The 133,798-nt window shown below is 35.8% G+C and overlaps 2 protein-coding genes across 17 annotated transcripts; both read left to right on the forward strand.

Annotated features, from left to right (window-relative positions):
• Positions 1–40,342: 40,342 nt before the first annotated feature.
• On the forward strand, positions 40,343–50,150 carry LOC134847616 (ATP synthase subunit beta, mitochondrial-like). Its single transcript, XM_063864742.1, has 8 exons — positions 40,343–40,441; positions 40,505–40,707; positions 41,354–41,544; positions 41,622–41,743; positions 41,848–42,032; positions 44,928–45,422; positions 49,283–49,484; positions 49,721–50,150. The coding sequence occupies exons 1-8, from the start codon at positions 40,405–40,407 to the stop codon at positions 49,813–49,815; spliced, it is 1,530 nt and encodes a 509-aa protein (XP_063720812.1). The 5' UTR covers positions 40,343–40,404; the 3' UTR covers positions 49,816–50,150.
• Positions 50,151–53,883: 3,733 nt separating this feature from the next.
• LOC134847619 (gamma-aminobutyric acid receptor subunit beta-1-like) lies at positions 53,884–119,803 on the forward strand. 16 transcript variants are annotated; one of them, XM_063864757.1, is made up of 13 exons: positions 53,884–54,223; positions 77,186–77,265; positions 77,375–77,545; positions 94,508–94,642; positions 97,937–98,137; positions 98,918–99,052; positions 99,960–100,097; positions 104,664–104,819; positions 115,101–115,280; positions 116,191–116,238; positions 117,395–117,463; positions 117,998–118,012; positions 119,438–119,803. In XM_063864757.1, the coding sequence occupies exons 2-13, from the start codon at positions 77,248–77,250 to the stop codon at positions 119,564–119,566; spliced, it is 1,395 nt and encodes a 464-aa protein (XP_063720827.1). In that variant the 5' UTR covers positions 53,884–54,223; positions 77,186–77,247; the 3' UTR covers positions 119,567–119,803. The 16 variants fall into 16 exon arrangements, with proteins under 16 accessions (XP_063720827.1, XP_063720820.1, XP_063720821.1 ...); XM_063864750.1 differs by lacking the exon at positions 77,186–77,265 and having other exon boundaries at positions 77,327–77,545; XM_063864751.1 differs by lacking the exon at positions 77,186–77,265.
• The last annotated feature ends 13,995 nt before the right edge of the window (positions 119,804–133,798 follow it).

A 133,798-nucleotide genomic window follows, 5' to 3' on the forward strand; every position in this document is an offset into this window, starting at 1 on the left:
CATGGCAACCGGTTTTGTTTGTATTTTACGTAATGACATTCAAGAAGATTCTTGAACAATTTCGTTCCGGATGAGTTTAACTGTGGCATCATAACGATTGTTTAGCCGAACTAAATCTTCGTGAAATTTCTCGATTAATATTACGACATTACGACAATGTTTTCAGCATGTGTTCATTCTCCACGGGTTCTCTAAAAATTTATTATCTGGTCCCCATATCGGGCAAGTAAACCTTGTAACACTCGATTGAACCTTCCAATTAGTCGCGATTGGTATTTTTTGCCCTATTGCTTTTTATTGCTGACTGTTGTAAAAAGAGCACAATTTATTTCTCCTAATATTCGTTAAGCAGGTAAAATTTCAAAAATGGGATTTGGAGAGAACAGAAAACGGAGTTTTTGGATCCAACAAACGCTTGCTCTAAAAAGTCATTCATTGTTTTGAAAGTGAACAGATTTTAAAATAAAAAGTTAGTCAGCAAAATTTATATGTCTTTTGTCTTTTACAGGAAAATGATTTGACTCATCATGCGAGCATAATTTCAGAAAAAATTATTTGACTCATCATGAGAGAATATATTCAGAAGTTTGATTTGATTCATCATGCAAGCATATTTTCCAAAAGCATGCAGAACGCGGATCAAGTATCGTCAGAATCTATGACGCTACGTCAATCAAAAGTAATGTAATAAAATTAGAGAGCACAACCTATCCACTGAAGAAACGCATTAAATCATTTTTTCCTTAACTTCCAAAAGTTTCCTAATTGTGAACTTTTGGAGCTTCGAAATAATTGTAGCAGTATTTTAAGGACTCTGAAGGACTCCTTCAGATACGAGCACTTTTACCATTTAAGCATTTGTTTGCCCGACGATTAAATTGAAAGGATTTTTTTTAAAGATTTTTCTACGTTTCTTTTTCACAGAGTTTCAGAAAAAATTTTTCATTTTTTTCCAGAATTGTTCTGTGAAAAAGAAACGTAGAGAAATAAAAAGAGAAGTTAGGATATCTCGACAAGTTGAAGGATCTGGAAAGTTCTTTTCAAAACTGGAGGGGCCGTACCGTTGTACCACTGGAGACGGCGAGGTTGCGCAAACGCACTCAGCTAGTTTGTCCGAACACATAATTTTTTACGATTCATTAAAACAATTTTTGAGTGCACATTTTGTGTTCAAAAAAGAATCTTCAAGTTTGTGGTAAAAAGTCGACATTACATTAAAATTACTGTTTTCAATTTCAGCGGGCAGTAAATCTCAAGTTTTTATTCTTATAAAATTTGCATCCTCTTCATTGTTTTGAGCATCTCTCAATATTTCGTTTGCAAAAGTTTTCGCAAGTAACCTTGCACAAGATCTTTTTGTTAAATTTCGACATTTAGGCAGCTTGACGCTCACTCCAAAGTTATATGTATCAATTTCTAAAAATTTTCATCTCCTGTAGCATTTGCGTCCTCTAGAGGATCAGTAACCTTGCTTTCGTCTTACAACAAAGATTTTAACAAAGGTTCAATTACCTTTTTAAACACGGAGCATCTCCATCTTGATAAAATTTCAAAACTTGTAGGAGCTTTTTTACCCGACCCTAAGCTATGCAGTTCAGTCAGTAGGTCTGCTGACAAGAATCATCGCAGGATAGGAGTTCTGAAGACGTTAGCCAGTTCTTCTTCGGGTCAGTCTAAAAAACCTACTTTTAACTAACAAAGACTTAATTCGCCCTAATTCAGATTATGCCTCCCAGCCTGGGCGCATGTCCCAGCAAAACTTCTCTTTATCTCCTGCAGTTCACCCGAAATCAAGCTATCCGTGTGATGACTGGCTCAACTTTTATGAGCTCGATATCCCACCTGCACATTGAAGTAGGGAACCTGAAAATTCCAAAGCACAAATCCCTTTTAACTTTTCAGATTTTAATTTGCAAATCACCCGTTTGGATCTCGCAAATCATTTTTATCACTCGTATTCCTTCACGTCAAGTTAAACAATCCATTTTAAAAGCTTTTGAAGACAAAAAGCTCATTTTTAACCAATAAAAACTTGTCACTAAAGCTTAAGGATTCAAAAGAAGTATCCACTTTTGCCTAAAACCACCACAAGCCCATCCTCAGACGAAACCATACAAACATCGTAACCATAACTTAAGAAGAAACCCCGCCCAAAAAATTCTTTTTATCCCACCTCTAAACATCGAACCCTCTGAACAGTTTAGTCCCAGAACCACCCGATGTAAGCTTTTCTTCCTCCCTTTTCACTCCCTCAGACCTGTGGTTAAGGCCTTTTGAAGTAGCGAAATTCCTCAGCCTGCAGACGGATGAGCAGAACCGGCCCTGAATGGGCTAAAGAAAGAAAGAAAAGTTATCTGTTGTTGTGTCACAGCACATTCTCTGACTGAAGAATCTGCAAAAGAGTAATTCTCCTGAGATTTGACAAAATCTCGGTTCTGAAATAAACATTTTTAAAGACGTTGCAAGGAGTTAAAACTCTTATATAGGTCATGCTATTTTTTTGGTTAGTTTTATTTAATAAAATTCTGAAAATTATTTTATGTAAAAATTCCCCTTTTGTTTTTGACATTTGATTTTTTTTAAAGTTCTGTTTCATTTTCTTTGCTAAAAGGAAGGTAAACTCCACTATTGAACAGCAAAAACTCATGAAAAAAATGATCGGTTTCTTGTTTCAAAAGTGGAATTTAATTTTCAGATTTCGAAGCGAATAGAAGTTTTCGTTGATCCAGTTTTCTCAATTTAGGTTATTTTGTCGAAAAAGTGTTTAAAAAAATTGTACTAGAAACTGAGAGAGCTTCAAAGCTATCTATTTTTTTTAGTTTGTCTCTTAAATTCAAATCTTGAAATATAGAAAAAAGTAACTTCTCTGTTTTCTGTTTTACTGGCATCCATTGACTATTTTCCAACTTTAAATTGGCTATGTTTCAAAAACTTAGATTCATTGATGCAGTAATTCTACAACTACTTGGCGAGGCGTGACCGAAACTAATGATCGACTTTCCAATTAAAATAGAATTTGATTTTTGCGAGGCTGAATCAATTTAAGCTATTCTTAGAATTTTTGGCAGACCGCACGTAAAAAACTTCTGCCCCTGCATTTAGAATACTGATTTGACAAATTATCATTGAAACTGATATCAAATACCGAAAATGTCGAATGCAAAACTGAGCATTTCAACAGAAAAACGTTTGAGACTTATTTCAAAATTTCATAAAAAACAAAGGATTTTGAGTTTACTTTAACCAAAAAAATATTCGAAGCTTCGTTGGTTTAGTTGAGAAGATTCAAAAAGCTCCGAATTTTTTTTCAATATTCTCTCAAAAAATACGTTGAACTCCATCATAAGATAAGTTTGAAACTTCCTTAGAGGTATAATTTTTTTTTTGCAAAAAATAGAGTTAGAAAAACATATAACAACATAAATATGCATTTTATTGTTCCCATATAGACACTTGTCGTTCAGCTTTTGCTAAACTACCTTTAAATAACTTAAGAATGAAATTTACTATCAAACAGTTTTGTTTTGAAGTTTTTTATTGTTCAATTAGAAATCGATCGCCTGGATGAATATGAATGACTTACAGCAGGAATCATCTAGTCTATGTTGTTATCAGTTTAATAGTGAACCTTTGGAAAGAAGGTTCAAATCATGATACTCTTTGCACTTGCCAGACTTTGTAGATAAATTATTTGAATTGCATTTAAGTTGCAGATAAAGTTGCAGACTCAAATTTTTAAAAACTAGCCATGTTAAAACTGAGTCCACTATTTTTTCTTAGAGTTGAATCTACTTTCAAAACAGTTTCTACGCTGACATTTATGTTTGTACAGTTTGAGTGCTTAATTTGTAAAAAGTTTTTACTAGCTAATTGTTCCCTGTAAAGATACAAAAAACAAACACTCGAATAAAACAAGGGCTTTTACTCGTTCATTTTACATATGATGAACAAAATGAAAATACTTTTTTTCAGTGTTTGCTTTTTGTCAGTTTACAAGGAAAAATTAGCTTGTTAAAACTTTTTACAAATTACGCACTCACATAGTACAAGTTAAAATGGCAACAAACAAACTGCTTTGAAAATAGATCCAAATCTAGGAAAAATAGTAAATTCAATTTTAACCTGGCTAGTTTTTTTTTCAAATTTGGAGAGCTTTTTTCACTAATTGGTCATTTCCATCACTATTTGGTTTCCTTCACTTTTTCTTTCACTATATGGTCATTTTCTCGGGATCAGACAAGTCAAACGTTCAGTTGTTTCAGTGCATATTTATGATTGCTGAGTTTCAGATTTTGACGTAGAATCTTTTGACGTAGAAAAAAGTTAACGCTTTGAGCTCGAAAATTAAACATTGTATGATACTGTAACTATTTCAACAATTTAACCAGACTCAAAAACAATCCTCATTTTTTTGAGGCCGGCAAACTGATCTACACAAATAAAAAAAAACATCACTGTTCAGTTAAAATGCCGATGATAACATGTGTTTTGTAAAGACAAGGAATATTTAAAGTTCTAATATTTTTACTCCAGATGCTTCTTTAGAGGTTTCTGCACCCTTACAAGACACCGGTAGCAAAAAAGCCGCTGAGAATTTACCATGATCATCGCTAAAAATATAAACTATATGTTGTTAGATTGTTTCCAAAACTAGTTTCGTCTGTAATTTTTCCATCTCACGTACCTGAAGAATAACACTTTTAAGCAAATTTTTGCGAAACTGCAGACATGTGTATTTAACTCAGAAATAAAAGGACTCGGTCAGCTTGTCTCTCTTATCAATATCCGTTCAGTATGTGTCTCTTTTGTTTTTATAAAGAGAAATAGCCATTAAAGCACATGAGTCTGTATGAACGGATACATTAAAAATTGAAAACCCAAATGATTGAAAAACTGTTTTCTGAATGCTACTATTTGAGGGGACGGATTTTTCCTAGTTTTCTTATTCGATCTAATTAATAATACTTGTAATCTCAGTCAGGTTCTTGAATTTGTAATATTTTTGGATCTGTGTTTTCTGCCTACAACTTGTACTTACTCTAGGAAAGTATCTATTATTAAAAGATTGAAAAAAATTTACAAAGAAAACAAAAAAAAGCATATCATAAACTTTTAGGAAAAAACACTTTTAGGAATAAACTTAATTTTACCATTCAGATCTGAAATTTCCGAGGTCCAACGCCATAGTTATTTTGCATCTGCGTAAATATATGTTATTCCCAAGCCTTCTTGCTAAATGCTGCTCTTAGGGAAATTCTACATTTGCTTTTTTGTAAAGCTAAGAATCAAATAAACTCACAAACTTTTTTGATCGGTACAAACTCTTTGATTTGCAGATGTTATAAAACTCAGAGTCTTTCGATTTGCTTCAGAATAAAAGGATATCTGTCGGTTTGTTGTCCGCTTCTAAAGGCAGAACAAAATGACCAATCATACTTTTTTGATATCCAATAAAAAAGTACGAAAAAGTAGACAAATTTTTTCAAGGTCAATACTCAAAAATTTTTTAAAAAGTGGTTAAAAATTGAGGCACTTCTGTTTATTGTTTCCCTATTATCAAATGATCACACACGTGATCAACAGTACGATGAGCCTTCCTTGCTTCTTCTTGTGCTGTGTTTGATTTTGCTTTTAATTTGAAGCTTCATATAAGGGTTGTACTCTCCTGCCAAGAGTCATTGGACATTGATGTTTTCTGTGTTTTACACATTTTAATTCTGGGGGCATTTTGTGTCCTATGCATCCTAATGTTTAGCAACTTTTGGGTCAACAGATTCACAAAATTGTGTACTTTTTAATGAAAAACGTTTAAACAAGAAGTTAAAAAAGGAGGTTATGGACAAATGGACAATGGTTGAGTATTTGAAAAGGAAAAGATACACAATAGTGAAAAAATTATTTATTTTCTCATTTGGCCGTTAACTTTTGTACATTCTTCTTGGAAGCAATCAATCATTTGTCTAGTGATGTAAATCGTATGGACTGATTGGAACGACCTTTGAACCACTTAATCCTCCCTACCTTGATTTTTTATTATCATCATCGAATCCGGATTTCATACTTGCACGCTTCGGTTTTAATTGCACTCTTCCCTATAATCAAAATACTATGAGCCTTGCTTGCTTCTTCTTGTGTTGCGCTGATTGTGCGTAGTTTAACAAGATGCTTCATAACTGGATTGTACTCTGCTACCAAAGGTCATTGCTCAATGATGTTTTCTGTGTTTTACAGAAGCTGAGCATGGGGGAGTTTTGTGTGCTACATATCCTAAAGTTTGGCAACTTGTGTGTCAACACTTGCTCCAATCCGATGTTAAAAGAAAATTGAGAAAAAATTTATCATGTTCAAACTGATTCAACAGATTCACTAAGTTTATGTTTTTTAATAGAGAACTTTAAATTAAGTAGTTAAAAAAGGAGATAGACAAATGGATAATGGTTAAAATTTTTAAAAGGAAAATGTACACAATAGGGAAAAACATCTATTTTTTATCATTGAAAACATTTAGTTTATTTTTTTTAAATGTTTTTTCTTGGAAGCTTTCTTTTCTTCATCTGTTCATTTAATTCCTAGAATGTCCTTTGAGCCTCTTGATACTCCCAATCCTGATCTTTCTGGTGTTCACCACCGTCGATTCCGGATTGCTGCCATTAGGCTTTGGTTTTGATAATTTTTTGATAGTTTTTTTCCCGAAGGTCAGTCCAATTTCGGATGAACCTTCTTTGTTTTTTTTGCTCTGATTTTGATTTATCGTAGCTTACCATGAAGCTTTTAATATATACCCGTTTTGTGCTTCGCTACCAAATATCATTATTCATTGACATTTTCTGTTTATTACAAAATCTGGTTCTGGGGACAGTTTTTGTCCCCCACATTTTCTAAAGTTTTGAAATTTTTACGGCAAAAAATACCCCAACCCGATGATTTTTGAGAAAAAAGTATCATTGTCCTTTTGATTAAAAAACGTAATCACAAAACTGTAAGTTCCTCTCAATCTAAAATTATCAGTTAAACTTAAAGTAGATGAAAAAGGCGGAAAATTGCAGTGAAAATGGTATCAATAAACAAATGCAATAAATAATTTGAGAACTTTTCTGCCACAATCGTAATTTGACAGTGTGTTTTAAAATCACTAACGACACAAAACTAATTGTAATGGAAACATATATCTTAAAACCTTTTTTTTGAGGTCAGAGAAAGGAAATTTTCCACATTATAGCGATTATGCGCTTTTCTTGTTGCACTATGTAGTGAATATCACTCAATTGGTGAGTGGTTCAGTGTTTTGAGGAGCAAATCGTAATAGAGTCTGTCTCAAAAGCTGCGTATATAAACAGAAAAATTTTTGCATTGAAAAAAAATGTTACCACATTTAAATGGCTACAAGTAATCATTAACAAATTTTTTTTGGCAGGGTTAGGTAGAAACTGTTGCTCAACCGCTCTTTAGTATTGGCTGAAACCTATTGTCATGTTGTGTAGAATGTGAAAGATGAAGTTTTTTTAAACGACTTTTTGCTAGTATTTAATTTTTGTAAATCTAGGTGTATACGATGTTAACAACTGATCTCATCGGTCCCCAAGTTAACCCCAAGAAGATCTTGACGGTGATAACTAAAATTGCTGTATAATATTTTTTGGAAGATTACAATGGCTACTTGACGCAATAAAGTTTTCACTTTGATTCTTGTATATGTTTTCGTAATCACAAATTTACAGTATTAATGTTTTAGTGAATTTTGAGATGCCTAAATGTATATGGTTATTCTTCTCAGCTTGCTTTTTTGAAAGGTATTTTTTTTTCGAGAAGCTGTTTAAACCGGTAGGTAATTAAAAACTCAAGTCAGAAAAGAAGCAATCTTTTTCGAAATGACATCGGAGTGTTTAGTTTCTAGAGTGGCATTGAAGCTTGCATATCCGAGGAGAAAGCTTAGTTTTTGGAGAGTATTGTGAGAGTTAGTGAGATAGTGTTGTGATGATACATAAAAAAGGTTAAAGTTGAAACATTTGGGTACTTTTTCTCACAGCTTGCAAAAATGATCAGATACTTTAAGAAACAGCTAATAACACAAATGAAAAAAAATCACTACAGGAATTCAGATACTTTAAGAAACAGCTAATAACACAAATGAAAAAAAATCACTACAGGAATTAGATTTTTGTTCCTGTTATATACATTACTTTTTTGAAATTTGAGAACAGTTTGGTGTCAGCTAATACCTTTTCGTGATTCCCTCCGATTTTAATTTATTTATTTTGCGTGTCTTGCCAAATGCCATTCCTTGATAATTAAGTTGGAGATTTAACAATTTTTGAATTAAAAAAAAATCTTGTATTTACATATAGCCAAAATTTTCCGCTTCTGCTCTATAAAACTACAAAATATCTGCTTCATTATTTAAAAATTTAATCAAGAGTGATTAGTCATTTTCTAGAATTAAAAGATTTGATAGAACTTTCAGTTTGTTTAAATGATAGATGCAGTAGCGTATTTTACCTCAAAATCGAAAAAAAATCAGTAATTTTTGCCAGCTTTGCTTTTCGATGAAACTAATTTATAAAATCTCTTCATTTTACAGAGTTTGAAAATTTTGGCGCAAGACTTGTTTGACGAGGCATGAATTTCATGGGAAATTGTCACAATTGATCGATTTTTGAGTTGAACTAGAGTTTATTTGTTACTAGGCTGGATAGCCTCAAGTAGTTTTTTTTAGAGTTTTGGGGGAGACCGCCTGAACAGATTATGCCTCTGCATTAAAAGTAGTTGCCCACAACTGCCAATAGTATAAGAGTTATTTTTACTGAAAAAAAAGATAAACAAAATTCATGCCATATATGAAAAGACGTGAAATTTAAATCTGGAAATAATGACTAATAATGATATCCAAGAGGACCTGAATGAAACCTTGGTTTTGAATTCCTCAATCTATAGCTCTTGATTGTTCACGCTTAAATTAGTTTAGTTCAGTGTAACGAACAAATTTGCGAAATTCACTTACATTTGCCAAATCTGTTTACACTTACAGAGTCCACTGATATCTGTGGAATCCATTTTCAAATTTGAGGAATACGCTTACATTTGCGGAATCCGAGTTTTTCTATTCAGAAACCACGGAAGTTCCGTAAAATTAATACCTTAACAGTCTGAAGTGACCTACACACAAAAAGATTTCAGTGACCTACATATAAGAAATTGTAGCGTGTATCCAGTGCACAGTTTGTCCCCGTAATTGAGAACTTTCAGCAAAAATAGGCTGGAAATGAGAAGTGTGTTATAATTTGAAGAAGTAAAAGAAGCACAGATTTGACTTTATTCAAAATATATTTTCAAAACTTTGAACGAATGAAGTCTCAAAACCAAAACAACAACGTTATTGAAAAGAAAATTTGTGACAAAAACAAAAAAGTTCGGAACTTTTTGTTATACTTTTTAAAAATTTTGGGTGTTTTCTATCAAGCAATTTCTCGGGTCGTAGTCCTTGCCTTGACAAAAAATTGGCACGATTTTATCTTGGCAATTGTAGACATGCGCCACATTATTTTTTTTGATTGGAGACCGGCGTCACCAATACTTGGCATTTCAAAACAGGCTGAAAAAAGCCACTGCAACCGACGCGACCCAAAAACCCGTTGCAACCAGCGCGACATTATGCGTTTGGTGTGATGGAACAAAAAATCCAAAACATTTCATGAGCCATGTCAATCTTTTTACGTCGCGCCGCCAAGGTCTTTTGTTATTAGCGACGCTATGTTTTCAAGTCGTGCCGCAACAGATTTTTGATGTCACGTGACTTCAAAAATCAGTTGGCGTGACTTAAAATGAAATGTAGAATTGGTAATTCTAGCAAATTTTCGACTTAGCGTATTTTCTGCGCATTTTATCCTAACATGATAGTGAAAATATTAGTAAATTTGGTTCAAAATCGGGTTATGGTTAGTTTATTGGGGTCGTATGACTTTGTTGCTTGGGTCAGGATTTGACACCGAAGTCAGATGTTATTTAAGTAAGTAGCGAAGGGGGGATTTAATTGATAAGAATCATACGACTTCGGTACTTACCCGATTTACGATGCCAACCGCAGGAGGATGTATTTACAAAACGTGAACAAGTTGATAAAAACCCCGGACTTGGGACCCGTCAGCTTTGACAGGGGGAGTAGGTAAAAGGGAAAAACCATAGGGGGCAGTTGTGATTAAGGGGATGACAGCACCGATATGAAGTGGCGTGACATTAACAAAAACGGAGCACAAATAGAGATAAGAAGAAGTGGAGGTTAGAGAGCGGATTAAAAAGAGAACGAGTTAACGAGCGTAAGATTCAGTAGGTCCCAGTTGTGGTCGCTATCTGAACTCATCTGTTAATTGTTTCACAGCGAGTGAAGTAAGAACGTAAGTCGAAGTGCCTTGTGGAAAATTAGTTAGAGCAGAAGTTAGTACAAGTCAGAGAGCTTAGTCGACACGTGTACTGACCGAGTACGCAGAGAAGAAATTGTTAAGTGTGTACAGATCGCAAACCATTCTGTTGTATATTACTAAATTATATGCTGGCCGAATTAGTAGGCCCTTTGTATTCATTCAGACTTATACATATATTGAATTCATTTGAGAGAAAGGAATTCGTTATACGCGACTTCAAGCGAGATATAGCAAGCAAGAGCATCACTGACTAAGGGGGAGCAATAGAATACAGTAGAGGACAACTCACCACTAAAAATAAACCTTTCGGGATTGTCGTTAATACCGAGCCTTAGTGCCCCCCTGCTTTAGCACGGTAAACGGGATAGCTTCGCAAGACTGTGTGTGAAAATCCTAAAGACGACATTGGCGCTCCTGGGTGGGCTTTGTCCTAGACTGAAGTTGCAAACGAACGAACAACCATCCCGTGAGCAAACACGATGATGAACAACGACGATAGAACGATAGAGCTGCATTGGCAGAGGCTGCTGTGGCGGCAGCGAATGCTTTGGACAGGCAGCAAGGAGTCTTTGGCTTTGGCACCATTCGCCCCGATCGGTTTCCCTCCAGTAGCTATCAAAACTGGGCCGACTGGAGGAAGCATTTCGCCTGGGTTGCGGATGCTAACAGATGGGAAGATGAACAGGCTCAGATGGTGTTGCCTACGTGTCTGACAGGATGGGCTCTGGATGAATTTACCAGCATGCCAGCCCACTTCAGAGAGGAGGAAGACGGTTTCCCAGCGCCAACACTTGCACGGATGCTGGCCGAACTAGACCAGCGTATGATGCCCTTCCAAACTCAAGCAGCGGCTAGGGCGGATTTCAAAAGTCTGATGCAAGGAGACAAGGAGGGTTTGAGGGAATTCTCTCGGCGAATCCGATCACTTGCAGATGTTGCTAATGGAAATGTGGGAGCTCAAGCTCGAGACGATATGAACCGAGAACAGTTCATAGACGGGCTATTTGACGTGGACCTTCAAGACCTACTTCTGCGAGAAGATCTTGGAAGCCTAGCGCAAGCAGTTGCCCGTGCCCAAGCCTTGGATCTTGTGAATAAAACGTCCAGGGCCAGGAACCGGAGAAAGTTGCACCTTGCGAGGGTTGCCGAAAATGTCCCAGAGCCGGGTGCTGAGGCTGGTCGGAATGTAGGCGGACAGATCCCTCGAAGCCAACCAGTGGGAGCTGGTCAGGGACGTCAGCAGGCGAGCAATGAACCCGCATCGACCAACTGGTGAGTGTCCAGAATGATCTGTTAGCTCAGATGCAGAACATGACGGCCATGATGGGTAGGTTTGTTAATTCTATCATCCCCGTTCCCCACCCGGAAAACTTACCGCGGTCGGAACCTTCCCAACGACCCCGACAACTATACGAACCCCAACCCGGCGAGAATAGATCGAACTTATCTCCTGGCCTTGGAGGTCGTTACGGAATAAAAAACCAGATACCACGTGGGAACTGTTTTGGCTGCGGCCAGCCGGGTCATTTTGCGAAGGAGTGCCCCCAGAAGAATTCGGATCATTTAAACTACCAAGGGCCGGGGCATTGAATATGCATCAGGGAGGTTTTGTCCCGGCCGAGATAAAGAATCAACATCGAGTAAATTACCCATCCGCCACTTCCAACCCCTCTATGTACCGCTTGGACCCCACGACGAGCCCTCAGGTACAAATGAGAGGCGAAGGCTTTCGAGGAACAGAGCAGGTTCAGACTTTATTCCACCAAACGACCCCCAGTCGACCGGAAGAACCTAAACAAATCACGAGTATCCAGTGTCAGACAGAGAGTTCCTTGGAATTCGTGAGTGTTTGCCGAGGGCCCGAAGCGCCATTCGGGCTAATAGCGGAAGCGATTTTGGGCGGGCTACCGGTAAAAGCACTAGTGGATACGGGAGCTACGATCAACCTAATACGAAGCGAGGTGTACCATAATTTGACTACAGCCCCACCGTTACGGCCCTACAAAGGGACACTAGAAACAGCGGATGGAAGGCAAGTGGGAGTCGAGGGATGGGTGACGGCTAATTTGGAGCTAGGGTCAATCCACGATGAGGTCGAGGCCCTGGTGGTGCCTGAGCTGAAAGCGGAGATGATCATAGGACTTCGGTCTTTGAAGGAGCATGAATGCTCGTTAGATTTCCAGTGTGACAACCTCTGGACGGGACGGAAGGAGGGATCTATAGTTCCCCTGCAATATGAAAGGTGACCTCATACCCTAAACACTCGCCAGAGGACGATAATTACTGGGATGTAAACTCGTCGCATAGTACCCCCTTAACCGAACCACACACTTCTCTTGGTGGGTCAAATGTCGAGTCATCATATGCCATGGGGGATGTTGTAGAAGGTTTGCCCCCCGTCAGTCAGGACCACGAGGTTCAGGGAATGCAAGAGGAAGGGTCGATGGACTTTCAGGTACAGGCTAAACGACATCTAGATGAAGATATAGAGAAGATTCTAGAACTGGCAGCTCCCGAAGTGACAGGAACGGAGAGGGACCGGCTGAAACAGTTGATCAGTACTTATAGAGACGTGTTCGCTTTGACAGATGCCGAACTTGGCCAAACTAAATTGGTGACACATCGGATTGATACTGGAGACTCGGCCCCTATCAAGATCCCCCCCATCGAAGATCTCCCGCAAAAATGCCGATCATCAGGGACGAAGTTAAGAGCATGCTGGAGAAAGGGGTGATTCAACCCTCAAAAAGCCCTTATAGTGCACCAATTGTCTTGCAAACGAAGAAAGACGGGAGTTGGCGGTTCTGTGTGGATTATCGGAAGCTGAATGATGTAACGGTCAAGGACGCATTTCCGATTCCGAAGATACATCAAACGTTCGATGCTCTTAACGGGCAGAAGTACTTCTCTTCCCTCGACCTGGCGAGTGGGTATTGGCAAGTGCCAGTAGCCGAGGAAGACCGACACAAGACAGCCTTTGTGACACCGGATGGAGGATTCTATGAGTACGCTATGATGCCCTTTGGGCTGTCCAATGCTCCAGGAACGTTCCAGCGGCTCATGAATGAATTGTTTTGGGGACCACCTGTGGAAGTGGGCCCTAGTATTCCTCGATGATGTGCTGGTGTACAGCAAGTGCGAAGACGACCATTTTGCACACCTGAAGGCTACCTTCCAGCTACTACGGGCGGCAAATTTGAAACTGAAGCCGAAGAAATGCAGGTTGGTACAGAAGGAAGTGACTTATTTGAGCCACATAATTGGAAATGAAGGTATCCAAGTGGATCCCAAGAGAGTTGAAGTGGTTGAGAACTGGCCAGTGCCCAAAACAGTTAAGGGGGTGAGGTCTTTTCTCGGATTCTGCAATTACTACCGTCGATTTGTGAAGGACTTTGCCGGGATTGCGAGTCCCCTGTCCTCTTTGACGAAAAAGAAGGTGCCCTTTATCTGGAACGACGAATGTCAGATAGCCTTCGATAGACTACGGAAAGAACTTATTAGGGCCCCAGTTCTGGAATTTCCTGACTATACGGGAACCTTCATACTGGACACGGATGCGAGCAATACCAGCTTGGGCGCTGTACTCTCGAACGTCATCAACGGGGAGGAGAGACCACTTGTGTACGCTAGCAGGGTACTATCAAAAACAGAAACGAATTACTCAACGACAAAAAGAGAAGCCTTGGCTGTGGTGCAAGCGGTGAAATGGTTCAAACCCTACATCTGGGGGATAAAATTTGTCCTTCGCACCGACCACTCCAGCCTTCAATGGCTCTTTAGGCAGAAGGAACCCGATGGAATGACCTTTCGAATGCAACAGCAACTTCAAGAGTTTGACTTCAATGTAGTCCACAGAGCTGGGGCTAAACATGGAAATGCGGATGGCCTTTCCAGGATGCTAGAAGAAGGGCCCGACTGGATGCCAGGGGAGAAAGAGAAGGCATTCGGGTCTTGCCCAGAGCCTATGTCTCTCGAATTGGCCTTACAGAAAGCAAAGCAGCACCAAGTCGAAACTGTCACAATGATCAGCGAGACCCACGAAGAGGACGAGGAAGAAATGATTACCTGGGAACGGACGCCCTCTGAAATATCGACTCTGCAAAGAGAGGATGACGCGATGTCTCAAGTGTTCTATTGGGCGGAGTCGGGAGGCGACGCGGGTGATATGCAATCTCTGGGGACAAACCTCATTCCCAAAGAGCAGGCGATACAGTACGGACCCGAGGCCCTAGCTTACTGGTCTAGATGGAACGAACTAAGTATCCGAGGGGGGGGGTGCTTTATAAAAAATGGTTCCCAAGGGATGACTTGCGTCCGGTATTGCAGACGATTGTTCCTGCAACCGGGCGGAAGGAGATCCTCAACCAGCTGCACTCCTCGCAGATTAGCGGCGGACACTTTGCAGTTGAAAAGACCCTCGCTCGAATTCGTCAACGGTTCTGGTGGCCCACTATGAGGACAGACGTGGAGAAGAAGATACAATGGTGCCTCACTTGTGCAGCGCGGAGCACAGGAGGAAAAAAGAGGGTCGCTGGGCTTGTCCCGTTTAAAGTGGGGATCCGATTCAATACATTGGCGGCGGACATCCTAGGGCCCGTGACGTTGGCAGCAAAGTCTCGTGCGAAGCACATCTTAGTGATGACGGACTTGTTCACGAAGTATGCAATTGCCGTCCCACTTGTATCCACGGATTCGGCAGAGGTGGCCCGGGAGATAGTCGAGAACTGGGTACTCAAGTTTGGGGCACCGAACATTCTGCATACCGATCAAGGGAAGAACTCTGGGAGTAATCTCATCCTCGAAATGTGCCGACTGCTGGGGATCGATAAATCCCACATTTCCCCGTACCACCCCCAAGGCAATGGACAGGTAGAACGTCATAATAGGGTAATCGCGGATGTCATTTCAAAGTACTGCGCGGACAACCCCCGGACATGGGATACAGTATTGCCCTACTTGAATTTCGTCTATAATACTACCGTCCACCGAACAACCGGTGCGACCCTTTCAATCTAGTACATGGACAGGAATGCCAGTACCCAATCGACCTGTTCTACCCAAAACCCTACGACGAAGTTCCGACACAGGATGGGTTTGTAGAATGGCTCGACGAGCAATTCCGGGACGCCCATAGCAGCGCTCGAGAGCTACTGGGAACTAATCAGCGACGCCAGAAGGATCAATATCGGAAAAGAGTTCATGGAGAACCGTACGCGACGGGAGACAAAGTGTGGGTTTGGGCGAAAGAGAAGATAAAGTCGAAGAAGTTCTTCCTACCATGGGCTGGGCCCTATGTGGTCTTGGCCAAAGTCTCTGAAGTGAATTACAAGGTGGCCAAACCCCCCACCCCCGCAAAGACCCGGTATTTGCATTTTAACATGTTGAAGCCGTATGTAGAGGAGAACATGCAATCCAACGAGACTTCCCACCCTAAGCGTCCGACCCCTTCACGGTCGGTCAGATTCTTTGACGACCCTGAAATTAGAGACGACGAGTTGGAAATGGCTATTGGAGAGACCCACGAGTTAAGACCATTGAGGTTACCTGCCTCACGACTACCTCCGAATGCCCGGGTGAACGACAAACCCCTAGAGAGCCCTAACCCAATAGAGGATCCGAACCAAATCGAAGCCGAAGTAGTGGAGACTTACGACGCAGCCGAACTGGCGACCAGAAGGGAAGACGACCATCCGAACGCGCCAGCGGACCAGGAACTCGCTCCGCCAGAACCTAACGAGTCCTTGGAGTTGAGGGGAGAGCACGGGGCAGAGGGCGAGGGCCGACCTAGTCGTAGACGGCGACCTCCTGTTCGCTTTGGGATTGACGAGTTCGAGCGGGGCTAACTCCAACACCAATCAGACAAACACTATTAAAACTTTCTTTCCCCGTTATACTTATTAGCTAGATAAATTAGGTTGTAGAAAGCAAAAAAAAAAAAACATTAAAAATAGGGCATTCAAAAAAAAAAAAAAAAAAAAAAAAAATTTTTGCTATAACTTCATAAGGGGGGAGACCAAAACTTAAAACTTAAGGGACATCTTTAATCAAATTAATGGTTATACTTTAATGGTTATAGGCTTTCCAAATTCCAGGGGAAAATAGATACTTAGGGATGCGATGGTCTTATTCATTTAGTCTTTCTTTTTTATTATTATTATTGCTGTTTAGATCGTGAATTGTAATCTACATATGAACTCATGGCTGGTCGGGCTGGCAATCCTCTTGCTACTTGGAGTATGGCCCTCATCGGCAGTGACGATCAACCATACCGCCGGAGCAGTGTTCATGGCGGAGACTCCCCTCATCATTGCGAGCGCAATGGAAACTTCTTGGGTTTCGGTACCATTCCCCGTGGTCCCTGCGATTAATCGGACACTCCTCGATATAGCCTTCCAGGAACATCAGTATATGTTGGCGGATCGCTGGAAAGAATGGGATGGCAAGATCTGCGGTGACAACATCACTACGGAAGCATTTGTGAATCTAACCTACCTGGCATTCAAAGGCATTGAGTACGAAATTAGTGAAATAGAGGCCGTGCTCTACGAGATGAAGAACCGAGCTACGACGTTCGTCGACAAGCACGAAAGGAGCTCCACGAGAGTAAAAAGGTGGATCAAGCCAGCGCTGGGAGGAGTTGCGGCGGCCATAGTGTTAGCTCCGATACTCAAGGAAGGGTTTTGTCACTACTTCTCCTTTTTTGGTCTTTGTGACGGAGACTCGAACTTGGATGAGCTGGGCAAGGAAGCTTCGTTCTTGGATGGGGCTGTCCGGACCATCGTACTCGAGACTGGGGAGAGGTTGCATCTTTTGGGCCACTCTCTTAACAAGACGCAGACCCAGCTGAAAATGATATCGCACGACTCGAATGCAAACTTCGAACTGTTCAGGGGATTATTGAGGCATGTTCTAGGTGGGACAGACTACCAACGAAAGGAGGAAAGTGCCTGTAAGATGTATAGGTGGAACTCCCTCTATGGACAAACATTGAAGTATTCCACAGTGATTGCGAACCACTCAGCGACTTTTGACACCATCAGAGCCGAACTGATAGCGTTCAAAATGGCGGTACACAATTACGGGTATATCTTGGACGATGCGTTGAGTTCCTTGACGCGAGGATATATTCCCGCTACTCTTGTTCCCCCGGAAGTACTGACGAGTATCTTAGATGGAATTCAGTTGGATAAGATGCAAGAGGCTATACCCAGGAACGAACTGATGACGTACTATGGATCCGAGTTGGTGCAGTCGACGGTGATCACGGAAACGGGGATCAACGTTTTGATTAACATTCCTGTACACCACACGATGGGCCTGCACGACGTCTATCGGACGACTCCTCTTCCCCAGCCGGCGAATGGGGGATCGACAGCGACTCAGTATAAGTTTGTAAATACGCACTTGCTGGTGTCGGAGAGACGGGACAACTTTGCAGAAGTATCTGGAGAAGTGATCTCAGCTCACTGCAGTAGAAGCAGCCGGTTGAAGCTTTGCTTCCGACCTTTCGCGATGTCCCGAAGTAGTGAATCATCTTGTCTAGCAAGTCTCTTCTTCGACTTGCCTACAAATGCGTTGAAGTTGTGCCCTCAGGAGGTGATTGTTCTGCCAGAAATCCCCACGGCTGTGTACCTGGACGACTCAACTTATTTGGTAACCTCAAGGGACGATGATTATACGCTTTTCAACTACAGCAGAGAGCTAAGGAGAGGGGTGAACCCATATCCGGTTGCAGAAGTTGCCTTCTACGACCTAGTTGCGATGGTAGGATCGAAACGCCAGATGGTGCTTTGGTCCTAGTGCCAGATCCACGCACCTGCCAGTACGAGACTGGATTAACGGTGACAATCAGACAACACCCGTTGATCCGGACCTTGTTTGCGACTTTGGAGGAAGCTGAAAAGAACCTCCCAGGAGTCATGATACCGGAGATCTTACGAGAGCAGGCGAGGAGCGAGATGGTCGAAGCACTCCGACTCAATCTGATCAAGTTGCCAGAGGGGTCGGTGGACGAAGAAGCCCTATCGGAGATTGCCAAGCCCTTTGCTGATGAAATTTTACGCAAACACACACCTTCTCATTGGCAGATGATGCGCAGTGGACCTGTGCAACTAAGACTGGTGATCTGACTGTTGGTCGCAGTCTTTTTAATATTGGGCTGCGCGTACTGGCGTTGTTTTTCAGGGAGGGCGCGTTTACTGGGAATTAATAGGCGTCGCCAACGAGGCGCGGACTTCGAGGACTCCTACTGTTGTGCGCCACCAGGACGACATCGAGGGGTGCCGCCACCTAGATACGATACCAACTACGAGGGTGGAACACAGAGACCCAACAGTTATCCCCAGGGACCCTCCAGAGATGATTCGTTCTCTGGGCAGATATACCTACCCCCCAGAGTACCCGCTAGCTCATCATTCGATGAAGTGAACCTTACCAGGACCACAGAGGGAAGTGGGGCGTCGAGCACACCGCTGATGGGACGAGGCTTTACCTATATGCGAGGCAAGTGGAAGGGGGTTTCTGGACGTGGACCCCGGATCGGTACAAGCGCGCTGATGGACACCAGTCTGTGAGGAGTGGAGGATGAGGCGACCAGGAGGGTGAGAACCAGTCCGACCGGTTGTGAGTCTAAAACATTTTATATATTCATGAACTCAATATAATGCTCATCGTATTCGGTGCTACTATACTAGGGTGTGACCCCACCTCATGGATATCATTATTTTTTCGTTTCAAACATTCATATCTATCTAAATGGATGAGGTTGGATCACACCGTGAGGAGTAACTTGATAGCAGTCATGTCCCCGAGTCAGATCAGCTGACCCCTCATTCATGATATAATCATACGTGCTTTTATTTGACGGGGACTGACTAGAGGTTTGCGATCACACGATACAATTTAGTGAGGGTCATTAAACACTTAATCAGGTTAATTTAGCGCAAGCTCAGGCTAATTCTTAGCATACAAGACTTTCGTGACCAGGCTTGCAGGTTAACCGACGAACATGACAGATTACAATCTTAAGTAAAGGCAACCGATTGATTGACGGGCCGTCGTGTCACCTCGATACGAACATCTGAACAGGTGAAGATAAGGGAAAAAGAGAACCACGGAGGCTGAAACCGTGCATTGTTACTACCAAAATTCAGTCGTTAAGAAACCTTCGAATTTTAATAAATTCTCTAAATTACAAAAGAAAAAAAAAGTCGCTAAAATGACAATTGTGTGGAGATCCTTCATCCTCCGAGCCTTCTTCACCATCCTAGACTACCAGGAAGAAGATGAGAATATAACTCTTTCACTTAGAGTGGTGCCTCCCTGCACCTATTGGCATACACCGCCTCCTGGCATGAGTTCCGGTTGTTTCTGCGAAGGCAGGGTGCCCCACGGCCTTTCCGACACTACCCTAGAGTCGAAGAGACGGTGCCGGATGTGAGCACAGCTCTCTGGAAGTTCAATCCGGGGGAGCCCGATCTGGAGAGTTGCTCAACTGCGGGCCAATTTCATGTACATGAGCCAGCGCGGGACACGGCAACTGACACTTGCTCGACCGAGGGTCAACCGCCTTCGGAGAAGTCTGGGCGGGAGAGATTTCTCAGTTGGGAGAGTGATGAGGACTCTGCAAGCACCCACTCAATTTCCCTCTCCGACATAGCAAGGGCTAGGAGGAGGAGGCCGAGTGATAGGCCCAAAATTAGGGACCTCTTTGACGAAATCAGACATACCATTGGCGAGGAAGAATATCGGGCGCTCCAGGCTCAATGGGGAGAGGGGAATTGGTCAGACGAATATGACGAATCCTCAACCAATTCGGGGGCCGAAAGTTAGGAGAGGACAGTTTATAAACTCTCGCTAATAACCAAGGAATTTATAAAGGAAGGAACTGATTAAACTTATATCTCAAACTTAAACTTAACTATAGCTTATACCTAAATAAAGTATAGATTGTATATAGTCAGTAATTCAGTATTTAATGAAGAAAAAAAAAGGGAAGAGAAAAACCTAACATTATTCGGGAGAATAATAGACTAGAAGGGAAGACTGTAGAATTGGTAATTCTAGCAAATTTTCGACTTAGCGTATTTTCTGCGCATTTTATCCTAACATGATAGTGAAAATTTATTGGGGTTGTATGACTTTGTTGCTTGGGTCAGGATTTGACACCGAAGTCAGATGTTATTTAAGTAAGTAGCGAAGGGGGGATTTAATTGATAAGAATCATACGACTTCGGTACTTACCCGATTTACGATGCCAACCGCAGGAGGATGTATTTACAAAACGTGAACAAGTCGATAAAAACCCCGGACTTGGGACCCGTCAGCTTTGACAGGGGGAGTAGGTAAAAGGGAAAAACCATAGGGGGCAGTTGTGATTAAGGGGATGACAGCACCGATATGAAGTGGCGTGACATTAACAAAAACGGAGCACAAATAGAGATAAGAAGAAGTGGAGGTTAGAGAGCGGATTAAAAAGAGAACGAGTTAACGAGCGTAAGATTCAGTAGGTCCCAGTTGTGGTTGCTATCTGAACTCATCTGTTAATTGTTTCACAGCGAGTGAAGTAAGAACGTAAGTCGAAGTGCCTTGTGGAAAATTAGTTAGAGCAGAAGTTAGTACAAGTCAGAGAGCTTAGTCGACACGTGTACTGACCGAGTACGCAGAGAAGAAATTGTTAAGTGTGTACAGATCGCAAACCATTCTGTTGTATATTACTAAATTATATGCTGGCCGAATTAGTAGGCCCTTTGTATTCATTCAGACTTATACATATATTGAATTCATTTGAGAGAAAGGAATTCGTTATACGCGACTTCAAGCGAGATATAGCAAGCAAGAGCATCACTGACTAAGGGGGAGCAATAGAATACAGTAGAGGACAACTCACCACTAAAAATAACCCTTTCGGGATTGTCGTTAATACCGAGCCTTAGTGCCCCCCTGCTTTAGCACGGTAAACGGGATGGCTTCGCAAGACTGTGTGTGAAAATCCTAAAGACGACATGAAACAAGTGGCGCGACTCAACAAAAAAACGGACTTCGCAATTCAAGTGAAGATTTGTGGCGCGGTTTAGGAAAAGACTGGCAGCGAGAGTTTCATAAAAGCCTGGCAACGTGAACTCAGAAAAAACTGTACTTTGCGAATTTGACCCCGCGAAACTACTGAAATCACAATAAAATAGGTATGCGGCGCAACGTAAAACTTTTCTTGTGAAGCGGATCTCGACACGGGTTATCAAACTTGATTGTTTTTGTTTCATTTGTTTAAAAAACACTCAAAAGCCCAAGGAGATATAATTTATAAGCTGCACAATTACGTTTGCTTAGATTAATAAAATATTTTAGACTCTTTGAATTGAAGGTTAAAACATTGGATGTTTTCGCATAAGTGAAATATTGCAGGTAAAATCATTGAGGCTCATTTTAAAAAATATTATCGGAGATCAAATTAAAATTTGTTTTCAATTTTCAAAAAGTATAATAAAATCAATGGTATTGTAATGTTCACGAATAACGTAAAGCCCAAAAACCTGATAATATGAGCTATGCAATTTTCTGTAATTGACTGTAATTTTCTATGTGTAGAGCTCGGGTGGTCTTAAAACACGGAAAAATATATTCAAAATGTATCGAGCTGAATAACATAATTTATAATTGAAAAACAAATCTTTTGAACATGCAGCATGCAATAGTTTACGCAGCTAGTTGTTTCGCACCAAAATTTTGAGTTTTGCAAAATAACAATAGTACTGTTAATGTTTCAATCAGGCGCAGATGTGGAACTTTTCGACCTTTACTTTTAAGGTCGAACAAGTTGATTTTCTGAGTGGTCCCAGAATTGTATAAAAACAATTGACAAAATTTTCTGCGCCGCAGGCAATATTTTGAAAAAAAAAGGTCAAAATGGCGTTCTTGGATTCTTTTGGATTAAATTGATTTAAAAATTTTGCTTGTTTGGCGCGCGCACACCAAAACCTTTAGAAACAAATTAGGCGTTTTTAGAAACAAATTAGAGTTGGTCGAAAGTCCCTCCGTGACATATGATGTATTTGAATTTAGTTATATACAACAATTTGATGTAGAAATTGATATTAGACGACAGTTTTTTTCAAAAAAAAATCGCTGAAATTTTTATTTGAAAAAAGTTTGATAAACTTGGCCATCAAAAAAAAAGAAAGTACCACTTCTCATAAGTAATGCTGCAGCTCATTTCAAAAAACTAATATGACTTCAATAGAAAGTTGAACAGATGAAAAAATGGAAATCAGGATTCGAGTAAAGGAGAAAATTTAGACGAGATTGAAAGTATCAGATGCAGTAGTTAATATAAGGTAAGACTTTTTATAGACCGATATATGGAAATGAGATCAAGTTTCTGGTTTGAACTCCAGTTTGAGAAGAACCGAATATTCTCCTCTCTCCGTTGTAAAAATTTTGCTATCGTCAACTGTGCAGAGTAGTCTACAGATATTCTCGATCGGTTCAATGCTTTCAATTTTTTCGAGAGCTGTCTCTGTTTCGTTCTCACTTTTGAATATTTCTTTCTCAAAATTTAGTTTGTAGATCAAACACACTAATTGCCTACTATTTCCGTTTTCCATTTTGAAACCGATTGCCCACAAAAACCCATCTAGTGAATTTGATGAGTTTACACTTGTTGATGGCATCCAGATAATGTTTTCGCAAGTGTTCAAGCCATCGAGTGTAAAAAATTTAACATGCACTGGCTGCCTTGTTGATTGATGTTGATGTTCAAAATTAGATTCTGGTGAAGTTTGTGGTGTAATGCACTGAGAAGGCAGTGAAACCAGAGCTAATCTGATGCAATTCCAGCCACTAGTCATCAATAGAGTTGAATCATTTAACATCACGTTGTCACCTGGCAGAGGGACGTCGTTAAAACTAATGCTTATTGGAATAGTGCACTGTTTGATTTCATTGCGATAGACCGTCACACCGCACCATTTTCTATCTTTAGGGCTCCTAGAATCATGTACTGCCAGCAACATATAAAAACCAATATACTCTGCCATTTATAATCCCATTAGTGTTTATTGCTCTAATCGTCCGCAAGTTTTTTGTATTCACAATCTCTACTCGATTTTTAGAGTCGTTATTTTTGCTACGTATAGACAAAGAAAGGTTATTGTTTTTATCCAGTTCAAGATCAAGCAATTCATCACTATCTCCTCTCGTCTTTTCAAATTTACCTATTTCAGTTTGTTCAAAAACTAAAACAATAAATGGATTTCGCGTCATACAAAATATTTCTCTGGTGTATGTATTGTAGCATGCCTTGAAACCGATTGCAAATTTTTCATCGCCAATTTTGCTTTTGATTACTCCAACCAAACTTCTCTTTCTTTTTAAACGAACATCCGTATTTTCCGTTGTCATTGTACTGGGACTGCCATCAGTCTTACATACACTCCCATCTTGCCGTGAGGTAGATTGATGCAAAACATTTTTATCAAGACATGCGCTTGTCTGATGTACTAAGCTAGTTGCTCCTTCGCTAAGCTGCTCGTCATGATCTAAACCTGAAACTCTGCAAACTGACTCGATATCTTCTTGGTAGCAATCTTCAAGTTTCTCACAGAAAATCGTTACGTATTTTCGCTCCATAACTTCAAACTGGCTCAAAAATTTTTTCTTGAAATCTTGGAAGGACGCTTTGTGAGAACTAAGCAATGTTCGAACTGTCTCCGATTTTGTTTCAGCTTGCTTCACCGAATTCATTTTCAAAATAAGCTTTTGTTCCTTTTCGGCTGTTTGCACTTTTTGATGCATCATATTCCAGTCCTTTGACGAAAAAAGACTATTCAGTTTATCGCATTCTGTTTTGTATTCGGATAGGCTCCTTTCGATCTGTTTTTGAGGTTCTAGGTTAACCCTGATCATACTCACCTTGTGTGTTTTCCAATCGACGTGATCAGTGTCCCATCACTGTTGACACAGAGAAACCTCGCATACATTGCAGAAGAAGCGAACAAGATCTTCAGAATGGTTATCGCAAAAGACGAACGATTCTGGATGAGGCTCAATATTAGATGAGGCCATTGATGCCGCTGTAGAAGTTCCTAAATGCAATTTATCACTATTTAAATTTAAAAAAAAAACGAATAAATGTAAAGATTAGCTAACACATGTTTTTGGCGTTTCTGAATTGTTTTCAGACATATTTCATGAATTTAGCCAAAACTTCTTGGTCCAGACTGCAGATTTAAATAACATTTGGTTTAAGGAATATAAATGACTCAGATTTATCTACTTTTGCTTAAAAAATCAAACTATTGCTTCTTCATTTGATTAGATTATACTATAACAATTAGATTATACAATTTGATTTTTTTCTGTTTTTCTGCTCTTGGACCCATTCTGCTCTTAGACCATTCTGCTTTTTGCTACGCCACCAAAGTAGGGGAGGGGTGTTTGTCGCGAGGATATTACAATCTACTATAATATTACAATACAGGATGTTACAATCTACTATAATCCATTATAATCGATTTTTTCAAAAATTCTCCAAAAACAAGACACGCTACAAAACTTGAAATAAGCTTTCGAAAACTTGTTTAAAAAAATCGATTTTTTGTTTTTTTTTTGTTTTTCAGAATAAAAATGGTTTATTTCTAACCTAAGATAAGTGTAGAATTGGTGATTCTACTGTATTAAATGCTATAGTAACCTGAGCGTAAGATTGATTCGTCATTAAGTTAAGTTGTACAGCAAACAAAGGGTAAAGTTCGAAACAGTTGAACCCTCGAAGATATAGTCCCTCTTATGGCAGAAAACTCAGGGGGAGTAAGATCTGCAATCCCCCCCCCCCAATGAGAACTACAGCGGCTAGGTTTATGAAACTAATAGGACGGATACTAGAGATGATTTGACCCGGACATGCAAAAATTCATAACCCTCGGATCCCCCGGTCCCAAGTGATAACGGTTCCCGGAAGTACAAATGGCCCTATCAGAACACGGTAACTAGCGGTCGGAATGGAACCAAAATATAGCATGTTGTAGGCCTAGTTAAGGGGAGCTTAAGTTTGGAAACCCAGACTCCTCAGACCCCCACTTCCGGTTTCATGCTATACGTAAACAAACCCACCCCTAATTTCCGGAAATCGTTTCTCGGCCTCCAATGATCGCAAGGAGCTGAAACTTGGAGGGATGATAGGTAGTGGCAAGATACATCTTGTTTCATAATTTGAACCAAATTCAGCAGTTGAAACGGAAATTATTAGCACTTTGGAAAACCACCCCTTAAACCGGAAGTAGGCAATTTACGCAAAATAATGAGGAGGGCATATCGATTTTATGGCGGCCTCAGATACTTCAACTGATCCCCGAAAAAAGACCCCTTGTGATTGAAACCCCTCCGACGATTCCTTTCGGTGTTAATAGCCTTTTCCTGGGACCTTAGAAATGGTTTAACTCGTGAAGTATTAATGGGATATGAAGGATACTTGGTAGTTAGGACCCCCATGGTATTCAGAACCCAAATATGGAAGTTTGACCCCGATTGACCCCTGAGTGACCTTAAGTTGACCTTTGGCTTTTTTACCTCAAAATTGCATCGAAAGCCCCAAGATTAACACCGGAAAGTGGCGTATTTCCCAGCCCAACCCCTAGAAATGAGAATGGGTCACTTTGCTAAAAGTTGGGGGAAATTTTATATATTGGGAACTAGAGCAGAAAATGATAGAGATATAGCTTTTACATTGCAAGCTTGGAGTAGAGGATTTAATTTAAAGTGGAGTTGGTAAACATTGGGTTCAATTTAGCTTGGCGAATGCGCTATTAATAGAATATCAATCAGATTCAAAGAAAAGTAGTCCCAGAGTAAATTGGTAGTAATAGAGGCATAGCATGAGTTAAGTTTCCTAAATAGTATGAATGGACGGGAAATTCAATTGGCTTCCCGGAGGTGACGTTTTTGATTTAATTTGACCCCTAATAGACGAACTACGTTCCCCTGATAGCTAGAAGGTCGGGATTGGAATAGAGTACAGATAGAAGTTTTAGATGCTTGAAATGAATTAGCTACAAATGAAAAGGGTCACCCCCTACCCTGGGGAGGTTGGAACGCTAACAGGATAATTAAAATGAAGACCTTGGGAGGATTTCTGAGTAAACATGGCTTGGTTTAGAGGTTAGTTGGACTCGAGAGCTGAAGTTCACCGAGTTCAGGAATTGGTTGATTGGAATCGTATGAAATTTGTTTGCTCGGTCAAATTGTGCCAGCTTCCGCATACCGGGTATCTAATCAGCGTGAAAAGATTGATAAAAGAAACCGAAGTTGGAATAAGGCAGAGTTGACAGGAGGAGTGATATAGCCTTAAAACATATGCGAACGGGTAATTTAAGTGGATGTCAGGACTGATAGGGAATGGTGTGACTTAACTAAAACTAAGTGTAAAGAAAGATAAGGAATTGAAGGGTACCGGAGAGCCTGTAAGAGTTAGAACAGTTGTTGGCTACTATTAAGAGTAGTTGGTTCTCGTCACAGATGAATCATTGCGAGCGAATCGAATAGTTGGTTCTCATTTAGTTAGAGAACGAGTTAAAAGACTTGTTAATGTGAAGGTTAGTTAAGCTATCAGAGGATAGCGGAGTCGTTGTTGAACATTTGATATGCAAAAAAGTTCTCGAGGAGAACGTTAGTTAGTAGTAAGGTGTTAATTGAACTGCAGGAGGCAGTTGGTTTAAGTAATAGTAATCGCGAACCCCTTCCTTTAATTGAATGATTAATTTAGATTTCAGCCAATTATAGGCTACTCTGATTTTGGTTATACTCATTTCTTAATTCATTCTTATTATTAGAATTTTTGTTGCGATCGATTATTGGTTGACGTGTGAGATACAGGGCACAAATCGCGGGGCGAGCATTACAGTACAGTACAGAGCAGCCAACCACCAAATCAACCCTTTTGGGATTGTGAACATTATTATGAATCGGTTGCCCCGCTGACCTCAGTACTAAAGGTAACATATTGCGGCGGTGTGAAATGACGAGCAGGACCGGCCTAGAGATATTGTGAATTCCCCCACGTTTACAAAAGGAAATAAGAAATTTCTGTACAATAAATACGAGAAAACTCGGGGAGATGATCTATTAAACATTTCTATATAGAAAACGAACCTATGTTGGGTACGGGTACCGTTCTGAATATCTAAGCAAAGCTGTAAAAAGGCTGGAAAATTACTGCTTACTGTGCGACGTCACTCCTGTCATGTTTTCTTTTGCTTACGACCAACAGAAAACAAGGAAATTGATCGGAGTGAAAGTTTATCTATCTCTAAGTAAGTCTAGCCTAAAAGTAAAAAGTGATGTGACTGTTTTAAGCATCTTTTTCTGGCGACTGATTTTCGTAACTTTTTAAACTCTTTTCTATCTAGCATTAGAGTTAAGTTTCCTAAGTAGTATGAATGGACGAGAAATTTAATTGGCTTCCCGGAGGGGATTTTTTGGTTTAATTTGACCCCTAATAGACGAACTACGTTCCCCTGATAGCTAGAAGGTTGGGATTAGAATATAGTACAGATAGAAATTTTAGATGCTTGAAAAGAATTAGCTACCCATGAAAAGGGTCACCCCTACACTTGGGAGGTCGGAACGTTAACGGGATAATTAAACTAAAGACATTGGGAGGATTACTGAGTAAACATGGCTTGGTTTAGATGATAGTTGAACTCGAGAGCTGAAGTTTACTGAGTTCAGGAATTGGTTGATTAGAATCGTATGATAACTGTTTGCTCGGTCAAATTGTGACAGCTACTGCATACCGGGTATCCAATAAGCGTGAAAAGATTGTAAAAGAAACCGAAGTTGGCATGTGGCAGAGTTGACAGTAGGAGTGATATAGCCTTAAAACATGTTCAAACGGGTAATTTAAGCGGATGTCAGGACTGATAGGGAATAGTGTGACTTAACTAAAACTAAGTGTAAAGAAAGATAAGGAACTGGAGGGTACCGGAGACCCTGTAAGAGTCAGAACAGTTGTTGGCTACTATTAAGAGTGGTTGGTTCTCGTCACAGAAGAACTATTGCGAGCGAATCGAATAGTTGGTTCTCAGTTAGTTAGAGAACGAGTTGGAAGACTTGTTAATGTGAATGTTAGTTAAGCTATCTAGAGGATAGCAGAGTCGTTGTTGAACAATTGATATAGAAAAAAGTTCTCGAGGAGAACGTTAGTTAGTAGTAAGGTGTTAATTGAACTGCAGGAGGCAGTTGGTTTGAATAATAGTAATCGCGAACCCCTTTCTTTAATTGAATGATTAATTTAGATTTCAGCCAATTATAGGCTACTCTGTATTTGGTTTTTTTCATTTTTTAATTCATTCTCATTATTGGAATTGTTGTTGCGATCGAATATTGGTTGACGGATGAGATACAGTAGGAAGAGCACGAATCACGGGGCGAGCAGCACAGTACAGTACAGAGCAGCCAACCACCAAATCAGTATTGGGAATCGGTTGCCCCGCTGACCTCAGTACTAATGGAAACATATTGTGGCGGTGTGAAATAGCGAGCAGGACCGGCCTAGAGATTTTGTGAATTCCCCCACGTTTACAATAAGAAATAAAAAATTTCTGTACAGTAAATACGAGAAAACTTGGGGAGATGATCTATTAAACATTTCTATCTAGAAAACGAACCTATGCTGGGTACGGGTACCGTTCTGAATATCTAAGCAAAGCTGTAAAAAGGCTGGCAAATTACTGCTTACTGTGCGACGTCTCTCCTGTCATGTTTTCTTTTGCTTACGACCAACCAAAAAAACAAGGAAATTGATCGGAATGAAAGTTTATCTATCTCTAAGTAAGTCTAGCCTAAAAGTAAAAAGTGATGTGACTGTTTTAAGCATCTTTTTTTCTGGCGACTGATCTTCGTAAAATAAAATATCTCAGCGGACCCCGATGCACACAGTGCGCGTCCCGTAGCTATCCGTAGCCATGCTGAGATTTGAGCTTGGACACTCTTGTTCTCACGGGATTTGGTTTTCTTTGCGTCCTTTTCTGGTGTTCATTAGGTCATTTTTTCTGGATACTTAAAATATCAATATCTTTGATTGATTCTCCTGGTTCTCTCAAAATCTTTAGTCTCTTCTTCTTTGCCTGCGTTTTCCTCAGGATCAGATCAGATTCATCAATTTTCAGACAATTTGGGTCAAGTTTTACCTCTCTTCAGCTCCTCGATGCTGTTTCCGGGCAATGATCCAGTGGGGGCTGTCACAGATTCAGTGGGAGTCAGTAATGCACAAACAAGTGAAACTGATGCAAATGAAGTTTTGCCTACTCTTGAAGGCCGTTACCACCGACAGGGGGAGCTACTTCTACAACTTTTGATACTTCTCAAAGAGTATCATCAGCATCTAGTCCTGATAATGTGCAAATGGAGATTCAAGTTTCTCCAATCTACTTAGATACACAAGAAAATTACACAACTCACGATGAATTTGATATATCTGATGCCATTGAGTCTTCTCTTCACACTCCAACTGCAGACAATCTGCAAAATATTTCTTCCCCCACTCCTGACAATTCGATACATTTTAAACCAAAACGTTCTACATCATACAAATCAAGAGAACAATCTGTAAGTGATGAAGAACATTCTACTGCTTTGAGACTTGGCATTCCTACAACTAATAGGACTGGTCGGATGATTCGAAGACCTGCATGGCACTACGATTATGATTTTTCTACTGATGAAAACTGTTTTTTTTACAATGGCTGCTAGTGTCAATGGCAATGTTCCACTTAATTATGAGGAAGCAATTTTGTCAGCTGATGCTAAAAAATAGCAAGCTGCAATGCAAAATGAGTTCAAAATTCTTGTAGAAAACAAAACATGGGATCTTGTGGCTTTACCTTCTGGAAACGAAAGGCAAATAGGTTTTTGATATAAAGCGTAAAAGCGATGGTTCAATTGAATGATATGAGCACGTTATGTGGCTAAGGGATTTAGTCAAATTTATGAACAAGATTATACTGATATTTTTCACCTACTATTAGTATGACAGCAATTCGCTCATTATTTGCCATTGCAGCACAGCATGGTTTAAAAAACCGACAAACTGATATCAAAACAACTTTTCTGAATTCTATTTTAGATGATGAAATTTTCATTGAGCAACTTTGTGGTTTTGAGTCTGGTGAACGTAATGTATGCAAGCTCAATGTATTTACGGTTTAAAACAAGCGAGTCGAGCTTGGTATCAGTTTCTAACAAAAACTTTATTGGAACTTGGTTACTTAAGAAGCTCTGTAGACACCTGTTTACTTTATCATCCTAAGAAAATGAGTTTCATTGCTGTGTATGATGATGACATGATAATTTTTGATGTTGACAAAGTTTCAGTGCAAGAGCTGATTGCCAGTCTTGGTAAGCGGATTCGTATTGAAGATAAGGGCGTTGCCGAATAGTTCTTGGGAATAAAAACTAACGTTGGACTAATCGAAAAATGGAATATGCAAAATTGCAAACCTGTTTATGAACCTGTCGTTACATCTAAAAATGCAACTGAAGATAAAAGTCTAACAGATTGTTCCCTTTTTCAGCAGTTAGTGGGGCGTTTTTGTTTTAGCTGTAACAACTAGATATAAGCTAGCTGTAACAACGGATTTTGCTTTTGCAGTAAATTACTCTCTCAAGCGTGCAAAAGTCGAACAGTACAAGACTTTTTTGCAGCAAAAAGAGTACTACGCTTTTTGAAGGGCACGACTTATTTCCTGTCTTATTCACGACATGATAATGGTCTAGGTGTTTTTGCGTACAGTGATGTTGATTGGGCAAGCGACGCCAAGACCAGAAAATCTGTATCTGGCATGGTTATTAAATTAAATGAGTCAGACTCGCCGGTATTTTGGCGAACTGCTAAATAACGTTCGGTATCATTATTTGCGTGTGAATTGGAATATATGGCTCTAATGGCCTTGGCTCAGGAAGTTTTTTTCCTGAAACATGTATTTGAGACTTTTAAATATAAAACTACTCTCCCTATTTTGTTTAGTGACAACCACGGAGCAATCTGTGTAACTCATGAAACAGCTTCAAGATCGAGAGCCAAACATATCGACATTAAAGTACACTTTTTTCGAGAACAAAACGCTCTGGTAAGATAACGTTAAAATATCTTCGTTCTGACGGCTCCTAGGTTCGCAAAGCTCCTAGGTTCGAACCTACTAGTATTATCAGGAAATTTGGTCTTGAATTTTTTTTAAGCTAGGCATATTTTTTTGGCCACAACAAGGATGTTTTTGTGTGTCGCAAAGAAAGTTTAGTTAAACGCATAGAGTTTTTCTTTTTATCCTTAATTTGTAAATTACCGAGTGTATGTTCTTTTTTGTTTTGGTTTGTTTTTCCAAATTTTTTTTATTTTAGTTTTTTTAGTCAGTTTTCAAAAAAACTGTTTATGTCTTATTTGCTTGTATTACAATGAATGTCAAATAAGAGTAAACTATAGTTATACATCAGACTTTTTAACAACCCACGCAGAAAAACTAATTTAAAAAAACTTCATCGGGTACTTTTTTGAAGACTTTTGTCGGAAAATTCTGTGCTCTTGTTGTTGTTCCGACAATTTAAAATTGGGAGACCGTTTAGGTTTGCGTGTGTTTTGGTTCTTTTGCTTTTTTTTTCCACGAAAAACCAGTTTAAAAAAATAACCGTCGGACTGGATTGAATGACAAATAATTTTAAAACCCTTTCAGTCGTGATTCGATCGGCTTTTCTCCAGTGTTGATTTAAACCAGTGTGAATTTTTTTGATTTTTCGTCTCAATTTGAGCGAAGAAAGCAAGCGAGCAAGCTTACAGCAGCTTTTTTATGAGATTTTAAAATCTAAGCCTATAAAACTTAATTTTGAGAGAAAAAGAAAGGTTTGGAGTTTTGTAGCTCCATTCTGGGAACCAAAAACTTCAAAAAAACTGGAAAACTTACTGCAAACAAATTGAAAAAAAATGTTCGAAATCTTCTCACTTTTTTTTTCTTTTTTCTAATCAGTTTTTTGAAAAAATGATTGTGCCTTATTTGCTTGTTTTATTATTATGCCAAATAAGCCTGAACAATCTGTGCTACAACTCCTATCTAATTTTACCTCCTACTATATTAGTTTTAGCAGAAGACTATCCAATTGATTTATTGGCAACCTTTTGGGCTTGATTCATATCAGATCACAAATTTAGTAGTTTTTCCTAGTCTTAAAAAAACTGATTTTCAAATTCAAAATATAAATAAATTGCGGATATCAAAATTCACAAATCACAAAAGAAATGGGGGAAAAAGCTTTGAATTCTAGAGCGCATGTGCAATTTTTTGTTAGCTGACTCGCCTATGGATAAGTCAAACTTTGATCTTCAGAGCCCAAAACAAAAAGTTGCCGGTAAATCATTTGATTAGTACTCTGCTAAGACTAAAGACATTAAATAGAAAGTAAAATAAGTAAGGAAGTTAACCTTCTCTCATTTTTCCAATTTCCAAGTTAACAACTTGTTTAGCAACATGAACTGAAATTTCCGACAATTTCCTTGTACAAATTCAATTTTATCATCTCAGGCTTACTTGCGGTAAAGAAAACGATAAAGCATGGCACGGCAAAGCTCCTAGGTTCAAACCTGACCAGTAATATCAGAAAATTTTGTCCTGACAAATTTTTTGGCTACGGATACTTTTTTTGGGCCACATCAAATATTTTTTTGTAAGTCGCACAGAGAGTTTAGTAAAACTCAAAAAAAAAATTTTTTTCATCCTCCTGCAAGTTTTAAATTACTGAGTGTATTTTTTTTTGTTTTGGTTTGTTTTTCCATATGTTAACGTTGCTGTGAATCTTGAAGAAAATGGGGTCAGAACCAGCCTCGAGGTCGTTTTTTTTCCGTCCTCCGACAAAACGATGGAAATTCTATTGAAAAGGTAGTTTGGTTTACTGCAAGCGCATTGAGGCTGTTTGCAGAGTTATCAGTAGCGTTCGAAGTTCATAGTGCCGCTGGCCCTAGCACTTAGATTTTCTGATAAAGCTCTGCAAGAGTTTGAGCATAGGTACCGAGAAAGTCAGAGAACATTGTTTTTTAGGCGCAGAACCTCCCTCGCAATACATGTTGCGAATATTGCCTGTTAACTTGGCACTATAGAGAATGAAAACACTTTCGGATATTTTTTCTTTGAAAGTCACGGGAACGTTAACGCTGTCTGAATGTCTAATAGACCCGTAGATTCATCTCAGGTCAATTTTTTTGAGAACTTTTAGCTCCTGTTTTTTCTGTGCCGGTGTTAGTTTTATAAATCTGCTTAGCTTGTTTCACAGCCATTGGACTCTGCTCTTTTCTTCACATCACATTTGCTTTTTGTGCCGTTCGACCAAAAAAAAAGATTGCACGCTAAGAAACTTGACAATTAACGACGTCATTTACAAAAAAAAGGGAAGGGTAATTTAAAAGTTACGAATTTACAACAAAAACAAGAACTGCAACCCTTCCTGGTAGCGATGAAAGTGCTTCTTCGGTGAATATAAAAAAATAGAAGGGCCTGGAGTTGTGCTCCAGAACTGTTATTTTGAAAAAAATCCAGCATCTGTGAAGGCCTGAAACTATTTTTTTAACATCCAATTTCAATTTCAAGATAAGAGAAGCTAGGAAGTAAGAAGAAGTCCATCCATCTCCAATGGATAAGTTTGTTTTCTCTGCTCAACAAAAACAACATTAAAACAGTAACATAAAAATTTTAATTCATCAGCCCTGCTTTGCGGAGTGACCTCATGGTCTGCTGATAGTGATACCTAGCCAAGAATCCACTAATTTCATTTTTAATTGAGTTAATTTGCGCGGCTCGGCTGATAGCTTTAAGACAATTAAATTTTTGATACCCGATGTTATGAGAACCATATTGAAATGCTATCCTTTCACGCTAGTCAATCTTTGTAGGATTTAGCTTAAGTTTCAGTCGGCATACTCTTCCGGGCGAACGTTACAATTCTTCACTTTATGGAAGCCTAAAAACCTGGAATGGGTGAATAGAAGAAGGACTAATAAAGTAACATCGATTGAAGCTTCCAAGCACAAAAATTTTGATGGATTCCGAACAAAAGAAACTGCTCGTTTTCAATGGAAAACCCGAAATTTTTCTTGTATGGTGTGAAAGATTCCTAGCTTATATTGAAGATAAAAAACTATATGTAGAATCTGAAAAAGTTAGCAAAGCCAACAGAGATGCTGTTCAGAGGAAGTTGTATCAGGAAATCATTATACACGTCAATGATGCTACTTTGCAGATGATCATTGCTCAGAATAACAGGAATGGATTCAAAATATGGAAATACTTGGTAAAAACATTTGGGCAGATTCGATTAAGCCAAATCATTGTGCTTTGGCAAGTGTTTCTGGAACTCAAGAAGAACGGTGAATCGACTATAGAATTTCTAAGCAAAGTGGACAACATTGTGTTCAAACCGCCGATGAAAAGATCAGCGACAACCTGAAAATAGCGATAGTTCTTGAAGCATTGCCGCACGAATACGGCTCATTCATAGCTGCAATACAGTTCCAGCAGATATCGTATCTACAATTGGAAGAGCGACTGATTGAACGATCACTTGGGGGGAGCTCAAACAAACAAGATACTAGTTCTACGTCCATTGCGGCTCCAGCGATTCATAGAACTGGCCGAAGACGATACAATGGAGGAACTGGACAAGGAAACAAGAAAACGTTGTACTGTACAAAGTGTGGACGCAACAATCACACTACTGACAGGTGCTATGCAAAGCAGTATGTAAGCAAGCAAAATTCGAGCAATCGTCAAGGCGGTTTCTCTGGGTTTGCACTAACTGCAACTTCAAATGGGTCGATGGATATTGAGATAGACTGTGGATGCACGAACCATATCATTCCAGACAAATCAATGTTCAAGACGCTTTCTATACTGGAAGGGGACGGAAGTGCGATGTTTATTACTAATGGGGATGGGACGCAACAGCGAGTACATGGTGTTGGAGAAGTTTGCCTATCATTCTACGATTGTTATAAAGGTAAGTACACCCACTTAATCTGCAGCGAGCATTGTATGTGCCGAGCTTCAAATTTCATTTGATATCAGTTTCACTTCTAGTTAAGCAAGTAAACACAGTGATGTTTAACCAAATACGCATATACGTGTGGGACAACAAAAATGTCTTTTTCGGTTTAAACATAGTGCAAAAGAGCCCAATATGTCGGCATTGTCTATTGCTAAGTGGCATGCAAGGTTTCCTCATGCAAATTGTGAAACATTGAAGAAAACTGCAATTCAAGCAGTGAAAGGCATGGTCATCTCCGATTCATTGTCAACCGATAAGTGTATTTCGTGTTCAGAATGCAAGATATCTACGTCTGGCATACCTGAAAAAAGCACAAGTTAGGGCAACACGAAAATTTTAACTAGTCCACAGTGACGTTTGTGGACCTCTCCGGAATCATTGCATGGAAACAAATATGCAATATCTTTTATTGACGACTTTTCAAGATGTGCATTAGTATATTTTATGGCCTCTAGAGGCGATTCGTTAGCAAAACTTTTTTTTTCCTAATAGGTGGTCCAACCATGTAATGTCACTGGATTTACACTCAGGTCAGATAATGGTGGAAAATATTTTTCACATAAATTTCAAAAATTTTTTGCAAGAACAACAGCATTGCACAGCAATTTACCAGTCCTTATTCTCCTCATCAAAATGGTATAGCCGAGAGCTATTGGCGAACGGTATTTGACAATGCAGGGGCTCTTTTATTATCGTCAAAATACCAGAATCTTTTTGGGTAAGGGCAGTTGATACTGTAGTATGAACAAGAAATTGTGTACTAACATCTGCTATTAATGATCATAAAACACCCTACGAAATGTTTTTTGGAAAGCAACCCAGTGTTTATCAATTAAAAGTTTTTGGTTGTTTATTTATATCAAAAAATTAAACCCAGCAGCGCAAGTTTTTACCCAAAGGCAAAAAGGCAGTTTTTTTCAAGTCCTGCAATTATTTTATAGGATTTTGTGAAAAATAAATTTTATCGCTCTCTGAACGTGACATTTCACGAAGAACAATTCCCAAGTCTCGATAACGGATCAAGATCTGCTATTGTTTTGCCTTTTCCGGGCAATGATTCAGTGGGAGCTGTCACAGATTCAGTGGGAGTCAATAATGCACCAACAAGTGAAACTGATGCAAATGAAGTTTTGCCTACTCTTGAAGGCCCTTACCACCGACAGGGGGAGCTACTTCTACAATTTTTGATACTTGTCAAAGAGTATCATCAGCATTTGGTCCTGATAATGTGCAAATGGAGATTCAAGATACTCCAATCTACTTAGATACACGTGAAAAATACACAACTCACGATGAATTTGATAGATCTGATGCCATTGAGTCTTCTCTTCACACTCCAACTGCAAACAATCTGCAAAATATTTCTTCCCCCACTCCTGACAATTCGATACATTTTAAACCAAAACGTTCTACATCATACAAATCAAGAGAACAATCTGTAAGTGATGAAGAACATTCTACTGCTTTGAGACTTGGCATTCCTACAACTAATAGGACTGGTCGGATGATTCGAAGACCTGCATGGCACTACGATTATGATTTTTCTACTGATGAAAACTGTTTTTTTTTACAATGGCTGCTAGTGTCAATGGCAATGTTCCACTTAATTATGAGGAAGCAATTTTGTCAGCTGATGCTGAAAAATCGCAAGCTGCAATGCAAATGGAGTTCAAAAATCTTGTAGAAAATAAAACATGGGATCTTGTGGTTTTACCTTCTGGAAACGAAAGGCAAATGGGTTTTTAATATAAAGCGTAAAAGCGATGGTTCAATTCAACGATATGAGGCACTTTTTGTGGCTAAGGGATTTGGTCAAATTTATGAACAATATTATACTGATATTTTTCACCTACTAATAGTATGACAGCAATTCGCTCATTATTTGCCATTGCAGCACAGCATGGTTTAAAAAAGCGACAAACTGATATCAAAACAACTTTTCTGAATTCTATTTTAGATGATGAAATTTTCATTGAGCAACTTTGTGGTTTTGAGTCTGGTGAACGTAATGTATGCAAGCTCAATGTATTTACGGTTTAAAACAAGCGAGTCGAGCTTGGTATCAGTTTCTAACAAAAACTTTATTGGAACTTGGTTACTTAAGAAACTCTGTAGATACCTGTTTACTTTATCATCCTAAGAAAATGAGTTTTGATTGCTGTGTATGATGATGACATGATAATTTTTGATGTTGACAAAGTTTCAGTGCAAGAGCTGATTGCCAGTATTGGTAAGCGGATTCGTATTGAAGATAAGGGCGTTGCCGAATAGTTCTTGGGAATAAAAACTAACGTTGGACTAATCGAAAAATGGAATATGCAAAATTGCAAACCTGTTTATGAACCTGTGGGACTAAATTTTCAGTGCTAACTCCCTGCTCCTAAATTCATCGCGCGTGTTCAAGCCCGGTTACTCTTTCCTTTTATGTATTGCCTCTATTGTTAACAATTTTGTTCGGTTGTTTAACCTCGAGGTTGTTGATTTTCCGCAGAGAATTTCCCTGGCAAAACAGGTTGCGAACCTGTGAATTTGGCACTATTAATGATAAAAACTACTTTCGAAGAAACCTATTTTTTGTTGGGCCAAGTGAACAAAAGCGAAGCTTTGATAAGTATATAATAGATCCTTAGCCTCATATCAGGCCAGTCTTTTTGAGTCACTTTCAACTCAGGTTTATTCTGTGCAGGTGTTAGTTCTCAATTCCCAACCATCTGACTCTCTTTACTTCAAAATATAGTAATGTTTACTCTTCTATATCTAGAACGTTCCGAGGACTTTGACTGGATAATTTGATGAAAGGACTGTTGACTGTAACCTCGGTTACTATGATATTTTCGACCTTCTGATTATATTGTTTACTTTTACGTCTATGGAATTTAGCTTTGACAGTAACTGAATTCTGCTCCGATCATTTGAACATGGTAAGGAACTTTGTTTTCAGTTTGATTGAGTTTTTTGCTTTCCACGTAAATGAAGAAGCACAAAAAATCATCTGATTGGGTCGAGTGATATTTCAAATAAAGCCTGTTTAGTCGTGAAACGAAAGTTATTATAATTTCTTTTTAAATTGTCCCAGAATCGAGAGAAACTGTTTGAAATTTTTAACTTTCAATTCAATTCAACTACGAGCAACTAGACTTTTTAATAGAAAGATAGGCCATGAATTTTGTTTTACTCTTCCAAAAAAACTTTTCAAATGTTTTTTTTTTTCAGAGCGGTCCGAGGAAAAAAACTGTAACAATTCAAAATTTGACTGAAAAAAATAATTGAACAAAATATAAATTGTTTTGCATCATTTGTTAATTTTTTTGTTGCTTGAAAGGGTCATTTTTCTTAATTTTTTTTGCTGATTTTGTCTGTTTTACTGTGGTTGTTGAAAACAACTAATATCTAGGCTTTTCTTAAAGTTTTTATTACGCCCCGCATGATTATTAATAATTTGAAAAAAAATATATCCAGTATTTTCAAGGATTTTTGTCGGAACTTTCTTTGTTTTTTTTCCCCAGGAACTGGCTATCATTTTTTTTTTTTTTTATGTTGAATTTGATTTCTGAGTAGCATTTTTTTGCTCAGTTTCACCAGTAGAAGTCATGCACCATATTTTTACAATTTTTAAGAAAATCCATATTTTGATGACAAAGTTTCGAATTAGTTTCAAAAAGTTTTTGTTCCGTGTCGTTAATCTCTTCTTTTTTCAGCCACTCAGTTTTCAAATAGATTTATAGCTCGCTCGGTAGTAAAGAAATGTTTTTTTTTGTTGATAATACTTTGTGTTCACGGAATCCTCGAATCCTGCAAGTTTTAGTTTCAACAGTATAATCAATCATCACGGAGAAAATAACGAGAAGTGTAGGCGTAGGCTAACGTCTCGTCCAAAAATGAAATGGTTTTTGGAAATCATGCGGTGCTTACCCAGACCTTCACGCTGAATTGAAATTTAAGTGATGATTTGTTACTGTGGGAATGATTTTGTGCGCCAGTATGATTGGAATTGTTATTACACAATCATTGGTACCAAAGTTCTTATTGGTGTTAATCACGCAAAGAATTTGTGATACTGGGTCTGAAATTAAATCTTTGTGGTGTTCTGAATTTGTCAAACTTCAAACTGGATCTTATTTTAGATGAGTCCAACGGATCGTTTTGAAGTGTGGTCTCGCCAGGTCGCTTAAATATCCTTGAAGTACTTCAAGTGGATGAAGATAAAAGAAAACGTGCAAATACTTCTGTTTCGGGGCCAACTTTAAACGAGTTTTTTTTAACTGGACCATACCTCTAAACTAGTACCCTGAGTCCCATTTTATCATTCTCAATTTTTTGCATAGCTTTAAACTATGCCTACATTACATCCAATGGATATGTTAAAATGCACATTGAATCGCAACGTAAAGAGCAGAATTTCTTCAAATGTAAAAAAGTCCTTACATCAGCGCTCGACATGCTTTGTTAAATTCAATAGCATAAGTTAGGCTTGAGAACATATCATAGAGTCTTACCTTAAATGGCTTTTTTCCAGTCCTCCCCCCTTTGATTTTTCTGAAAATCAGTATGTGAAATTCAATTCAAATTAATTTTTCATGTTATAAACTGCATCAAAACCTGTCAGCGTGAACAGGTGAACAAATTTTGACAACATTATTCTTTCATGCAAACTTCGGTATTTTTGAGCAGCCTATTTTTGTAATTTTACCAGGGGGTGGGAAACTGGAATAGAGACACATAAATCTTGCAAATATGTTTTTGCCTGTTCAAAAAAGAAAGCAAACAAAACATTTTCGCTTTTCATTTCTAATAAAACAGACGTCCATGAAAGCAAGTTTTCGTAGCTCATTGTCACTTCGTTTGGTTCAAGTAACTCACCATCGAATTATGCGTAAAAGAATTCAAAATAAACTTAATTTTGTTTTATAGAATTGAAATGAATATCGTCCGGACCTTGGCGAAAGTGTCATCAGGTTTGTTTGTTTTACAGACTTTTTAATGATACCGTTCCCCTTAGCAACCATAATTTGTTTTAGTTGGAGGGAGAGTTGGATTGAGAAATGCCGCAGCTGCTGCAGCATCAGCACCCAAATCAGATAAAATTCAGTCAAAATCAGCGGCATCTGGTCAAGTTGTTGCTGTCATTGGAGCTGTTGTTGACGTCCAATTTGACGATGAATTGCCCCCAATTTTGAATGCACTAGAAGTTCAAGGTCATGAATCCCGATTGGTTCTTGAGGTTTGCACGTTTCCATTTCTGAGACTTTTTGCGGATTTTTTTTTTTTTGGCGTCAAGATGCTGTATCAGATGAAACTATTAGTTCACTTATGTGGTATTTGTGGATTTTTTGGTCTTTTCCTGGTGGAATTGTTTTCTAATGGGCCATAAAGTTTCTACAGCTTTGAAATTCGCCTGCAATTTGCCAGCTGCTTAGACAGTTATCGTCAAGGTGGAAAATTCAAATAATTGCCATTTGAGTTTTGATGACATAAGTCAACCTTATTGTAGTTATTAAACCGTGAAATAAGTTGAAGAGAGCATATTTCTTGATATAAACAAGATAGTAATAGCAATTACTAATTTGAACTGTAGGAAAACAAGTCGGATCAAGGCTTCACTTATGCACAAATTAGTTTTCAAATTATAACATGCAAGTTACATGCGGGACATGTCTGTCATAGTTGCTTTTTCATGGGACCACTATCATAAAATACTGCTCGTAAAAGTCTTCCTCCAAAAATGCCGGGATTAACGGGACCCATCAAATTTTGAGCTCTTTTGTTCGGCTTAGTATTTTTGATTGAGAATCTTACCAGGAACACTGATATTCAATGATGGTTTTCCGCGGAAATTGTATTTTTGTTTACTATAGTTTAATGTTAAGGTTGCTCAACATCTTGGTGAAAATACAGTGCGAACAATTGCAATGGACGGTACCGAAGGATTAGTCAGAGGGCAAAAGGTAGTTGATGTTGGGGCACCCATTACAATTCCAGTTGGACCAGAGACATTAGGAAGAATTATTAACGTCATTGGAGAACCCATCGATGAACGTGGACCACTGAATGCTAAGAAGTAGTTTTCTTGTTTTCAATTAAATTTGATCGGGATATTGTTCGAAAGATTATAGTTTAATATTTTTTACTGATTAGACACCTGCCAATTCACCAAGACGCACCGCCATTTGTTGAAATGAGCGTGGAACAGGAAATCCTTGAAACCGGAATTAAAGTGGTCGATCTCCTTGCGCCCTACTCGAAAGGTGGAAAAATTGGTAAGCCTTATTTTAGAAAACCATGTCTTGCTGTTATAGTTAATTATATTAATTTACTGAGTAGCTTTAATCACTATAGCTTATTTAGTGGATCAATTTTCCAGGTCTTTTCGGAGGTGCTGGTGTCGGTAAGACTGTGCTTATCATGGAACTGATTAACAATGTAGCCAAAGCGCACGGAGGATACTCAGTGTTTGCGGGCGTGGGAGAGCGAACAAGAGAGGGAAATGATCTATACCACGAGATGATCACAGGAGGAGTCATCTCCCTGAAGGACAAATCGTCAAAGGTTAACTAAGATTCGACTAACATAGTTAAGACTTGTGTAGGTAGTGATGATTTTGACAAGATCTTTGGATGAGAGGGTAGTAGGGTACCGCACTGGGGGTGGTTTTCATTGTCTACTTAGTAGATGGGGGTGGGGTTACCTCTTTATAAATGGTTACATTGGAATGCGAGAGTAATCAAAGTCCCGATATTTGAATTAAATTGTAGGAGAATTTCTTAATCAGATTGTTCAATCATGAATAGACTTTTTTTTTTCAAAAACAAAATTTGCTCACGCTCTAATTTGGTTTCGCGGTTTGACTTTCGATTTGTTTCAAGTTCAGCTCATTTCTTTTGCTATCGACCATCGAATGGGCAGTTTTTGAGTATGGACTACTTTTTTGTTTGCTTGTGTTCATTAAATTTCCCAACTGTTTGCTGGCTTATTTTCTTTCGTTAGAAAATTTGTTCACGTTCAATTTTGATTTTTCGCAGTTTGACTTGTGATTTATTTTTAAGTTCAGTGCATTTCTTTTGTTAAAAGGAATGCAAACTCCACCATCGAACAGCAAAATTGTGAAGGTCACGAAAAACGTGATCGACTTCTAATTTTGAAAAGAGAAATTAATTATCAGATTTCCCGGCGAAATAAAAGTTTACCTATTGATCCTGTTTTCTCAAATCGGGTTAATTTTATCACAAAAGTATCCACCATAAATTTTTCTACAATTTCAAAAGAGCTTTAAGGCCATCTAATTTTCAATTTGCAATTCAAAACACATTTGAAAAAACAAGTAGTTTTTTTTTAGTTTCCTTGCGTCCATTACTGTTTTCCAACTGTCAGTTGGCTATGTTTGTTGAATAAAATCTGGGCGATAATCAGTCGATATCTTTTCTATCGTAACATTTATCTGAAACACCCTGTAATTTGCGATTAAACAAAATTGTCAGTGATTTTTCCGACCACTGAAAGTGGGAATGACTTGGCTTTGTGTGTGTTTGAAGTTTTTTTCAAAATCAGGTATCACAAGTGTTCGTCAGGATGAAGGTCCAATCACGACTGAAAGAGCTTCAAATATTCGTCGCTATTGAAGCTTTTTTAATTCTGGATTGGAGTGACAAAAAATCAAGAAGTTTTCTCAGTGTCGATATAAAGGGGTTTGAGAAGTTAGCTTTTAAATCTAATTTCGAGCAAATAAATGCCCAACGAGTAGAAGTTTTTACAGGAAACGTTCTTTAAGCCGCCAAAAACCTAGCTATACTCCTAAAAACCTAGTTTTTGAAGCTTCAATTTTTTGAAAACAGTCGATTCTGTCTAATTCTAATTTTTACTAACTAAGTTTTTATCTAGTTCCTATCGCGCGCAGAAAAGTGACATAAATGATATAAGTTTTTTTTCAATATAGATTTTCATGAATGTGGTTGGAACTCTGTGCTACGTTTCGACCGGCTACCCACGTTACTTTTTCGCGGTTTGAATTTTGATTTTTGTAAGCTCAGTTCATTTTATGACAACCATTTCCTTTGGCATATTTGTGTTCTGATGATTTGGCGTCTAACCACGTGTTGTCGGCTTAGTGAACCCTTGCAAAATATTGAAAGCTTGTTCAATGCTAGTGGCTGTGTTTGTCGTCTGTTTTTCTGAGATGGAGTTTTTTGTATTTCCTAAATAGTGATGAGTTTTTTGTGACAACCATTTCAATTGGCGTATAACCTCGTGTTGTTGGCTTAGTGGACGCTCGGAAAACACTAAAAGCTTGCTTAATGCGAGTGGTTGTGTTCTTCGTCTGTTTTTCGATATTGATTTTGTCGTATTTTCAAAAAAGTGTTGAATTTTATTACAACCATTTCTTTTGCTTTTAGTTTTCGGATCAGTTGGGGTGTAAACACGTGTTGTTGGCTTTGTGAACCCTTGCACAAAGTTTGTTAATGGCTAGTGGCTGAGTTTGTCGTCTGGTTTTCTGAGCTGCAAATTCTCGTATTTTCTAAATAGTGCTGATTTTTTTTATGACAACCATTTAGTTTGGTTTTGTTTTTGGAACAATTGGCGTCCAACCACTTGTTGTTGGCTTAGTAGTTGCTCGAAAATACTAAAAGCTTGTTTAATGCTAGCAGTTGTGTTTCTCATCTGTTTTTCCCTGATTTGTTTTTTTCGTAATTTCAGTTTTCAGGTGATTTTCATTTCACTGACCATTGCAATGGTACGCTTTCTTTGTTGCGCAAGTGATGCGAAGCTCGGCTTCACTTCTGTGTAAAAAAAACTTGAAATTGGGTATATGAAAGTTTGAAACTTTAGACGCCCGAAAACAGAAAATTTGTTTCTAATGGTGATCTAAAAAATGATCTGCATCTTGGAAAAATAATATATAAAGTGATACATTGTTAGTTATGCTTTGGAAACAATTTATTATTATTATTACGAAGAGTGGTCCAAGATTTTGTTCAGCAGACTTATTTTAGCTAGTTGAAACTGAGAATTAAAGTAAAGTTGTTTAAAATTTTGGTGTTTTGGCTGTTGAAGCTTTGAATTACAATTTAATTTAAGGTCACAAAATTTTCACCCAACAAAAACAGGAAAAAGATCAAGAATATGTTTTTAAGAATTAGTTTGGGAGAAGTAGACAATTTTTGATAGTTCAGCTCCGTTTTTTTTGCTTAGTAATTATGTGTCTTGTGTTCTTTGTTACTCTGTGCTCGAAATCATTTGTATTCAGCTAAATGATCAGCTAAAGTTTTTCAGAGCCGATTCGTTTTGTTTAATTCATAAACCTTTAATTCGATAGGTACCTGAATTTGATCTCAATCGATAATGTTTGCTGGAAACCAAAACTGCAGTTAAGTTATTTTTAAGTTACTGAGTGATTTTAGCAAATTTTCAATATGTTGACTGATGTTTCGAAGAAGCAATTTCTTATAGGTAGCGCTGGTGTACGGACAGATGAATGAGCCCCCAGGAGCACGAGCTCGAGTAGCTTTGACTGGACTGACAGTTGCGGAGTACTTCCGAGACTACGAGGGACAGGACGTGCTGCTGTTCGTTGACAACATTTTCAGATTCACCCAGGCTGGTTCTGAGGTGTCTGCCCTGTTGGGTCGAATTCCGTCTGCTGTGGGGTACCAGCCGACTCTCGCCACTGATATGGGTACTATGCAGGAGCGAATCACAACCACAAAGAAGGGATCAATCACATCAGTACAGGCTATCTTCGTGCCAGCCGATGATTTGACAGATCCGGCGCCTGCCACCGCGTTTGCCCATCTGGATGCCACCACTGTGTTGGACAGAAGTGTCGCTGAGTTGGGAATCTACCCAGCCGTGAATGCATTGGACTCCACTTCGCGTATTATGGATGTGAATGTGGTCGGAGAGGAGCACTATAACACTGCTCGAGGAGTACAGAAGCTGCTGCAGGTACGATTAACTAAATCCGAATTAGAATTCGTCTTCAACATTAAATGGTAATGTTTTTAAAATCGAACGATATGATGCACTTCAAACAGAGTTCCGTGATATCTGAACTTTCCAAACTGGTGCAATAAAACCAAAATAAGTTTGCAACGTGCTTGTAATTACAAGTACAGCGAATAGATTCAGACACCATACTGCAAATATAGATGAACAGTTTCGCATAGACCGCAATCATTTCAATGAAAGTATTTTTTGGATTAAAAATGCTTATAAAATAAGATGAAATATAGATCGTCGAGAATTTTAGGCTAGTGAGATAAAAAAAAATTGTTGCTAAGTACTAGCGTTTTATGAATAGTTGTTTCAACATCTTGAAACGAGAAATGTGTAAGGCCGTCACATTTAAAATAGTTGCTAAGAATGTCTACGAATGAGGTTTGGTGAAATCAGTATGGGCTGATTCTTTGTTTCATGATTTGCACTTCAAACAGAGTTCTGTGATAACTGAACTTTCCAAACTGGTGCTATATAAAACTGGATTTTAAACTACTTTTACTTTATACAAAGCCAAAAATAAATATATATCCAGAAACACCGACGTTCAACTATCTTAGACGGATTACTGCATTTCGTATTAATGTCTCTATTAGTGAACCTTATACGGATGCTAAATTGTTAACAGAAGCTTGAAGTCAACTTTCTGTATTTCGCAAAGAAAGCCTAGATTTGCTTTACACTTCATTATTTGTTTTTCATAGCTCTCTAGGTTTTTTTGTATAAGACCCTTCACACTGTTCTAAGACCCTTCAAACTAGTTGCTACACCTTTCAGTTTATGATTAGAGAAATTTGGATATTGATTATCTGCATTTCGTCTTAGCCCATGTCTGTTATATCGTCTAACTGAGATTTGCTAAATAAATTTTTGAACTTTTTGTCAGCCGGATTGTTTTATTTGACCGGTCTAGAGATAGTTCAACATAAAGTTTATTATCTTTTTTCTATTGCTCTCAAAAATTATTGTTCTGTATATTTGCACTTGCGAGAGCAAGTGTGTTTTTATCGGGAACAAGACTAGCTTCGCAAGTGTTCTAAGACCATTCAAACTAGTTGCTCAACCTTTCAGTTTCTGGTTAGACAAATTTATTGATTATCTGCATTTCGTCTTAGCCCATGTCTGTAGTATGGTCTAACTGAGATTTGCTAAATAATTTTTTGAACTTTTTGTCAGCCGGATTTTTTTATTTGACCGGTCTAGAGATAGTTGAACATCAAGTTTCATCTTTTTTCTATTGCTCTCAAAAATTATTGCTCTGTATATTTGCACTTCGCAAGTGTTCTAAGAACCTTCAAAGAAGTTGCTCAACCTTTCAGTTTCTGATTAGACCAATTTTGATATTGATTATCTGCATTTCGTCTTAGCCCATGTCTGTAATATGGTCTAACTGAGATTTGCCAAATAATTTTTTGAACTTTTTGTCAGCCGGATTTTTTTTATTTGACCGGTCTAGAGATAGTTCAACATCAAGTTTACCATCTTTTTTTCTATCGCTCTCAAAAAGTATTGGTCTGTTTATTTGCACTATATTGTTGCGATGCAATTGTTGTGCCAAAATGTGTTCATTTTGATCCAGCTATTTAGTACAGCCAATGCTATGGATATCAACACAGACTACATTAAAAATAGCCTTCTAGCTTCATGGTATCATGTTTCTGTAGCGTAGAGGTAGGGAAAGAGACCAGCAGCAAAATAAGAGGGTTCGAACTTGGGCAAGGTCGGATTTTTTAAAGAATTTTTTCGTATACAAGTTTAAAGGCGTCCGCTTTACAAATTGATGCATGTTAGTTGGTAAATTTCTTTTCACATTGACTGGTACTGCTAATACATCATAATTGGCTTGCGTCACTTAGCAATTATGTAGAGTCATAATTGGCGTGCGTCACTTAAGAAATTTTGTAGAATCAAAGTTTTAATCAATCAGTTTTTTCCAGAAGCGTTGTGGGTCATATTTTACTTGTGTATGCGTAACTTCACCTGTGTTAAACTTGCGAAGCGGTTGTATTAATACAAACCTTTTTTCCAAGTCACAAGAAACGTGCTACTTTTGGCGGCACTTTTGAATCGGTAGGCTGCGGTAGCAGTATAATGTCATGTGCTTTAACATTTGATTAGTAAAAAGTTAACACAGTTGATGCAATTTTAATTCAAATGAACCCAAAAAAAATATTTTCAAACAGCAGTACAATAATAAAAAGCTCGATTTCAGAATTTTCAACTCAATGTAAATCACATTTTTTTGAAATATCGTGATTGAACAAGCAAAGCTTGTGTGATACTATGAACTCTTTTTTCCAATCAAAGCAAATTTTAGTATTCATTTTGATTGTGTTCATTTTGACCAATAACCAGCTATTAAGTACAGCCAATGCTAAGGATCTTTACAGACTATTATATATAAAAAGCACTTCAGCTTCAAGGTATCATGGATATGTAGCGTAGAGGTAGGAAAGGAGACCCGCAACAAAAGAAGAAGGTTCGAACCTGGGCAGGATTCTTTCGTATACTATAATTGGCTTGCGTCAATTAGCAAATATGTAGACTCATAATTGGCGTGCTTCACTTAAGAAATTTTGTAGACTCAAATTTTTACGCATTCACTTTTTCCCAGTAGTGTTATCAGTGATATTTTGCTTGTGTTTGCCAAGTGCAACTTTGCATCTGTGTTAATATATATTTTTGCTTATGGTTTCATGCAAAATTCTGTATTTTTGTATTTGGTGTCCCTTTTGCGGTAGCGAATTAGCAATTTATTATTAGATGTAGCTTGGTTCTTAGTGGCTAGTTTTTGGGCAATTTAGGCATTAGTGGCTAGTGCGTGAGACTCAAGTTGCTGTGTTGATTCTTATTTCCTTGTAATATTTTAAATCACTAGCTTTAGGGAGAAAGTCTGACTATCGAAAAGGATATTAATTGTCAGATTTCCCAGCGAAATGAAAGGTTTTTCTATTGATTAAGTTTTCTCAAATAGGGTTTATCTTAACAAAAAATTGTACATCGTTAATTCTTCAAATCAAAGATCTTTAAGGCCATCTATTTTTTTTCCGAAATTCTAAAGTTGAATATTTTCGAAAAAACCAGTCAGTTTTTTTAAGCTTCATATCATTGATTACTCATTTCCAAATGTCAGTTGGCTATGTTACGTTTTTTTAGAATCAAGAGTGAATTTACACTTAGAGAAGATTTTTTTGGAATATAATTTAATTCTGACGTGCTTTATTTTCGTAATGTTTAAAATTCACATGTAGCCAAGCATTTATTTGTAGCAAGCCAACGAATGGTTGGTTTAATCTTGCAAATAAAGACGAAATTTATTTAAAGCTTGAAGCGAGTGTATTAGTTATGAACCGAAGACCATTAATTCATGCTCATGGTTTTACTTGACTCGTTATTTGGCTTATGAAACTGTATATCCCTTTTGAAGTATTCAAAGTCATAGAAATAAGATACTGGTACAACAAATGATAATTTCTAGGACAAATATGTTGAGAAATTATCCAAAAGTCAACCTAAAATCTGTTGCTGACCTGTTAATTCGTTAATTTCGTGTTCTCAAATATATCGCCAACAAGACCACTGTCTCTCGGCTATACAAGCTGACCAATAACACTTATTTCACACATGCACCATTTTTTACGCGTGAATTGTACCAGAAATCAAAATTGAACAGGTCTTGCTTTTATTATGGGTTGAAATTGCATTTGTCTCTTTTGATCTACAGTTGTATCAATAGTTTTGAACTAATTTGCCAACGTTGCCGTGGTGCGAATCCAATTGCAGTATTGATGTTGTGGTGCTGTGTTTAGGACTACAAATCTCTGCAAGACATCATCGCCATCCTGGGAATGGACGAGTTGAGCGAGGAGGACAAACTGACTGTGTCCAGAGCTAGGAAGGCACAGAAGTTCCTCTCACAGCCGTTCCAGGTGGCAGAGGTTTTCACGGGCATCGAGGGCAGATACGTGCACCTGAAGGACGCCATCAAAGGCTTCCAGGACATTCTCAGCGGTCAGTCAGACAATATTTCCGGTGGTTTGAGTTCAATTCATTGAGTTCTGCAAAAGATTGTGGACAACATAACATAAATACGTGAAAAATTCATTATTGATATTATACATTTTTAGGGTGTTTTTTGTTGTCCATCTTTAGGTTACTTTTTTGTGCATATTTAATCAGGAGTTTTTGTCAACATTAAAATTTAACACTATCTATTATCAAGGTTTAAGATTGTTAATTGATTACAGGCGAGATGGACCAGTACCCCGAGGTGGCCTTCTATATGGTAGGCGACATCGAGGAGGTGAAGACAAAGGCAGAGAAGCTGGCGGCTGAGATGTAGTGTGAATGATAGGACAAACAAAACATATATTGAGGACAGCAACACTTACCATGAAAGAACAAATGCCAACTAGTCAGAGGGACGATCATTCTTCCTACCTATGCACATACGTCACAGCAAGCAAACAGCTACCCTTAAACGGTCCCCTTAAACTGAATATATCAATTGAACGTTTGAAACTGAACAACCAACTAATAATGAACTGTAAAGACGATCCTCTATAGTAATTGGACCACTAATGTGATTAAAGTTGATGTCAAGTGAGCTAAACATAACCTAAAGTTTACACGACGTTACTTGAACTTAAAGGTTTACAGAATTAATTTTTCACTGAATCTGTTTTAGGACCTTGAAACTGATTTTTTTTTTAGAACTTACAGTAGATTGAACCAGCTTGACGGTAACAGCTGTTACAACCTCAATGGATCGGTTTTTTCCAAACAATATTTGCGCCTCAAATAACACTTGCTGGGGGCACGTTGAAGTTAGATCAAAGCAATTTCAATCATGGTACAAACTCCGAAAATAGCTAAATCAAAATGACAAAAATGAATGTTTCGTGAAATGGAACGAGTATTTTTTTGTATAACATCGATGACTTATATATTTATTGCCAGCAGTCCTGTAGCTACATTGAGCTATGACTGTTGTTGAGATTGCTCGTGTCGAAAAATGGCAGTCAATTTATAAGAAATTTTCTGCGTAATTTTTACATAAAATGTTCGCTTCGCTTTAAATAATCGCGTTCTGGTTTGAATTTTTTTTCATCCCTGACATCTAAGCTGTGATTATGCAAAAAATAGAATTTTCAAAGCGGGTAGGGAATTGGACGGCCTTTTCATGTCAATAAACAAATTAAGGAAACTAATGTCGACTGCTCAAGTCCTGGGTTTGCAAATTTGTGTTATCGGGATTTGAAATTTGATATCTATAACAACTAAGGGTTCGTGCGAAGTCCAATGTTTGAAACTACGCATTTCGTTCAGCATCAGAAATCAATGCAATAGATATCAAAGACGTACATCCAGGTTTAGCTGGGCTTCTAGTTGTCTTCCAATTTTTTCCTCTTATGAATTGTATCGTAAATAGTGCTGAGCTCTGCTTCGTTTTTGTGTTGAGATTTGTTTCTTTTTGTAAGTACCGATTTCACTAACAAACAAATATGTTGTCAGATTGGTGGAGGGATGTGTTTTAAGTCTAAAAGCTCTCAGACACTTTATAACCTTCAATGCCAGAATAATCAAAATCATAAAAATCCAAAAACTTGTTTACTAGCTTTTAATTGAGTTTTGATTCAGTGTAGCGACCAAAATTTCATGATTATACGCTGATAATGTCATTATGACTACGCGATAGCTTTCAGAACGTTTTGATTTTGAAAAGTTCCGATTCAAATCCTTCTGCTAGTAAGTTATGCTAGCAGTATTCGCAATAATGCTAGCGCAATCGAACCCAGCAGTTGTACGTAAAACACAAGAAAACTTTAGGTTCACCCAGAAGAAAACGTTGCCAAGACCTTTGTAAGTTACAAATAAATGCAAAAAAGTAGCAAGAGGCTTTTGGCGAAGTCTACTAAAAAGTTTCGTTCTCCACAAAGTCTAACTCAAAAATAGAGCATGTGAAGTTTTTGTAAAAAATCATCGAATTTCCTTTTTTAAGAAGAAGTTTTCGAATAATTAATCAATTTGTTCGAACAAGGCAAACGTAAAATTGGAACAATAGCTACTTGGTGCTTTTACTTGATTTTAAAATTTTAAACTTAATAATTTTCTCTCCTATTACCTCTTTTTGTTGAAAATGCTTAAAAAAATCATATCAAAAAATGAGCAAAATTCGATTGATTTTTCGCGTACGTCAACCACAAAATGGTAAGAGCGGCAGAAATTGTAAACTCTTTATTTAGTGAGCTTTTTTTCTACATGTGGATCAACCGGCTGTCTTGGTTATCAACAAGGATTCGAATAGGTTTCTGACAATGTTTTCAAAAACGAAATGCTCTATACCAAGATTTGTTTAAAAGAATAATGCAAAAAAAATAATTTGCTTAAATCTATTTGAAGTTGTTTATTAAACATGTTCGAAGTAAATTTTCTCCTCAAGAGTCCAATCAGCGTTCATTAAGAAAAATTATTTAGTCCCGATTATCGGAAACTAAAACATAATTTGAAATAATTTTCCCAAGGTGGAGAAATACTGGTCTGTTTATTTTTGACATTTTAACTTAAATTTAGTGAAAACTTATTTGAATTGCAATCAATTTTTCGAAGAAAAATTTCAGAAGTTTGATTTAAAATACTGTAAGAAGCCATCCTTACCTTGAAAAACACACTTTTTCAAAAAAAAAAAGTTTTTTTTTCACAAAGTTTTTGTTTGTTCTGATTTCTGCGCTGCTTTCTGTGCACCGGGAAAGAACAGAGTCTTAGGGTTGCGCAACAAAAATAATAATTTGAAAACTTCAGGGAAAAATTTGGTCTGAACTTCTGTTTTTCAGAGGCAATTGGAAAAGAACTTAGACAAAATTGAAACGCTGACATCAAAAAAGATTTTTACGAAAACTTAAACGCTATATTAATTAGTTTTCAGAAATTGAGGCGCTTTTTATCACTTGATCCAATACTTTTATGTGCATAAAAAACTGCAGGGAAGCTTAGACAAACTTTCTGAAAAAAATATAACTTTCAATTGTTTGTTTTTGAAAATAAAAATTGTCTTCATTATTGATTTTGTTTCTCATTTTGTCTGGTAGTTTCATTTTTTGCCATTTGCGAAGCAACGAATTGTTTTTGTCTGAAAATAGAAAAATTGTTTTAACTGACAATCCTTGTGATTTTTGTATGGCTTGCTCAAGAAGCATTCATGTGGCGTTAAGTTCTGATTGGTGAACAACTTTTAAGCTTCGTGAGATAATAAATGAGAAAGACAAGTAACGAGGACAATTTTGATCAAACAGAGTGATAATTTGTTTTTTCTTTTAGTTTTTATAGGGTATTTTTTAAAAATTATTAAATTAAAATTGTTTCAACTGACATTCTCTGGTCCAATTTTGTAAGTTTTGACTGGCTAGCTCATGAAGTAACGAGGCGCTCAAAGGATTGTTTGCTTAACCAGAGAAAGAATGCATTTCTTCTAAGTTTTTTAGGATATTTGATTCCACAAAGAGATCAATTAAATTTCAACACCACAGAAAAAAAAACTTGAATAGAGTTGTTTTCTTTTTTTGAAATAAAAAAAAATATATATCCACTATAGAAACCGATTATATGCAAAAATAATAATTTCAGTAAATTGTTCCAAGTACTTTGAAATCTTCGTGTTTTTTTACGGATTTGGTATAAAAAAAATTAAATAATTTCAAATTTTTTTTGGAATGAATGTATATGCTGATTTTTTTTTCTTTCGGACCAATTAAACAAAAACTGACAGAGTAAGGGTATCGATCCGGATACCTTTTGACTTCCAAGCGAGTATGCTTGAGCTAGACTAAAATTCTGAGTGCATCGTTTCTCGAACAGTACCTTGATAGTTTAAATATGCGAATTATTTATGCGTGGCAAAATATTTGCTCTCATAATCTTTCCAAATTGAATTGAGACCAATTCTAATTGAACATGTTAAATTATCTCAAATGTCAACGCTTGCATTTGATATTGGCAGCACAACATTTATAGTTTATCAAAAAAAATTTGAACACAAACTATTCGAGACTTTTTAAGGGGCAGTCGCACTATTCAGGCTTTTCCACTTAAATACGAGCAAGCAGCAGCCTTATTAGATTTTTTGCGAGTTTAGTTGAGACGCAAAATTATTTTGAACCATTTCGATCAGCCAGAGAAGCAATTTCCTTTTTCCTCTAAGCTTGAAAGTGCAATTTTTGGATAATTTTCTTTTTCAGGGTACTTTTCACGTACAAAATAGGTTTGCCATAGAGGTCAATTAAATTCTATCACCGCAGAAAAAGAACAAAATGGAAGTTGCTTTCTTTTGTTCAAAGTAAGGAAATAATTATCCACTATGGAAACAAAATGCTGTCTTCCTTATTCAAAACTGCTTTTCTATTTTGAAGGAAGGAATCAGCGATAATTGGAAACAAAATTGTACATGTGAATGTAAATTTATATAAATTTATGTCGCCTTCTGTAGGTGTACAATCATGGAATAAAATTATACTACACCAGAAAGCGGGGAAGTCACTTGTGTAATCCAGATACCTGCTTCCTGTTAGATTTGGCATATTTACAAAAGCCCTTCATTTTGAAATTGAACAAATAATTAGGACTATAAACCAGCAACCTTGCTTTCTTGGAGCGCGTGGACGCGTGATCAGGTTTTATTGCACGGAATATTCCAGAATATCAAAATGGATTTGAAGAGAGTTCAGCGACAAAATGAGGACAGCCGGCAAAGACAGGTAATTTGGAGAGTTTAATTTAATCACTGATATCCTACCCCCCCCCCCCCCCCCCACATACACAATTACAAAAACACACACAAACATTCATCTACACACTCTCACACACATAGAGCAAATGGCTGTCTTGCCGAAACTCTTGAAAGAAAAAATAATTACAAAAATGTTTTAAAATCTTGCAAGAAATAAACGTTAGCCATTTAGTGAAAACTTTGCTCCTTAAAATAGTAAATATGATAAAGCGTTATCAATTTTTGTACCCTGCAATGAAATTCCCCGATTTTATGAAGACAGCTGTAGAAAAATTGGTTCGGTTGTTCAACCAAAAATGCGTTCGTTAAATCAAACCAAAGGGGAGGGGGCCAAAAAGCCAACACCCCCCCCCCCCCCCCCACCCGCTCGAAAATGGGTCATCCACCAGCCCCTTAAGTCCACCCCTGAGTTTTTTGTACCATTTTTTGTCCTCAAAAATAAAATAATCTAGAAAAATTCAATCTAAAACCATATAAAACACTAATCTTTATCTACATACTTAGTGCAATTTTCTTGAAAAGCCAATATACCCAATCCCATTAGCAAGTTATGGGAACTATTGCTCATACTCAAATACAAAAATTGCGGCTTCTGTTTTCAATGTTTTTTTTTCAGCGAGACACCTTCAAAATATCAGTCTATAAATGCTACTGCATTCACGATTTCGATTGCTTTGATAGCAAAACAAGCAGGGGCGACAGGACAAAACGTAGAAAACAGACAAAGAAAACATTTTTTAGAAAAAAAACTCAGGGCTGTGTGATAAAATATTACTTTGCTACAGCTAACTCTACTTAATACAATTAAAAGAATAAAAAGATAAAAGTAAATTAATCTGAAAGTTAAAACCTTAAAAAGTGAGAGAGCATTCTCTCCACCGGAGAGAATGGAAGTGTCAAGGTCATACATAAATGACCGGTTAAATCAATTAGATAAGTCATGAGCTAAATTAGATTGAATAGAAAAGTGTAATCACATCCATCCTCAAAGCAGGAAAAATTTTAAATTGCGAAACTAACTATCTAACTAACTGCTCCGTTTCTCCCTTTTGAGAGAGAAATTGAATGTTTAAGCACCGTATTTGTGCATCAAGTTTATGTAAAATTTATCAAGTGAAATTAAGTTATGCAGTTAAACATATCATTTCCACGCTCGATTTAAATAAAAGAACTGACATCCGACGGATGGAATTACAAAAACTGACTATTAAAATCTGCCTTAGGCGTTATATAAAATTAAATTCCAAAAAATGTAACTAAAAAATTACCATAAGGTAAGTAAGACGGCTAATTTTCTGAATATCCAAACAAATAGATTGAATAGAGGACACTGATCCAAAGGAAGGTTATTTTATAAACTTTAGACTTTACTGCCCAAAAATACAAAGTTCGGAGTTATAAGAGGTTAGCGAAACAATCGAATTTGGAGGGGTTAACAGTTTTATGATAGGAAGAGCACCAAATAAAGCGGTTTGTATATTTTAAAAAGTGAGTTTCGAATTAACTGCTCTTAAAACAGTTGATAAAGCTTTCCAACTCTGTATTAAACAATTCACTGTCTAGGTCCGTATCCCATCATAGTTGTCGATAGCAATTCCTAGAGATTTATCAGTCGAAGAAGGAAAAGTGTAGTGTCCGAAAGTAATGTCAGATCTTCATGAAGTGCTGATGGATGATTCTCGTTGGAGTTGTTGTTATCCAGGACGATCGGATTCGAGGCTGAACCAGATGTTTTTTCTACTTGATCTATAATATCTTTGAGGTAGCTTTTACCGTAGAATTTCGGAGGGCGCACGTTTCGGTTTGACCGACGAAGAAGCGGCGCGTTACCAGAAATAGGAGAAGACTGATGATTGGATGCAGCCTCGTCCGAGGGGTCGATGATCTCATAGACAGGAAAATTTACCGAAGGCTCCTCAAGATTCGTTGTAATTGTCTTATTTGTCGGATTAGTTTGAGGATTGAGGCTAGATAAAATATCGGCTTTGTTGGCTAGTGGGCTGACGTCTGGTTTAGCGGGAATATTGCCAATTGGGCATTCTGGAGTTGTAATGTCGTCATTAGAGTTGTCGTCTTAATTCTCAATCTTCATGTTTTTATTTGTTGTACGAGTTTTAGCAGTGATATTATCGTGAGATTGGATCACCAAGGCTCTCGGAAATAATAGGGTCTCCAGCTATCCATTCCCAGTCGATAATATAAGAAGTATCCGAAGGAATAAACATTGATTCGTCTGAAACTAAATCAACTGTATTGAGATTCGGCTTTTAGAGCGGGATGGCTGTTCTCTGAAAATTTCATTGATGATTTCGAAACCCTCGTCTTAGCATTTTTGTCTGAAGTGGCCAACTCGATTTGTTTTCTGGTCTTCGGTGCCTGCTTTCTAGATGGGTTTGATTTATATTGATTTGCACGCCTCGTACCTACTCCAACGTCTGAGTTAGGTTGAAATGAGAAAAATATGTTTCCTTTAAAAGATCAGAATTTAGAACATTTCAATGTCGGTGGAGCGATGTCCGATTTTCTGATGATTTTTCTGTTGGAAAATTCTACCGTAGAACTACAGGCATTTACAATTTTTTGGCTTAGCTCTTTGTATAAAATATTTCCAGTGATGATGCTCTTGTTCGTTTTCCGTAGGGTTTTACCTTTGAATGGGATCTGGAGGGGCATGCTTGACGAAGAGGTTTTTGAGGAAGATGGGTAATCCGATTCATATCCATTCTCCAGTGTTTGGTTCTTCTTAGGGATCACGATATCCTTGCATCTATCCTCCGCTCTATCGTCAAAATTCCAGTCCCGGGCCCTTTCCTTGCACAGAATCGATTTCCTCTTCTCTTTTATTCCAAAGGAAGGTTTACCAGATGCAAATTGTTTGTATATAGTGAAAAGTGTTTAATTTTTGTTTGATAAGAAGATCAAACGTTCAAGATAATTTTCGAGATAGCGTCTTGTAATGTTTAAATTGAAAATCTTGAGCCTTTGCTAAATGTTTGATTTTTACAGAAAATACATGTTTTTCAAATATTCCGTTGGAGCGATGGTCTCCTAGTGTACAGTATATTTAATTAATAATGTTCGAGTCAGAAAGTAATTTGAAATACTGATTGTAAAACAAGATGCATGATCCACTCGAATGGAGTAAATTATGCCGTGAAGGAAAACATAATCTTGAAGAAATTGCATAACTGTTTTTGACGATGGGGATGTAGTAATTTTCGCCGATGGAAACCATGAAAATCGATCGATGCTTAGTAAAAACATATTTGGTTGTGCCCCAGTGGGCATCCAAAGGACCAGCGAAGTCTACGTTGGTTTCATGTAAATGCGGAAAATAACTAATTTGAAAATTTGGAACTATACTTTAAATCTTACACGTCTTTGTGCATTCTGAACAATTTAAGCCATGGAATTAAAACTGTCTGTTTATATGAAGCCACCTGATGTATTGAGCTAGGTATTTGATTCCGACCTGGGAGGGACTTCTTCATGGCATTTTTCAGGGTAAAAAGAATCTCTACTTTACAATCCATGTAAAACATTCCGTCGGATTCGTGTAAGTCTCTTACAAAGTGGTGGAAATATGGAGAATTTGCATTAATCGTCTCAAAAACATTCTGAAAGGCTTCGAATGAATGGGGCTCACTATTGAATGAAACTGTTGCTCAATGGAGCTCACCATTGGATGAACCTCGGTTAAGAGAGCAATTAATTTAGCATTAAAAAAGTTTAAATCCAAAGAACGTTCGGGTTACTTCAACTTTTCATGGCATTTATTTACATGTTTTTCATGTTCGGATAACAATGGAAACTCTAAAGAAACTTGAATATCAGAAGTGGGCGTATTAATTGCATTTTTTTTTCCATAAGTACAGTTTTTACAGTTTTTTTATCTAAAGCGGAATTAACTACGCTATAACTTAAAAATTAAAAAACAAAAAACGCAGTAGTAGAAATAGAAATTTTTAAAAGGCAAAGATTGGAATGCTCCGATGGAAAACATTTCGAGGTACAGAGTTTTGTTCGATTATGTTTTAAATTGCAAAGTGAAAGAGCCGAATTGATATCTTTTAGACCTGATGCTAATAGGGAATTACGTAATCTTGCATAATCAGATTTTTCCAAATGTAAAGCAATCGCAATGCATGACTATCCGAAGGATAGATTGCTTTCCTAATTTTATCAAATTTAGCAACTACAATTTTTTCATTATAATGTGAGGGGGTAAGGTTTTTCCAGGTGGATTTCATAAAATTAGGTCGATGAATCCCATATCTTTTCCTGTCAGGTGTTTAACAGTAAAATTGATAGGTAACAACCAATCCCCCCTTCTTTTTTATCTTCTGTGGTATGTTTTATTCCCGTGATTTGTTGAAAGCGCGGAAAGTAGGGCTTTATGGTCTGTAATTACCTGAAAATATGATCCATAAATATACTTCTTATAATGTTCAACCGCCCAAACGACTTCTAGGAAATCAAATTGGTAAGTAGAAAAGTTAGATTTGCAAGTATTTAAAATCGTGATGCAAAAGAAACCGTCTTCCAATCGTTCCCATGCATTTATTTTAGAGATGCCCCTAATCCGTTATATTACGCATCGTTTTTCTTTTTGTTGTTACTTTTTACATCGAAGTGGCTATTTTCTGTCAGATTAACTTTTGTATGATCTTCGTTTCAATGGAAAATATATTTTTTACTTAGCAAGGGCAGGAGAAGATTTCCTAAAAAAGCTAAATTAGGAACAAATTTGATGTATTGATTGGTAGACCCTAAGACTTAATTCTTTCAGGTTTTTAGGGATTAGTAGATCCTCTATTCCTTTTGTTTCAACGATCAGGGGGGAAATTCCTGATTTTGAGTTTTTAAATTCCAGCCATTAGGTTTTAGGTTTTCAAGGTAAAAAAAATTAAATTTTTTTCTGGAAGAAATTACAATTTTACCACTTGACGGCAAAGTTGTAATTGTCTAAAACTGATGAGGTTTTAAAGACTGTTCTGTTGTGATCAAAGAAGCTTCCTTTGAATTTAATTAAAATGTCGTCGAAATAACAGTTTGTAAAAGGGATCGTTCCTAACGTTGAGTACATTACTCTTTCAAATTCGTTAAGCATGTCGCCCAATCCATCAAAAACGAGTTAAAAACTGATAAGTGCTGGCATTATCACCGCCGACTATACAAAAGTTACACTGGTTACTAAAGCCAGCTGATTATAGGCATTTTTTAAATCAAGAATAGTGAACCATACCTCTCCAACGGCATCATTTGAAATTTGGGCTGCTACGTTATTTAAAAGTTCGTGGATAATTGGCATTCGGTATTTGTTTTTGCAGATTTAATTGTTGATAAATTTTGAATCTAATGCTAGCTTGATCGATTTGTCTTTTTTACAAGTATTAACGATCGGGTTACTGAATCAATTTGAGTAGCAATTTCCCATCTTCTGAATATCTCCTTCGGCTTCGAGCCGGTTTACTTCGGTTTTAATTGAATCGAGAGGAAGAGGAACGCGTCTGACTTTTAGTTGGACAGGCTTTAATGATTCGTGGAAACGGATAATTTTAATCTTTTTTTTAATGTTTCCAATCAGAAGGAATAAATTTTAAAAGGTTTTTGGGTTTTTGTTGATTTCCTTGTCTTTTCCGGCGGTGGAAATAAAACTTTTTGATTTAAATTTCTAGTTGTTCTGGAAGTGAGGGAAGTACTTCCGTGAAATTTCGATCCCCACTTTAGGCAGGTTGCCATTTCCGAGGATGTTCCGCTCATGACTTTCTGTCAGCAAAAGATGACAATCTTTGTGTGACCATCCATTTGAGACAATTAAGAGTATCAGTTTGGCGGTAATGTTGATGGCATGGTCCGTGAACCCGCAGTATAAGTCCTTAGTTGCTGACCGGATAAATCTTTAAATAAGGGTCTCATAGTTTCAATTAGTGAAGAACATTTCTCTTGAGTAAATTGATCGAGGTAGCAGAGCCCACTTGAATGTTTAAAATTACTGGCTTTTCTTCCCCGAAGCCGATATTTAACAGTTTTCTGTGTTCTTTTGTATCGTTGTCAAACATTGTAGTATTGTTTAATACAGAACAATCGTTATTTTTTGCTCTCTCCGGGTTCTGATCATGCATTGATCACACCACAACAGTCTCTATTTACACGGTCCATATTTACATCCGGATGGTACGCAGGATTAAGATCTGTATTATCTACAATTCGAGTCTTTGCAATGTTCACATTTTACCAAGAGATTTACATAGTCTGGTGATGTGGCCTTTGTATTTACAGGATGTAAATGTCGTTTCCTTCGCTGGATAAAATGCAAGGTGTCCTTTTAAGAATGTATTGCCACGTTTCATACAGGTATTGCGCCATTTGATATTCAGGGTTGGCTCTCTTTTGACGTTAAATGGTTATAAAATTTGTGTTTCGGTTGTCCGTTGTATATAAAACTCTTAGCTATTTTCATGTGATTGGATACTCTCTTTTAATGTATCAGACCAATGTTATTGGCTCCAAAGGTGGTATAGTTTTTGTCAGAATCTTTGTTTGTAGGTTTGAATTTTCATGTTGTTTATAAAGATATCCCTTATCCCTTCTTCCTATCCGCCGGATTAGTCACTTTTCTTGGCGATTTCAGCTAAGGCTCCGCAAAATTGTTCTAATAAAAATCTGTCACGTTGCTTCCTATTTAAGAGTTTGTGCCTTTCAAATGTGACGTTTGATTTCCTGACGAAAGCGTTTGCTAAGTTTTCCCAAAACTCTTTCAAGGAAATTTGAAGTATTTTTATTCTTGTGAATTTCTGACCAAAAACTTTTTCCTTCGTTTCCTTGGGTAAGGTAGAGGATTGAACGGAGTTTCTTGTCAGCTTCTTCTGTTCTCACTCCGTTAATTTTTTTATTTCGCTTTTGATCGATGCCGCTCCTTCATCATCGCAGCGTTTTTGTTCTGAAAATAACTCTCTGTTCGTGCTTTTCGTTGGTTTTCCGATTGGTTCTCCGTCCGATTTTCTAGTGCATGTGGATGAGGATGGTGCCTTTCCTTTGGACTTGGAAGATTTCCGACATGTACGGTTTCTTATCTCGCGATAATTGCTAGTTGGAAAAGATCGCTCCACTCTTAACAAGATTCTAACAAAGATTCTAACCGTATGGTTCTAACGAAATGAAGGTTTTCCTCTCACGATTCATTCGTTGTTTGACTTCGCCACGATAAACTACTACTTTGTTACAGCTAACTCTACTTTACACAATTAAAAGAATGAAAGGATAAAAGTAAAAAGTATCTGAAAGATGAAACCTTAAAAATTGAGAGAGCATTCTCTCCGCCGGAGAGAATAAAAGTGTCAAGGTCAAACATAAATGACCGGTTAAATCAATTAGATAAGTCATGAGCTGAACTAGATTAAATCAAAAAGTGGAATCACGTCACTGTGAGTTATCAAACAACTTGTGAGGAGACATTTTGGAAATAGCTTTTTTCGTAAAATTTCAGCTGCCAAGAAAGGTTTTTGGATGGGGTTAGCTGTTGAGCCATAAAACTGCCTGTAATTTGCGATGTAGACTGCTACCATCATCCCCAAAAAAATTTTCTAAAAAGGAAACAGATTTGAAATGCTTACCTTTAAGGCAGATTCACAGCGGAAACTCACGACTCCATATAGACCACTTCAAATACTTTACATGGTTTTTTTCTCGTCCTGAAGATGTTATCATGGTGATAGACAAACATGGTATAATTTTTGTTTTTCTCTGAGAATGGAGCTAAAAAAGCTTTGTGGACAGCTTTTTCTAATTATCCAAAAGAACTAGATTACACCAAGAAATGTCAAACTTATGATAAACTATGATTTTGTTGTTTTTAGTATAGCAAATAGTTTTTATGAAACTTATACCACAGAGTGTACGGCTGAAAAAAAATCAACTGCTTATATTTTTTACTGGCTGAATTTTTTGCTGGGCTTTTCAATAAGTTTATGTTTTGTTGCTCCTTGAGCTGTCAATTTGAATCAACGACAAACGCAAAAATCAGAGTATTTTTTCTGGAGGAATTTCGTAAAAAACCAAAACCTAAAATTTTCATTGAAAAAAAAATTAAAACAAAATCGATTATCTGGCGCGGCGCCTTTATACATTTACGCAATTTTTTTTCCGGTTTGAAATACTTTTTGCATATATTTAGCAAATCAAGTTAACAACTTTTAATTCTTTAAAAATTAACATAAATAAGCGCTAAAAAGGTCATTTTTTCTTCAATACTCTTCAATGGCAGTCTAAAAGTGTCGTACAAATTGATTCAACTTATGGAGACTGAAAACGAGCGGAAGAAATTGTTTCAAATTTTCAATTTTCAAAAAACAAAATTTAATTAAAAAAAAGTATACTTTTTTTGAAGTGCTTCGGCTCAGGGAATTAAAGTCTTTTTGCTCATTTTTCATTTGGGTGATTTGCACTGATTACATAACTTTAAATGTGTTTGGCAAATTGGTAATGAAGATTCATTTTTTATGGTTTTTTTATTCAGACCAACCAAGATTATTGGCAGCGTCAGGATTCACCTTGGCATCTTTGGTTTCCTGAGCGGATTCGCTGGAGACCGGCTAATTGGGGTTTCGTTTAATTTATGATACGCAAATTAACTGTCTGGCAAAATATTCAGTACTCTTAACCGTTCAAAATGAATTGAGGCAAGCTAGTTTCGTCATTTTAGTCCGTATACGACTCAAATTCAGCACTAGATTATTGAAATTGACATTCGAAAAATTGTAGTATTTCGAACAAAAAATTACTTAAACTGTATTTCTAGAACGTTTGAGAGGCAGTCGGAACGGAATCTTCAAATGTTCACCCTATATTCCCCGAGCAGCCTTGTTGAAAGATAACTGCAAGTGAATAATGTGGCAAAGTTTCATGCAGACATATTGACTTTCGATAGTAGAATATGATTTATAGTTGATTTGGTCCCTCTAATCATCGCTCTGCGAAAACCCAATAGACTTAAAAGCTATTAAAGTTATATAGTTACATAGTTTTGAAGTGCCTTTATCCAAAAAAGCAAGTCACTAATTGTGATAAAAAGATAAAAAGTTCTTTGAAAACAAATTTTTTAAAAATCACAAACTATCTGTAGAAAATACCCTCTTTATTCGTTTTTTTCTATTATTTTTTTGCTTAGCAGCCTTCTGAAATACCATTACGTTTTAAAGTTTTCTCTTCTTTTTTGATTTCCAACGCTGAACCAAAACTAGTTGAGCTTTGAGCTTTTCTACAAAAACTGGCAACTGAAAAAGTTACCACCAAATTTTTTTGAGCTGTTGACTGATAAATAAATTTGAAGCATTCCAAGTCGTGATTTAGCAAATTTTTCTACATTTTTCTCCATTTCAAAAAATGTGTTTTTCAAGTGATATTGGACTATTTAAGTATAAAAACACCTGTATTGACAGTTTGTCATAAGTTAATTACAAAAAAAAACAGTCATTACTAGACCAAACTGTGCATTCTGTGCATTGTATGAGGATTCCACAACAGGCCAAACTCAGATTTGTCGCAGAATCCACTTCACTGCTACTTTTCTTTGAACTTCTTTGCTGTTATTGATTCCAAAAACAAATACTTGAAACAATGTTCCGCTCAAAATTGCTCCAAAAATAGACGAATTTGCGGAATCCGCAACCGTATTTGCGGAATCCAGAACAGTCTGTGGAGTCCACAAACAAACAATAAGACATGTGTCTTGTTAAATTAAGCTGTTGCGGAATCTGCATTTGTTAGCGGAATCCGCAAAGTGTAAGTGGAATCCGCAAATTGTAAGTGAAATCCGCATTTTTTTGCGGATTCCGTTTACATATATGTATATATGTAGCATTTAAAACTATATCTTTTAACAACAGGATTTGATTTCACTAGAATAGGAATTTGCTAGATCTGAAACTTCGTGCTCAACTTCGTGATCTAAAACCTCGATGCTCAATTGAAAGGTGCCAAAAAGTCAGATACAACAAAAAATGTTCAAGTAGTGATTTGATTGAAAGTTGTAAATGCTGTGTCGTTTTTCAAACGTCAACCAACATGTTTTTTCCAGTTTTTTCAAGTTATCTCAATAAAACTAATCTTTAGTTTGAGGCTCACTTGGCTCGCTCAGTTTTTTTTTCAATAAATAATGAAAAACAGCCACAGAAATAAAAAAAAAACTCGAAGCTGATTTGTTTCTAAGGCATTATCGAAGAAACTCTTGTCACAAGATGGTTCAATAAAAAAGTTTTACGCTTAGATTGTTCAGATAGTTTGTGTAAATCCATAACTTGCATAAAGAGCAGAGATGTTCACTAGTCTCATTTATCGCATTCGATTTTTGATAAGTTTGTTTTTCGGGCGAGGATTTCGTAGTAGCTTCGTACACTTAAAGGGGGGAATTTTAACATTTAAAAAAGATCAATTGATTTTTCAAACCTTCCCAAAAACTTTTTCTACACAAATCGTTATTAAAAATGGTACGATCACTAGAAAAATTTAACTTAAAACATATAAAAAATGTTCACAAAAACGCATTATCAAAAAGGTATAATGTTGGATAGAGTGTGCATGTGAATGCGTGTAACGGGGAGGGGGGATACTGATTGATTACGTAACCTAGATTCATGTGTTTTTTTCCATCCCAAAACGCCAGTGGTCATTTTCTTTCTGACAAGAATCTCTCACAACGGAGCCTTTAATTCCTTCTCAATCTACAAAAAAGCCGCAGCATTTATACCCGCATAATCAAGTGAACGTCGTAAAAAAGGGCTTGATTTTCCTATTTTTAATGAGTATGAAATTTAGAGCTTCTATCAAAATCTAAATCGGTATCAATATATCTGACTAGCTAGCATCTTTGTTTTGCTGCAATTTGCGGTATGCAAATCTATTTTTTCTCCAGGCAGTGGAGCTGAAATTTGCGTTTTCAATGGTTTTTGTAATTAAGTAAAGAATTCGGTTTAATCGAAAAGTCTCATTAAAGGAGGCTTTAGGGATCGAATTTATGATAAACTTGGGTTATAAGCTTCTTTTATGTAGAAAAAAAAAACAAATTAAAGCCGAACGATTTCAAATTGCGAAAGCAACACACGGTAGGAAAAACAATATTTTAATCTTTTTCTGCATTAACTGTTTTTTGTATTAACTCGGAAAACTTATGCAAATACTCAGTTTTCTTATCTTATAATGAACTGTCATCTTATCGAGCAATTTGTTACTTGAACTTCTGCTTGAGTGACCACAACTTTTGACAGAAATTGACAGGTATGTCAGACTTAAAAAATCAATCGTTACGTCCCATCTATTATTCCTAATGTATTTTCAGACTCTCCCAATTGAACAATTCAAAACGATTTGCTTTTTTGTTGAGACGCTTGAAAAAAAGTTAACCTTGAAAAAACTGATTTCATTTGACTTCAAAAATCTTGTTTTCATTTTCACCTCACCGAACATATAGAAGAATGAAATAGTAAACGGTATGATTAAAAATTAATGCAACTTCTCGTTTTTTTCTTTAGATTTGCACTTCGCTTCATTTATTTTAATTTAAAGTGCAATACGTGCACCAAATTTTGGTCTCAACATTTAAATAGAGGTAAGTCATACTCATTTTTTTCTAAATTAAAAGCTAATGAGTGCAGAATGAGTTTTTTTGTTTTGAAAGAAATGATACTTTTAGTTTATGATGTTAAATACTGTTCAATGTTGTTCCGACTTTCGTAAAGAAAGTAACGGAATATTAGTGATCGGGGTGGTTTTTTCTTCTGAAAAATTTCTAGCCAATTTTGAAGGGATTTTTATATATCATTGAAAAGGTATTGTTTTCGTGAGCTGAATTTTGAGAAGATATTTCACCTGTGATCGTTTTTCGCCAAAATGCCAATCTTTAAACCCCTATAACTTACAAAAAATGATCACAGGTGAAATATATTTTCAAATTTAAGCTCAGGATAAAAATACCCTTTGAACGATATAAAATTTTAAAAAATCCGTCAAAAATGGCTAGTTAAAAAGTCGAAATTTGTCTAAAGAAAAAAAACCCACCCGAGCACAAATATTCAGTAAGTTTCGCATCGAAAGTCGGAACAATAATTCCAAATTGGTTGAATTTGCTGTTTGTCATAATTTTACGTTATTAGGGGCAAAAATTATCACTTTCTACGTTATATGGCGTGTGGGCAGATGATTTAAAAAGCTCAAAAAATGCGTTTTTTTCCTTTTTTTGAAAAAATCATCATTTTTTCTTCAAGCGAACAGTGCTCCATAGACCTTACAAGACAGCGGGAACAATCATGGCTTTGCCCTGCTACGAGCAGTCTTGTATGTTTTCGAAGATTCCTTTTTCATGACTGGGATGATTCAAATAAACTCTTAAGCGTAATTGTCAATTTGAAACAATCTTTCAAGCGCTGTTATCTTTTTGTTCACAATTTGCTTGATTTCTACAAAGTTTTGAGACAGGAAAATTAACCAAAAGATTTGATTTTGATCCGCAAAACTTGCATAATCTCTGAATTATATAAATTTTTCCTAAAACTGACTAGCATAACAAGTCAAAACATAAAATTCTAAAACATTATACAAAAAAGCATCACACTTTCGCCCTGAAGTTCGGAAGAAAGATATTGTAAACCGTTCGAATACTTTCAAACGACTGACTGTGGCGTTTAATGTTGTCATTTTTGTTGCTGTTCAGACTCAAAATTCTCCCTCATGTTCAGTTTTGAGATTTATTATACTGACAAAAAATTCCGCTGTTGAATTTGATTTTTAAAATCATTTAGTTTTTTTGAAGAAAATTTAATTTGTAGAGAGTTAATGCTAGTTATTTGAAATTTAATAGTAATTATTAATAGCGAATCACCGATTACTAATTTCCTGCTTTTAGTGGTACTTTTTATCCGATACTCGACAACAGTTTTCTTCGAAACATGAAAACAAAAACAAAAAACGAAAATTCTATTTTTTTCATTTTTTTAATCAAAAAAGAATTTTGACAAAAAAGACACCCAAAGAGAAAAATTCTCCCCATTTTCACTGGTCGGAACAAAACGCAGGTCGTTCAAATTTTTTGTTCCCCTTCTTTCAGTATATTAATTACAGAACATTTCATCTTATACAGTGAGATTCCGGAGGAATAAAAATGGTTGAATCAGAAAATTTTTTGAGTTATTTCTTCCTGTTTCTACATGGTTAGCCGGGTTTAAATCCAACTTGACCGGATTAGTCCGCCAGTAAAAATCATCGCAACAGTGAAAAAATGTTACAAATATCGCCATCTGTTTGACCCCGCAGATTTTTCTAGGGGGCGGGGGTAATGAAAATTTTGTTGACCTTTTTTTAGATCGACCAATTTGAAATTCCGAGCTTTCTATACGGATCCTATTTTGCAAACTTTTGAGAAAAAAAACAGGCTAAAAATGATGTTCCAATTAAAAAAATTGATCAAAAAGTTGGGTTTTTTTTCTTCCGGCGCCCGCTACTCCATCTAATTAAGTTAAATTGGCGTGGAAGGTAATGTTTGCAAGCCAAAAACGGATCTCGTTAAATTATAATAAAGGGGGACCCTTTGAAAAAATTGGCAGCCAGAACTGAGGAAAACGTGAGCTGGGGGTCACCCGACACACCCACGGCACGCCTTTGATTTGACCAGAGATAAATCAAGAGATACAAAATGCAGTTTTGTTCCGTCACTAATTCAAAATTGGACCAATAAATAGGCAGTTTTGGATCTATGATCGGAATAACCTGGTGTGGAAAACAGATATACATTGTCTAGACAGTCGTAATGTGATAGTTGTGTTTGTGGTACTAGTTTACTTGTTTGGTCCCGTGACAAAATTAGCTCAGATGGTTGGTCCCGCCTATTTTCTAAAAAGAGAGCCAGCACGGCATTTGACCCTACGCCTTGGGGTCAGTAACCATATTTGTATCCCTTTGGATGGCAATATAGAGAAATGAAAATGGCTACTGTTAGAATTTAGCCACATATTATACCTCGGATTTTATTAGGGACCTAGCATTTTTCAAACAAGTAAACTAGTACCGTATTTGTTGTATTAGAGACCTTAAGTGACACATTATAAATTGAAAAGGTTACAAAAGTGAGAGACAACCAATTCGTGAAATAGAAATTTTGAGAAAAGACGCAATCAAAAAATAACTCAATTTTATGTGGCATGCATTGGTGGAATTCCTGGTAGGCGAAGGACCGAATGGGCAAAATTAAAAAAATCAGCCAATCAGATTTTAGTATTCTAAAACTGGAAAAAAAAGCATGAAAAGCTCAAAGAAAGTGAACGTTTCCAGGGACTTGATATTATTACTGGCCGAAATATGCATAAAACCTGCAAAAATATGCAAATTTTTTGAATTGTCACTGAACGCCAGCAAATTGGAACAATTTTTAAATTTTTCAAGCGTTTCGTTATAAATAAAGCAATGTATTGCTTCATTTAATTCCTTTTGTTTGAACGGAAATTGACTTTCGACTTTGTTTTTGTTTTCGGTCCTTCGCTCATGATGTTTTCGCCCACTCGGTCCTTCGCCCATTAGAATAGTCCCGTGCGCATCATTTTGAATTTAAAATGCAAAAGTGTCAAAACAGTGTCTATCTAATTGCGCTAATAGCCGGATGCTAAGCGGCACGCATGCTGGTAGGCCGGTCTCCGAGTTACTTTCAACGCCTAGTCCAACCCAGGAAACCTTACTACGTTTTATTGAGTTATTGAGTTGCTCTAGAAACGCTGTAGCTCTTCTGCTAAAGTCAGTTTTTTTCGAGCGCTGTCTTTTTTTCTGCTGAAGTCTTTCGTCCTGAATTTTCGAAATTGATATCCTGTTTCTGCTCATTTTTCTGAAATTGATAGTTTTTTTGTCATTTAATTGCTTATTTTTGCAGGCTATTTCTACTAAACTTTCTAATTGATTGTTGAACTTGAAATTGCGCTCCGACATCAAGTAGAGCAGCGAAAAAAAGAAGCTCAGTTTTTCAATCCATGTACTTTTTAGGCATGCATTTCACATTTTATCAAAAAAGTATTTGACAAAAATTGATCATAACGCACTCTTCGTATTATACATTGGAACCTATCACGACATTAACTAAAAAAAAAGGATTCAGTTGTATTTGTGTAACTTTGAGAAAACAATGATGGCTAGATTGATTCAAAGCGCTTAAAAATGTTGAGCCAATTTGGGACAATTAACGCACGATATATTTGAAGCAGGCTAGTTATCATAATTGCTGCATGAGAAAAATCTCACAGTTTAAAAAACAATTTGAAACCTAACAGAAAGCAATTATAGCGCAATTTTGTGATTTTTAGTCAAGCAATTTCAGATTTGCATACTTTGGGCCGTTAAAAAGTTTTTTGCCATTTTTTTAAGGAAGAAATGCGATGCCACATTTGATACTATTGCTCTTTTCGTTTGCTGTCATCATAAAGAGCAAAACAAAATAGCCCATTTATTTACGTAAGTCAATTTAGAATGGGTTAAATGAATTTTTACGATAGAAAATAAAATCAAGTTTTTTGCATAAAAAATGGATTTAAATCGATTTAAATGGGTTTTTGCAAAGTAGTAAAAACCATCACTTCTCAACAAAACTGATTTAACATGACAATTTGTTTCGAAGCTTTTGCAAACTTAGCAACCCAAAAAAGACTCAAAGAGAACAGCAGAGAGCAAAAGTCCATTGAGAAGAGTTTTGTAACACAAACTTTTGCGCTATGTGATTACCTTTTAAAATGTGGCAAAATAAGGATTCCCGTGGTAACTAGAAACACAGTATGTAATTTGTTTTTGCTAATTGTCAATTTCGTAATCAACGTTCTAGGTTCAATTTTGTTAGGCATACATTATACCACAAAAATATTCAATATAAAACAAATCATTTTGCTGCAGAAAAATTAGATGGTGGTGATCCTCATAGCTTGTTTTCCGTCCAAACAAAAAAACGAAAATTCAATTGACAAGCATATATTAAAATTTTGTTTCCACTATTTTTATATTGCTTGATATTCTAGAAATTCTGCATACAATCTGTATGTATTCTGTAAAAAATGAGTATACGAAAAGATGTTAGATAATTAAATCTATTTAAGTTTTTTCTTGTAACATAAATGTGTAGGAAAAGGAAACCGAAAAGCGTTGACATTAAAGGATTTAAATCGATTTAGATTCGGTTGATATTGATTTTTCAGCTAGATATTTGTAATGAGATAATCGATTTTAAATAGGTTCGAATGAATTTTTTTAAGGTCTCTGCTACATTACCTGACTCAAATCGGTTGCAAACCATTTCTTGTCAATACGGGCGCTTCCTTGATGTGAAAATTCATAAATCAGTTCTTGAGCATAAATTGAATTGAATGGTCTCTGGGGTTTTTGAGTAAACACGCCACTCCGAATGTAGAAAGACGGAAATATTGAAAATGAAATTTAGTCAGGAAGATTAGTCATGAGGTCATGTTAGAGATGAGTTTCAAAAACTCAAAAAAAATTTTACATTTTTTGAAAACCAGCGAATTAAAAGAGAAATGAAACCAAGCCGAATACACTGGCGACAAAAAACTATCAGGATCAGCAAACGGGTTGGTTGGTTTGAGTGCTTGCCAGTCCAGAGAGACGTCCGAGGCAAAATACCGACACGTAACAACTTGCTTCAGCGATTAGAAGTTTGTTTCAATTTTGAACGATTCTTATTGATCGAGCGAGTTTGTTTCATCGTTCGAATATGCAGGGGCTATTTTCCAGATGGAGGGACCTAATGATAGAAAAACTTCAATCAATCAGAATCAATATAATTGTTTAGTTGCAGATAAGTTTTCGCATTGAACCGAAGTCAAAATTAGCAGAAAATGAGATAAAAAAAGCACAGTCCGTGCAGTTGCAACAAAATCGATGTGTTGTTTTTCAATTTTTCTTATACCACATCTCTGAAAAAAAAACACTTTTTTTCAATGTGGCTTTGAATCTTCACTTATCTGCAATATGTTATCTTTGTAATTGGCCTGTAATAATTTTAGCGTCCTGGACTTTTTTTGCTCATTTTGAGATTTTCGTGATTTCTTCGATATCATTAAATAGTCAGTCTTATTTGGCCAAAAAAACCCAACATTTGGACCCTCCATTTTTAGCACACCCCCAGTTAGGCAGCTCAAGAACCATGGGGTCAGATCGTTTAAATGCTAAAACTAAACTAAAAATTGCTTAAAACTGCTTAACTAGTTATAAATATCAAGTGAGCAGTTCAATCATAAAACAAAACAACAAACTACCGTTGTAAGGGTCTAAGACAAAAAAACTTCCAGTCGAAAGGACTTCAAGCCAGGTTTCAACTTTTTCAAACAGTCTAAGCCCATAAAGTCGATTCGAAAAAACAAATAACAAGGATGCCGTCCACATGTTGGACCAGTCGGTTTTTGAAATGCACTATCTTAAAACTCAAGAAGTCAAGATTTCCTTTTTTCGAGAGGGATCCCGAATCACACTATTTTAAGCTAAAACGGCAATTAACCAACCACTATGAGCCTGCGGGTTGTTTCAATTTTTTTTCTCAAACGCAATTATCTAGCCTCATTTGTGCATACTTATTCGATATTTTACTTGTTATTATCAAAAGCACAACATTGAACAATTTTGAGGCACTCTTTTCTCATTAGGAACCTCGATTGTTTCTCGGGACTCCTCTGTCACACTTGTAACACATTTTCAACTAGAATTAAGAGATCAATTGTTCGCATCCATTAATTGAATAATTTTTTCAAAAAGCGATTAAGAAATTAGAAAAAACAATAGTTGAAAAATTATGTTGATTTATATTTTAAAGTTTTGACTATAATAATCATTGTATGCTTTCGCAGGTAATTCTCGTCCAAGTTTTGATCCAAAATATTCAATCTTTGTAACTTACTGATTCAACAGTTCTAGACAAGTTATAGGCAAAAAATTTTCAGACAACTCAAAATTTAAGAGAAAAGCAGAAGTTATAGAAAATATCAATGAAAAACTTGTTGGCAACAAACAAAAACTTGCTGCTCTGGATTAGAGCCAATGTAAAGCAATATTGATTTAGCTATGTCGAGCGCATTTTGCTGTTGTTTTTCATTACAAAAGTAATTAAAATGTCTCAAACTTTTTGGTTTGTTTAGACAGGCGTTGCGGGAGAAACAAGTTTGTTATTCCCCAGCATGATTGATACGTGGTCTGAAAACTTTAGTTTAAAGTATTTCAAACTGTAATTGATGGAACCAAAAGTACAGCAATTCTGCATAGTGCTGAAACAAAAAATTTTTAATTGATTATCGCCTTCTGAAAAAATCAATAAAAAATAATCACTTATTGTTGAAACAAAGATCAAAAATAGTAGCTTTTATTCAATTAGTAAAACTTTGTAAAAGTTTTTTTCTTTGGATAAAATTATCTGGACAAAACGCACAAAATTGAACTTTAAAACGCGTTTTTCTCACTTTCGATTGATTTTAGACAAAACTGATGAAAACCAAAACGTTTAGAAATTTATCAGAACTTTTATCTTGGTTTTTTTTTTAAAAAAACGGTTAAAAAATTTAACCTCAAAATTTGCATTGTTTTTGACTTTTTTAGTCAATCACAAAATTACACTTAAATGAAATGGTCAATTACAGACAAAACTGTTGCAAAGAGAGTCTTTTGTAGGTCCCAATAAAGTTTAAGAAGGGTATTATTATCTTCAAAATTTTGAGCAAAACGTTTTTAAAATGTTTTCAGGTGAAAAATTGGTAATATGTACAGTAAAAATGACACTTTTTGTCTACCAAGAAAAACAAATTTAATTGTACGTTTTCTTGGAGATTATACTCAATTCAATGGTTGTTGGGCTCTACAAGAATCTCACTTTGAAATAATTTTGTCAATATAAGCGTAATTTTCGATTGACAAAATAAGCCAAAAATAATCCTTTTTTTGGGTAAAATGTTGTTTCCGAAATTCAAAAAAAAATAAATCCAATAAATACTGTGAAAATTTTAAGCATGTTTGGTTTATTTCCTTTTGTAAGCCAATTTGAAAAAAAAGCGTTTTAAGTTTCACGTTTTGTGCGTTTTGTCCTGATAATTTAAATCAGCGCTGTATTTGCTCCATTTTTTCTCAATTAAGACCGATTTTGCTTTTGGTTTGCCATACCCATGTTTTGCTCAATAAAATTTTAGCTGAGCAAAACATGCGTATGGCAAAGCATATGCATGTTGAAAAAGACGCTTCAACAAAAAACAAATTCAAACGTGTACTTTTGTTAATACATATTTTAAAACAAAACTCGTCAGCTGGGGTTTCGATAAGTCATAAAATTTTTTAAAACTTGAGCTCGTATTAAGAAAAATGCACAAACAAAAACGCACGCTATTTAATTTTTTTAAACTTTGTGTTTCGATTTATTTCATCCACATACCTAGTAAATTTATACGTTGCATCTGATAACGTATCAAAATTGTTGCAAAAGAATTTTGGTTTTGAGTTTTATTTCCTTTTTGAGTATTTTTTTGAAATTTGAGTCATTTTTGATTTCATTTTTGAAATAATGCCCTTAAGAGTTCCGCGAAAAATTGCTAGTTCAAAAATTGAAAATTTTAAAGAGAAAAAACCACCTCGCGCTCAAATATTCTGACTTTTTCTTCAAAAATAGGATTAACGAGAATCCCTTTTTGCTGTACGAGAATCCATATTTGCTCTACGAGCAACAAACCAAACTTCGATGCGAAAAACTCCTGTTGAAAATCTTAAAAATAATTGTAGATTTTCAAACCTTATAAAAGTAAAGTTAAGTTGAGGGATTCATTTTTTTAAAACTTGGTGGGCAAACTATAACTCTTGACGTCCGAGAGTTCCGTTATTTTTTAGCATTGCAGCCGATTCGATGGTTTTTGTGGTAGCTAAGTGCTAAGTTTGTGCAAAAAAACGCGCTAGGATAAAAAGTTTTTTCCTTATTCGATGCGATTTTTTTTTTCGTTGCATCGTAAACTGTTACCAATTGGGGATCCTTTGGGTGGTCAGGGGGTCGAATTCGACCCTGAATTTTCAGATCAGCTTTAAAAGAAGAAAAGCGGGTTCTTGAACAGAACTTTTAGGAGTGGTCTGAATTCTGAGAGGGCGAGTAATATATTTTATTGCGTTATTTTACTTATGATAATTTTTGATAAAAAGCAGTTTGAGACTAAACATTCTCTTAAAGTAAAATAAATGTAGCGGAACAAATAAAGCTGAATGCAGAAGGTAGGAAGATAGCTCCGCTAGTTATCATCATAAATCATAATTTTCTCTTCTCTTTTTTTTCAACTTGTGCAGCAACAGTCCGAAAAAACCCTCTCGCGTTTAGCACCCGAAAGGCTGTCTGTACGTGTAGATTGGATTCTTTTCAAGCCTCTGGATGAATTTCGTCTAAGATTCTAATCTCGTTAAGCCAAACAATACCGTTGCAATTCCGCCTCTTAAATTGACCGCGACGAACTTGATTGCAATTAAGCCTGTTGAAAAAGCAAGACGTCTTACCTGTCCACTCCCCCCCTAACCGCTCCCCCCTTATCCTCCTCGTCTCGTCCGCTGCTTGCTACCCCAACTCACAATTCACCGTCCCTGGGGGTACCTAAAATTCCTTCTAGATGGTAAAGCGGTTTTAATCTACCTTGATTTCAGTCGCTAAAATTCCCATCTAAAATAAAAAATATCGCAATTGCTGTCTCTCGTTTTACCCTTAGGGTGGAAAAAAGGATTTTTCAAAGGTTAAAATTTACCACTTGTATTTGTACTTATTTTTTCTTCACGTATTTGGTCTTCAATTGAGTTTGCAAAATTATTCGCTCCTTTTTTCTTTTTTGCTTTTTTCTTTTTTTTTAATTCAAATAACCTTAGTTCCATTCTGGGAGAACTAAATCAGCTTGAGGAAAAAATTGATTTTTGAATTGCTTTGAAAAGTCTCTAAAAAGATCATTGAACATCTGTCTGCTTTGACAGTACCGAAATGGTGCACTTCTGACAAATTTTGAGTCAATTTGCCGATGATCTCAACTAGCTCAGGTATACTTTTCGTTTAAATTTGTCTCTTTAGTTTTTTTTAACCAACTTTCAAAGAAAAAGTCGGAGAAAAGGACTTTTTTTCATTTGTTTTTTTTGTATCATTTTTTATCACCGAAAAGTAGTTCTGACGCGTTGGCGTTGCACATTAAACGGCATTCAGGGCTTCAGCTTGATTAAAGAAAAGTCGAAGCCATAAAAAATTGTTGCCAAAAATACCAATTTTGGATGCATTTACAAAATTCTTTCTGATAGCCAATTCTTTTTCTTGCAAAAAAAAACAAAACATTTTTTTTGCTGCAAAATAAATATTGGCTGTCAAATAGGGGTACTTTGAAATAAAGGTCGTGTTATTTATCCAGTACATCCTTTCATTACAACTTTGAGCCGAGACTTATTAAAAATCTAACGCCTTTACTTTTAGAATAAATGGGCTCATGAGAAAAATGGTATGAAAGAAGAGAGCTTAAATGTATGTTGCAATTAGCCTCCGTCCAAACCTGCTGCTAGATTTTTTTCTGATTTGTTCTTCATTTAAAGAAAAACAGCTCAAAAGAAAGCAGTTGTCTGATACATTTGACCTTTATCAATAATTATCAATAAATACTATCAAGCAGCTCCAGTCAAAAGATTATTTTTTTGCATCTTTTGGCGACTAGCTTGAAAAATTTGTTATCAGACTTCAAATGATTTAAGCCAAGTGCAAGCATTTGAAACAGATAAAAGCATCCTTTGAATTGCCTTAAGAGCGGAAGCAGTCATCATATGGACATATGGACATTGCGAACCATTTAATTTTTCAATTTATTTTTTTTTGTACTTTTTATCCTTAACTCAGAACATGTCTGAAATTGTGGCTGAAATTTTGAAGTGATTTTGGATTTTTCACAGTGAAAATTTATAGAAACAAAAGGCAAAGTGAAGAAAATTGATTGTAACCAGAAGCCAAATTGAGGAAATACATTTAAAACTTTGGTGGGACTTCAAACTTTCAATGGAAAAAAAATTAAAATTACAAAAATTTTTGATAAAAAAAAATTACGCTTAATAAAAAAACCAAACTAATGAATAGTAAAGTTTTTTTCGACGATAAAGTAGATTTTAGTTTGCTTTAAATTCACTTACAATCACCGGAATCGGTATATCTGATTATGAAATCTCCAACCCAATTGATACAAATTCTGACAACAAATTGGTCTGAATCTGCGTCTTTGTTTTCTTATGCCTCGGGCTTGTTTGCCAAACTTTTGTATCAACAAGTCAATTCGACCCAAATTTGACGCCACGTTCAAAAATATAGCGTCTATAAGCTCCAAATCCGAGATTAAGTGGATCGGTATATGGGTTGGGAAACGGGAAATGATTGAAAGATTGTAAAGGTTTTATTCCATGTTTGCAAACTCAAACCTTCGGGCAATTAAACAGTTATTTTGAACCATTCTGTTCAGTAAATTAAATGACGCTTCATGTTTATTTATTCCTATAACATCGTCCCATTTTTGACTGTTTCATAAGTTCAGTCGAAATAATCTTCAAATAAGTGGCGCAGAAATTTAATGGGCTTCCAAAACTCATTTTGCAAGATGTTTACAAAACATTGAAACTTATAGGACACGGAAACTTAGTCGTAAAAAAATTACTGAAATTGCAGAACGAAGCTTATATACCTGGTAGTTTAAATTTAAAACAACCATCGCTCATTAGTATACTCAGAAAATACTACAGCAAATTTGAGTTATTCTTGAGTTCTATCTGGCTTACTAAATTTTGATTCTTTTTTTTTTACAAAAAAGAGTTTCAATTATAACCTATACAATAACTTAATTGATTAGCTAATAATAAGTTACAATGCGTCTTTACGAGCGTGCAGCTGTTGACAGCAGCGTGGAGCCAACACCTGTAAGCAGCCCACAAAAAGAACTGTCGAGTAACATGAACAGCCCACTTCTGGTTAGCAAAAACCCAGTTATAACTAATAAATTCACTGCAAATTTCTCTCTGATATTTGCAGAGAATGTCTGCCGAAGTAGCTCTAATCAACCAGGCTATTTTCGACCAGGGTTCTTCAGTCATGAACAACTCGAGCAAGACCTCCCGGATGAGGAAAGGTGCGTGGGACAATTTGACTGTGGAGTACAATCTGACACTTCCCAGGAGCCACAAGGCCAGGATGGAGTTCTTCCGGGATCTGATGCCGACGACGCCGCTGCTTCAGACAGCTGAAAGCCAAGTAAGTTCCCAGCTTCCTCAAAGAAGAAACGTCCCTTCGATAATTTATTCAGACTTCGCAGTAAAAAACCAGCAGTTGTATAGTATTTAGAACGTGCAGTCAAAAAACAGCGGAAAAACGTTCACCTTAAAATATATCTATATAATTTTTACATTAAAAACATAAGGTTTTTAAACATTTAAGATGCTGAAAAAATCTCCCTCAGGAAACCCGAACCCTTACCACCTGAAGGATACCCATTTTTGGTAATTTCAGACATTAATTTCTGCCTGAACAAACCTAAAAAGATGCCCTAAGGCACACGCGGCGAAAAATGATGCCTTCAAAAAACGCCATAAACAGCATTTGTGGTGCTTTTTTCCTCAAAAAAATGGGTTTGTTGAAAGTTGTAGTGGAGCTCGGAATCAGAATTTAATCTATCTAAAAAGATCGATTATTTTAATGCAAAACTTAGAACTCGCGAAAATCCAAGATCCGTGCCTGGTTTTCTGCAAAATTTTTCAGGAAAAAAATAGTTCAAAACGAAAATTCAATTTTGATTTGGTTCAATTTATCTTGGAAAATTTGCGACCGCACCTTCGTGACGAAAAGCAGATTAAATTTTAACTCGCTTGGCGAAGAAAAACATCCTTACCTCACCCAAAGTAAATCTAATTAATTATTGAAAGTTTTCCAAAGCTGCTTCCCTTAGGCGCAGGAGATTGTTATCGTAAATGGCTCATAATGTTGAATATTTTATGTGCCTTTGTCAAGTTCAAAAGACTTTCTTTAATCACATTTTAACTATCGTCTCTGTGATCAAAGTCAAGTCCTCAAGTTGAATGTTTCGTGTTTCGAAAAACAAAAGAAAGAGTTTTTTTGTTCAAAAAGTCCATTTTTAAAATTAGCTCAGTTTGTTATACTTTGATTCTATTTGAGCCGCTGATCTTGTAAGTTATTGTTCCGACTTTCGATACGAAAGTAACGGAATATTTGGTGCTCGGGGTGGGTTTTTTTTTCTTCAGACAAATTTCGACTTTTTAACCAGCTATTTTTGACGGATTTTTTAAATATCATTCGAAAGGTATTGTTCTCCTAAGCTCAAATTTGAAAAGATATTTCATCTGTGATTTTTTTCGTGAAGTTATGGGGGTTCAAATATTGCCATTTTGGCCAATTTGGGAAATTAACGCGCGATATATTTCGGGCTATTAACGTGTAAGCGGAGATTTAATCCGTTCTAGAAATCGTTCCAAATTGGTTGAAAGAAGCTTATTTGCCATAATTGATGTGTTAATAGGGGCAAAATTTATCAGTTAGTACTTTTTAAGGCGTGGGGGGATGATTTTCACAAAAAGTTTCAAATTCTAAAAAAAAAAGATTTCATTTTGTTTTATTACTTTTAATTTTTTAATGTTATTACTGCTCCATAGACCTTAAAAGTCAGTCAGAACAATCAGGGCTTCGCCCTGATACGAGCAGTCTTGTTTATATTAAGAAAACTTACAGCATCAACTTCACAATAAACAATATGATTTTTGTCACAAAAAATTTAGTTACAATTTTTAATTTCAAGAGTTCGACCCACTGACCACCTTAATGATGCCCCTTTTGATACTATTTAAGCACACAATTTTTGCTAACCAATTTAACCGTCTTAAGCCTGTCTTTGTTTTGCTTGTTGTTTTTCTGAAAAAGTTGCAGAGAAAATTGGTCAAAGTGTTGTCTTTGTGATGATGGTGATATGAGAGAGCTCGGAAAAATACTTTGGACGTTCAAAAAAAATTTAACAAAACTTCTAAAGTTTTTTTGAAAAGCCGCACCCACATGGAATAAAACTTGGAACCGAGTTGCTTTTAGGATGAGTCCGCTCGTGTTTTATTAGGGCGATGTGATGCATATATTTGTTTCCAGGTCTCCTGAATGAATTTAAAAAATTTAGAAAAAAACTCAAATTATTTGCTAAAAAATTGAAGATGGAATATATTTTTCTTTTAACTCAAGGCATGAATTCCTGTGAAATGGTATTGAAAAACACTAGTAGATAATTACTTTAAAAATTTTGGTACATAAAACACAGGAAACTAAAATTTGCCTCGAGAAGAAGCAACAATGAAACCTATTTATATTTACTTTGATGAAAAAAATGAGTGTATTAATGCTAAACACTGAGCTCTCCTACAAAACATTTATTTAAAATTTATCTGCTCCAAGATACTATCCTTAAAACTGGTTTTAAAAACAAATTGGTTCAAGTTTTCCGCTGGATTCGATTTTTTAATTTCCGAGTGGGGAATTTTTGCTGCCTTCACATTGCCTGAGCACAGAATTGATGTTAAGTTTGTTTTTTTTAAAATTGAAATTGAAATCGCTTTAAATGAGCAAATTCTCATAACAAATGAGAAATTTGAAAACTGGCTCCGTTTAATTAAATAAGACTGTTTATAGGTATAATTTGATACAGCAACAGATTTTGCTTCAATTTACTTTAAGTTGAATTTTAGCTCCTGCTGCTTTAACATTGCCTTCACAAAGAGTTGCACGAACATAGGTTGAACGCTTAGAAAAATTCGTTTGCAGAATCTAAGCAAACGATCACTTTGGTTGTTCGAAATTTTCTTCACCGATTTTCGATGAAAATGAGGATTAAATATGCTTGAGGTCTATTTTTTTTTCTTTCAGACCAATTTCTGAAGAAAAAGTTTAGACTAGGTTTTGCATCTGGATTTCTTTGACTGGGTTTTGCATCTGGAATTTGATACTGGACGATTTTCCAATTAAGGGTGTTCTAGACGCATTAAGCGAAATGTGTCTTGACTGCTCGTCTACAATTTTGAAGACTTTATTTATGCTGCTGAAAATGTAACACTATTTGTAAAACCGAACACAAAAGTATTCCGAATTGAAATCAGCCAATCTAACTGGCCGTATCAATGTCCCGACTTTCGATACGAAAGTAACGGAATATTTGTCCTCGGGGTGGGTTTTTTTTCTTCAGACAAATTTCGACTTTTTAACTGGCCATTTGTGACGGGATTTTTTTAAAATATCATTCAAAAGGTATTGTTGTCCTGAACTCAAAGTTGAAAAGATATTTCACCTGTGATCATTTTTCGTAAGGTTACGGGGGTTTAAAGATAACCATTTTGGCCAATTTGGGACAATTAACGCACGATATATTTCGCGCTATTAACGCGTAAACGGAGAGTTTATCCGTCTTAGAAATCGTTCCAAATTGGTTAAAAGAAGCTCCATCGCCATGATTGGTTTGTTACAAGGAGCGAAATCTATCCTTTTGTACTGTACTTTATATGGCGTGTGGGGAGATGACTTTCATAAAAAATTTCAAAATTTAGAAAAAAAAAATTTCATTTTTTTTTTTTCATTGAATTTTTTTATGTTGCTATTGCTCCATAAACCTTAAAAGGCAATCAGAACATTCAGGGCTTCGCCCTGATACGAGCAGTCTTGTTATTCCGACTTTTGATATGAAAGTAACGGAATATTTGTGCTCGGGTGGTTTTTTTTCTTCAGACAAATTTCGACTTTTAAACTAGCCATTTTAGACGGTATTTTTATATCAATCAAAAACTATTGCTGTCCTGAGCTTAAACTTGAAAATATTTTACACCTGTGATAATTTTTTGTAAAGTTATGGGGGTTTAAAGTTTGCCATTGTGGCCCATTTTGGACAATTAGCGCGCGATATATTTTGCGCTATTAATGCGTAAGCGGAGATTTAATCCGTCTTAGAAATCGTTCCAAATTGGTCGAAAGAAGCTTATTTGCCACAATTAATTGTTACAAGGAGCGAAATTTATGTTTTTGTACTTTATATGGCGTGTGGGGTGATGTTTTTAATTTAAAAAATTTAAAATTTAGAAAAACTTTTTTTTCAATTTTAATTTATCACATTTAATATTTTTATGTTATTACTGCTCCATAAACCTTAAAAGGCAGTTGGAACATTCAGGGCTTAGCCCTGATACGAGCAGTTTTGTTTCCTTATATGACTCAAGTTTTTAACTAATATTTGAGTTTCATATAAGTATAGCTTACCACAAAAAATTGGGCAGTCGAAACTGAATAAAGGGCAGTCGAAACACTCAGGGATATGTCCTGATGATTGACCAGTCTTGTTTTAGTATAACTCCGGCCTAAGAAAAATGGAAGATGCATCAAAATTTTCTTTAACAATTTATTTGACTAAATAAAGTCTTTGTTTGATCAATGACTGAGATTAATGAAGACGTATGCTATTCTTTAGCAAACTCTAACAAAGTATTTGTTTTGCCATACGCGTTTCTATCTAAAATTTGATGTTCTTCATTCTCGGTATCTTATAAAAAAAAACTTGAAAGATAGAAATTATTCTAAAACATACTATCAAAAGTTGTTCAAATTGTAACAGGGAATTTTTCGCCAATGTTTTTCCCGCAGAATTATTTTCCTTTTTTTTCTTATTGCAACTAGCAAAGCATCCTGCACTGCACTTTTGTGGAGCATGTTTGATGGCAATGGATTACTTTAATAGTCTTTATGAAAACATAAGAAAAATTTCTAAGGTAGATTAATACTATTTTTACCCTTGCAATAGTAAGGTTATTGCAATTGGGTACTAGACATTTTTCCGTAAAGAATTTTGTCTACAAGACTTATTGGACTCATTGAACTGTTGGTACATTGGTTCATAAAAAAATGCAAAATAAGTAGTGTCTTTTGCATGCTTAGCCTGGTGGTTACAAATTTGCTTGGGATGGCGAAAGTCCTGAGTTCGAAGGTCCTGAGTTAAACTGCAGTTTTTCGGCATTTTAAAAATCCGGCCAAATTAAAATTTGCATTTCACATGGGTTATAATTTAACCAGCTGGATTTGTTAAAATTGCACTTTTTTCAACTTTCGTGTCTTTTTCATGGGCTTAAAAAATTAAGGCCTAATAAATATCGACTTAGTGGCCTCTTATTGCGTCGTTACATCCGAAAAAAATCTGTGCGCGTGTTTGCTTTGAAGAAAAGGGACTTGAATTTTTTTAAATTTCTTATCGGCATGAAAGATTTATGCTCAGGTTTTTTCAGCTTTGGTACCACTTGGTAATTAAAAATTCAAATTAAATCAACCTGGCGAATCTGGCGTAGATAGAAAAATAACTCATTGAGACGGCAAAGATTTGAGGTTCGAATTTTTTTTGCTTTTTCGGATTATCGTTCGTCTGTTTATTTTTGTCGGCTTAGTTCTCGTAGCTCGCTGCTTCAGCTTTATTTCACATGCTGTAACCTCCATGCTTGAGACGACAATGCCCGGTTCGATTCTAGTTGACACTTGTTTTTCTTGCATATAGAAATAAGTGGCTAATTTAGTTTATTGTATGTCTGCTTATTTTTTTTCTGCTCACTTCTGCAGAGAGGACGGTTCTTAAAACATGGCTTCTCTATAGCATTCCCAAAACTCACTGTAGAGTTTCTAATGGTGCAGGCAATTTGGTTTTTATGATTTTTGGGTTTTTGTTGCAATTTCTATTGACCAATTTGAATTTTTTCCGTTTGATTTTCATAACATTCACATTTGAATGGCAAAATGTGCGAAACTCAACTTCGCCTCAGTGTATATTATTTTGTAGATTTAGCATTTTAGCAGTTAGACTTTGGTTATTTTTTCCAGCTTAGGACTATACATAAAAATTTCGAAAGTCAATGTAATCAAATTCTGAACGTTGCAATTTCTGCATTCTTGCTTCGTAGGTAAGCCTAAGTATAATTTGTTTTAGGGGGCGGATTTAGAGGGAAATGGTTAGAGATGCGACCCCCTCACCCAAAAAGTTCCCAATTTAGTAATGTTTTTGGCCGGCTAACACTGAAATTTTTCTAATGGCGCATTTGGCGCCAATATTAACTAATTTTGAAGAGAAATGCGCGTCAAAAAACGCAATTTTTTAGTCAAAGTTTTCCAAAATACTCAAAAGCGATACTTTAGACATTTTTTTTTCAAAAATTTGCATTCGGCAATTGTCAAAATGTCAAAAAAGGGTTTTTGTAGTGTTTTGGGAAACGCTCAAAAAATCAATTTGGTCGAACTGAAAAAAATAAGGTCAAAATTTTTAAAGAACTCTAAAAATAAAGTTCGAAAATCCCCCTCGAAAAATACCTAGATCGCTCCTGTTTGTTTTCAAAAAATGTAAGTTGTCGTTTATTTTTTCATATTTTTGTTTTACTTGTTTAATGCGTTTTTTAAATTTTTTTTAACTCTTCTTTGGCTTTTAATTATTATACGGGTGAGTTGTTTTTATGTGTGAAGATCACAAAATGGGGTTGGGAAGAACTTTGGGGGGTTCGAAGGCGAATTGGGGTGTAGAGGTGTGTGTACCAATTGACGCGGGGTAGCGGAACTACTTACGCAGTTTGGTGTTAAGCATGGGCGAGCCAGGGTTGACGTTCAGGCCGTTAAGAAACGTGCTCGAACCGAGCGCCCATGGATCATAATCAAATATACTGTCATAGTATGGTCAGTTCTATAAATTTACAAAATAATCAATTAAAAATATATAAAACGGATTATAATCATGATACTTTTCATTTCAATTTAGTCCTTTCTAATCAATTATAATCCATTAAAAATGGATTATAATCTTTATATTTTTATGCTAATAGTAATCATTATAATCGATTATAATCGGTTATAATGGATTTTTTTGAGACGTTAATCATGAAATCATGAAAATTATGTATTCAAAGATATCTATTTTTCAATGTTCTATTTCCTGTTTAGTGCAGTTGCTACGTACCTTTGATAAAATGTTACATTTCACTTCAAAACTTTTATGTGTTTTTATCTCACATTTTCTAATTGAACCCCCCACGGTTTACGATAACCAATCCCCCCCCCCCCCCCCCCCCCCCCTGTTTGCTTTTGAGCATCTGAAAGAGCTTAATTTCAAACATACGACAAAAAAAACCGTATTTTTCAGAAATTCTTATGTGATTTTTAAAATTAATGCAAAAATTCTATTTCTCAGGATTACAAAACACGCTTCGATGCACCATTCTACTAAGCAACTACGCTAAAAAGCCCTATTTCTCAAAATTGAAATTTCATGGATAAAAGTTGTTTTCATAAAATACCAATATTTTGATTGTTATCCGAGAAACCTCAGTGCTGTAAACTTGAAGTTCCTCAAAAATGGGCATAATCTTTTAGGCATGTGACTCAAATTCATGTAATCTTTTGCAGACATTCTTTCTGTTCTTCGTTTGTACTTTAAAAAAACGCGTTACTTCTGAAAATTTTATAGAGCAGAACAGGGGCGGATCTGGAAGGGGGTTGGGGCAGATTTCAAAAAAAAAATTCGGAAATTTTGACAACTTTTTTATAGGTAGGTCAAATTAATTCTCTGAGCTCTCCCATATCACTACAAAGCGTGAGGCGACAATTTGTAAGAGGCGAAAATTCGTAACATGAAAAAATTCGTAACAAGCGTCAATTCATAACAGTAGATTAAGCGGGGAACACTGATTCACGCGCAACTTTACTCTCGTGTCGAATATAAGCGCAGCTAATCAAGCGTAATCTACTTGCCAAGGCCTTGTTACGAATTGTCGCTTGTTACGAATTGTCGCCTGTTACGAATTGTCGCCTATTACGAAATGCCGCCCTACCACTATAAAGACCCCATTTTGAGAAAATTATCTGAACCGCAGGCAACTTTTTGATAAAAACAGACCAAAAAAGCATTCTTAGAGACGTTTTGGAAAATTTGAGTTGGCCGATGATTGCATTCCTGAGAGGGGGATGAGACTTCTCTAAGAACTGAAGAATTCTTTAAGCCTTGGTTGACGTTGGATGCTGAAGGTGTCATTGAAAAAGCAATTGAAAAAGGAATATATTCGTTTTTTAAGTGGAACTGAGATTGTCGGAACCTCACTTGTTGAGAAAAACTCTGGAAACAAAAAAAACGACAACTAGCAAATATTTTTCGTCAGAAAAAAAAATGATTAAATCAGTGCTAAAACTTTCTTGGCTCACATTGCAATATGTTCAGTTTTGAATACGGAAGTTTTAATGACTACGCGTTGCTTGAGCGCATCAGTGACATTAATTTTGCATTACTCCAGATAAAATGATCACATTTAAATTGAGCAGTTTCAAAATTGGCACTTTTTGAAGATTTCAAATTGTTTTCAAGTACCAAGTGACATCGCAATTATTTGGTTGCATTTGGAACGCCTGCCACCAACTTATTGCGTGCGAACGTTTGTGCATCTTTCCAAATCCCACGAATAATTATATGAAAAAGTACCTGATGAAAAATTTGATTCAAAATGGAAACAAAAACAATTTGTGTTCCGAATTTCGAAGAAAGTGAGGAATATATCTGCTAGGGGTGGTTTTTTTATTCAGACCAACTTTACGCAACTTTGTTCCACGGGGGACCGAGCTCTTACTTGCTCTGCAAGCGCCAAGCCTGTTATACATACCACAATAGTAACCTGCCTCAAGGTGAGTTTGTTTAATTGAGGCATCTAATTGTTTGTGTTAACTCCATACACGACTGGAATTTTAACTCCTACAATTTAATATGATCAGCCTAAAAATGATACTTTTGCCAAAACTTAGTTTACCAAAAACTATCAAAGACCAATCAAGTGGCAGTCGGATCACTCGAGGGTTTGCCCTGAGACGACTAGTCTTGTTTGTTCAAAGCAAATTATTGATAGAACATTGGTTGAGATTAGTAAAGTATAATCCGTTTTACTACATTTTGAAATTATTGATTGTTATGCAATTTGCATGATCCGCCTGATGATAATTTTTGTAGTTCAAAAACGCACACACTTTGTTTTTTCTATTTAGAGTTTCAAAGCTTTATATTAAAGAGTTGTATAAAAATGAAACTAAAAACGAAATAAAATTATTTTAAACTTTCGAAGAATTATTTCCATCAAAGTTTCTGTAGAGATCCTTTTGCGTTGTTTTTTTTCACATCATAGACTGATCTTTACCCTTGATTATTTTTTACCGTTGATTGATAATCTTACCAGCTGAAAAATAAATTATTCTTGCCAAGCTAAAAAAAATGTAGTGACCTTCAATCTTGAGGTTATAAATGTTCGAAGATCATCATTTAGATCCATTTGTAAAAAACAGTGCTCCGGTTTGATAAAAGTAAATATTTAAAACCTTGTTTTTAAAAGTCTTAAAGCTTCCTACAAAATTGTGATTTCAAATTTTTTTACAAGATAAGGACTTTTTTTATAAGAAAGTTGTAAGACAAGAACTTTTCCTCCAAATCTTTTCCAAATGTTGTTTTCGTTTTTTTTTGAAAAAAAATTTATACAACCAGCTTCAATGTTTAATTGTTCTCCGATATCGCAGAGTGCAATAACGGAAACTCGCAGACTTAAAGATTTTATATAAGTTTACCGAAAAACCCACTCACTTGTCAGTTCTTTACTGATTTTTGTAGAGTTAGTTTTTTTTAATTGCTTATTTTTGCAGAATTTTAGTCAATACACACCTGAACCCCACATTCAACACGTTTAAAATTTTATAACATGACTCCTCAAAATTGTTTTTTTTTTGGTATCTTCAATTTTTTTTTCAGCTGCTTATTTCCTATAACTGAAAGATTTTGAAAAAATTTTTTGTTTCGGAACTTTTTTTATTTAAAATGCATACATCATAACCGCTATCTGAACATTTTATATGCATAAAATTAAAAAAAAGAAAAAAATTTCCAAAATTGATCTTTTTTCTGTTTGTTCTGTTGAGAAAAACGTACAAAGTGATTTTTGGTAATTTTTGTGTTTTGTGAAAAAAAGCTTTCTAAGAATTTTTCTTAAAAGAAAGTTGTAGGATAGCGGAATTTTTTTTACAAATCTTCTAAGAAGTTCCAAGATTGGGGAAGTTTTGTAGGATTGTCAGGTGGGTATTTTTTTACCCGTAGTTATAACGTGATTTTCAATGAAATTTTTATTACGAATTGAATTAATTCTTGCTAAACCATCTAAGCTTTACCTAACCAGACAAATCCATGAATTAGAATTTTTTATTTGATTTTGAGCGTCAGGGGAAGGGTTTCAACTTGGGACTTATTTTCAAATCGAAAACACAGAAAGCCGTTTGCTGCGCGAGTAGTACATAATGAGCCGTCCATATTTATATTCGAAGAAAAAATTTTAACCTTGAAAAAATATATTTTTTTTTGTTGATTTTTTTTTCAATTTTTTGCTTAGAAAGGGTCACTCAACTAGGTTCAAAAGCAAGAAATAACGGTAACCAATGTCGAACTAACGTTACAATTGGGAGTCCTCCTCTCATTGATTTTAGTCTAATTAGGTCCTTAAAACTTAAAAATTCAGACCAATTTTTTTTGTTACTAAGAGATTTTTAAGAAATTGGATACCATTTTGACCCTCTGCAAGCTTTTTTGAGGCAATCAAAATTGACTAAAAAACAACCCCAATCTAAAGTTCATTTCTTTTCTTCGACTGATCGGATTAAAGTTTTTATTACGCTTTCCTACAATAATTTCCTATACAGACGAAATATCTAAAGCTTTGACTTGCGGCAGACAAACCCGTTGAATTTTTCAAAGCTTGAGGTCTAAGACAAAAGATTGAAATTTTTTGACATCCGAACTTTAAGCCCATTTCGAGTGTAAATATACTTGAAAGAAATTCGAGGGCGGAAACTAACCACAAAGAAACTTTTGTTCGCAAAATTACTTAGATATTCAAATTGGATTACAAAATAAATAAGAAAAAGGAAACTTGGTCTCAAATTTAGATAAAGAGCCCATTGTGAAAAAGCCCACGGGGGATAGGCAAAATGTTCCCGTAGCAATTAACATACATTTTGATTAGCATAAAAATTTTTATTTCTCCTTTCCAATATCAATGTCATGAACCTGCATTTCAGTAGATTCTAATGTAAGTTAACTAAAGTTATTCGATAGTATGGATATACAAAATTTTGTGAATTTAAATTTTGGATCTTCCAGATTTTAATCTGCTAAATGGAAAGCATCGACTTTTTGAACGGTCTGGTAAAATGACGAATTCCAAGAGCAACTACCATTTTTGAGCCCGATCCATTTGGGCATTAAATCTTGAATGATAAATTAGGAAATATATTAAAGCAGCCATATGTGCTTGACAAATAACTCCACGTTGAAAAAAGTATAAGTATTTGAAGCAGTTCATCGATTTGAGTATATGACTTAAGGCCAAATTGAAGGATTCTCCTCTTCACAATAAAGTTAATCCTTCTGAAATCTTGACTTATCTGCCGTCATTTTTATTTTTTCAGCAAGACAAAAAAGCAGGTAATACAATTCGCGTTTTTTTTTTTTTGACGAAATTTTCTTACCACAATCCGATCTTTGTTCGATTTTGCACACAGTTAAACACGTACTTTATAATACAATTTTTTTAAATGCGAAACACACTTTCCATTAGCAAAAAATAGGACAAAAACTTTAAAAACTGTAAAAAGAGGTAAAAAATGGACTTTCAGTCTATCTAGACTTTTGAGTGTACTTTAGTTAATTAAAACTCACTTTGACCATCGAAATTGATCGGACATGAAATAAGGTCTTGTAACCACTTTTTAGCACCATTTTTCCTTCAGTGGTCAAGGGTCGTTGTGACAACACAGTCTATTTTAGTAGCTCTTTTAAGTGTTTTTAAAGGCTTTTGTGATAAAAATATCTTTTATTTTCAAATACAACCAGACCGCAAAGAAATGGTAGTCGCGGTTTTATTTTTCTAAATAGTGTTAATTTTTTAGTTTTTGAAGAAAAAAATTCAGTTTTTTCATTTCACGGTATCAAAAATTTTCCGGTATTTACTGCAAAATTGAGATGATTTTGAAAAATACAATTTCTGTGTTGAACGTAACGAGCTCCTAGGAGCTGTAAATTTGTCTGGTAAGTAGAATAGTTTAAGCGTCTAAACTCATTTTTATTTCAACCAGCGTGTAATAAAAAACCGTTTTTATCTCTAACAGTTAAACATATTCATACAAATTTTATCTACTATAGTGCAAAAAAGAACGAACATCCTCAATTGACTTTAGCGTTTTCCTGCATGACAGACGTATTTATTGTATTCATATTATTCATATGAACCAAAAAATAAGGAAAACTGGAGAAAAAATAATGTTTTGTTCTTTTTTATTCATCTTGATGGAAACTTCAAATCGACTCATTCAATGAAGAACAAAGAATTCTATCGCGTTCGTACAGAAAAATCATTAAAAATTGATAAGAAAAGCTCCTCGCTCACAGACACGCAAACATGTGTTTAATTTCGACCTTAAATAATGAATTTCTTATCCGTGGTACATTCCATTGACCCGAATTTTAAAAGTAAACAACTTTTCCTGAAATTACTAGTTCAAATTGGTCTCAACTGCGTCAAACTGGAAGTCCAAAGGTGAGAAAAATACTGCTCGTACATGGGCAAAAGAGCCCCTGAATGTTACATTTGCACTTAACGTTATGAAGTAAGTAGTTTTTGATTTATACAAATATAAAAAATGGAAATAATTCTCGAACAATTTTTTTTTTTTCCTCCCATATGTTAGGTAAAGCACAACAGGATATTTCTTGCAACTGTCATCCAATATTATGCATCAATTTAATTTGAAATGATTTGATTTGGTATAAATTCAGCTGTGCTTACTTGTTAATAGAACAAAATATATCGCAAATTAGTTGTTCCCAAATTGGACAAATTTGCCATTTTGAAATTATTTTAACCTTATTTAAACAATGACAGGTGATTCATCAGCTTATTTTTACCTCAGTAATGGTATGAAATTTTCGCAGTTGAGATTTTGAAGCTTGCCTCGAAAAAATTAGAGGCGAGAAAAACAACATGATTTCTTAATACATTTTCCCACCACGCAAATACAAGTTGATACCACATGTGAAGGTAAACTGTACTCAAGTCAAAAATCCAAAATGACAAGTTTTGTTGCCCCAAAAATTGCGTTTTTATGAATTTTTATCCTTAACTTATTCAGACAGACAAAACGAGATTTAAAAAAAACTGGAATTTTTAAGTGAAGATGCGTTGCAAAAAGTAACAGAAACACCGACTGAAAAGCGATTTTGCTATAAAAAGCACAGCAAAACTACAAAAAAGTGGTGCCTCCTTGCAATCAATTGCTTATTTGTTTCTTAGCTGAAAAAAATTTGCAAAAGGTGACTCACATAATTGATAAGAACGAAGCACTCCTAAATTGAAGAGTTTAAAAAATGTATGATTTTGATGTGGTTTTGATCAAAACGCAGTTTTAAATTTCGTTGCAGCTTCTTTGTTGCTGATTAGTCATATTGAGGAACGAGAAAAAAAATTCGGAAAAAACGAGAATATTTTTTCCGAAAACAAATTGCTAATAAAAAGAAATTGAGCCCCTAAACAACTTTGGCTTCAGCATAGATGCCCCTGTCATAAGGGTAAGGTTTTTGATTTAAGATTATAATTTAGTTATTCTGCATGAAAACACAGTAAAAATTAGTATGAAGTAATGGATATCTCAAATCATATATGGATATCTCAAACTTTGATCTAGATTGTGTGTTTTGTCCCCTGCCACGGCAATGATAGTGTGCCAGAACGAGATCTCTTTTGACCTCTAGCTTCAAGCCTACCGCAGCCTATCCGATACAAGCTAAAAAATTGGTGTCACGTGCAAGGTCAAGAAAAGCTATGTTGAAAAAAAAATCAGTTGGTTTGCAAGGAAAAACTATGTACTGACTATTCTTCGACAGGCTGCATAGCCTTGGAATGATCCTCTGCGATTTGCAGTAAAAAATGCAAAATTCATTTAATTCGAAGTTAATCATAAACTAGTCTCAGGCTTCGGATTATAGAGTGCTTACATTTGTATTGTGTTTCTGGCGCGCAAACAGGTTGATGCAGTCCGGTAAAAAACTGTTTATCTTTTTGAACCGACCCGCACTCAGTAAAAAGAGAACAGAATCGATTATATTATAATTATAATCATAGTTTTAGCAAAATTATAATAAATCATAAGCGCCAATTTTAGATGTTTAAACAATTTAATATCCATTTCAATGAAAGCATTTTTGGTGACAATTTAATAAATTTGAGTCAATTATAATTGATAACAATTTTTCCGAAAATATTTTATAATCTCTTATAATCTATTATAATTGGTTATAATCCTTTTTTCTATCAAAAAATTATTTTACAAGAAAAATTAAAAATAATCGATTATAATTTAGTTATTCTGCATGAACACAGAGTAAAAATTAGTATGAAGTAAGAAATCAGCAAACCAGGGGCGGATAGGAGATTTTCTCGAAAGGTGGAGGCGGATTTTCAAAAAATGTCCAAAATATTTATCAACCTTTTCTAGGTCGACCAAATTGATTTTCCGAGCTCTGCCAAATCACTTAAAAGACCCTGTTTTAGCCAAATTTTGTGCGCCGCACGAAAACTTTCAAAGAAACAGGCCAAAAACGGCTTTTTTTTTAGGCTAGTTTTGGAAAATGTTTACCAAAAAATCGCGTTTTTTGGCGCGCGCTCCCCCTCAAAGTTAGTTTTTAGGTTTTTATTGTCGCCAAAGTCCAAAGGGTTCGTCACCATATATGGATATCTCAAAACAGTACAAAGAGCGAACCCTTTGGGTAGACAGGGGATCGAATCCCTGAAAAAAGGCGTCCACCCCTGCAACCCCCTCCCTAAATCCGTCCTTGTAGTAAACAGACAGTAAGAAAGTAAACAGTAAACAATCAGAAAAGAAACCAACTGAAAAGCACACAAAACAAAACCAAAACAAAACGAAATGAAGCGATGACGTTTTTTGAATAAAAATGGATTATAATCGATTAAAATGGATTATAATTCAATAAAATTTCAGAAAAGTTTTTTTTTCAAAAAGTAATTGATTACAATCGAATATAACGGGTTTTTGTTTCAAAAAATACTAACATTTCAATCCATTTTTAATCGATTATAATCTCTTTTTTTGAAATTTATGGAGACTGACAATAAAAATCCATTTCAATCTATTATTTTCTCTTTTTACTGAGTGCGGGGAGGTGTTTTGCTTAGAGCCGAACTGTTTGAATTTTGATATTTTCTGGATGGAATAAAACATCTTAAGTGTTATCTTTTGTAGCAATTGAAAAATTAGAACGCCAAAATTGCATTAGTTATCATGCAATCTCTCAGCTTTTACCGGAAAAATTTTTTCGATTCGAAAAATTTTGCAGAAAAAAAACTCGTGTAAGCTTCTATTTCACTCTAAAAAATGCATTCACAATTTTCATAAATGAACGCTTTAAATTTCTCTCGTTTCCTTGGTTACTACAGTTTTTCGGAAGTGAAATGAGTTTTTAATGGTTTTCATACACATTCTTCGCATATAATTACCTTTTTTTTTTTACAAATTATGGCAATCGGCATTGATTGCTATTATCAATTAATGTTTTTTATAAAAAGAGGATGTTAGTTTGAGCATTTTTTCTTGCCTGTCTAGATATGTAAAATAAATGTTGAATTTTCTGCTCGTTAGCATCAGCAGCTTTCGAGCAGCAGTGCATTAGATAATTGTGTAAATGAATGAAGAAAGAGGCAATTTTTCATTATTGGCTTGTCAAAAGGTTGCACTCAATGCGGATGCACAATTACAATCGCTGCGAAGAGACATAAAAAGCCATAAAATTAGATGAAAATCCACGCAATTCCTTATTGATTTACTTCCCGTTTTTCCTCTAGTTATTTTTGTCTCCCGCAGTTTTTTCAATTAGCAATTGGATAAGGAATCTTATACAGTTCATGGATTTCTAAGCCATTGACCAATTTTTCTATTTGGTACATTAAATTGGCTAATTGGGAGAAAAAAATACAAGAATAAAAGAGTTTTATCAAGCATTTTCAAATGGAAATCTTGTCATCTGAGACCTTATATCATCTGAGACCTTAAAAAATAATTGCATTTCCCCCAACTCAATTTTTATTTTATGAGATAAATTGGCAAATTTCAATCAATCGAAAACTTCAAAAACACCTAGAAACAATTTATTCGGCTATTGGCTGCATTCGCTCTTCGATAAATTTATTATAGTGATTTTTTTCTTAAAAAAACTCTCCAATAAATGCTATTTTAAGTTTATTTCCACAAGTTTTATCATTTATGCAACTGGGTTATAAGAACTATAACGAGCATTGAAGCGACAATTTAAGAGCTGAAGATAACATAATAACTACTTTTGGAACAAATTTGCCAGCCCGACGTAACTTAAGTTGGTAGACTTTATGCTCGTCGCCAAAACCCGCAAAGCTATTTATCTGTGCGGGCTCAAAATATGACCACGATTTGTACGCCAACTTCTAGTTCCGGATTAAATTCCAGCGTTACAACTCCAGAAAAACCCACTCCCAATGTTTTAGAAGAAGTTTACAAGATTCCAGTTATTACAAGTCAAAATAAGAATCCAGTTGTGTCCGCACCAAACCAGAGTAACAAGGTTTTCATGTGGCGTAAAGACAGCAAAATGCATGATCAAATTATAGCTCCAAAAATTGTCCCCAGTCAAAATTCAAACGATGGCCAGTTAGCTATCAAAAAGTATAGCGATATCCATCCAAAAAACGCATATACATTTTCAGAACAGAATATCAATTAGAAAGTTGCTGTTTTTTTCTAGGTTTTTTGGGCAAATTTTGGATGAATTTATTTTGATGTTTAGAGATCAAAATTTATTTTTTGAACTACAATTTTTTTTCCAAAAGGCGCTTTGAAAACTGAGCATTTTAGTTTTTCGTTATTAGACAAAGGTAAAATGAAACTAATTGTTAAACATGGACATCGCTATAACCTGAAAGAACACCTCAAACTTTACCTCTGAACTCCCCTGGATCAACTAATCCTGGCAATGAAAACCAAATCTCCTCTCCTGGAAAGAGTCTGAAACAGTTGGTGAGTCACAGCATAGACATTGCCGTGTTTCAGATGAGTCCCAGACAGGTCAAGGTCAAGTTCGCCTTCCTCACTGTCGGGGACGTGGACACTAAGTCGCAGAGGTTCGTGACCGAAGTGCTGATTCAGGCCAAGTGGGTGGAGCCTAAATTGAGGGGACTCACAGACGTAAGTTTTGTTTTATATCTCATCTTCGCTTTAATTTTTATCAAAAGTTAACAATTTTCCGAAAAACGATATCACATATTATATCTCTTAACATAGTAATACATAATCATAATCATTTTCTGAACTTAATACTTATTGAGAAAGAAAACATTAATTATTCATTATCCACGGAGCTCCACTGCTGGTAAAATTATTGTTGTTGTCTTAATATCCTAATCAGAAATTGCTACAGAGAATTTACGAAACAAATGTAACGTTCAGGATTCGGCAAAGATACAAGCAATTTTTTTTGTATTCAAATATTTAAAAAAATTTGGTGTGTCCACAATCGAATCCAAGTTTGGTTTGGTTTACAAAAAGTTTTGCTGTTTGAATAACGATTTTTGAATTTAAAAATTTCAAAACAGCTTTAGGAATATCGAAATGATTAGTTTAATTAACCTGATAATTTTTGCAGGAGCAAGTGGTTAGTATTGTATGATTAAATTCCTCAATGTAGCTTTCCTTAAATAACGGCTGACATCATTTAACAAGGTGCAACGGCGAATATGAAATAATAGCTGAAGGTTGCAATAAATAGATTAAGTAGTTCAATTCTTTTTAGTTTGTTCTTTTGGGAGAGGGGAGGATTGGTGGAGGACAATTAACATTTGAAGTTCAGTTGTGCACTTAATAGGCGCACAAAAAGGTAACTGTTTTTCATGGATTCCAATTACAAATTTTCCATGGATTCCGCTCTGAAATATGTGTAACGTAGGTTTTATCGACACATTTTTTGGTCGCGGATTCCGCAATGAGCAAATATAGCTAGTTGTAACGGAATCCGCATTACTAGCAGATTCCGCAAATTGTAAGCGGATCCCACAAATGTAGGCGAATTCCGCTTACAATTTGCAGATTCAGCTTACAGTTGCTCATACCGCGGCAGCGTAATTTTCCCATACACACAAATTAGTTTTTGTTTTCGGATTTTGCAACTTGTTCCGGATCCCGCAACTTTTGAACGATACAGTGCTTCAGCTTATTTTCTCGAAATCTAAAACAGTAAAGAAGATCAAAATAAACTAGCAATGTTGCGGATTCCGAAACAAATATTTTTTTCGACCTAGTGCAAAATGTGCTCGTAAATCTCAAAATACGCGTCTTAAGGAAATGCACAATTTTTTTCTTGTACAAAACTTTCATGAACGTGGCCAAAAACAGCGGCCTTGGTCTACTTCTTCGAAACTTCGCGACGTTTTTTCCGTGTTAGAGTCTTATGTGCTTGCCTTTAAAAAAATCCAAGGCCCGCTCCTTCTTCAAAGTTCGTTTAGGCACGACTCTGTCACATGTTCAAGAAGAAGCTTGCGATGTGTATAAAAGAGTTTTTTGGAACATTTTAAAGTAAAATTCCATTCAAAAAGTTTTTAAGAGAAAAGTTGCAATAATCGACATGACATAAAAATCAAAAACCACTTAAAAGCAGATGATTTAATGATAGGAAGCTTTTTTGATAGTTAACGGTTTAGTTCTAATGAAGGTTCTTAAATCGGCGCTGGTCACCAAAATATCCTATGTACCACAATTCTTGTTCAAAACTTTCAACTTAAACCAATTTTGCACCATTATCGTACAGCCAAAATAATTCAGCGTATGAGCTTTCGTGGGCATTTTTGCGTTTTTTAAGTGGAAGTTGAAGTGAATGAAAAATTTTTAATCAAAAATAGGAATCTTGATTTTTTTGACCAACAACAAATTTTGTGTTTAAAAAGGAAAATTACAAATCATTTGATTAATCGAGGAAAAGCCTGTCTTGAAATGGATTTCAACTCAGTTATTCATGAAATCCATTTTCCGTCTATCTGGTTATTTTTCAGCCTATTAATTATTTTTGCGAGTTTTTTCGAAATTTTCTGGATTTGATTTTGATTGAATGGGTGTCACATAATTTTGCTTTAATTTATCGTTGTCCCTTGATATGCATGTGTCCATTAATACTTTAATCAAAATATTTGTTACAACTTAATCCATTTTTTTTATTCATAAAAATTTTGTTCTGTAAATATATGGAATCATAGAACATTTGTGTAGTTTCATTTGAAAGAGTGCATTTGTTTTTTGTATAAGTAATCAGTGTTATCCAAAGAAAAAAAACGATTGTTCACTGAGACAGTTCCAGTTTAAAGCGTTTACCCGCTCCTCAACTAAGCGTCAGTTTTGTGGTGTGACGAGTAGTTCTACAAGGTTTAATATGAAAACCAATTGTGTCTTAGCCTTATTAGTCCGCATGCTAATTTTCATTTTGTTCGGACGATACAAACAAAAAAATTTGTAAAATTTTGCAAGTGGTTGGGGGACGAGTATAAAGAGCCCATTGTGATTTTGAAAATAAATCCAAACTAAATTTTACAAATTAATTGCCAAAACCTTTTTCAGCTCGGTAAATTCATTAAATCAGTTTAGTTTTTGTCTCAAATCCAAAAAAGGAGTAGGGAAAATGTGTAATTGGCCTAATTTTTATAATCAGACAGTTTTGGCGAAAGAAATATTAAATTCCACCAGACATTTTGTGAAAAGTTTGTCTACATGAGTTTAAATGTGAAAAAAATTACGATTTGTCAAACTGTGGGAATTAAAACTTGCCCATTCGGCCATGTTCTAGACTAACTAACGCGTGTTTTGAAAATTCAATGTATGACACCGAAAGTTTAATGCAATTCATATATGGGTGGTATTTTTTATTGCACTCAAATTGTCCCAAATTGATTTGCGAGGCGTTAATTGGTCACATTGATTTTCTGAATGGACTCCATGCTCAGCACTTAAGATTTGATATTGGTGGCAAATTTATATCATAAAAAAACTACCAAAAAACTTAAAACTAGCTAAAATTTAGTCAGAAATATCAGAACAATGCGCTGATAAAAATGACTAGTCTTGTTGTTTTACATAAAATTATATTTTCAAAGATGTTTTTCATCATTTTAGTAAAAAGTTTGAACAAAGCTATTAAAAAAACAAAGGGTTTAGGGTTGTTTTTTTCTAATCAAATTTGTGGTTGAACATTGCTTAGCATACATTATTTTTAATTAGAGAAATTATTTGACTAGCAATTTCTATTACAGAATTTTGCTTTTAAACGCAACATATAAACGTTTTATTTAACGTTTTTTTTGTCATTTTTTTGAAAGTTAACATTGAAATTAGATATGGTTCTTACATAAGAAACTGTAGAACAGCTTATCATGTTATTGGGACCAAATGCTCCTCAGAAAACCTTTCCTTAAAACTTTTCACTGTCTTTGGATATTGCAGGCGAGCCAGGTTGAGAAGATTGAAGAGCTGTGGGATCCGAAGCTGAAGATCCAGAATCTGGAGGAGATCAAAGGCGGCAGGGATGAGAAATGGCACACGATCAAACTGGGCGAAGTGGACCCAGTGGTCGTGTACAGACGACGTCTGAAGGGCAGCTTCTACGAAAACATGGAGCTCAAAGACTTCCCCAGAGATGTACAGGTAAAAAAAGATTATTGTGGTTTCTGCGATTCGCAGAGGATCTATGAAAGGCTATCCAGCCTGTCAGTTAGTCTTATTTCCCCACATTCCAGACTGAGTTAATTTGTTGCGCGAAGCTCTTTTTTGCGACTCAAGGCCGTTTTTTTGCGTCTAGAACTTTCACGTGGTATTTTTAAGAGATGATTATAAACGGACTATGCTTAGACAGGCTGAATAGCCTTACATAGATTCTCTGTGAACCTCAGAAACCTCTTTATAATTTCTTGGGATCCCAGCTTCGGCGGAACTAGTTTTGGATTCGCAGAGAGAAATAGTTTCGACTGGAAACAGGTTCGGGGATGGAACCCTTGAACAAATTTATGTTTGGCATTCATTTTGGTGCAATTTACAGACAAAAAAACGCTCGGCAAAAGTTAAAATTTCTTCAATATCCTTCAGGTTGGAAAAGAATAGAAAAATCAATAGTATCAGTGATATTAAGGGTATCTTTACTTCCTATTCAATTGTTTTATTTATGCTCGCTCTGGTTTTTTAAAATGCCCACTGGGTGAGCTTTAATGATTTTTGGACAAATTTTCAAAAATGTTGAGCCTTTTTTTAAAATATATTTTGCTTTTTATGGAAAAATTTTCAGGATTTTTGAGAAATTTTATTAGAATTTGATTTTTATGGGCAAAATTCCTGGCATTTTGTACACTTTTTTAAAATATATTGTAGCAATTTATACAATTGAATCTGACTCAGCGGTTTAAAATTTTGCAATTTTGTCGGTTGTTCCAGGACATCTCTGTGATTCTGCGGAGTGAGTTGCCGACCAGTGAGATCGATTTGGTCCCTGACCCTGACGAGTTGAGCACAGTTGAAGTTTCTACTTTTCAGGACAAACAGGAGTGGAGCATGTATAAACATGTAGATGTAAGTGTATTCAAGAGTGAGTCTAATCAATCCTGCTTTTTCTTCATTTTATGACCCCCCATTTCAGTTTCTACCCTACCTCTAATATAATTATAAGTAAAATTGTCTTAAAATTGTTCATACGGCAAATAACCTATTAGATAAATAATATAAATTTAAATTATATAAATATTAAAATTATATATTAAAAAAATTTAGGCTCTTTCGCAAAACTCTCTTTTTAAAAAGCTTTAACTCAACGAACTCAGGCGCGGATCTAGGAATTTTTCGAGGGGGCGGATTTTCTTTAAAAATTTTGAAAAAAGGCCAAAAATGCGTTTTTAGGCACTTTTTGGAAAATTTTGACCAAAAAACTGCGTTTTTTCAGCGTGCGCTCCCCCCTCAAAATTAGTATATATTGGCGCCCAAGGCGCCTTTAGAAAATTTTTAGGGTCCGTCACCAAAAACGGATATCTCAAAATAGTACAAAGGGGGAGCTACTGCATATATTTGTGTTGAGGTGCCGGATTTTGTCTTTATCGATGTTTTTTTATTTTGATTATTATTTATATAGAGGCACTTAGCACAGTGGTAAGGCGTTCACTTTGAAATCGTCAGATCATGTAATCGATCCCAAGCCATGGCAATGATAGTGTGCGAGGACAAGCTCTCACTTGACCTCCAGCTTCAGGTCTACCACAACCTGACCAAATTTGGCTGCAATAGTGGTACCACGTAAAAAGTTCTATACGCAAGTTCTAAAACGGCCTGGAGTCGCAAAAAACAGCTTCGCTCAGCAAAAATAACACTGACTGGAATGTGGGGAGATAATACAAATGGACTATCCTCGACAGCACTGTAAAGGCCTATTGATAGCTCCTCTGCGATTCGCAGGAACTACAATTATTACAATTTATTATTTGTTTAGGTGTCGACGAAATTACCGGAGACTGATGATGATGACAATTTGGACGAGAACCCTTTCCTGAATATCCCCATCATCACTGCTACTGCTAGAGTGGCCAGAAGGTCCACATTTTTCTTCTGGAACGCCATTCTAATCATGGTAAATGAACCTTGACATCTGATTCTGTGCTAGTAATTTGAGCCTACAGGAAAAATAATTTTATTGCGGCAAAAAAAAACGAACATTTACAAGAAACGAACGCTTGCGGCGCTGTGCTCCGATGCGCTTATATTATGCAAAAAAATATTTGATATTACTTTTTGTTGCGTTTTGTTTAGGAATTGAATTAAATACAGAACTGAAAAAAATTGGCTTTTCTTTTCTCAAGTTCGAAGAAATTTTCATTGTTTTTTTTTGCGTATATTTAAGCATGTGATACTATTTTTGTTTAGTTTCTTTTATACCCAATTAAGACCCCAATTTTTTGTGATTTTGTAGTCAATGTTAAAACGAAATGTTTTAAGAGCCAATTTTGTTCATTTTGAAATTCCTTAATTTTTTGGCAAAACTTTGAAAGTTTTTTTTTTGTTAATCTTCCCAAACACAGTTGCATGTACAGAATGATATATTTCTCATCTGGTAACGCGTTATATAGACCATATGGGTTGCCTTATTCAATTTAATTTTATTTTAGAGTCGCTCGAACTTGTCGCGAAAGCGCACTAACCATCTATGAAACTTTCCGCTTATCAAATAGTTTATTTCTGAAAACCTAGGCGTTTTGTTTTTACTTTTGGAAACTGTGAGAAAATTTTTTGTGCTTTTTTGGTTTCATTTTTTACATTTTTTTGTGGTTTGGGCGCAGCCAACTTTAGGTAATAAATGAGCTATTAACTTCGTGGTGTTGATGCGTTACCGGCTACTTAATCTGTCTTAAAAATTTATTCAAACCCGAATTGAGCTGAAGCAAGTTTTTTTTTGTTATACTTTTTGGTTATAAGTTATTGGAAGTTAGGAGCATCACTTTGTGTTTCTCTAGCGTATCGATTATCATTTATAGAACAAAAACTATTCATGAACTTTTTAAAGATTTTTCAAATCTTTGAAAAGATATCATCACTTTCTAAATCGACTAGAAATTTTTCATCAAAATATTGTCACAAGACGAGAACAGCAGGTGGAATAATCAAGATGTCGACCTTTTCAGAGCATTCTGTTTAGTGATAATGTGCCCTTGCATTTGATTTGATTAAAATTTAAACAGTTCCAATTAAATTTGTTCCGACTTTCAGAGAAGATGGAGGATTTTTGCTTGGGCTAGTTTTTCATTCATTCAATTTTAAAACTTTTGAATAATTGTTTTTTTTTTAGACATTTTTTCATAAATGAACCCTATTTTTTCACATTATCGTGCCCTCAGCTCAAGTTTTCAATGACTTTTTTTATTACCTGTGATCAATTCTTGTAAATTTATAGGCGCTTGCAAATTGCATATTTGGCCAATATGTGGAAAAACCAATTATTCCAATTTGATATTAGGCCAGCAATTTTGGTAATATAATTTTGGTGCAAGTCTCTAAATACATCCAAATGCTTTTACTTAGTGTTTTGGGGGTATTTCATTAAATCCACTATTTTATCAAACAAATTCTTTAAAGTGAAACCCGCACTGGAGTTCCATGGATAATATTTCATTTTATAGTCAGTTTAAAATTTAAACTTTAAATAGTCACTTTAAAATTACGAAAAAAAATCGATCATAATCCATCAAAAATGGATTATAATCATAATACTTTTTTTATTAAAATCAATTTTAATGGATTAAAATCGGTTATAATGTATTTTTGAGATGAAATTTTGAAATTTGCATTTTTAAAAAAAAGTTATCTCATTTCTTTTTGGTGCATTTGCTATGTATTACGTTTCATAAATTTTTAGTTTTGAAAAAATATTTCAATTATTTAAATTTTCTCTTCTTTTTCTTTATTACGTAAACTCCATCGCCTCTCTTAACAACCCCCTGCCCCTGTTAACCCCGCCCCCCCACAGTTTACCCCTCCTCATTTTACCCCCATCTTAGTTTAAACCCCCCTCCCCCGTTTACTGAACGTTGGCTGGTTAAGAAAACGTGGCGGCGGGGGGGGGGGGGGGTGGGGAGGGTGGAACAAAAAACTTGGGTGAGGGGGTTGAAATGGAGAATGGGGATAAATAGTTGTTGTTCATACTGAGTAAACCCCCTCCCCTGTCCCCGTTTAATGGTAAATAAACTGGGGGGAGGGGTGTAAACTATAACTTGGGGGTTGGTTTTGGGGGTAAACTTTTGTAAAAATGGGGGTGGGCGTAGGGAATAACGCATGGGAGTGGGGGAGTTTTGGTTTGGGCAAATGCGAATGGGAGGCAAAGTGAGGGGAGTAATTTGAGTAGGTTTAGGTTGCGAGTAGGCCGTGAGTAACACAGAAATTATGCAATTTTTTTGCAATGAATTTGCAAAAAATTTTAAAAATTATAATCCGTTATAATCAAGTATAATGGATTTTAAATGGATTATAATCCATTATAATGGATTTTAATGGATTGTGTTTTTACGAAAACAATCAATTTTTAATGAGAATATAATTGATTTTGTGGTCTAAATTTGCAGAAATAATGGATTATTATGACAACCTTTTAGACAACAATTTTCCATTATTATCGTTTATTATGCATGGAAGTCCGGTGCGGGAAGCTTTGTTTCGGCTATAAGGGCCAGTCAGGAAACTCAAGATGTGTCCCTGATTTAAGAGCAGTCTTGCTATGTTCTGTATTATAAATGGAAAAGTGAAATACATTTGCTAAATTTTGTCTTCTTTGGGCATTTTTTGCTAAGCTAACGAGTAAAAATACAGTGATATTTGATTCTTTGTATCAGGCAAAGCCATAAAATTGAGGCAGAACTTCACTCCTTGTAATTAAATTTTGTTAATGATGTTTGTAGAAAGTCTCCAACTATTTGCAATTTTTTTGCACTGAGACTTTTGTTCAATTGATATCGCTTGATGAAGCTTAATAGCATGACTATTCAATTTAGAGTCGCCTCTGAACATAATATTTAGCCGCTAACGCGATAAGTTGTGTTTGAACGATCCTATATTCGTTAATCTAGACAAAGGAGTTCAAGAAAAAAAACAGGCTCGAGGTTTGCTATTTATGTTTCGACCGAGGCGGGTCAAACGCATGTCAGAGTTCGACCAAAAATCCATAGTCGAGAAGGTCCAATAGTCAAATTCAAAGTTGTTACCGGTCAAACTCTTCGGTTGAACTCGGTGGAAACGTTTTTCTCGGTCAAATTTGGTTAAAACTTTTTCTCGGTCTAACTTGGTCGGTTTGTTCTTCATCGCTCGATTATAGTTGAAACACGAAACATAGATAGCTCTGGCCGAGTCGGTCGGAATATAAATTGCAAACCTCAACCGCGGAAATGCGGAAAACATGCGCTATAATGCATCTAAATTATATGACGAGTACAAAAATTGTACATATTTTTCAATTCGAACATAAATACATCTATTTGTAGCGCAGAGTTGATTCCCTGACTAAAAAAAATTCTCTTTTTTTTTGCTCTTTTTGGTACAATTTTGTAACATCACTTTTTCTCTGAGTGACCCAAAAAAAATAGTTACCTTATCTGAAAGTGAGCACACGCTCATAATCACATCTTAATTTCAGCCTTGAAAAAAGCCCAAAATTTCTTATTTGCAAATTTTATGAAAGAATTGGGTCAAAATAGGATCCGCCCTCAGTAATTTGCGCCCACGTACCATAATTTATTTAGCTTGTGCAAGACTTGAAATGAAAAATTCTGTTTAATCAAGCAGTATTGTTTCAGTTAGAAGAAACTGGATAAAATATTTGGTAGGAAAATAATTGTGGGAAAAGAAACACTTCTCTATGAGAGAGAAGCAAACCAAAAAATAGCTCTCCAAAAACCATGTCCAAATGTTTGGTTGATTGCCTAAATAAGAAGACGGGTTTTATCAGGCGTCTAGACTAGTCTTTAGACTCCAATCCGAACAGCAGTAATTGGTTGCTACTCCCATAATAACTCCCCAAAACCCTTATCAATTGAAGATCTAAGATTGAAGATTTAGACCTTGGGGCTTACTGTGTCCTTAAATTAGGTTTACGGCAGATTAATTTCTTTCGATTACTTTTAAACTTTATTACTTTAATTCAAAATTCACGGTCAACCTAACAAGCCGCTTTCAGAGTCCAGCTATTAAAACAAGGAATTGGTTCAAGTTAAAGAAAAATCGTAGCGTCTGGAATAACAAAGTTGCTGAAATATGTTCTTGTGTTCATTCAGGGATATATCTAGTGTAAGTACGGAGTAAGCCGATTTGAGAAAAAAAATGAAATTTTGGTCGGAAGTTTTAAGTGGTCGACCAAATTGATTTCCCGAAATGTCTCATAACGCTATAAAAAATCTATTTTGCGAAGGTGTCTTCAGAAAATATTTCAGGGTCGGTTGGCCGAAAATGACTGTCAATAAAATTATCATTAACTGGTTTGTTTTTCTCAACAAATTACTCTTGTTCATGGCAGCAAAAAACTCGACTTGTAGTGTCTATGGATTCAATAAAAATGCCATTTTATCATCTCTCTAGCTAACTTTAAGGGGGGATGGGGGTGTTTTAATGTTTATTATCAAAATCAGTTTTCTTTGATTCATTTTTTTTTGTATTTAAGATGTGTATAGTGACGTTGAGTTTCTGTGGCTTCGCTCTGGACTACCAGGACGTGAAGTTCCGCATAGCTGGCAACTTGACCTTGCTACTGACCTCTGTCGCTTTCAAGCTATCTGTCAATCAACACCTCCCGATGATACCATACCTCACTGGACTGGTAAGTCAGGAAAAAATAACTATAATAATCATATTAAATTGTTTTCAAGCTAGTATTCCAGTAGTCCTTGTTATAAAACCGCATTTACAACCATTAAACAAACATTAGCCTGAGAGATAGTCATGAGAACTTCTGGTCCGTTTTCAGAATTCTCTGGTTCAGACTTCAACTGATGTTTTGGACCAAATTACCAATACCCCCCTCCACCCATCCCCCCGAAGCCATTATGGGAGAGGTTGTTAATTCGGCTCTGAGTTCGAATTTTTAGCCAATCACAATATAGCATTTTACACGCAGCTCTTAGCAAATTCAATTTAAACTTTTGAACTGAACGCTGGGGTGAAGGATTTTACCTTGGTCTGTTTGGGGGAAAATATAAGCTTGATCCAAAGTTTCAGAACCATTAAGCTATGTTGCCGAAGCAACTACATTTTCCCAATCTTCATAATCAAAAGTCACTGTGATCAAACATTTGTAATCTCTGTGATATAAACACTCGCGAAACAAACCAGAACTAAGAAAGTTGACTCTTGGAGCCATGTTTTGACCTAAAGTGACGAGTCAACTACATGTTTTGGCGAGCAAAAAAGCCGATCTCATCAATTTTCGTACAGTCTTACAGATCAAAGAGTTTCTTATTTAGTAAAGAAGGAATACAATCCCCCTTTTTTGGAATTTTCGGGAAAATTTCAGCAAATAATTTGGTTTGGTAAGTTGGTTAAGTTCTACAACACAGCGACACAAAACAGCGATATAATACAATTAATCCAAAGATACAATACAGTGGTAAAAATGTGTTTTTTGAATATGTTTTGAATACTGTTTCAGAAGATTGGATTCTCATCTCGCAAATGTATGATACTGACAATCAAAATACACTGATAAGGTTGTGAATATTTATTCACAAATTGGATGCTTTTCTTGGTTTGAACTACTTCTCTATTCAGCTGGAATTTGGGCTTCTCCTTCAAAAATACTAGAAAAAAAGAAGAATTGAAAACAAAAGGAAGACGAATAGTTGAACAAAATACAGGCTGAAGAAAACCAAGATTAGATGTGGGCAATTATATTTTTTAAAGTTTAACCCCGAATTGTCTCGTTTTTTTTTCTCACACACTTTCAAAAAATCCAGAAAAAAAACATACTCGAGCCTTTTGTTTTTTGTAGTAGTTTTTGTTGGTCGCTGCCTTAAATATTTTTGACAATTTATTTCAATCTCTTCCCAACAAAAAAGAAAAAGAAAACTGTCTTATTAGACTGTGATAGAGATAACCAATTTCTGAACACACTGAGAACAAACAACCTTTTGTACTTTTCCTTGTCAATTCATCTTGTTCGTTGTAATTTTACTTCGCAAAATAAAACAACTATCTTGGTTCGAAATTTTGTACGTGAAAGCAAAAGTTGAATTCGAATTTGAAGAGAAAACGAATTAAATAACATTTCCTTGCATTTTTTGAAAAACAATAACGCTTCTTGTTAAAGTGTAATGTGACATATCAAAAAGTAAAAAATATACTGGCACTTGATGCTGCAGTTTTGAAGACTATGTCTACTTAAACAATTTGGCTAGAATTGCATTGAGCATAACAAAACATCTGTTTGACAGTTCATAGAAGAACTCTTTGAAGATTGTTTTTCAACTTTTTGTTTTTATTTCACATGACAGAAAAGTAAAACTTAAATTGGCTTGAGGTTAATACGAGTATTGCAATTAAAATTGTCATTTGATTTGATTTATAAACTACCACCCTAAAACTATAGATAAATAGGTTTTGGTGGGCCTAAACAAAAAAATACATAACAAAAAGTCTTTTTGACAGTTCACGGAACAACGCTTTGTTTGTTTTTCAATTTTTGATTGACTTTAATTGCGCATGCCTTAATTGTAAAACATAAATTAAAAAAACATATAAAAATCTTAGACGGACTTTAAAAAAAACGTTTTCTAAATCATAGACGATTCCTGGTTTTGTTTAATTTTCCTTTTTTCTAACTAATTTGCGCATCGCCTCGGTTTTATATAGCCGTTCTCACAATCTACATACGACAGGATCTTCGACGATCAACTTCAATAGCAACAAAAAAAACGATGTCAGCGTGCAACAGATTTCGCATTTGCCAAATGCAGCTCAATGGATCTCTCGACTTCTTGGATAAAAAACTCTGCTCAGTAAAATCAACTCGTTCTTTGAGTTCGTTAGTGGCAGCAGCAGAAGACAGACTGCAGGAACTGAATCAATTTTCAGCGGAAATCATGGATACCGGATCGCCCGAACAAACTAGGTTTGTCAAAGCAACAGCTACAGATATTGCAGTACGCCTCTTACAACTACAGAGTGGCATCAACGATAACGATTCACTAACTCAATACAACGCGCAACTTATCCACGACTTCGAGAGAAGAAACACGAAATCAGACAACGCGCATGCCGACATGGCCCCATCATCAATTACAGACAATCATCGAGCAGAAACAAGCTATTCACTTCCAGACGATCGGAGAGCAGAAACAAGCCAACACTTACAAATTTACGACCCAAACTGCGGATACAACAACTTACATCATCGTCCAAGACATTCTCAACCTAATATGAGCTCCGCAATAACCCACAACTATTCCGAAAGCAACGAACATCCGACAAACAGACAAGATGTTGTCACAGAGACAAGAATTTTTGACAGCAGCCCTCATCCCCCGTCGTTTGCAAACAACAACGCTTTTTCTCAATGCCAGCAATAAACCAATGATTGTCAATAACTTTGGAGATGCAGGTGCTCAGCTGAGTACGGATACAACAATCGAGATCCACGACGATGTAAGTTCGGAAACTGTAGTCTACAACCAACAGCAGCCCAATACAGCAAACAGCACAGTCCAAACAGCAGGGTTGCAAAGCCCATCGTTTGCTTTTACAATTCCGCAGCCTTATCACCTAATGCAACCGGGACTACACGAGTAGACCTACGACAAACTTCACAATCAATTTCCACCCTTCAACAATGCAAAACCGTCAACATTTAGCAGCAATGCCCTAGCGCCCTGTTCCTCAAACGTTATATCAAGCAATCCACAGGCTTCCAAAACAATTGGACCAGAGAATTTCAACCAATACAGAACAAAGCGCGAGCAATGCCCTTCTTGTAAGAACGAACATAACATCATGCAATGCCCACAGTACAGTTCTTCTACGCCACCTCAACGCTACAACATCGTAAAACAACTTGAACTTTGTGTCAACTGCTTAAGCCCTCATCACCTCCGAACTACTTGTGTCTCAAACAACCGTTGTCAAGAGTGCAACGGGTTTCATCACACAAGCCTTCACGAGCCAAACAAGTTTAAAAAATCAACTTTCGTTGTCAACGCCCATCATGACTTGTTTCACAAAACTATGCACCCAACTTTACAAGAACCAGTTTGGGGTTCCGACAATTTTTGTAAACCCGCACCCCAGGAAACCCGAAACTTTAATCAGCAGTCTGCAGATTTTAACCAAAAAAGCAAAGAGTACAAACCTAAAAGTAGATGGTTTCCAAACCAACCAGACCTAAGCCGATATGGTGCCCAGCACTCTAACAAATCAGAACATCAGCTATCAAAAACAGAGATGTCATCGCAACATAGCAAAGACGCAGCATGCGCAGAAAATCAGGGAGGATTCACTGCCTGTGAGTTTTCGAGTTTTTGTTCAGAACAACCTCAATGGTTTGAACAACTACAACTAATGCCGGTTTCATTCTGCCATGGTGAAACGAGCACAACTATTTATGCATTAATTGACCACGGGAGCCAATTTAGCTTCATCGTTGATGAAATAGCAGATAAACTACAATTTCCATCTGTGGAACACACATCAATGTCTCTTCGTTATATCGACATTGATCATGAAATGCCAGTTGCAAAGGTTGATAATGCTGTTCACATCTCACCGCATGACAAACCGGATGTTAAGTTCTCAATGAATAATTTGTAAAAAAAATCCTTGCTTAAACATACCGGCGGCAGATGTGTTTAATTTGAACGAGATTTGCAGCTCTACCAACACACTTCGCCATATTCATTTTCCACACCTCGATCATGGGAAGATTGGAGCTTTGCTTGGTGTAAACTCATTCTTGTTTACATATCCTCTACACGTTATTGAAGGAAACAACTTCATACCTTCAGCTGTGCAGACAAAACTTGGATGGACATTAGCCGGCGAATACCATCTGAACAAAAATAGTCAACAGCGACACTCATCCAAAACAAAACATCGGCCCTTTGTCTTCCACGTTTCTCGAAACAAAACAACAGAGCAACCTCTGGACTACCTTGTACAGCAGTTTTGGAAATTCGAGGAAAACGGAATCACTACACTCAACAAAAACTACAGCAGCGACGACAAGCTTGCTCTCCAAATGTTGGATAACACGACAAGACTTGTAAATGGACGATACGAAATAGGTCTTCCCTGGAAACCCAACTCAAGTCTCAGCAACGACTACTGTGTAGCTCTGAAACAATTGCAATCATTGCGGAAAAGACTCGGAAAAAAACACCGATCTACAAAATTTTTATGAAAAGACGCTAGTTACGGACTTGGAAAGTCTTACGCGCAGCCAGCAGTTTTTACCAAAGAAGTACCTTCTAGATTGTGGTATCTGCCTCACCACGAAGTCGTAAGCCCTAACAAGCCGAGAAAGGTAAGGCGTGTATCAAATGCTGCCTCCAAATTCAAAGGCCAATCTCTAAATTCTAATCTGCTAACAGGCCCAGATTTGCTCACAATACTTACTGGAGTCCTTATGCGGTTTCGTAAGTTTGGTATTAGGACACTAGCTGACATTGAAGGAATGTTTATGCAAATAAGCATAAAAGCAGAAGACCGTTCCTCGCTACGTTTTCTCTGGGATCACAAAAATGTTATTAGACATTACCAGTTTTCAAGACTAATCTTTGGAGCAACTTGCTCTCCATTTTGTGCTATCTACATTCTACAGAAATGTGCCAAAGACAACACCGTGAAATTTCCGCTTGCCTTTGAATCCGTCAAAACAAATTTTTATATGGACGACTACATTCACTCAGCGTCTTCACCCAACGACGCATTGGAGTCCGCTTTCCAGACAAAAGTAGCTCTACAACAAGGCGGATTTAGACTAACCAAGTTTGAATCGAACAGCACTAAGGTACTTAACGGTTTACCAGCCTCGGAAAAAGAAACACCTAAGCCAACAACTAGAGTTCTAGGACAAAAATGGAATTTGACAAATGACAAACTATACATGGAGCCTCCAAAGGCAATCAGTGGAGATGCCCACGAATACACACAACGGAAATTTTTTAGCCTAGTGTCCTCAACTTTTGATCCTCTGGGAATATTAGCACCAGTAACCATTTTGTTCAAAGCAATTTTGCAATCAACGTGGAAATTAGGCAATTCTTGGGACTCATTATTGCCCGCTAACAGTCAGAAAGAACTACAAAAGCTGCTAACCTCTTTGTGTCAATGAAACCTATCAGTCTTCCCCGAACACATTTCACAAGGCAATTAACAACACGGGATATTGTTCAACTTCATACGTTCACGGATGCGTCCTTGATAGGAATGTCAGCAGTCGTTTACGTGAGAGTCGAATATCAACCAGAAAAACAATTGGCAACTCACTATGTAATAGGTAAGAGCAAAGTAGCTCCAATCCAGCAGCTGAGTATTCCAAAATTAGAGCTTGAAGCAGCAATTATTGGATTTTGACTAGTTGCATTTGCTAAAGTACAACTTCAGCTTAACGTCGATCCTGACGTACATATGTGGACAGACAGTCAAGTTGTAATTGATTGGATCAACTCGAAGAAAAAACAAAAAAGTTTTGTGTCAAATTGTCTAGCTGAAATAAACGCTACTCAAGAAAACAATAACTGGCACCATATACCGACTCATCCGAACCCTGCTGATCACGGCACTAGAGGGATAAAACCTATAGATATCGAATCAAAATGGTTAGCAGACCCATCTTTTCTGGTGTCACAATCATCTGAATGCCCACAGAAGTCTTCCGTAATAGAAACTAATAGCGTCTCAATATTCGCATCAGTGTGTGCATCACAAAAACCGTATTCAGGTCCTTCAGTCTTTGACATCAGTCGTTTTTCTTCGTGGAATAAACTTTTGTTGACCATCGCCGCAGTTTTCAGTTGTTTCACAAAACTGAGCTCATCATCTGCAAAAGACCAAGACTTTAACGGAAAACATCAAAAAGAACGACAGCATTCAACTAGTAACGATATGGAACGAGCGAGAAATTGTATCATCATATCAGCACAGCAAGAATTTTTCAGTGAAACGATCGAACATCTACAACAGAAGCGGCGCCTGGAAGCGAAGAACAAACTGATTAAATTCAATCCACACCTTGACCAAAAGCATATGCTTCGTTCGCGCAGCAGGCTCGAATTTGCCCCAACAATGGAGCTTGAATCACGTCAACCGCTGATTCTATTAGCAACTCATCCAACAGTTAAACTCTATCTACAGCATGCACACCAAATTTGCATGCATCAAGGACAAGAGTTCGTCAAATCTTTCGTGCAGCAGCGCTACCACATCATTGGGATACGACAAGTTCTTCGTTCAATCGCTCATCATTGTTTCTTGTGTCGACGATACAAAGCAGACAACTTCCAGCCAATCATGGCACCAATACCACTGAAGCGATATGCCGACGAAAATCATCTTTTCCCGTTCACTAATGCTGGAGTAGATTTTTTTGGCCCCTTCTATATTGAAAACAAAACAGATATTGAGAAACATTACGGAATAATTTTTACTTGTTTTGCAACTAGAGCTGTTCATTTCGAAAACTGTCCAAATCTGAACACTGATTCACTTATGAATGCAACAGGTTGGTTTACAACTAGACGGGGAACTCCAAAAACGCTCACCAGTGATAACGGAAAAACGTTTGTTGGAGCCTCTAAAGAACTAAAAGACGCCATAAAAATGTTTGACAATAGAGCCTGCTCTTTCAAGCTACAACGGCAAAACATCCAGTGGTTCTTCAACCCGTCCTATGGCCCTCATTTTGGTGGCGCTTGGGAACGCTTGATTCAGATTGCCAAGAGAACAATCCTCATCATTCTTGGATGGCGAAAACTCACACTTGATATTTTTCAGACAATTTTAGCCGAAACCGAAATGATACTGAATTCGAGACCCTTGACAATTGTAACTTATTACCCAGAAAATGACGAGCCACTGACACCAAATCACTTTCTCATTCAACGAAATTTCAGCAGCCTTCCACCAGGAGTATTCGACGACAGCATGCCATTAACCTACACTAAAAGGACTCACGTTCAACATATGATGAACCACCTGTGGAAGCGGTTGAAGAAGCAGTACCTACCTTCACTAATGAAACGCCTCAAGTGGAACGAAATGCAACCACCATTGAAGGTTGGAGACATAGTGTGGGTACTGAAAGACCTCACGCCGCGAGGTATTTGGCCGATTGGACGTGTGGTGGAGGAACATCCAGGAAGAGATGGCACAACACGAGTGGTGACCGTGAGAACGGCTTACGGCACTCTCAACCGCCCCACTACCGCTCTTGTTAAGGTTTTTTGATTTTTTTGCAACGCCTTTTGCGCCGTTCCAGACAATTCGGGGCCCCGGGAGTATGTTGCCGAAGCAACTACATTTTTCCAATCTTTATAAATCAAAAGTCACTGTGATCAAACATTTGTAATCTCTGTGATATAAACACTCGCGAAACAAACCAGAACTAAGAAAGTTGACTCTTGGAGCCATGTTTTGACCTAAAGTGACAAGTCAACTACATGTTTTGCTGACTTGCCCTTTAAACTCTGGTAATGTTGTTTGTTGGAATCAAAGATGGTTGGAGAAAATAGTTTGCAGATTGGTGAGGGTTGCTTCTTCGATCTCTATTATCTGGTAGAAAAGCGTTATTACAATTTTGTCCAGAAGCTATCGACGCGGCGTTGATCCTTGTCTGTTGATGCATGCTGAATATTGGTTGCTATAAGGATGCAGTTTGGGTTGTGGGAAAGTTGATGCCTCCGGTACTAAAGAAACCGGATTCATATGAACCATTGGTTGCCATGAAGGTTGCGTTGATAACACTGAGTTAATTTGTGAGGTACTTTGATTCGGAAATGTAGAGGTTGTTTGCGTCAAGGGATATCTGAACGTTAAATCCGAGGTTTTGGTTGTCGTTGTTGTAATGAGGCTTACATCAATATCTTTCGAGATCTGATGAGAATATTCGCTACCGTTGAAATTGTTTGGAAAAACATCAAAGTGTAAGGCATGTTTTTCTAAATTGTAAGTTGGACAAAAAGCTATAAAAATCTGGAAAGAAAATCATTTTTCAAATTCACAAAAAATCATAAAACCTCCATACAACATGAGTGAAATGAAAGTTAGAAATCAGGTAAAAAGTGAGTAAAATTAATGTCTGCTAAAAATTACGTGTTTGTTTTCGACATACCTTTGCTTAAAACTCATGAAAATTTTGTGGTTTTTTGATGATGTTATTACAAGGACAAAAATCAACAAAACAATAATTATGATCGGAAATCAGCTGCAGTGCAAACGTAGCACCGACCATTCCAAACAGTTAGCTCAAAAACAAACAAGAAATCACCAAAATACTGTATTTTTCAATGTGTTGTTGATTGGCGGTGACTGGCCGAAATAAAAAAAAATTTTAAATCATTTTTTGTGAAAACGCTTATTCAAAACTTTGTGAAAATTTATTCAAAATATTTTCATGGCATTTCCAGTCACAATTTTATGGGCCTGATTATGAAATATTACCCAAATATGTAACGGATAAGAAATAAAGACTGCGTTAGTTTTCTTATTTAGTTCTGATAAAAATTGAATATGGAAAAAACCTTATTATCAGATTCCGTGGTAAACTAAAAAAAATACTTTCAGAGGAAATTCAAAAAATAAGAAAATAGATTTTTTATTAGTTATGCAAAAATTTATAAAATAAGAATCAAGACGCCCATAATTATAGCTGGAAGCTTCATGAGTTTGGCTTGATACGAGCAGATTTTTAAAATTTTTAACATTCTGAAAAAAAACAATGCAAAAGTTGATTATTTTTGAACCCCACAAAGTTTTACAAAAAAATTATCACCGGTGATTTCTTTCTAATTTAAAGCTCAGGAAAACAAAGTTTTAGATGGTATAAGAAAATTCCGTAAAAAATGGTTAGTTAAATAGTTGAAATTTGATGGAGAAGAAGCTACCAGAGCACACACTTTCCATTATTTTCTTCAAAAGTCTGAACATCTCAGGAAAGCGGAGCGTTTTTTGGCTACTAGCCAACTTCGTGTTTTATTTAGCTTTTTGTTTTGTCAATAATTTAGCAGTCTCGTATCAGGACAAAATCTGTTGGTTCCGACCTGTTGGCTCCGACTGACCATTAACTTTAAATAAAGACAAATTTTGAACACACGCTGATAGTATCCAATTTTAATGAAAAAGTTTTGAGTCGGTATTTTTTTGCTGGATAATGCGCATACACAGTTTCAGCATTGAATTATGAAACGAGCAGTTAAGTAAAACTATCTTCCCTGCTTTATTAAAGTCGGTTTTGTAGTTCGTGAGGGCAAACCTTCAGTGAAAACGAATATCCACAGATGGATCGCTGGCATAAAAATTGTTTTAAAATAATCTGAATAAAAAACTAAAAACCTAAGAAAAACTCGAGCAAATATAAACCTTAATGTCCTCAAAAGCCAGTACAAAACACCATTTGAAAGATTTTTGAAAAGTTTTTTTTTCCATATATTGGATTTAACCTAATTTTCGCTGAGATCTTTTTTGTGATAAGTTCATATTTGGATGCTTACTTGTATTGTCGGAGTAAATAAAATAAATTTTTAGAAGCACTTCAATAAAAACTGACCAATTTGATTAACTTTGAGATATTCCAAAATAAGTAAAACAAGCAGTTCTCTGAGTTGAACCTGGATATCATTTGGATTAAGAAATTGTACTGTTGTTTCAGGGTCAATTTGTCATAAAGCTCATGAAGAGTTTTTTTGTAAATTCTAACTATTTTAAACAAACTGAATCAAATTTTTGAGTTCGATTATTTCGGAGTGAACTCAATTGCGTTGATTTGCCGCGTTTTGTAGTTGCAAATTATCAGTTTGGTTCCAAACTTCAGACGGTTCTGACTTTTAAACGCTTTTTTAAATTCTTTTCAAAACGATTCTGATGTTGTATCAAAATATGTTTTTTTTTGTGTGTTCAGGACATTTACCTACTTTCCAGTATGATGTTCCTGTGCTTCATGACTCTGCTGTTCGCTTTTCTAGCAGTGCTGAAGGATGACCCCCAGAGAGCCAAGAGGGCAGACACCATCTGTCTCTCAACCCTAGTCCCATTCCAACTACTCTTCCATATACTATTCGGAATAGCCTTCTTCAAAAAGGTACACTCGTTATTTCATTGAATAGTATGATCAAAAAGTGTACATCTATCTTGAATAACAGCTTTTCACGTTTTTCGGCCAAAAGTTCCTGAATTATCTGAACGGTTTTATCTTCGAAAAGGGACACGTGTCTTGCAATAGCGGGATGTTTTTTGTTTTTCTGGCTAAAAATTTCTGAGTTTTTTATTTGAAAAAAACATCCTAATATTATAAGAGGAGTCTATCCCAGGGGCGGATTTAGGGGGAAAGGGGCGGGGGCGGACGCCCTTAACCCCCCCCCCCCCCCCCCCCCTCAGGGATTCGACGCCCTTCCGACCCAAAGGGTCCTCCCTTTGGTACTTTTTAAGAAATCCATTTTTGGCCGACCGACCCTAAATTTTTTCTAAAGGCGCCTTTGGTGCCAATATATACTATCTTTGGGGGGGGGGGGGGGGAGGGGAGCGCGCCAAAAAAACACAATTTTTTTTGTCAAAGTTTTCCAAAACTGCCCAAAAACAGCTTTTTTGACCTGTTTTTTTTCAAAATATTGCCTGCGGCGCAGAAATTTTGGCCAAAACAGAGTCTTTTTACTGCTTTAGGAGAGCAAGGAAAATCAATTTGGCCGACCTAAATAAAGGTCGTCAAAATTTTCGAAAATTGTTTGAAAATCCTCCCCTGGTCTATCCTATCTATCTCATTTCTTTTCATTTTTAATCGTAGGACATGCATCCATTTCCTTCCTTTTTGGCTGACCCGCCCAAAATATATAATTTTTGAGGCACCACCCCCGAACTCTATCAGAAAATCTTGAGTCCGCCATTTTCAAAACACTCAAACCATCCAAAACATGGAAAAGGTACCGTTTGGAAGCTTGTCTGGAAAAAAACATGTCAGAAACCGACCGTGTTGCTGATCTGATGACGTTTTTCAGACTAACAAGCGGCGAAAGGAGATGCAACAAAAAGACCTCGAGTATTTGGTTAGTACTTGTTTAACTTTAAACCTGTTTTTAAAAAAATGGAAAGGAATTTAACCAATTGAGAGATTGACGCGCGCACTTTCAAACTCATCGGTTTGCCTGAAAGTAAGAAACATATTGCGGCCCTCTGTTGTAAATTTGTCCGGTGAAGGTCACCATTTATTTTTACGCTTCAAAAATTTCTCATATGTGGTATTTAACCAACCAATTCTACGCATATTTCTGTTTTTGAAGTTTATTTTTCAGGAATAAATTTTATTAAGTAAAATCAGGGTTGAAGTTGCATTGAAAATCAGGAAAGGATCATTTTTGTTGCAGGGTTTTGATTAATTAATTATGCGTTATGATTTTAGCTAATTATGTTGTAACTATTTGCAATAAATTTACAGCAATTAAAAATGCAATTTCATAAACATTGATGGTGAATTGATGACACATAGATGCATCATGAATGTAATTGCATTTTTAAACCCAAAGATTGCAAATTGATGTGTTTTTGATGGAATATGGATATACAAAACAACATTTTCATAAGCATTAAAGGACGTTGTTGAACCGCGGTCTTACATTGATCATACATATGGATGATTATACTTTTCGCAAAAAATGCAGTTTTTGCAAAAAAAATGCAGGAGTCGAATTATAATTTATGCTATTCACAGGATACGCCCCCCGTGTTTGCGGCGGACGCTTTTCCTTCAGGGATTCGACCCCCTGCCGACCCAAAGGGTTCCCCCTTTGTACTATTTTGAGATATCCATTATTGGCGACGAACCCTTCAAATTTTCTAAATATATACTTGTTTCGGGGGGGGGGGGGGGGCACACGCCGAAAAAACGCAATTTTTTGGTCAGAATTTTCCAAAAAGTGCCTAAAAACGCCTTTTTGGCCGGTTTTTTTTTCCAAGTTAGGACAAAACAGTGCTTTGGGAGAGCTCGAAAAATCAGTTTGGTCAACCTAAAAAGAAGTCGACAAAATTTCCGAAAATTTTTTGAAAATCAGTCCCCACCCCTCGAGAAAATCCTAGATCCGCCCCTGTGATACATGGATGCAAAATTGAGAGATCTATGATACACTTTCAAACTGCAATGCAAACCCAACCCGGGATTATTCCAGAAATAAAACTTTAACAGTTCCTTGTTGTTGTTGCCTGTAGTTGCATCGAAACGTCAATCGGTCAGATTGTGTCGCCCAACATAGTTTGGGGTCATTGTCATTTGAAAAGGTATTTCAAAATCAGTTGTAATCTGGAAATGGATTCAATCTCTAACTAATTTTTTCATCCGCTAATTGAAAACCAACAATCATGTCAGAGCAAAATGCATTTTCAAAATAATCGTTGTGTCGAAAACTCATCGTTTTCGTAAAATTTTTGTTTATTTTTTGTTCTTTTACCATGATAAAACTTCATTCGATTAAAACAAAATGGTAGGCAACTAAAATTAAAATTGTTAATCAAACAATCGACCACGTTAACTTGTCACAAAGGCACGGAGTCGATTGGCTGGAGAATTTTGAGTGGCTGCTTGTTTGATTCACAAAACGTAAGGGTGCCGGAAAAAGTTGTAGCATTGTTAAATTTGGGTGAAGTGCAGATTTACAGAATACTATCTTCGTCAATTACCTCAAATCACCTAATTTATTGGCGTGGATAATCTGTTTTTGAATTTCCAGTGTAAATTTATTGATCTTATGAAATTTTTGTTTTGTATTCTTCCAAAAAATTAAAAATTTGAACGAGTGCTTATGTTGGTTTTAGGAATTGAAGATCCAGGTATTTCTGTTTATTATCATGTTATAACAACTACCCCTAATTGTTCAAAATGTATGTTCCTGTAAAATTCCAAAGTAAGTTTTCGAATACTTTTAATAATTTGATGATCTTTGGGCATTTTCGAGAATTTGAAGTTTTTAAAAATGATTTCAGCAATCTTATTTGCTGAGAAACTGTTTAAGCTGCATGTGTTTCGCCAAATGCCAGGGTCTTATATCTCCTAAATTTTGTGTAGTACTTACAAGAAATCGTCATTTCTAACAAAGTTCCATTTCATTAATAGAGAGGTGATCGTTTTCTAGAGTAGCAGCTACTCACGCATGTTTTAACCTAAAACGCGGAAAAAACATCATTACTTAACTGATACTTTCTAGTCTCTGAGTTTCTGAAGTATTTTCTTAATAAACCAAATTGCTGAATCTTTTTGCCAATATTTTTCTTTTTGAAATTTCAAAAATTACGGGATTTTGTGGTCAGATCAGGGGCGGATCTATGATTTTCTCGAGGGGCGGATTTTCAAAAATTTTTCGAAAATATTGACTTTTTTTAGGTCGGTTAAATTGATTTTGGGAGCTCTCCTAAAGCAGTAAAAATACGCTGTTTTGGTCTAATATTCAGCGCCGCAGGCAAATTTTTGAAAAAACAGGTCAAAGGAGCCATTTTTGGGCATTTTTTGGAAAATTTTCATTAAAAAAACGCTTTTTTTTGGCGCGCGCTCTCCCTCAAAGTTAGTTTATATTGGCGCCAAAGGCGCCTTTAGCAAAATTTAAGGGTCCATCACCAAAAATGGATTTCTTAAAAACTACCAAAGGGGGGACCCTTTGGGTCGGCATGGGGTCGAATCCCTGAAGGAAAGGCGTCCGCCCCCCCCCCCCCATCCCCCCCCCCAAATTCGCCCCTGGGTCAGATCCTTCCAAACGTCATTTTAAAACAGTTCCTAAACTAATTTTACCTGATTCACCTAAAAAAATTGCTGAATTGAGTTTTTTCAGTGTTTTGGGAAAGCTCTTAAAATCAAATTTGCATGAGAAAAGCGTCGTCAAATTTTCGAATCGTCCTGACTCGGTACACAATGAGACTTTTTTAAGAACTGGACATTTTCCTGAAGAAAACCTGGGGAATTTCTTTGCATTTTTTCTGTGTTAGATTTCAAACCCGCCTGTTTTAACAAAAAATGAGGTCAATCGGAAACTATACAAATTTAAAGCCATTTTTTTGAAATTAAAAAACTAAAAGCATAAATACTTTAGGAAGTAAAGTATTTTAACAATTATTTTAATAATTACATAAAAATTAACCATTACATCAAAAAAACACCAGACAAAAAGCTTTAGATTCTCTGAACAATTAAAGTTAGCGCATAATTTATTTTTACCAGTAGATATGATTATTTAATGAATTAAACAATATTTAATTTGTTTTCAGAAAGAGAAAGACTCAAAAGACAGGGTTCGAAAGGAGACAAAAATAGGACTTCCTGATGCAAATGGCTCGCTTGTTGTAAACAACAACAATAACAACAACAACAAAGCTAAGGGTGACAGCCTAGCTTGAAATAAACCAGGCCGAAAAATTCTTGAAAAAAAAATTATCTCAATTATGTTTTACAGACAATCCATTCGAATTCTTTTTTAATTTCATTTTCTGCAAATATCAGAAACTTCAGCAAAAAAAATGGTAAATTTTGAAACATTTTGATTGCTAGCTTTACTGATAGATGTTTATGAGTTGATAGTTTTGTGAGATCAAGTTAATATGCTCCTCACAACCCCCCTTCCTTCCTCCCACCCCCCCCCCCCAGATAGACCGTAATTTTATCTTCCATACACAGCCTTTAATTCAGATTAAGTTTGCTAAGCTATGCATGAAAAACGATTGATTTAAACTGCCCTGGGGGAGGATGTTACCTTGGACATTTTGTGTTTTAAACGTTGCTAGTAATTTAGTTTTAATCATAGTATCAAAAAAAACCGCCGGATAAATAATGCTAGTGACATCTGGCTAGGATAACTTTCTTTGAGAAAAATAATCAAACTTTGTCAACCAATCTGTTATTGCCTGCAAAAAAGTGTCAGAAATCCAAACTCCAAATTTTACTAACAAGCTGATCACTAATTTTGTAGATATTTTGAACCAGATATTTCTGTAAAAATTAATTTGTTTTTGCGTACAAAAATGTACATATATTTTGTAATTTCAACTTGTCATTTAGGTATTGATTTGAAATCCTTTTTTCAATGTTAATTTATTTTATGTGCTTTTATTTCAAATAAAAAAAACCAGCCCAAGCTTATGGAAAGTTGAAAATTTTTAATTTCTTTCGAATCAATCTGTTTTGTTTGCTTAGTTTAACCTTTAAAAGGCATTCAGTTTCAAGAGTGAGCAATCTTAAAATTTTTTTTAGCATAACTGATTAGAAGTTGAATCTAATTGTACGTTCAGAAAGTATGGTTAATTATCTGCATACTTAAATTTTAATAATCGGTTATAATTTTTAATTTTTTTTGCGTGATTATAATTAATTCTAACAGACTATTTTCTTCATAATCTTTGAAATGAATGAAATTTTGGAGCACTGCTCAGTGTATTGAAAAGTTAATCATTGGAATTGCGCCATTACCACGCTAAGTTTTAATTAATCTGTGGTCTTTCTTCTAAAAAATTTTAAGTTTTTTTTCAGCATTAGTAAATTGGTTTCCAAAGTTTTTGTTTCTTAATCTGAGGGCAAAAGCGACAATTAAATGCTCAAACTTTTAATTTAATTTTTTTACTTCAATTTTTACGCACATAGCTCGCATTCCGACAAAACTAGTCCAACACAAAATTAAAACGCAACACAACCTATTAAACAAAAACTAGCCGAAACATTTGTTTTTTAATTTCAGACGAAGAAAAAGATTTAAAAAAATAGATTACTTGAAAGCTTGAAATCTGTATGCTGACAATGAAGTTTAACCTTGCCTTTGTCAAAGCGCAGAGTGGACAGTTTCATACGTATCAGTTAGGGTTTCGAACCAAAATTTCTGCTTTGTTAGACAAAGACGTTTCCATCGGATGGAAAATTTTGATTTTTACTAAATCCCAAAATAGTAAACAAATTATCGATGCTTTGAGTTCGAAAGAGCCAGAAAGGTTCTGTGATTTTTTTGATCTGTCTTATTTTGCATTCTGTGCAGGTGTTGAATTCTTTCGCTTGGCATTAGTCACATAAGAAGTACGGTTAATTTATGTCTCGCAGTTCATCTCCTCGACATGCACGCAGAAGTGCCTACGCAAACAAAAACAGCAAAATCTTTTTCACAATTAGTTTTATATACAATATATATATATGTCTTACTATACCAAAATTTTTGTGTTGAGAATGACAAAATTATAACAGAAAACAAAACTTTGTTAACTTGAACAAACCATATTCGCCTAATTAAACGTGGGTCCAAAAAACAAACAGTTTGTTTCTAGCTACTGTTAAACAAAAGTGATGTTTTACTATCACAAAAAGAATTAAGACAAGTAATTATCTGCTTCCCTTAAAATCTTTTTGTGAGTTGGCAAAAGTGTTCTCATGTTGACTAAGGAATATTAGGTTGAATAAACAATGAATTGTTCGAATTAAAAAATGAGAAACTTCCTAAAATATTAATACAACACTAGCTTGATTCTGACTTTTGTAAAATGAATATACTGTAGCAAGGAGTAGCACCGAGACCTTGTTTCAGTCTAAAATATCTGCATATTGGTTTGCTAACATAAACCGAATACGCTTGTCCCACAAATCTATGAAAGACTTCGAGGTGAAAGTTATAGTCTTTCAATTTTCTTACGCGGAAATTATGTGGGTTGCTTTTTATATGGGAACACTGACATTTAAAACTCAAAAAAATGTCAATACGTATAACAAACACTAAACATTTTCAAAATTTTCTCTTAAATGTCAAATTTATAATTTTATGCCCTTTACGCAGTCCCTACGATGAAAATTTTCAATTAAGTAGATTTCTCAATTAAAGTAGCTTGCATTCAGTAGAACTTAAATTTCATATAATTCCAAACTATGAACGAATGTTAGTCATATTTTTGGCACGCAATTTTCAAAGAAGGAAACCTATCCCATTTGTTCCGACTTTCAAAGAAAATGTCGGAATATTTGTGCTCGGGTGTTTTTTTTCTCCAGACAAGTTTTGACTTCTTAACTAGCTTTTTTGACAGAAATTTTCAATATCACTTGATAAGTAGTGTTGCTGTGGGCTCAAATTTAAAAATATATTCTATCTGTGATTATTATTTTTTTTAATTATGAGGATTTAAAAAATTCCAAATTGGATCATTTGGGACAATTAACGCGCGATATCGGAGGTTCAATCCTTCTCATGAGTTCAAATCGGTTGGATCAGGCTATTCGTCATAATTACTACTTTACTAGGGATAAAATCTATCACTTTGTGTTTTATATGGCTTCTGAGGGGATGTTTTTTAGGAAAAATCTCCAGCTTTTTTCAAAATTATTCAAACGTTTTTCATTTTCTTTTCAATAGTTTTCCTCGCAAGTTTCAAGCAAACACTGCTCCACAGACCTTGTTGGCAGTCTTGCTGGTTTTGCCATGCCCATCATTACTGCTTCAATGAAATTCCAGTATGCATCAGACTCTGTACGAAATCACTCTAACTTTGGTCAAAGATTGAATTTAAAAAAATCCTATTACTTTGTTAATCACGGTACAGAAAGCTCATTTCAATTAACCGGACAAAACGAAAAAAAAACGAGTTTTTCCCCAATTGAGTTAATTTTAGACAAAAAATGACGAGGAAAAGTCTTGCATACAAATTCAGCAGAATTCAAACGCTTTATATTTTAGGCAAATTTTTGGCTGAAATTTTTACTCCAAACCGATATTCTTTGGTTTTTTAGTTAATAACGCCAATACTGACAAATCAAATGCTGATAAAACTATATCGAAATGATATTTTTTATTTCAACAAAATTTAAATGGTGACAAGAGTGCTCGCATCAGGGAGAAATCTTCCGACTATCTTTCAAGTTCTATGGAGCAGTGCTTGCTTTAAAAATGTTGATGGAACTATCAAAAAGTAACAAAAAAGAGAGCTATAAAATTTTGAAAGCAGCTTGAGATATTTTCGAAAACATTTTCCTTCAAACCAAAGAAACCAAAGTTACAGTTTTTAACCCTAGTATCATAGCAATAGAATTGAACATCCGCTTGCGCGTTAATAGCGCGAAATATAACGCGCATTAATTGTCCTAAGTTGAACAAATTGACAATTTTTAAACCCACATAATTTTACGAAACACAATCACAGGTTCAATATCTTTTTAAAATTGAGCTAAGGGTAATATAAATTTTCGAGTGCTATAAAAAATTTGTCAAAAGGCTTGTTAAACATTCGTGTTTGGAGAAAAAAATATTCCGTCTCCAAAAAACGTCTAAAATTTGGAGCAAAAAGTTCAAATTTTTTTTCAAATTATCGTTATTTTTATTGGTTAATAGAAAATGACTTTTTTGGCTGTCCAGCGAAAACAAATTTTTTAATTCTAAAATGAAAAGTTCATGTCCTCCAAATTTTTTGAAGATTACTCAATTGCTTTACTTGCTCGAGATTTTACTAAATCTCAAAAAATATTAACCTTTTTCTCGACAATGGAACATTTTTCAAAATCTTTTGATGACGTTCAAATCACAATTGAAAGGGCTCACATATGATATATTACTCGACCCAATCCAATAATTTTTGTAGTACTTGATTTTTAAATAAACAAAAAAAATTATTACATCCGAATACAAAGTTTCTCCCCATTTTCTATGTTCAAACAGAAAAAATAAATTATAATACCAAACAAAGCGCTTCTAGCAGCCAATTTGTTTTGATAACTCAAAAATTTCCAGAAAATTATGCTGCTAAACTCTAAGAATCATATTGGATTCAAAACTAATTCAATTGTTTAGCCAGCCAATTGTTGATTATATATTAACTGTTTATAACTCATGTCTTTTGATGAGGTAAAACCTTCTTCTACAACGGACACATTAGCGGGTTTCAAAAAAGATGTGAAAGTCTCGTTGTTTGTCCTAAAATAGAATTTATATAGCAATCATGAGTTTTCAGATTCTTTTTAGTAGCAAAATTCACCCAAGATTCAAAAATGAGTTCAGTGTTGTGCTTGCTCAAGAAAAGCATTGGTCGAGGTTTCCTCGATAAAATGGCTGGAGAAACACGTCGTCTCATATTTCTTCTTATTTTGTCCATACAAACTCCTAACATGGACCTGAAAAAACCACACGGTAAGCGTTCTGATTTGTGTTTATTCACTGTCTGTATTACTGGATCATCGTCGACATCTGGTATTTTGAACCATCTGAGAAACAAACTAGTTGCAATCGGATATGAGATAGATATCAATTGAGTTCGGTATCAAAACTTTGACCAAAAGCGGGCCCTTATTGATAGAATATCACCAATTTCAGCTTATTTAGTTTAACACTCAAAATTCGTAATATAAAAAACTGTCAAAGTAAAATTGATTTATTTTCCAAAAAACTTTCAAATTTTGATAAAATATATCCAGAATTTGTTTCATGTTTTTTTTTACTCTCAACAAATTACACATTTTGCTTCCAAAAAAAGTGAGAGCAGAACCTATTTTCATATCGAGCACGTTAGATCGTTCAAAAATCAAAAGTTTGTGGGAACCCATACACTCATTCATGCTCGCTGATTACCAAATACAACACCCTATTTGGGCAGGGGGTTTCGTACCTTAAATGCTTTTTAAATCCTTCGGAGCAAAACTTTCACCTCACTTAAATTCCAATTGCACAATTCGTGGACTTATTACCCTTTAAGTGCTTTCAATCGTCATATTATACATACTTGGTGTTTTAGTACATTTACCACTCTTGGCCTTATGTAACCTGCCATTAACAGTTTAGCAAAATTTTTCAATCCATCGGATTTTAATTTGTTTAATTAAGTGCGGAGTTGATATGTTTAACTTTTTGTAATTAATTTTTCCATCAAACTTGGTGCAGAATAATAATGTGCTTCATTTTTTTCCTTTCCCTTGACGGGGAGAAAAGGAGCAGTTACTTATAGTTATCGCAATTTAAATTTTTTCCTGTTTCGGTCTGAACTTGACACTTTCATTTTCTCCGGCGGAGAGAACACTCTGTCACTTTTTTATGTTTTAACTTTCAAATTTTTTCACTTCTATCCTTTTATTCCTTTTATTGTATATAAGTAGAGTTAGCTGTAACAAAAAAACGTTTTATCATCGGAATTCTTGGAAAGAGCCATTTTCATATTTCAAAGACGGAGAATAGGTAGCCTATGCTATTTCACTCAATCAGAGTACGGAGAACTTTTTCTGAAAACATGGAGGTGATGAATTTCCCAAGAGACATAGGTCAGACCTTGTCAAAGACAAGGAAGGGGGGGTGTTTAATGAAATCAGTGTAAGATGCATATAGCATATCCTTAACTCCGTCAATTCTTCAGTTTTTTTGCAAGTTTAAATATCGGAACATTCTGTGCAACTGATACGGCATCTAGAACCAGTTTTTGCGCATCTAAAATAGAAAATTTGACGGTTGTTTTATTGAGTGTTCTGTAATTGAGGATTCAGAGGGGTCAGAATAATTATTGCCATCGAGATTAACCATTGTTCGATGCAGTGTATCTATCTTAATATGATGCTGAAGTTTGACAACGGTTAAATACTAGATATAATTTTTCGCATTTATTTCTGGCTCACAACTGTGATATCAGATCAGCTTAGATTTAGTCAGAAATGAAAAATTCTAAAAAAGGAATAATTTCTATCATATGAAAAATCAAAATTGAGAATTGAGTTCAAAAGTGAAAATTTGTCTGGAGAAAAAAACAAGACTGTTCGTATATCAAGGCAAAGCCCTGAATGCTCCGATTATGCCCCTTATTCTCTATCGAATAGTTCCAATCGCAAATAAGTTAGTCCACATCATGGCCAAATTGATAATTTTCAAACTCCTAGAACTTTGCAAAAAATGATCGGAGGTAAAATATCTTTTACATTTGGTTTCAGGGAGTCGATATCTTCAGATATATTTTATATAATTTTCTCAACCACAGCGTTTTGTGCTCAATGTTGGCAATGTCTGTTAAAACAATTTGACTAATGTCACTAACATTTAGGTATTTCCGCAAAATTGTTGTATATTTTTAAAAAGAATGTTTTATTTTTTCGCTAGATCTCTCTATTGCTTGAGTCACTCAGTCATGGCTTTGCGAGCATTTAAAAAAACATAACCCAAAATAAAATTTTTTAATTCAATTTTCTCTCCAAATTTTTGGGTTTTGTTCGTAAGCACAAGTGACAAAGACCCTGGTTACATACTACTGAGTCACACAAGTTTGATGGTCTTGCAAGTACAATGCATTGGAAGGACAAGAAATTTTTTTTTTGACGCAGAGAAGATAATGAAAAGTAGGACCTTTTTGAGTTCGAAATTTTACAACCATGTATTGCCCATGCATTGCAAGTGTACCAGAATATGAAACACAAAAGAAACAAGTTTGTGACCGTTTTTGAATTAATTTAATAAAAGAAACGGAAATTTAATCCGATATACAAAAAAAATAAATATTGCATGCTATGTTTTTTTTGTGGAAGTCCGCGCTGGAGTTCCATGGATAATAATCGATTATATTGTCCTTTTATAGTCCTTTTCTATAAAATTACAAAACTAATCGATTATAATCCATCAGAAATGGATTATAATCCTAGTACTTATCATATCAATATAATCCATTATAATGAATTTCCCAAGAGACATAGGTCAGACCTTGTCAAAGACAAGGAAGGGGGGGTGTTTAATGAAATCAGTGTAAGATGCATATAGCATATCCTTAACTCCGTCAATTCTTCAGTTTTTTTGCAAGTTTAAATATCGGAACATTCTGTGCAACTGATACGGCATCTAGAACCAGTTTTTGCGCATCTAAAATAGAAAATTTGACGGTTGTTTTATTGAGTGTTCTGTAATTGAGGATTCAGAGGGGTCAGAATAATTATTGCCATCGAGATTAACCATTGTTCGATGCAGTGTATCTATCTTAATATGATGCTGAAGTTTGACAACGGTTAAATACTAGATATAATTTTTCGCATTTATTTCTGGCTCACAACTGTGATATCAGATCAGCTTAGATTTAGTCAGAAATGAAAAATTCTAAAAAAGGAATAATTTCTATCAAAGCAGGAAAAATAAGGGTCTGAAGTTCTCGTCAAATTAGGGTTTTAGTTCATAGTCGAAGTCATTTGGGTTAATGTCTTGTTTGTGAACGTCGTTAACATCTTGGCTGGCAAGGAAATCTTGTTTTTTATTTGCAGGCCAGGGGTCCCTGGTTTTTTGTTTGATATCCTTATGGCTTGAGTTTTTCCTGTAATCAACGAGCTCCATTTAATTACGGTGATGGTGAAGACACTGCTCTTTTGAGCAAAAGAAGATCACTGCATTGCCGGCTCAGCACTAATTGTAGTCTTGGTAGAATTGTAGAATTATAGTCTCCGTCTCAAACTCTTTTACGGATGGATCTCTCAAAGATAAAGTCATGAAGCAACTTGCCCAATTGAAACAAGCATTGAATCAAAAGAGCGGGTTATGGCTGTTAAGCATTGGGGCGTGCAGATCACTATTAGACTCATTTTTGAAAACCACGTTGAAGCAGTAGCAAGCCCTGAATGTTCCGATTGCACTTAAGGCCGATTGAAAAGTTTTTTTTTGTTGTTGAACAATTGACATAATAATTGAGAAAAACAAGACATGTTTATTGTCACTTTTTTCATTCATTTGGTACCCCCCCCCCCCCAAACACACGCTATGTAAAATACTAATTTATTTTTAATTTCAAACTCAGAACAACAATGTTTTTTGCATCATATGAAAAATCAAAATTGAGAATTGAGTTCAAAAGTGAAAATTTGTCTGGAGAAAAAAACAAGACTGTTCGTATATCAAGGCAAAGCCCTGAATGCTCCGATTATGCCCCTTATTCTCTATCGAATAGTTCCAATCGCAAATAAGTTAGTCCACATCATGGCCAAATTGATAATTTTCAAACTCCTAGAACTTTGCAAAAAATGATCGGAGGTAAAATATCTTTTACATTTGGTTTCAGGGAGTCGATATCTTCAGATATATTTTATATAATTTTCTCAACCACAGCGTTTTGTGCTCAATGTTGGCAATGTCTGTTAAAACAATTTGACTAATGTCACTAACATTTAGGTATTTCCGCAAAATTGTTGTATATTTTTAAAAAGAATGTTTTATTTTTTCGCTAGATCTCTCTATTGCTTGAGTCACTCAGTCATGGCTTTGCGAGCATTTAAAAAAACATAACCCAAAATAAAATTTTTTAATTCAATTTTCTCTCCAAATTTTTGGGTTTTGTTCGTAAGCACAAGTGACAAAGACCCTGGTTACATACTACTGAGTCACACAAGTTTGATGGTCTTGCAAGTACAATGCATTGGAAGGACAAGAAATTTTTTTTTTGACGCAGAGAAGATAATGAAAAGTAGGACCTTTTTGAGTTCGAAATTTTACAACCATGTATTGCCCATGCATTGCAAGTGTACCAGAATATGAAACACAAAAGAAACAAGTTTGTGACCGTTTTTGAATTAATTTAATAAAAGAAACGGAAATTTAATCCGATATACAAAAAAAATAAATATTGCATGCTATGTTTTTTTTGTGGAAGTCCGCGCTGGAGTTCCATGGATAATAATCGATTATATTGTCCTTTTATAGTCCTTTTCTATAAAATTACAAAACTAATCGATTATAATCCATCAGAAATGGATTATAATCCTAGTACTTATCATATCAATATAATCCATTATAATCGATTATAATCGATTATAATGCAATAAATTGGGTTATATTCATAAAATTTTTCAATTATTATAATCCATCATAATAGATTATAATCAATCTCAATGTATTTTTTGAGAAGAAATAATTTATTTAGATAATTTTTAACAAATTTATCTCGTATACTGTTTCGTGCAGTTGTTACATATTACGTTTCACAAATTTTTACTTTACACATAAAATTTTATTTACTTAAGCTTTCTCTATTTTTCTTTACAAGGTAAGCTCCATCACCTCTTTTAACAACCCCCTTCCCCGACTTACATTCCCCCTCCACAGTTTAACCCTCGTCAGTTTACACCCGCCACCTCCCCGCACCCAGTTTACCCCTCCTCAGTTTACCCCCCCCCCCCCCATATCTTTAATCCCCCCGCTTATTCCCCCCGCCCGTTTACTGAATGTGGGCGGGGTAAAACATGGGTCGAGAAGTTGGTACAAAAAACTTGGGCGAGGGGTTTAAAATGGAGAATGAGGGCAAAATAGTTCTTGTTCACACTGAGTAACCCCCCTTCCCCGTCCCGGTTCAATGGTAAACAAACTGGGAGAGGGGGGGGGGGGTTAAACTGAAACTTAGGGGGCGGTTTGGGGGGTAAACTTGTAAACATGCGGATGGGCATAGGGATAAGCGTAGAAGCGTAGGGGAGTAGTTTAAATTCGGGTGTGAGGGGGAGGGGCAAAAGCGGAAGGTGGGCATGAGCGGGGGTTAATTTAAGTCGGTTTAGGTTGCGAGTAGGCCATGAGTAACGCAGAATTGTTGCAAGTTTTGCAATTTATTTTCCCAAAAATGTTAAGATTTTATTTCGTTATAATCAATTATATTGGATTTTATTGGTATGACTTTCTACGAAAGCAATCGATTATAATGACAGTCTTAAATTGCAACAAAAATGGATTACAATGACAACAATTTAGACAAAAATTTTCCATTATAATAGATTTTTATCCACGAAACTCCGATGCGGGAAACGTTTATTTGAGTACAAAACTTGTTTTGTGCTTGAGAGGATACACAAAAACTTTTGAAGAAAAGTTTCGAAACTGAGTTGTAAAAGTTGAAGTGAAATTATGCATGGTAGCCGCATGATTCGCGTTTTTCTGCTAAATTTCTTTTTTTTACTTCGACCACATTCCACATTACGTGCCTTTTGAGTATGACCCAATACGTATGACCACATTACGTATGACCCAAACTGTGCCCTTTGAGAGTTGTAAGTGGGTTCCGCAACCAGAACTCCCCCTTTGTTCTTCTTTTGTTCTATCATTTTCTTTGATTGTTCCGAATAAATTTTAACATTCGTAAAGACTTCCCATGTTAACCTCCATAAACCGAAAATGCTTATCTTATAATTCCATACACCAAAAATGCTTGTCACACAACTTCATACATCAAATAAATGAAAAAATGCTAATCGTACAATTTTCATATAGCTTGAAAATTCTTCGGGGAGTGATTTGTTAAAAGAGGTTGGGAAGAACAGGGAAAACTTTAAAACTCAGATCAAAATTTGTTTTTGCTGAAATATTCTCGTTGAAATGAGTTAAGCATTGGCCTGCTGGAATGAGTTTGCTGGAATGAGTAAAGCAAACGGTAGAGACAAGTTGCTTAATTTTGTGGTGAACATTATGTAATAAATAACCTCTTCTAAAAACAATGCTTTTTTTTCGTATTGGCTATTGCAGAAAATGGTGTAAAAAAACTTCTTTGTTCTTTTTATAAATCAATTTCTGCTGTTGGTCAATTGAGCTCACCTTTAGCAAGCAGAAAAACAGGCTTGTGGTCTTTAAAAATTGATGAATGTATAATGATGATTTATAATGAAGCGAGAAACAAACAGGCAAAAATTAATGATCGATGTCTAAACTAGCCAAAAATTGAAGCTAAGGACACCATAGCAGGCTTTAACGGTCCAGCTGAGTATTTTTTCTGTTGTAACGATTACGTTCTCTGATATTGTACTCAGAATCGGAGATGAATTACGCAAACGGATGAGTACTAGACAATTATTGAACACCAATTTTAAATTGGATCGTAAAATTTCCAGGAGTGTGCAGATTGTTTTTTAGCCATGGGCCATTCTTTTCATAAAATGTTTTACACGTTTTTGGTATGTTAATTAGTCGTAAAAAAGGAGGCAAAAACAATTAATCTCATTAACTTGGTTTTATATTTAATCATCAACTTAAATTTTTTCTTGTTGTTTTGAAATTTTCCTAAAAACAAGAAAAAAAAACATTTTTATTCTCATGAGTTTCAAAAAATGCTGATTAAAACTTTTCAACGAATTAACGATGTCGTTTTCCAGACTCTCTTTGTTATGATTAACGTTTTGACAGCTATTCAGCTGTGATGCGTCATCTGCATTTTGTATAGTGTCACAGTTTATAGTTTGTGTATATCATTGAAATATGGATTGAGCGAAAGAGGGTACGAAAACTAAAACAGAAAAATCCCCTGCTGAAGATATGTTTTGAATTCATAATAGATGAAAATTCTAACCTCCAATAAGGTTTCGCCTAAATTACTAAAAATGAAATTCTGGAAACTTAGTTATTGTTTTTTGTCACTTAAAACCTTGCCAAATAACGTTTTTATGAAAAAAAAAACATCACAAGCTTTCTTTTTCCTGATTCTCACTTTATTTTTCAGGTTCTTTTCACGCTATCTGATTATGCTGATTCAAAAAATTGGTTGTAAGAGTATCATTATCTTTCTCATTTTATTCGGACACTAGAAGTTTAAATTCCGTGAACTTTCGAAACTTCTCATAATGAGAAGTTTTTCACGATCCATATTTAAACTGCATGTGATTTTCGATTCAAAAATTTAGATGGTGAAAACACTGGTTGTTGTTTGTTTTAAACATTTTTTGAGCAAATTTCATAATAATTTCTTGAAAAACCTCCTCCAAAACAATCAACATATTGTCAGCATCAGTTTGCAGATAAAAATTTGACAAAATGGGATGTTTTACCTGATATCTGAACTTATCAGTTGAACAGTTTTTAAACGAAAAAAGTTTCTTCTTCAAAAGATCTTTTTTGATTCAGTTGAGTGGTATAATTAATTAGTAAATTAAGATGCACACCCTTCATAGGGCAGCCAAACGCAAAAGTATCCATTGTTCTTAAACTGGTGTTCAAAAAAAAGGAATCATTGGGTGAATTACCAGCAACTTATGCAGATGAAAAATTGTTGCATATTCATAGAACATAAGGACTCAATTTCGTATCTTTTTTTGATCTCCGTTTAGATAATTCAAGTTATAGTGACAAAGATGCATTAATTTATAACTGCCTGTGGCTGCCTTATCAATGCCTTTTGCAAGTTCTTTAGGAGAGTAATTTTTTAGGTCATAGGACAGTAGAATAAACTTACTAAAATTCCTTGGCTTGGTTTAAATTGAGAATTAATCGACAAATTATGAAACTGAGAGTCAGAAGTCTTAAAATCAGGCATAAATCGTGAAAACAGGCGTGTTGAAATTGGCACAAAAAGCAGTCAATTTTCTCTTTTGTTTGTGTTACACGAGACTTTTTACGACGAAAATCTGAAATTGTTAGTTTTTGAGATCGTTTGTGTCAAATTTAGCTCTAGGCGATAGCTTTGTTTCACTTACAACAAAACACCACAGCTGATAAATAAATGGCTTACCAGACTACATATCTGAAAATGTTTTTTGAAGACTTTGACACTTTACATGAATGAATTTTAAATTTGTTTGGAATTATGGCATTTTTTTGAAAACTTTTCAAGATTGCCGGCTGAACGCAATGGACTTAGATTAAGTGAAATCTTCTGACCCTTGATAAGTTTTCTCTGGCTTTGAAAAAGAAAAAATTCTCATCATCATAATCATTTTGATTAGACAACAATGGCATAGAAGTAGTTATTAACAAAAAAAATTGGGTCACTTCGACGCATAAAAGGATGGTATATCTCTATTGACCTATCGACCGTTTACAGCTTTAAACAACAAAAAAAATTACTTGAAAATGCTACTTGCCAACTGATACAGACTTGTATGATTGCAAGCTATAGGGTTGGAAATAGCACTGTTGATATCTGTGCTGTCTATACTGCAGCATAAATTGACTTGCATTGTGGTCACTAACATCATATCATACTGGTTGATACCATGAGAAGTATTCAAAAAAAGCCCCATAAAAGATTTCGTAAGGAATACCTTTTTCATAATTCAGATGCAAATTATCATGTGAGATTTCAAAATGATCCGCAATTCTTAGGGAAAAAATGGGTCTTTCTTTGATCAGCTCATTTAGTTTGAACACTTGTACTTTAGCATAGGTCCTAAGTTTCTCATCAATCTTATTTTTAAACTCATCAATTTTTTTGTTTTTTGAAATAAATTCTGGTGTAATTTTGAAAAGCATTATTTCTCATTTTACGAGGAAATCATGTTTAAACAGAACCACACACGTATCTACAGTAAACTCATCGTAAATCTCCACAGTAGACTTGTTAAGTTTGACCACATTATTTGTACCATCTTGCAAAATTACAACTTTCGGTTTGTTTGAGCCGTTTTTTTTAAAATTTTTTCATTTTTTTTGTCTAGGAGCAACAGTTTTTACTGGGTGATAATATTTGAGAGAATAGCAAATGTTTGAAAAATACCCATCAACCCTATATTTTAAATAAATTTGAAGTTTTATCTCTATTCATAACCCTGTAAACGCAACTGAAGTCCTTTTTAGACCAATTATGTGGAAGAAAATTTTTCAAAATGTTCAATCAGATAAGCATCTATAACACATGAGCAGTTTTTCTGAAAGACCAAAAAGTCTCATCACCGAGGGATAGTACCGTTTGAGCAACTGAATCCATCACAATACA

Source organism: Symsagittifera roscoffensis, chromosome 6 (assembly GCF_963678635.1).
Source record: "Symsagittifera roscoffensis chromosome 6, txSymRosc1.1, whole genome shotgun sequence".
Lineage (NCBI taxonomy): Eukaryota > Metazoa > Xenacoelomorpha > Acoela > Convolutidae > Symsagittifera > Symsagittifera roscoffensis.

Coding starts and splice junctions, on each gene's coding strand:
- LOC134847616 (XM_063864742.1), top strand. CDS start 40,405: ATGAATATCGTCCGGACCTTGGCGAAAGTGTCATCAG. Junction 40,708..41,353: donor AATCCCGATTGGTTCTTGAG/GTTTGCACGTTT, acceptor TTTAATGTTAAG/GTTGCTCAACATCTTGGTGA. Junction 42,033..44,927: donor TGAAGGACAAATCGTCAAAG/GTTAACTAAGAT, acceptor AATTTCTTATAG/GTAGCGCTGGTGTACGGACA.
- LOC134847619 (XM_063864745.1), top strand. CDS start 93,861: ATGACCACGATTTGTACGCCAACTTCTAGTTCCGGATTAAATTCCAGC. Junction 94,124..94,380: donor GGCCAGTTAGCTATCAAAAA/GTATAGCGATAT, acceptor ATAACCTGAAAG/AACACCTCAAACTTTACCTC. Junction 94,643..97,936: donor AATTGAGGGGACTCACAGAC/GTAAGTTTTGTT, acceptor TGGATATTGCAG/GCGAGCCAGGTTGAGAAGAT.